General features: G+C 43.0%; 1 protein-coding gene and 1 pseudogene across 1 annotated transcript; both read right to left on the bottom strand.

The window, feature by feature from the left end:
- Positions 1 to 3,900: 3,900 nt before the first annotated feature.
- On the bottom strand, positions 3,901 to 59,383 carry FSTL1 (follistatin like 1). The gene is made up of 11 exons (XM_033211104.1): positions 59,223 to 59,383; positions 59,010 to 59,072; positions 23,330 to 23,434; positions 20,698 to 20,827; positions 19,811 to 19,843; positions 18,413 to 18,543; positions 14,535 to 14,653; positions 13,082 to 13,194; positions 12,648 to 12,758; positions 9,488 to 9,564; positions 3,901 to 6,610 (listed from the first exon to the last, which is right to left on the bottom strand). The coding sequence occupies exons 2-11, from the start codon at positions 59,070 to 59,072 to the stop codon at positions 6,566 to 6,568; spliced, it is 927 nt and encodes a 308-aa protein (XP_033066995.1). The 5' UTR covers positions 59,223 to 59,383; the 3' UTR covers positions 3,901 to 6,565.
- Positions 59,384 to 96,461: 37,078 nt separating this feature from the next.
- On the bottom strand, positions 96,462 to 96,725 carry LOC117078250 (annotated as a pseudogene).
- Between the last annotated feature and the right edge of the window lie 25,171 nt (positions 96,726 to 121,896).

Below are 121,896 nucleotides of genomic sequence, written 5' to 3'. Positions count from 1 at the left end.
AAAGTCAGCAGCTAAACTCGAGGAATGGTAGAGGTGGGGAGAGGAACAACAGAAAACTGTGATGAAAGTGTAGTGGATAGCAAAGTCTAATGACTTGATGTTTTAAACTGAAGGTTTGTAGAGGAAGGAGCAAAAAGGATCCAGTTTATTAAAGATGTTGTAAAGAAAATCACACCATTTGAAAGGGCTATGGAGGAAGTGTCCTCAGAGGGGAGCCAAGTTTCAGTTAGAAAACAAGAAGGTGAGGGAAATGTTAACAGAAGCTAAGAGTAGAAGGGATTTGTTGGTGATTAATAGCAAGTTCTAGAAGGCACAATGAAGGGTTTCAAATGTTAAATCTCTTCCACAACATGGGTTATAGTAAACAACTGCTGGTTTTGCTCGTTCTGTACCAGAATCTTGAAAGGACCTACTTGATGGGTAGCTATGTACACCAATGCATAAGTGATGGCATAGTTCAGGTTTTCGTAAAGGTATCTAATGAGGAATTTGTTTATTTTGAGAGTCTCGCTCTGTTGTCCAGGCTGGAGTGCAGTGGTGCGATCTCAGCTCACTGTTGATTGCTCAAGCAATTCTCCTGCCTCGGCCTCACAAGTGGCTGGGATTATGGGTGTGTGCCACCACGCCCAGCTCATCTTTGTATTTTTAGTAGAGATGGGGTTTTGCCATGTTGGCCAGGCTGGTCTTGAACTCCCAATCAAATGAGTTTTTGAGAATAATTGGGCACACATGCAGAAACAAGATCACCTGTAGTTTATCCTACTTGTTTTCAAATAACAATTTATAGAAGTTCCTATCTCACTCAGAGTAAAAGCCAGATTCCTTACATGGCCTATTAGGACCACAAGATATACCTTTCTCACCCCTCAGTCCCTTACCCTGCCTTGTCACTTCTTTGCCCTTGTATTCTGCTACTCTCTCCCTCATTCACTTCAGCCTGCCAAGCTGACACTCTTGCACTGGCTCTCTCTTGTCTGGAATGCTCTTGTTCAGATATCACACATCGAATTCCCTTGGCCTAGTCTTTTTCACTTTCTCAACGAGACCTGTCCTGACCACTATATTTAAAATGGGAAACTGAGACAAACTGAGACACTCCCTTACCCTTCACTCTCCTAGCCCCCCTCCTCTTGCTATACATGGTCCTTATCACCTAACATATCATAAGGTTTACTTATTTATTACATCTATTATCTAGCTCTCCCTGCTAGAATTTAAGCCCACAAAGTCAGAGATCATTATCTGTTTTCACTGGTCACAGGTAAGTCCGAACACTTAGAACACTTAGAAAATGCCTGAAACATAGTATAGACACAACAAATATTTGGTAAATGAACAATAAATGATATTGATCTCCATCTCTACTTTTTCCTTACAAAAGAGTTGAAAATCACCCTTAACCAATCATAGAATAGAATGCATCAAAGGACAGTTGAGGCCCAGTTTGGATCCCCTTCTATATTGTTCTCACTCCCTTAATTACAACCTTAGATTTAGCTTATATATTCCAAGACTGGCAACGACTGCATCATGCCATGTTCTGTCCTCCCCAAGTGGATATTTCTGCATTCTTTTTGAGGGCATCAGAGTTCTACGCTGGCCATTTTCTGTCCTTAAGCTTCAACAATAACACAGATTTTAAAGTTCTTTTGTCTTAAAGACAGAAAGGAAAAGATGTATAAATTGGGTTATATAAAGAGTGAAGTTTTCTACAAGGCAAAGCATCTCATAAAGTCAAAAGAAGAAAAACAAACTGAGAGAAAGTATTTGTCACATTCATGACAAAGGGCTAACGATATACTTATGGAGAACTATGACAAACCAATAAGAAAAAGACCAGCAACCATTAGAAAAACAAGCAAAGGAAATGAAAGAAAATGACAAGAACCAATTTTTCATGGGAAGAGATTTAATCTTACAAAAGGAATAATGAATATAAAAAATAAAACAAGGAGTTACCATTTTTCCTCTATCAGAGGCCAAAAATCTTGAAGGCATAATGTTTGCAAAAATGTAGGGAAATAGATATGCTCAGTTTATGTCCTTTCGGCAGGCATGCATACTGGTGCAACCTCTTTGACTTTATAGGCATCACAGGCAAATTTATAAATGGACACACCCTCTAAGAGGATGGTTTTATTCACTGTATTTTCCTTGATACAATTTGGATTTTTACCACGTACACATATTATTTTTTCAGTAAAAAAGTTAAATCATTAGAAAAACATTAATTCTCATTGACAGGAAGACCATCCTTCCTATTCGTACAGCAACATTTTACTTCCTATGTCACACCATGAAGCAGCCCCCAGCAGCAGTAGGCCAGAGTTGTTTTCATGTCCCACATCCCGGCTAGGATTATTCCAGGGCTCTGAGGGCATCTGCTTAGATCTATCTACACATTCATATTTTTTCCCTTCCTTCCTTCCCCTTATTTCAGAAATAATTCAAGAGGACTGATAACTTGATAAAGAAGTTCTAAAATAAAGTGGATCAAAGTAACATACTTCTTTGCACAATTCATAATATTAAATTTTGATGAAAGGAAACTTAACTTCTGAATTATGCTTAGTTTAGGTTATTTTAATAATGTTGCACTTCCTGAATACATACATACTATAACAGCAGAAAAAGTTTTCCCAGAACACAGTAGAAGGTTGGGAGTAGTTAGCCAAAATTTACAAGTGGTTGTGGACAAGGTACCCTTCAAACTGGGTTTAAGATTCCCTTCTGAGAATGAAAATTTGAAGAATCAAACTGTGACAAATGAGATCAGTAATCTGTAGCAATCACATAACAAAAAAGATTGCCTTTTAATGTTTGATTAGTATTTGGGTAATATCCCAAATCCAGTCAAAGTGATCCAGCTATAATTTTAGGATAGCAAAACTTCCACATGACTGAACTGAAGAAACCTTAAACCTCATCGACTATAATATGCTCTTTTGGGAGGCAGAATTATTGGGGGTGAAGAGTGCACGATACGTATGAAAATGGCAGGTTGGAAAGCAAGTATTAGTCATGTGTCCCCAAGATGGAGCAGAAGAGGTTTTAACCAGCCAACATTCAGCCCACTTGGAAATGTTTATCCCCATGGAATATGTGTATCAAGGAAGTGCCATTAAGGTTATTTAGCCTGTCCCTGGCAATGATTCCATATTCCCTGTACTAGTTTCCCATGTTTATTTGCCTTCTCACAGGCCACTGCAGTCAGCCTCACAGGATGCCATTTAGTCTCCTAAATCGTATGGGGGATTTAGGAGTCATTTAATTTAACATCTTCCCAATACAGGAATGCACCCTGCTATGGTTTGAATGTTTATGTCCCCCCAAAATTCATGTTAAAATTGAATCCCCCAAAGCAATGGTATTGAGAGGTGAGGCTCTTGGAAGATGATTAGGTCATCAAGTTTAACCCTCATGAATGGGATAAGTGCCCTTATAAAAGAGGCCTAAGGGAGTTTGTTCACCCTTTCCACCATGTGGGGATGAATCAAGAAGGTGCATTCTTTGAAGCAGACAAGCTTCAACAAGCCCTCATCAGACATTAAATCTGTTGGCACCTTGATCTTAGGCTTCCCAGCCTTCAGAACTGTGAGCAATACATTTCTGTTGTCTATAATTACCTAGTCTGAGGCATTTTGTTATAGCAACCTGAAGGGACTAAGACACTCTCTGACTTGTCATCACCTTCTACTCCAGACCCACTATCCATGATCCTTTCAAAGAAACTTGTTCTACCAGTCCCCAAGTAAACTTTCCATCCAAGCTGCAGGCCCAGGAGAAACTCTTCAGTCCTTTGTAAGGCTCCTGAAACTCCAATCCACTCTTAGGAAGTAAATGGGTAATGTTCTCACAACTTTATTTGGCCTTAATTGGGGGAAAGGAAACCAATAAAACTATCACTTTCATTTCTTTATTCATCAATAGTATCTGAAAAGAAAGAATCAGGAGTTACAAAAACAAGATAAATGCAATATGGAAGCCTACTAAATATAAATACAAGTTCACAAACACATATGCAACAGAAACTTGTTTAGATTGTTTCTTGAAGTTTGACTATTTAAAAACATAGGTGTAAAGGAAAGACATTCAGACTGGTCCACGTGGGCTTGTTAGCAGGCAAAGGAACCCTGCTTTCAAAAACTGAGAGTCCAGAGTCACGGCATGTGGGAAGGTTTCCATGGACACTGGATCTTAACAGATGCTATAGTGTTTACAAAACTACACACACAGAGAAAGCCCAAGGAAGCCTGCAGGCTAAGCCCTATGCCTTTAGAGGGCTGAAGGAACCAAACCTGATTTAATCCTGTTTGCTCCATGCAAAACTTTATGCAAGACTTCCCAGACTAGGCTATTTAGCAGCTTTCCATGAATGGTCCTCAGATCATGTGATTCTATGGCATAGACAACAGCTGCCCTATTTACACAGAAGCAGAGGAATGTGGATTTGCTCTTGGGAGCTCAATGTTGCAGGATAGAGTAGTCTTGGATGGTAACCACTGTTCTAAATATGACTAGTGAAGAGACACTGTGGTTTTTTGCTTTTAACAAACTGATACTCTTGCCCTCCTCCCATAGTGTCCAAGGGCTGGCAAAACTTTTGATTAAGGCATGCTGCTGTGAGTTCTCCAAGGCACTTGGACAGGGAGCTGCATTTCAGACTGAACAAGTGGAGTTTGAAGAGAGTTTTTAGATGGGATTGATACACAAAAGCTTAAAATGCTAAACAAAGTGGAATTTTCTCCTTTCAAATAAGAACAAGGAAAACTAGAAGGAATTCTATTTTTGGCACAACAGTTTCTCACAGTTGCTTGTGCATCACAACCTAAATAATTTCCTTCTGATGGTCTTTAATCTGCTTTCTACAAATGAGATCTTATGTCAAGGCTTTAATCTTTGGTATTCCAAATGCATCTTAAACAGGGTAGTGAGTGGGGTTAACTATCACAGAAGTCGAAAGACACAAGACTAACTGTAAATGACTGACCTCCCCAAGTCACAGTTTTAGGATTAAATCTCCATTTTCTTCCCCTTGTTGAATTAAAAACTTTCTTTTATCTTCATCTCTAAGGGAATGCTTTCTATTTCCAGCCAGAGGTTAAACATGAAATGCAAATATGAAGACAGAGTGGGGTGGTTCTCTTTCCCACTCTCTTCCTGCTTTATGCATGAGGACTCTATCACAGCACAACCTGTAGCGTCATCAGGCTGAGATCAAATGTGGTCATATTGTTTTTGGCCATCTGACATTTCTTGTTCTAACAACGAGATTTCATTTATTCTACAGAGAAGAAGAAAAAATCACAGGAACCTATCTCCCCTCTGGACCAATGATCAGAACCACAGAATTTGTAACTTATCAGATCAAAAGGCTAGTGCATTCTTACCAGCTCACTGAAGAAACTGAGGTCCAGAAAAAAGAAGAGACAGGGCCAACTCACTCTCCTAGTTAGTTGTAGGCCAATGAGCATATTGGTAGGCTGGGATATCCTAAGCCTGCTTGGCTGTACTTATCTCCATCCTTGGGAATACTGATTTGCCTGAACTTCGCAGAATAAATAAAAACAAATTAATGTTTGGATCTTGAAAGTTTTTTATGAAGATGCTTCCTCCCCTGGCTTCGGTCTAATGCACCCCTTGCTCCTCTGGCAGAGAGTGGACCGCTGGAAGCTGGGGGGCCAACTATGGGCTGCATCTAGTATGTGGCAGGGTGGGGGCATCCGGGTTATTTGAGCCCCTGCACCAGGAAGAACCCCAAACTCCTTCCACCTATGAAGTGGTGGGACTACTGAAAAATAATAAAAAAAGCTTAATACCTAGTCAAGAAAATAAAATATTAAAAAACAATAATATAATGATAATAATTCAAGAATAAAGTCAACTTGCAAAAAAAAAAAAAGTGTTTTACAGAGAAATAGCACCTTTGGTAAAAAGTATTTTTAAAATTTGGTTAGGTTGCCAAGGGCCTCAAAGTATACAAGTATCTGCATCATTTGGGTGTACTCTCCCAGAAACTCCATCTAAGTCTGAGGGACACTGGGTTAACTAGCAGGATGGCTATGTATCTAGAGGCAGTAATTGGGACCAAGAGATGTGTAGATGCTGGAGGTCTGTCATGCTGACGGCAATGGAAAGAGGCTGGAAGCAGAGAGCGTTCCTCTCTGTGGAACTTCCCAAACCTCTCCTCCAGGGACACCCTGCTAAGTTATCTCTGGCATTGTGTGCACTCCCTGTAACCTGCTGACAGATGCAGTAAACTCAAAGAGGTTCAGATTTGGGTTTGTTCCTCTTTCAATCGTGATGCAGTTTCCTTACTAAACGGCCCCAGAGCACTGTTTAGTTTCTCTTAAAGCACTCCTAGAAATGAAGGCTGTGGCCCTTCCCCTCCTAGCCAGCCACCTTCATCTCCTTTATTGCAAAACAAATAAACAAAATAAAACTCATTGCTATATAAGCAAATACTGGTGATTTGGCGACTGTAGCAGACACTCGTGTATACTGGACTCAGCGCTGAAGTGGAAGAGAAGATGCTGGGCTCCAGACACTATCCTGTGCCTCCTCATTAGATCTCTTTGGTGCTCACTCTCTTGGTCTTTTCAGCTGTTTCCTTTGAGATGTAAGAGAAAATAGGCGTCATGGAAATATTAAACAACTGTTGGCATTTATTCTTCAAGACTATATAGCATTGGCATTTACAAGCTTATGCTGAATTTCAGTTGTTTACTTCTCTGGCTCCTCCGTGGACAATGAACAACTTGAGAACAAAAACTATGGCCTATTCATGATATGGTCATGCAGGGGCTGTCTACTGAATTAAGCTGACTCCATTTGGACTCCTATGAAACAAGCAGATCAGACATTATGGTTCCCATTGTAAGAATGAAGAAAATGATGTTAAATGGAAATGCTACAAGATGTTCTGAATCCAACAAGTCCAAAGAAGTGTTAATTAAGTACAACAGGTTCTGGAGGCAGACTGCCTGAGCTTCAACGGGCTGTGCTACTTTTTGGGTGACCTTGGGCATATTGTGACTGTGTCTCAATGTCTTCAACTGCAAAACCACAGTAATAAAGTACCATCTCTTACAACAGTGCCTGGCACAAAATGGCCAATAAGGACATACGAAGATGCTCAACAACATCATTAATCATGTGGGAAATGCAAATCAAAACCACTTCACACCTGCTAGGACAGCTAAAATAAAAAATAACAATAACAAAACCATTGGTGAGTATGTGAAGAAATTGGAACTCTATGGTGAAGATGTACAATGGTGCAGTAGCTTTGGAAACCAATTTGGCCATTTCTCCAAAGGTTAAACATGGAGTCACCGTATGACCCAGCAATTCCACTCCTAGGTAAATACCCAAGAGAGCTGACAACATGTGTGCACACAAAAACTTGTGTGAAAATGTTCCTAACAGCTTTATTTATCAGAGCCCCCAAATTGAAACAACCTAAATATTCATTAAATGATGAATGGGTAACACAACATGTGGTATATCTATATAATGGAATGTTACTCAGCCATAAATAGGAAAAAAGTACTGATTCATACTGTAAGAATGAACCTTGAAAATATTATGCTAAGTCAAAGACAGAAAAGGCTATACTGTTGTATGATACCACTGTAATATATCCACAACAGGAAAATCTATAGTTAGAAAGTAGATTAGTGGTTGCAAAGGGCTGGAGGAAGATGAGAATGGAGGGTTACTTCTAATGGGTATGGGATTTCTTTCTGGGATAATGAAAATGTTCTGGAATTAAGACAGTAGTGAGATGACTGACAATCTTAGGAATATACACTTTAAAGGGGTGAATTTTATGCTATCTGAATCATATTTCAATTAAAGAAACAAATTTTTAAAAACCTGACAACAGTGACTGATATCTAGCAGACACTGCTGGTGTTCCATCCATAGCCCCTTTGTGTTTAATGTTTCGGTGTACACTGGCACGACTTCCTACCTATTGCCAGCACCTGCATCTCTGCCTGACGCCTTTCGCTGGCTGCTGTAGCCTACTCTGTCCACACACACTGGTAGGCCACAAATGCCAGGGAATTATTGTTTCCCAGTAGAAGCCCTCAGCCAGTGGCTGATGGGAGTTCTTGTAGAAACAGCCCAGCTTCATCCCGACTCAAGCACTGTTACTCCATTCCCAGAGATCCCCAAGAGCATTAAGAGCCACTTGTTAACAGTGGTAACATGCGTGAATACACACTCTTTATTACTTCCTTCCCTTCCTGGACTCATTTCCCAAATCTCCCCCGGTGTTTCCTGGCATTGCTTCCCAAATAAACTTATGTGTATTTGCATCCTTGCCTCAGTATCAGATCTGAGGGGACTCACATCAAACACAGAAACTTAAACATATTAGCTATTATAATTCACTCCGTACTGTCTGATAACTGCTCTATCCTAGACGAAAGTAATTCCTATGAAAGTTTTTTTCTCTTTCATGGGATTGAACTCATTTGGATACTCAAGACTGGTGAAATCTGAAAAAGCAAAAGTCTAGAAGCTTTTGCTTCTGCTTAAACAACTGACATGAGATTTCTATACTATCAGTAACAATGACAAAATGCACATTGAGAATGATCAATAGATATGAGCAATTACTATTAATAGTAATAGTTCTGTTTGCTCATCAAATATTTCATATCAATAGTTTAGCAGTTCTTATGACCATTACATTCCTTAAAAACTTCTATGTCAGAGAGAAGGCTAATAGAACTACATTTGGTCTACAGACAGGTAATGGAAGGTGCAATATCCTATATTAAGACTATATAATAAGCCAGTAGGAGGATGGGCCAGGAGTTCAACAGTTCCACAGTATGTCAGAGGATCACTATTCTGCTAAGAACTCTTTCCCCAAGGAAGCCTTTAACTTAATGACATAGAACCTGAACAATGTTCTTATTATCTTCTTGAGTCTCTGGGAAGGAGACTCTTTGTTAACCCCAGGCTATTTTCTAGCCAGACTGATGTTGAACTTAAATCCTTTCTGCTGTGGCCCCAATCCACTACTTTCATACTCACTGAGTGCTGACTACATACCAGGCCCTGTGAGACTGGGAGGGTACAATGATGAGCAAGTTACAGAGCCTGCTTTCAGGAGCTCACAGTCTTTGGGTCTGGACACTGGTCATGACAGGATACACACTTCCTTAAACGATGCTCATTTGCAAACCACTTCCACCTCATTTGCAAATGACCACCTGCCTGATTTTGCCTTATGCAGCCACTCACTGAGCTGTAACCTATACCTGTTGAGACCTACTGGGCCCTGTGAGGACTTCATCAGGAAACTGTCTGTATTACAGTTTGATAGTACAGGTGATGGGGTATCACTCAAGATCTACTGTATTGAACAGAGAGTGCATCCTTGGTCTCCTGGGGCACTGGGCAGTGTTTGAGTGGTATAGGGCCTGATGGCAACAGCAACACCTGAACCAGCATGGAGGCTACCACTCACCTGATGCTTCTGGAGCTCCTGGATGTATCTGGTCATCTCCTCCTCTGTCTGGGTCTGGGCCCCCTTCTGATTCTTTCCTGCAAGAAGAACCAAAGCTCAGAGCAGTGGCAGCTGTGGTAAGCCAGTGAGGAATCCGCCAAGATCTACCTAGAGGCTCTCAATTCATCTCCCATTTAACTTGCGGAAGGAGAGGTGAATTACCCACATTTTCTAAGTACGAAGGCATGAAGGGGCCCTGTGTAATTGATACCTCCAAGGTAACACACTGTAACAAAGCAATCTATCCCAACTCCTCTCTGGCTTTTGTTCCTTTAACTGCTTAGCACATCCCTGCCAGAAGCTGGCCCTGCAAAAAAAGTTATGGTAAAAACCTGGATCCTGACACAGGAGATTCCTCTGGGACAATGACTCTCAACCATTCACATACCATCAAAATGTCCTGGAGAACATTTGAAAAGACAGCTGTCTAGTTCCACCTTCAGAGATTCCGATTTAATTGATGTGAGGTGGGACCTGGACACCAGTACATTTTTTACAAGTCTTTCTGGTTGGTTCTAATGTGCAGCCAGGGTTGACAACCATTTCATCTAGCAATGTTTCTCAAACTTGCAGTGATAAACAAAAACAAAAACTACACAGGTTCCCAAGCTGCTCTTTTGCAAATGCTGATTCACTATGTTTAGGATGAAATCTCTATGCTTATCAAGAAGAATGTTGACCATTAGGAAACACTGCTAGGATGTATCTTCCAAACATTGCTATCAACCTTCCCCTCACAGCAGTTTCCCTTGGCTCTGCCTCCACTTGGCTTCACATCTTGATGCCCCTTTCTGCCTGTCCCATTTTGATTTGTGATCTAAGATCAGACTGCTCTCAGGTACTAACCTGAAAATGCCCCAGAATGCTGGCTCCACAAACTCCTCTCAGATCCATGGCCTACACATCCATACGTGCTCACACCCCTGGGGCACCACCATCTAACATGGATTGGTCCATGTTATACCCACACAGAGTTCTGGACTTGGTCATCCAGGGAGGATGAGCAGCCCACAGCTGAGTGGCTGTGGAAATGGGCAAGTGTCCCATGGGGCTGATCATTTGAATTTTGTCTGATGCATGTGATAGAGATTATTATCCAAATGACCGCGCTTATTCTGTAAGCCAACTGTATACCAACTGCCTGCACCTTAGAAATGGAGGGCTACCTTTACAAAGCCAGAACAGCAGCAGTTGGAAGCGGAGAGGTACTGAAGGTAGTTTAGGGAAGACAAGTACAGGATGCTTCATGGTTGAGGCAGGCTAGGCCACTGACTGTTTTGAGATGTTTTTTGTTGGTTTCAGTAGCAACTCTGTTTGTTCTGGAGATCCTGGCTTGGTCTTGACTTCCAGGAACTTGTAGGAATTTCTAGTCTCTAGCCTCTTCCTGTTATTTCACCTGTCCCTGGAGTTACATTGGTTTCCTGTCTTTCCACACCGAAAACAGACTTGGTCCTGGGCAGTGGTAGGCCAGTGATACCTTAGACAGTACTGGACCATTTATACTGTTGGTGTTCTCTAGGATCCTTGTCTAGAAGAGCCTCCTAGTTACCATTTAACCTGATCTTCCTGAACATGATCCTAGGTTCCAGCCAGTTCTTGACACAGTTAACTTTTTTTTTTTTTTTTTTGAGACGGAGTCTCGCTCTGTCGCCCAGGCTGGAGTGCAGTGGTGCAATCTTGGCTCACTGCAAGGTCCGCCTCCTGGGTTCACGCCATTCTCCTGCCTCAGCCTCCCGAGTAGCTGGGACTACAGGCGCCCACCACTACGCATGACTAATTTTTTGTATTTTTAGTAGAGACAGGGTTTCACCGTGTTAGCCAGGATGGTCTCGATCTCCTGACCTTCTGATCTGCCCATCTTGGCCTCCCAAAGTGCTGGGACTACAGGTGTGAGCCACCACGCCTGGCCGACACAGTTAACTTCTTCAATTTTTTTTTTTTTTAAGACAGTCTTGCTCTGTTGTCCAGGCTAGAATGCAGTGGTGTGACTATGGCTCATGGCAGCCTCAACCTCCCAGGCTCAGGCAATTCTTGCACTTCAGCCTCCCAAGTAGCTGGGACTACAGGCATGTGCCATCACACCTGGCTAATTTTCACATTTTTGTAGAGATATGGTCTCGCTATGTTGGCAAGGCTGGTCTTGAACTCCTGGGCTTCCCACCTTGGCCTCCCAAAGTGTTTGGATTATAGGCATAAGCCACTGCCCCTGGCTGATATAACCTAGCTGGTGAAACTTTTGGGCCTGGTTCCAACTGACCTTAAGGCAACTCTGTCGCAGACCTAGCTTCAACACCCTTCTCTGTCTTGCCTCCACTCTGTATGTCCCTGGTTCTTTGCTAGGGCTCGGCTTTGAGAGTCCCTCTTGATCTTTGGCATCATTGTAGCCCAGGACCCAGATGGGACTCCAGTGGTTCCAACATAACCTGTAGCCTCACACTGCCCCCCAAACTCTCAGATTTTTCTGTCTCCCCAGACCAACCTGCACACACCTCAACTAGCTCAACTTTCTCTTTTTAAAAAAGATTACACATCTCTGTTAGTTGAAAGAGGGTCTACAAACATTTTTTCTTTTTCTGCTGGGTATGGCAAGAAGTCATTTTGTCTTCCAACCACTAGAGTCTTTTGCTATTTCCTAAGGTGTTATAAGGATCAATGGGTTAATATGTAAAATGCTTAGAAGAGAGCTTGGCAAATGGTTCTTGCTGAGTAAATATTTGCTTTCACTGTTACTATTCCATTATTATTATTTTAAATTATTATTAAATAATTATTTTTATTTTAACATTTTAATTATTATTATTTTAAATTATTATTCCATTATTACTATTTCCATAATGTTACTATTCCATTATCATTTACTTTTGCCCTGGGTCTTGGTCCTCTCTTATTCCAAGCCTCTGGAGTGACTTTCAAACTGAATGCCTATAGGATAAGTGCTCTGCCCCCAAAGCTCCCCATTTGGGGCTCCAACCTTACAGGTGTGGGTCTGCCAGTTGCTCCCTGGGTTCCTTGCTCCCAGCCACCACCCTCTTCTCCATCATCCCCACCCCAACTTCTCTCATGCTGATTTCATGAAGCTCTCTCCTTGCTGTTTTTTCTTTCTGTCTGAAGCACAGCTCACCGTCACAGGTCATGGCTGTACAGACCCAGTTTCCACAGGCACAGACACAGCGGTTACAGTCCACCTCAGTCTCAGCTCCATCTGCATACGTTTCATCCTCCAGGGCACACTCTGTTGGGCCAGAAATGTGGGGCAACAGTTTAGTTGTGAGGGTGGAACAGGGCATCTTTGCTACAGTCTGTGCACCTTACGTTTTTTTCCCAGACAAGACCTGCCTGTCGCTCAGAAGCACTGTATCTGAGCAAATGCCACCATCAACCTAAAGAATGTGGGGTCCTAACTTCACCATGGGAATAATGGGCTGGGGCCCAGTTTAGAATCATGGGAGGGCATTTTCTCAGCTAGCTCTGGAGAGTTCCACCAATCCTCTCTATCTTGGCTCCTACAAAATGCCTCCATTTCCTACAGCTCTCTATTTCTTAGGTTAGGCATACTCTTCTCAGGAGGGTTGAAAGATGGGTTGAGGCACTTGAGAAACTCTTGGAAGCTGAGTTTCCAATCAGCATTTTCATCAGACAGTTCAATGAGAGCATCAACACAGAGTCCCCTGAAACAAAACACAGGATAAATGTGTTAGCAAGACCTCAGCTTCACTCAGAAGAAGGGAAGTAAGCATCAGGACCACATACACCCAGGGCTTCCATAGGAGGCCAAGAAGATGACTGCTAACTGAAACAGCCTCTCTCTACACTGACCCAACACAACTATTATCCATCCTCACCAGTGCAGGCATCTAACCTTTAGTTTGTTATACTGAATGTCAGATTACTCCAGCTGTTCAAATGTTCCCCTTAAGATGACTAAAGTTTCGTGAATGGTTTTGTCTACTTTGATTGACAAATGTTTTTACTGCCTGCACACCTTCCACTAGTAATTGCCTTTCCCCATGGTATATACACGTCAAGTCAACCAAACTAGGAAAATCAAAACAGAAGAGATATGACAGATGATATGAAAAGAATATAGGATTTGAAAGAATATGAAGTTCAAGCAAGAATCACCATTATCATCATTCTAGAAAGAGATTTTCAGAAAAGCTTTTAGAACTCAGCTCCATTACTTCTTCCTTGGGCTGGATTTGAGGCCTGGCTCAATCACTTACTACTCAAATCAACTTGAGCTAGTTATTCAACTTTTCTGAGCCTGTCTTTCCATCCGCATAAGGAGGTCAAGAAGCCCTCCTTCACTGGGATATCATGAGGCTCAAACGTTGAAATTGTAAAACATTATATAATTTCAGATTATCAAAGTGTGAAGGATTTACAGAACCTATACTTTAAGGTCATAGACTATTATTAAAGAAGAATCCTTCTAGAAACTGTGCAATGTACTTCTTTTGAAAAAAAGAGATGCTTTTCCTATTTTTAATTCTTACTGATGCTGAAACCACATCAAAAGTTTCTTAGCGATTAGTTAAGAATATTTATTCTGGAATAATACCATAAAAGTAGACGAGCATGTATCTGTAACAGTCAGGGCAATTGACATGAAATAGCACTAATTATCTAAAAATCAGAACAAAGCTATTTTGGACCTACAGTTAACTAATACATTAATGTAATTCCTTCAGAAAATTAATCAGTAAAACATCACCCACAACATTCAGAAACAACTTGCCCTGATGTGCCCTTGGCAATTTATTTTAAAATTATGTTCTTCTAATCCTTGCAAGTTCTGACCAAAAACAATAACTATTTGATTAGATATCAGTGGTACTCAATATATTAATTCATACTTTCATAGAATAGAATAGGACAGAATTCTCATTTTGCTTTTTACATGACATTCTCTCACTGGTGGCTCTTTTGCAGGTGGGAAAGGGTTTAAGTCCCCTCTCCTAGGCGGTCTTCCCTTGTGGATCATTCTCTGATCCCTTGTTCCTCTCACCTAAGCAACTTGTTGTTCTCCTGGTCTGGATACGTGGTAATATTGATGGCAGTTTCATTCTGTTCCACAAACTTCAGGAACTCACTGGAGTCCAGGTGAGAGTCACCATTATCAAAATTCTAGAAAGGGCATGACGAGATCATTCAGGAATGTTTTGCAGAACCCCTGTTCCATCATTGCTCCACTCAGCTGACCCGCCTCTGATTCATCTTATTCTTAATACATTCCAACCCTGCCCTAGCCTCAGAGGGTCATGGCAACAAATGCTCTAATCCGTGGGACATGCAGAGAAGGTACCTGTGCCCAAGATGAAAGAGGAAAAGTGCTTGGGGAGAGGAGGCAACCTGAACACGCTGTGTGGCCCTATCTCTGACACTGCCCTGTAGACACTTTTGACTATACCTTTGGGTACAGACCAACCTCCACATATATTCTCAAACCCTGACGAACATGTAACAAGAGTTTAAAGTTGCAAGCTGTGAATCAGAATCTTTGTAGCAGGACCCAGAACATGTTTCTAATGACCTGCTCAGGAACAGCAATGCAGATAACCCTCTGAGCTCACTTCGGACTTATAAGATCATTTCTTGTTGCTTGATTCCAGCCTCCTTGTCCTGTTCTCGGTGCTTAACTTTCACCTTGGTGCCCGTAACTGATCACATCAGTGAGAACTCAGGCAAAGGCCTCAAAGCAATAAGCTACAGACAGGGGTCATCATGCAAAGTTCCTGCTCCTCTGCCCTGTGGGCCCCACTGCAGATGTGTGCACAGGTCCTCAGATCACCCAGCTCAGGCTGTTCGCATGACCCAGCTGGCATCCCACCAGCACAAAGTGAGGGGTGCAGTGAGCTCACACACTGTTCTCTATAGCAAGATGCTAAACTGAGACCTCGGCCATCTGGGACCATTCAAGACACCTAGGCACTAGGTGCAGGAGGGTGTCAAAATCAAGACTGATCAAATTCCAACTTGCATACTGCTGCTCTCCTAACGAGTTTCAATAGCATTTTCCCCTTCCCTCCCAAATCCTTTCCCTAGGCTGCCTCATGCTGCTGCCCTGGGAAAGGATTAGCTTCCCCATGTTACTTTCAAGATGGCTCCCCAGATGGTGCAAGGGATTCTGGAAGAAACATCTATCCAAATTTCTAGATAGAAGGGCAAGATGTAGCTAGCAACTCTCTCCTGACTGCCACGTGTCACAGGTGTTCCACTCTAATGTTGTATAATGAAGGTGTGCATGAAACAACTATTAGGCCTATGCTTAGTACATACTTACCATTCTTGTCCTAATTCCCAGGAACGGGTCTCTGATGTCCTTTATTCACTATACAATTTTCCCTGACGAAACTTCCCTAAGTGTTTACCTTGTGAGGTCTTGATTAAGTAATCGAAAATAATTAAATAAGTTTGGCTAGGAGCCACTGTTAGTAGCACAGGACTTTCTTGAGTTCAAATGTTGCATGTGCTGGGCAAATGGGAGCAACCCTCAAAGACCCCAGTGTCATCAGGGCCTGATGATGGAATGAGTGTAGGGAAGGGAACCGTCCAGCACTAGCTACAGACCCAGTGCCACATGGCCCAAGTGGGCACCATGAACCTGGCAACCACAGTCCAGGCAGCTCTCAAAAGGCAGTGCTGTGTACACACACTTCGGTAGGACTAGAATCAGGCCTGCAGCTGGGGGAAGGTTCAGCTCATGTGCTTTCTCAACTCCTGAGGGCCCAGGGCTCAACTCCCCAGGCCAGAGCTGGATATAGAATCCACAGGAACACAGAATTCTGGTGCCTGCCCCAAAATAGCCTGGAATGCCTGGGGGGTCTGCCTGTGAGGTCCTAATCATGGACCATGAACCAACCTAATTCATTCAGCCTCTCTTCAGTCAGTCAGTTACAAAGACCTAGTATCTCTCTGTGCCTGTTTCCCCCACTCTATACAGGTTGAGCATCCCTTATCTGAGATGCTTGGGACCAGAAGTATTTCAGATTTCAGATTTTGGGAAGTTTAAATATGTATAATGAGATATCTTGGGGATGGGATTCAAATGTAAACATGAAATTCATTTCTGTTTCCTATATACCTTACACACCTAGCCTGAAGGTAATTTTTATATAATAGTTTAAATAATTTTGTGCATGAAACAAAGTTTTGACTATTTTGAATGCTACCCATCACATGAATTCAGGTGTGAAATTTTCCACTTACGGCATCATGTTGGTGCTCAAAGAGTTTCAGATTTCAAATTTTTGGATTAGGAATGCTCAACCTGCATTTGAGATAACAAAACTTTTCTTCTATCTAACTGTAGGGTTGTGGAAAGGCAGAAAAGATGTATGTCATGAGATCTGTGCTTGGGGCTCATCAATTTAAGTCTGGAGACTCTTCAGAGGAGATGGGCTGAGACAGGCACCTGCTTGTGCACAGCAGCTGGGGCTGTGTGGGCTGTGATGACAGGGTAAAGGAGATAAGAAGGCTGGCTCAGGTGTCAGCCCTGGCCATCAGGAGCCACAGGGATTGAGATCATACCCAGATGAAATTAGGAATGGATTAGATTCCAAATTCCAAGAGCATGGAAGGCTCTTTCTACCTGGGTCTTTCTTCATTCTGTTATGCTTTCACCTAAGAAATGGTGACTACATCACTGGTTATGGTGAAAGTCAGATTTTGGCCTTATTCAAATTCTAACTCAATTTGGCTTTTGACTAATTTTGATGTAAGAAATGCCAGCTGGGCTGGGGAGAAATTCATTGGTTCAGAATAGTCTCTTTGAGATATAAGACCTCTCACCAACAGGCAGCTGCTGACCTAGGAGGAGGCAGTCTCCCGTTGAAGACAGCAGCACATAAGACTCTGATAATCATCAGAAAGTAGAAAATTAAACCTGTTTTCTCCTGGAAGACACTGCCAGAGTGTGGGAAGAGGGGATTTTTCTGTCTGTCAGTCATGATCAAGCTTTCTTAGATGCTTGGGTGTGAGAATGCCCTAGAGAAGAGCTACTTTCTCAAAGGACCTTACAGCTTTCAGAAGGGAGCCTGTAAAAGTGAGTTACTGCTGGAGGAGATGGAGATGTGTTGAGGGGAATGTGGTCTAGGTTCTTGGGAATCAAATCTAACAGCAGATGTCAGTGATGCCCGAGGCAGAGTGCCATCGAAGGGCCACTGAAGAATGGTTACAAGGTCCCAAGTGGCCCTTGGAAAGGAGTGTCCTGGGCCCCACACCTCCTATGCTGTAATTGTAGGGCAAAGTCACTGCTCACAGCAGGCCCTGCAGCTACTTTGCCATTCACTCAGCTTTTGAACAGTCACTTTCTTTACATTACTTTTTGTCCCTGTCCAAGTGGAACACTCTGTCTCTTCAACTAATTATGATAGGGAACAGCAATATCTAAGTTCACGAAGAATCTCTGGACCCATGAAATGCCAGTCCATTGATTCTTCTCAGATGAAGAATCTCTCCAGGCCATGGGCAGTCAAGTTAATGACTTAGAGAAATGTCAAACTAGGCAGGAAAGAGGCTGAAGTGGTCCTGGTCTGGGTGCAATCAGAGGGTATTTTGTATTAACAGCCAGCTTCATAAGGTGTCATGGGGAGTAGGGGACAGAGCTTGGCCCTAACTGACAGGTTCTCCAAGACCTTTGTGGCTTTAACTGCCTGAAGGCAGCAGCACATGTGTGTTAGATCCCAAAGACTCCACTGCTTACTCCCACTAATACAGCTGGTCAGAAGGCAACTTGCACGGCTTCAACAATGACATGATGAGGAAACTCAGGGAGTCTATGCAGGTTTACATTTCCTGTGGTCTGGGAAGATGTGATCAGGCAGTGGGAGAAGAAAGCTTCCCTTTCTATGGGCCTGAATAGTCTTCCTCCTACCTCTGGATTACCTTAAAATACTTGTCTAGGATTTCACTGTAGTTGCTGCCTTTAGAGAACCAGCCATCTGGAATGATCTCAGCTTCCAGCCACTGGATGATGCGACGTCGGAGCTCATCACGGTTGGACTGATAGCAAACAACTGCAGGAAAGTGGAGGATGTCAGCTGGAGCAGTCAGGGGAGGACCCCAGTGATATCTGGTACCCACTGTGTGGGAGGATCGGTGCCCACGGAGACAGGATTAGCACATCCAGGGTAAACAACTGGAAAAAGTCTAGCCCAGGATTCAAGCTCCCATCTCTAAAATATTTGTAAAGATTGAGAATATTGAAACAGAGAGATTTTGCTGCTTATGTGAGAAATAACTAGAGCAGAAAAATAAAGGATACTTTCATTAACTTTAGGAAGCTGAAGGGGGAAAAATCAATAAAGCAGCTCTCTTGACTCAAAGATGAGCTGAAATAATACATGAATAAATGAGAATATTACAGTTTTTTATGCCACTAGATTTCTGATTTTCTCCAGTTTCTCCCTTTCTCACCAACTAGGTCCATCCAAACTTTCCCCTACTTACAACTGTATACCACCTACATCGTCCTTTATTAGGAACAAGAGAATGTGAAGCCCATCAAGGGCCATGTCGAAGCCCTGCTCTGGACAGCTGTTGTCCACTGGAAATAACAGGGGCTGCTGAGAGTTGAGTGGATGGGGAAGCAGAGGAGAGAAAGCTTTGGCAGAAGAGAATTCCTGGAAGACAACACATGTTGCGGGTGAAAAGGGCACTGGGCCAGGGGAATGAAAATCTGGGAGTCCTTCCCCAGTCTGCCAATTACCAGCTGTGTGATACAGAAAACTCACTTAGCCTCTTTGAGCCTCAATTTCCTCATCTATATGGTAATTATAGTACGATCTACTTCACAGAGGCTACTATGAGAATCTAAGGAAAGTATGCGCAAAAATGTTCTGTAATTATAAATCATGATAAAATTTTAGTGATCACTAATAGAAAACCACAGAAGTCTTACTGGCACTTCCAGTTATCCCCTTTCAAAAAGAGTTATGCCTTCTATTTGCTAGTCCCATAACATGAGCATGTCTTACAGGATGTTGAAAAACAAACTCAGTGACTGTCCTGTTCATGCAGTTCAATCACTACTCAGGAAAAATGGGAAAACACAGCCAACATTCTGACCCAACCAGCTGCTTCAATTGGCAAACACACACACACACACACACAAATGTAGTTTTTCAGCTTTTCTGAGCTGTGTTGAGGAGTGGCCAGTTCTGGGACACAATTCTGATGCACAGAAGATCTTATAAGCTTGGCAGGGATTGTGGAACACAACATTTCTATCATGAAAAGAATGTCCTCCCTGTGATGCACACAGTAGAAAAAATAGGCACTCACCTGGGCTGGCAGATGGACTTACGGATTTCTTCTCTGCAAGACAAAAAGAGAAAATGTATAATGCAAAGTGAAGGAAAAAAGAAAATTTGTCTGTATTTCTAGGATTACAACTGCTCCACACGTAGAGGACTATTTGTAACCTTTTCATCATTTTGTCTTGAATTCTTTCCTTCTTCTAGGGCCCAGGTATGAGGATCTTCTGTTTCCTGCTTTGTCTGACAATTTAGGGCCACTGAGTTACCCTTCTGGCCTCACACCTCCTCCTGTTGCATTGAGGGGTCACTGGGATTTTGAGAATTCAAATGGAGAATCATTCTGGACAGGGAATGGAGTGGAGACAATCACCTGGGTAACAGCTTCTTGTTTCTTCAAGGAAGGGCAAGACTGAGAGGGGCTGGGCAGGGCTATGGCTTGGCAGGGGGCTGGTATCTAATTAGCAACAAGTGTGGGACTTCCTTCTTATTCTAATGGCAATGGCTTCAGCACAAAATAGAGGAAACAATACTGAGAGGTGTCCAAATTAAAAAGCATGGGGAAAGTGAAACTTACATGCTTTCTAAGAAGGTACATAATTCATTTAAGGAACTTCATTATTGTTACTGATTACTGATAGGGTCCACCGTATTTACTACCCAGCTGTAGACAGTGCTGAAAACCTCCCTGAGGATCTGATACAGCAAACCCTGGGAAGAGGCCTGGGCCATCCAGGGCAAACCCAGCAGGCTCATGAGTGACAAGAGGATGCAACTCCAATCAACTGGGTGCTTTCCACAGCTCTGAGAGGCTGTGGTCATGGTAGAAAGACCACGTGGTCAGCCAGGTCACACTGCTCTGTTCCTCGGCTCCCATGGCTGAAGCTGCCTTGCAGTGGTGAGAACACACCTTACCTTTGCAGTGTCCATCGTAATCAACCTGGATTTTGGATCCAGTGAGGCAGGCATCTCGATGCAGTTCACAGTGGTTGAGGTAGGTCTTGCCATTACTGCCACATACAGGCCTCTTGTGAGGTTTGCATTGCTGAAACAGACCCAAAAGAGAATGTTTGTGCAGTTATGGATATCGACACATAGACACACACACATACACAGAGTCATTTTGTAAGGGGACTCTCCACCAGCAGAGATGGTGCTTCTATCCTACCAGGGCACAGGCAGTCACAGTTCTGGCCAACTGACCCTGTCTCAGTTGCCTATGGCCCTTAGTGCCTATCCTCATCCAGGGTCATCTCTTCTATTCAGTGAAGAGAGAGACACCCTCTATGGTTTGAATGTTTGTGATCCCTCCAAAATTCATGTTGCTACTTAATCCACAATGCAAAACTATTAAGAGGTGAGGCCTTTAGGAGGTGATTAGGTCATGAGGACTCCTCCCTTGTGAATGAGGTTAAGAAGTGAATATAACAGTCTCCCTACAGCATTTGGCCCTTTGGTCCTTCTGCCTTCTGCCATGTGAGGATGCCACATTCAAGGTCATCTTGGAAGTTAGACCAGGCCCTCATCAGACATCAAATCTGCCTGCGCCTCAATCTTGGACTTCCCAGCCTCCAAAACTGTGAGAATTAAATTCTTTTTATTTATTATTTACCCAATCTCAGATATTTTGTTATAGCCGCTCAAACAAACAAAGACAACCGCCTCACCACATCGAATTAGCAGAAAGGGCGTTCTATGAAAAATCAGAAATTTGAATTCTCTGTCACTTTGGAAAAAGTCATTTAATGTCTCAGAAGATCTAAGATCCCTTAATATTCTAACATTCAATGACACAAAACAGCCAGAGCTGAGAGCTAGGAATGTGGAGAGACTGACAGGCAGGCAGGCAACCACATACACACACACACACACACACACACACACACACTCCAATTCTTCCACAGCCTAATTATAAGGATCTCTTGCTTTATATACTATTGCGGGGCCACTTTGTTTTCCTCCTAATCTCAAGCCTTTGTTGTGAAGCTAGGTAGGAGTAAGGTTGCCTGGGTCTTTGTGAAGTACTACAGAGAATCATTATGGACAGGGAAATGGATCAAAGTTCATTTGGAAACTAGCTTATGCTTTGGCTGCTGAAGGTGCCAAGATCACAGGCAAGCTCAGTTCTTTGGACTTCTATGGTTTTTAAAGGGGAGAAGTGGGAAGCAAGTTTAGCTCAGATCCAATAAAGAAAGGAAGTGAAACAAGAAAGAGCAGATGGTAAAAAGAAGCACAGAGCACTGGAAGTGAATAGCAGCCCAACCGCTCCAATTTTAGTTGATGATACCAAAAATACAAATTTCAGTGAACCAATATTTATTATGGAGTGCTCACTATGTGCTGGGAAATGGACAAAACCAAATGTGGTCTCCGTCTTCACAGCATCTCCTGAGACCTTAGGTTTGGTTTCAGCTCACCCACATCTAGTTGTACAATTTTTAGGATAAGGTTTTCAGATCCTAAGTCCAGGCTTATGCCACCACACTGTGGCCAGGTACACTGCCAGTGAGGACCTCCCAGAGCTAACAGATCCCCAGCAGGATCTGGCTGTTAGGTTTCTGAGTTAGAAAACTTCCTTTCTGGGGCAACAAATCAGGATCCTTAACCTGGGGACTAAATTGGTTGTATTTAATTTGCAGAAAGACGTGTTTCCAGGCTATGAGTTGGTTTGACAGAAAAGAGAATGTCCAGGGTATTTATGTTCACTTTGGTGGCAGAACTTGTCAGAATCCAGCCTACAGAAGAAGTATTTATCAAAGGCTCTCTTTGTTTTTTAAACATCAAAAAAAACCTGCATCTCATCTACTGTTTTTAAAAATTTGCATATCCTCTGACCTAGCAAGCTCTGGTGTCAATCAGTGCTACAGAAATAAAGGCAGTAGCATGTAAGGGTATTTGCACAAGGATGTTATTGGTTATAGTGGTAAACAACCCATAGAACCAACTGAATGTCCATTTATGGGAAAATGATAGAATAAATCTAGTTCTTTTATATTACTAAATATTATGCCACTACAATGAGTTAAATGAATTAAAACTACATGTGCTGATCTAGAGTGTTGTCCCTGATAATGAGTAAAGAATACAAACTGTATATATCTATATCACGATCCCATTTTTGCATAAAATAGGGGGAACCATTATGTCTACAGTAGTATATAAACCCTAATGCTTATAGTAACATAGAAAAGAAAAACATGTGGAACAATATGTACCAAATTGTTAACACTGGTTACTTCAGACTAAGGGATTGAAGGGTTATGGGGGAAGATTATAATTTTATGTCTGTGTAAATGTCTGTACTAGTTGACTTATATAAAACAATTCTTATTTTTTAATTAAAAAAATCTTATAAAGCTAAATTAAAAAAAAAATCCATGTATTAAAAATCAGGGACGTGGCATAAAAATTCCATGTTTCTCAGAGGGATGAGGTATGCTTTTATAAAGAGACTGAAATCATTGGCACTGCCTGCTGATGGGTGGCTCCGCAAGGTAGCCACATAGGCCTTGGCCACTGTCCTCTGGCTCCTGACATTAGGACTTACCTCAATGCAGAGACAGGTGGGTTCCCCTTTCTCTGTGACTGCACATTCCCGGCCAGCTCCACAAAACACATTGGCACAGATCTTGGATTTGCTCCTTAGCTCTTCCTAAAACACACAATCATAAAAGAAACCATGTGACTGAGATGAACCCATTAAGGGATAAGCTCATAATGAGATTATCTTTCAGGCTTGGGCTTTGCTCTGGAGTCATGGCTCATGATCTTAAACAGCTAGATGTTGGGTCTTAAACAGCTAGACGTTGCCTCCAACAGCGAGTGCCCTACTCCCAGACACTGCTTCAGCCCAGGTTCAGGTACTTCTGAGTCCCTAATATGTTTCTCAAAGAGCAAGAGTTCCTTTCTTGCATGCTTCCTTTCTCATAAAAATGCTTATTAAGCACCTATCTTATGCCAACACTACACTAAGGGATGGAGATACAAAGGACAGATCCTGTCCTCAGGAAGCTCCATGACTCTCAGAGGAAACTCACAAAGAAAGAGACATTTGGAAAACAACACAGGAAGTGCAAGAACAGGATCACCAGGGAGCTGGAAGGGAAGGGGAGGGGGAGGGGGAGAATTTTTTAGAGGATACTTTCTGAAGATACTAGGCCTTAACTGCTTCTTAAAGGATGAGAGGAGTAAGTCAGGCAGAAATGGAAACATTGTAGAGAACTATGACTATCTGAAGGACCCAAACCTGACTGAATGGTGTTCAAGGCATTATCATCTCAAAGGGCAAAAAGAAGGATGGCTAAACCATTGGAAACGTGGATCTGCTATATTTGCTACGGTCCCATTTAGCCTCTGCCCATGTCTGCCACTGGCTTCAAGATTAAGAGGGCTAAACTGCCTGATAGCAGAACTATTCTCAAATCATTTGCTAGTCAGGCATTTCCCTGTTCAGACATGTGCAGCAGAACTGACAAGGCAGGGAATGGTCTCAGTGTATGCACCTGAGAATGTGGGGGTATTGATAGGCACTGATCTGTTGGTGGCTCATCCCTTCCCTCCCATTCACTGGCGGCAGAAAGCCAGCCCCACCTCATTCACCACTCAACCCAGGGGTAGTGGTGGTTACATGAAGGAGAATGTGATTTCCCCAGCTTCTCATCCTGACTGGCTGGGCAGGCAAAATCATGAAAGACCTCCAGGCCCAAGGCTACTGGGCTAGCACTGGCTGTGACAAAACCAACAAAGACTGCAGGAGGCACAATGGGGTCATCGGGCTGGCTGTGGTAAGGCAGGGATGGAACCCAACAGTCCACCCTCCAGGCCATGTCTACTACATTATGCAGAGACCTCACACCCACAAGTCTTGTAACAGTACAATTCTTATAGTTGGTGAATGTTTTATATTCAAGATTAGGGCAAAAAAGGCAAAAAGAAAGTACAGGCTTTCGAGCTGAGGTGCTGTATCCAATACAGCTAGTCTGCTGCCACCCAGAGGCTGCTCTGCAAACTCCAGGTTATTATTTTCTGTCCCAAGCCTGCTTGCTGGTCATGCAGGGCTCCCATTGGTCTAGAAGCCGTTCTCATGCTCACATTTCATTGGTTCACATGCTGTGGATAAACCAGTTCTTTTTTGAATGTTGCTAAGGCGAATTCAAGAAAGCTAGCAGGCGGGGAAGAAAGAGGAAGTAATTCCCAGAAGTCTGCGGGGATTGGAGAGCTGTTGTTTTCCTAAACAGAGAGTGGAGATAAAAATCAAGGATATTCTCCAGGCAGGGCCATCTTGTGGAAACTGCCTGAGAATGTAAGGCAACACGAAAAAGGAAGAGGAAAAGGTTTTTGCTGACGAGTTGTAAAAAACCTCAGATATGTTTACCTTCTCCTCTCCCAAAAAACGACACTCTAGCCAAGGGATACAGACAAATATTCACCCCCCTGTGGGTGTGTCCCATGAGTTATGGACACACAAATGCATAAAAAAGCATGCTCAGACACATGCCTGCACTCAAATACACCCGCACACAGCTCCACAGGCAAACACCCACAAACCTCCACTCACTAGTCTCTGTCCTTAACTAGTAATTTTCATTCTTTAAGCCTCACATGTCCTCATCTATAAAGTAGGGGTAAATGCCAGCCCTGCCCTGTGGACATTCAGTGAGATACATTTGGAAGTACCAACTGTAAATCAAGCTGCCTATGAAACCTGTTATTCATGGGAATGCCTTATAGAGCTGTTGCAGAAAAGCCTGTGGCATGTATGGAACCTCCTTTTAACTTATATTGGTGTTTTTAGTAAGTATCAAAAATAGATTGAATTCAATCAAGTCATTTTTCAGGAATAGTTCTCAAAAATCCATTTGAAGAAACATAACTTTTGAGTTATAACAACTAATATTTGAATAGTACAATTAAGATTTACAAAATGTTTTCATACACATGATTTCATCTTACAGGGAAACCCTGCAAGAATAGGTATATTATTATTAACCCTATTCCATAGATGAGGAAATTGAAGACCAGAAAGGTCGGATAACTTGCCCAAGGTTCCAAAGCTAGAAATGAGAGGAGCTAGGATTCCAACTCATATCTTCAACCACTGATAACTAAACTCCCATTTATAAATACCTGGCATCCTACTAAGTTATTTTTATTATATGTGATTTAAGCTCCTCAATAACTCCCTAAGTTAGACATCACTAGCTCCATTTCACAGGTGAGCGGGCTGAGCCTTAAATAACTAGAAAGTGGCAGAGCTAGAATTCTGCCCAATCTAAGGGAAAGCAGTTTATATTTGATTTATTTTCATATCCAGATGACATAAGGAAATTATGACGGGGGTGTGAGTTGCATAATTAGCAAGTGTTGGGAGAATGTGCGTTAAGAGTGCGTCAGAGATTTAGATTTAAGTTACCCACATCCCACCTCTATTCCTTACTTGCTGGTCGTGGGCCAGGTGCTCTTTTTAAACCTCAGCTTCCTCAAGTGAAAACTGGGAGTACTGATTCTTAGAGGGTTGTTGTGAGGATTAAATGGGATGTACTGCAGGCAGCACAGTGCCTGTCACACAACTGAAAGTGGCTATTACTACAATGGGCAATTTATTTTCAGACAACTTTCCCACTGAGATGCTGTCACTACCACCTTGGGCTGTCATGTCCCGTTTTTCCCGGTCCTCCCTTGCACTGCAGTGATAATAGAGAACAGAAGGACTGACTAAATAGAAAAAACAAAAGGCCCATTTGAAGAGCACACAGGGAAGGGGGGAGCCACTAGTTACACAATCATGCCTCTTTGCAGGTGACACGTCTGTCAATAGGTGGCAATCTCTCTCTTTGTCTTGCACAGCCCAGTGCCGCAATGCAGAAGCGCAGTGTTGGCTCCTGCAGCTCCACCCAGCTCTGTCCTTGGAGCCAGAAGTGGTGCAGGAGGTGGAAGAATAGGGTGGCTGCCCCACAAATACGGGTAGGAGGATCTACCAATGTGGGGGAGGTCTCACCTGCAGCCTCATAGCCCTCCCCAGTGATCCCCATTCACAGGCATGCTTTAATGCAGAAATGAACAATGAAGAAAATTTTCTCCAGAGAGATAGCTTTTGTGCCATTGAAAACCCTTCGCCAAGCCTCATCTTCTCTGGGAGTGGGAGTGTCAGGTGCATCCCTGAGGTGCCTAGAAAGTTGCTTAGGGTGGTGGGTGGTCTTACCCATCTGCTGAGAGACTGATTTGGAGTGGGGGAAAAGAACACCTTGAGAGGGGTTGAACATGCTCATGGGTTGGAGTAATGGCTGCCTGGTGAGGAGGGCTGTGGTGAGGAATGGGGAGATGAACAGGGTGACAGGTGATGGCGGGGAAAGGGGTGGCGCTCGATGGCTGACACGGGAGGTTCTCCACAGCAACTATGAGCAGTGAGAACCTTGGAAGGTTTGGGATTGGGCAGGTAACATGATGGATATGGTGCTTTGGAATGTTAATTTGTGTCGGGTCCTTTCTGAAATTCTGATTCAAAGTGCAGGGCAGCCTGGATGGAGAGAGGCTGCAAGCAGGAAAACTGGCCAGATTTAAGACTGTAATCTAGTCGGGGATGACAAGGGCCTAGGACCCAAGGCCAATGTTAATTTTAGCACCTTCAGCTGAGTGAGGCTCTGCAGATATCTCTGTCCTCACAACCTCTGTGCAGGTCTCTGTATTTTTAGTCCCATGTAACAGATGCAAAGGCATTGGAGAGTCAGGAAAGCTCTGTGATGCATGGAGGCCACATAACTAGTGAGAGCTGAGTCAGGAACAGAACAAAGGCCAGCCGGATTCCAGAGCCTCAGGGTTCCCTCTAGGGGTACAATCAAGGCAGTGAGCTTTGGGGAGGGGGGACAGTTCCAAGGGCTGGCACAGGGTGAGGTCACAAGGTACAATGCAGTTCTTGTAAATAGGACTGTTTGCTCTACCACTGTAATGATTTTAGGAATGAGGTCCCAAACCAGTATGAAGATTTCATGTATGCATAGATGACCACATTGGCACATGGATGTTCTCTAGGAGTATGAGGTTATGGGCAGGTCCAATATTACAAAAGTATGAACCTATAAGTCTAAATGTACCTGTGAGAATGTAATTGATTTGAGTGGGGGTAGAAGGTGTGTTCTGGAAGTGTGGACACTCAGACATATTGATAAAAATCAACAAAATATCTGCCTGCAATGGAGAAACATCAGATTTCTGGCTTTATCCTTCTGCATCATCTTCCTGACTAGTCTCCATGTTGTTTTCATTTCGTGTGTTGCAAGCCAAGCTCTGGAGATTTGGTCTCATTAATTTTCACATTGCAAACTCCCTTCGGTAGAAGACAGACTGGGAACATTCCCGACTTTTTACTAGGTAGAAAGTATCTGAGCAATGGTCAGCCATTGAAATAGCAATAATGATACTTCATACTTGCACAGCAATTTTGGTTAATCTGTAATTTTTACTATAATTTTTTATTCTTTTTAGATAGGCAGGCAGGGGATACCTGTGAGGCCCTTCCAGATTTAAGATCCTATGGTGAAAATAAAACTGAGGCTCACAGCTACATGTGACTGGTCCAAGATCTCACAGTTGTAGAGCTGAGGCCTCCAGACTTTAATTCAAGCCTCTTTCCATTAAACCACTCTACCTCTTTACAAATCAAAGCTAGGAAAGGTGTTGTCTTGAATCCAGGGTCTTAAAAAATGGAAATTATTTTTGCAATCAAAAAAGATCCTTTGCAAGCAAATGGAGAAGGAAGTTATTTGCAAAACCACCAGTAGAGGTGATCGTGTATCTGAGCCTCTGGGCCAACCAGAATTAAGTCTGAACATAAAACACACGTTGAATGTTTAAAAAGAAGTCTTCTGAAGTAAAACAATTTCTGGAAGAACAGCGTGCTTTGGCAGGGGAGGAAGCTTATAAGCAAAGCCATAAAACTGTCAGCTTAATATACCATCATTTCACTAACATGAAGTGGGTCGGCTCTGTCCCCTCCATACTTTTCCTCTTTCCAACTTTTTTAAAAAAGCACAGCTCTACTTATGCCAAGGTGGAATTTTGGCTCCACTTGCCACTATTCTGTGACAGAGTGGCTTTGTTGACGTGAGAAAAGCTCTCTTTGCTTTGCCAGAATTAGTCATGGAAACTTCACAGGAACACCAGGGCCCCTCAGATATACAGAGTACCATGGAGCTGGGGACAAAGGAATTCGCAGAACTGGGAAGAGCAGGGGGAGGTCTGCAGTGGGGCGTATGGGGTGAGATGCTGGTTGCTCCCAGGCAGCTCTTCTGGAACCCAGTAGCAAAGGCCTGAGAAAAGCAGAGGGAAAGAGCAAAATCGCTTCAGGACCTTGAAATCTTGCTGGAATATCTCATGACCTTGCTCAAGTCTCTCTGATTGTTTTTTCTGGAAAGTAATACGTTGGTACATCCTGCATATGCTATGGACAGACGAGAGGGACTGGTGATTTCTAGCAGTGGTTCTAATGTGCGTGGGAGGGGGCACTGCATGTGTGCAGTCCCTGCTATAAGTGTCCCTTCCTTATATGTATTCACAATCAGTCCCAATCTCAAGGTTAACGCACCAGGGCCAGACCCAGGTTTTGTGGGGCCTGAAGCTTAAATGGTTTGGGGAGGGCTCTATAAGAAAAAGAATATGCAATTATAAATGCAAATTGGGTACATGGCCTTGCAAGGCCCTTGCAAATAAAAGTTCTGAAATCAAAGCTTAATTAGCTTCATGGTAATCCAACTCTCCATTTGCCCTATTATTTTCTTCATAAACAAGATCTTTCCAATAATGGCTTTTGGGTCCTTAGTCTATGAGAGACAGTCCTAGTCAATATTTGATGCACATATGGCTTATCTCAAGTAGACTGTAAGAGCCTTGCACACTTCAGCTTCCCACGGACCCACCACAGTGTACTGCCTGAGAAAATGCTCAACAAATGGTTTGTATATTAAATGTCATTTGGGGGTACAAAGTTTCAGTTATGCAAGATGAGTAATTTTTGGAGATCTAATGTACAGCATGGCAATGGTAGTTAATAATACTGTTTGTGGCCGGGCGCGGTGGCTCAAGCCTGTAATCCCAGCACTTTGGGAGGCCGAGACGGGCGGATCACGAGGTCAGGAGATCGAAACCATCCTGGCTAACATAGTGAAACCCCGTCTCTACTAAAAAATACAAAAAACTAGCCGGACGAGGTGGCAGGTGCCTGTAGTCCCAGCTACTTGGGAGGCTGAGGCAGGAGAATGGCGTGAACCCGGGAGGCGGAGTTTACAGTGAGCCGAGATCCGGCCACTGCACTCCAGCCTGGGCGACAGAGCGAGACTCCGCCTCAAAAAAAATTAAAAAAAAAAAAAATAATAATACTGTTTGTATACTTTTAATTTGATAAGAGGATAGATCATAAATTAAATCTTCTCAACATGCACACACACAAAATGGTAACTATGTAGAGGTAGTGAATATGTTAATTAGATTATGGTGAACATTTCACCATATATACGAATATTAAAACATTAAAACATTTGTACACCTTAAATATATGCAATTTTTATATGTCAGTGATATCTCAATAAAGCTGCTTAAAAATAAAGAAAAATTATTTTAAAATGTCATTTGCAGTCTCTTCAGGTTATTGCAGCAGCCAACAGTGGCACTTAGGATATTTTTGGGTCAGTACGGCTGGGCTCCATGACATCCAAATAAGAGATGTATTGCCCGATGAAGATTAGCTTTAAGATTTTAAAAAATCTACTATGAAGCTGTCAGTCAAGAATTTTTTTTTTTTTTTGAGAGGGAGTCTGGTTCTGTCACCCAGGCTGGAGTGCAGTGGTGCAATCTCAGCTCACTGTAAGATCCACTTCCCGGGTTCACACCATTCTCCTGCCTCCCGAGTAGCTGGGACTATAGGCACCCGCCACCACGCCCTGCTAATTTTTGTATTTTTAGTAGAGATGGGGTTTCACCGTGTTAGCCAGGATGGTCTCGATCTCCTGACCTCGTGATCCACCCACCTCAGCCTCCCAAAGTGCTGGGATTACAGGCATGAACCACCGCGCCCAGCTTTTTTTTTTTTTGAGATGGAGTCTCACTCTGGTGCCAAGGCTGGAGTGCAGTGGTGGGATCTCAGCTCACTGCAACCTCCGCCTCCCGGGTTCAAGCGATTCTCCTGCCTCAGCCTCCCGAGTAGCTGGAATTACAGGCGCACACCCCCATGCCTGGCCAATTTTTGTATGTTTAGTAGAGATGGGGTTTCACCATGTTGGCCAGGCTGGTCTCGAACTCCTGATTGCAAGTGATCCACCTGCCTCGGCCTTCCAAAGTGCTGGGATTACAAGCCTGAGTCACTGTGCCCCGTCAATCAAGAATTATTTAATTACCCTTTGATTAATTTCTATGATTAGCCTCTATCACAGCTTATGGGATATAACACGTTCCTTTTACTACTCATTGCATATTGTGTGCCTGGAAATTACTACATCCAGATTTCAAATGGGACAGTGCTGTTTACCTCAACCATTTTCTTTATTATGTTACAGATTCTGTCATATTCTCTATGTATTTGTCTTTTCAGACTGAAGAATCTAGGTTGGCTCAGGCCACCTTCACAAGGAAGCCTCTCCCCTTCGCTGCTGCTCACATGTCATCTCTGGAATGCCTCTGCTGCCTATCTTTAGGGCTTTCTTGAGGTGGCCCACACATAGGGCTTGGTTTCTAAAGAATGAGCAGTTCCTGTGTTCTGCAATGGTCTTTTCTAGTCACAGCAGAAGTATAGCAGTATAGTAAGCACTTACAGAGTTAGAAACATGTTAGGCCTGTTTATATAGGACTGAAAATCATCTCACAAAGATCTATGAGGCTCGGGGATTCATCCCTGTTTGCACTGAGGAGACTGTGACTTCAAGAGCTGGGCCATGACTGAGGTAAGAGTCAGACCCAGGTGGCTCCAACTCTGGTACCTGAGAGAGGTGCTTCTGTTCTCACGTCCACAGTGATGAGTTGGAGAGTCTCCCCTGTGACATACCACACCGCCTTCTCAACACAGGAACACTCAGTGACTGCACTGCTACTGACGGGGTCTTTCGGGCTCCCCATTACGAAAGCAACACTCCTCAGAGTGATTCCTGGGAGTTCCCAAGATATCTCATCACTCTTCCTAAAGAGTGTTTTTGTAAGGCTGCCACTAGTTTCACAATTTCACCCTTCAGTTTCTTAGGAAAGCCCAAGTGGAAGTTTCTAATACAGACCACTTATCTGTCCTGAATTAGCTTGTTAGGTTTGAGTATGGTTCTTATTTTCTCCTCTCCAATTGTCTACCTAAGACTTGTCTGCTTTGACGGCCAATATAGAGAGTATAAATCCTCCAGTCTTCTTCAGTAATGGCCAAGGAAAATGACTTAAACCCATCAAAATGCATATTTGATGAATGCCTGTAACGGCAAAACAAAAAAGAGAATGGTCTGTGATAAGCATGGCGCAAGCTCTATGGCATAAACCCACAAGGGAGGCCCGGGTGCGGTGGCTCATGCCTGTCATTCCAGCACTTTGGGAGGATTACTTGAGCTCAGGAGTTCCAGACGAGCTTGGGCAACATGGCAAAACCCCGTCACCACAAAAAATAAGATTAGTTGGGTGTGGTGGCATGTGCGTATAGTCCCAGCTACTCAGGAGGCTGAGATGGGAAGATGGCTTCAGTCCACCAGTTTGAGGCTGCAGTGAGCTAGGATCATGTCACTCCACTCCAGCCTGAGTGATAGAGTGAGACCCTGTCTCTAAAAATAACAACAACAAAAAACCCAAAAAGGAGCAGAGGATGTGGCTGCCCCTACCACAGGAGTGTCTAACCTAGTTAGGCTGATGAAACAAGAATACAGGCCAATGCAGTCTGAAGTAATGGGGCCAACTCCAGGAGATGGGACTTCATAGAAGAAATGGGACTTGAGTCGAGCTCTTTAAGAAAGGTAGGATCTGGATGGAAAATCTATAGGTTTTTGAGCAGGAGAGTGTTAAGAAGAACACTTGAACAGTGGCACATGGCAAGAAATGGGTAAGGCGGAATTGGGGGCAGAAGGAAATCAGTTGGAAAAGGCCTGGGTGATGAGTTACATCTACACTAGTGATGGCATGGTTACAGAAGGAAGGGATCCAGGAGAAATCTCTACAGAATAACAAGGTCTGGCAACATCCTGAATAGAGAGAAAAAGGGGAGAGTCTGGGGGGCTGCCAGATCTTTGGCTTCAAGGGCCTGGAGGGTTGGCAGTATGTCTCTTTCAGAGATAAAGTCTGGGAAGGGTGTCCCTTGAGGGTGGGGTGGGCAATGATGAGTCAATTATGGACATGTGTCTCAAGGGACAGTGAAACATCCCACCGACAGCTGCCAATATTGGCTAAAAATGCGTATCTGGGCGCCATCTGTGTAAAGGTGAGAAATGGAGGCAGAGGAACAAATGAGCTCAGGAGGAAAGGGTGGTCATGGAAGGCTGAGGGCAGCTAGGGTGTGGAAGGAAAAGGGGGAACACAGAGAGCTGTGTGTAAATCAGAAAAGGCACCTTCCTCTCCAGGGAGATGCAGCACACCACCAGGGTATGGGGCTTGGCTAGCAGAGCGCAGCTTGGATTTCAGCCCCTGTCACCTCCTCATGCAATCAATAGCCTGTACAACGGTATGACAACTCTGACAGCAAAGCAGCCAAGAGAGTAGAGTAGGAGCATTCGGAGAACTGGGAGGAAAACCTAGAGAGCTCCCAGAAGTGGATGATGAATGGCATGTACGAGAAATCATTTGGCAAATGTTGGGATAAAACAGTCAAAAAAAAAAAAAAAAAAAGCTTTTAAACTTCTGCTCCTGAACTAGTAACTCAGAGTGTAGGCCAGGCAGAGGCAGTGATGTCCTGTGTAAGAAGAATTAATGCAGGAGGACTGAAATGGGCCCTGGACATATCTCTGCCTCTAACATATGGTGTGACATGAGGCAAGGTGCTTGACCTCTCTGGGTCTCAGTTTCCTCAGCTATAAAATGCAGAGGTTATAGGTGATGCCTAAGTCCCTTAAATTCTAAGAATTCTATTAATTAGAAAGCTCAGGAATTTACCACTTCAGATGTTCCTGAATATCAAATTTCACCCACCCAAGGAAGCTAACCTATATGGCCAAACTAAAGAAAGTGGTTATGTATACAGTCACATGAGGGTGTTTCAGGGTTTTTGCTGGGTTCTGAAGGGTGGATTAAAGTTGGCTCTCATAGTCAAAGGATTCTCAAAAGCAATGCCTTTTCATTCCCTCCCAGATCATGGCAGAGGGAATCAGGGAAGCAGTAATGGGACCCCAATTGAGTGTTCTGATTTTGTTTGTAGTGAACTGGCTGGAACCCTCTATGCCCCTAGAATGCTACTAATAAAGTTTTTATTCTACTTGCATTTGCCTTGCAAGGAGGAAAGGGAAGAAAAGAAAGGAGAGAAAGGCTAAAGGAAATTCACATGAGATTCACAATTCTTCATTCCTGCCAAGAACCTGTCACTGAAGTATGTCTGGGGCTGCCAGGGCTCACATTTACTCAGCATTCATGCTCTAATTATTTCCACATGTAGTTCAAGGAAAATGGTTGATCAAAAGTTTAAAAAAAAAAAAAAATTCCACACACCTAAATCCCAGTACCTTCAACTGAAAGAAGGGAGGAAGCTCTAGGACAGCTGTGGGAAAATTCTCAAGACAGGCAGTTTTAGAAGCATCCCCTGCAGTGCCTGCCACATCTGGGCCAACATCCCTGCATATTCCCATCCCTCCATCCCATGCAAACCCACCCTCCACCCACCCCCAGCTTCCCAAGCCCTGAACCCATTAGGATTTGCATTCTTTGGAGTTCTAAGTGGAATGTAGGATTTACTTCCCTGACACAGTGGAAGGCAGATGAGATGGATATCGCCTAAGAGGTATCTAGTTCTCCTCTCCACCCGTTTTGCCTTGGGTGCCACTGAATTTAAGTAGTCCCTGGGTAGTTCCCGATACCACATACCTGCTGGGAATGGAATCCACTGTGGTAGAGAACTTGTGTGCTTCCCTGAGCTGCAACAGTCCCCCCATCACTTCTGTGGCTGCTTTCCATTACCCTAATTTGCACGATTCCCCCTAAACCTGCAAGCTAAGCCACTATTCTCCAAGGTGGTCCACATTGCCCTGGCACTGAGTTGGATGCCCAACACTGTCACCTATTGCCTTCTACCTGGGCACTGTTAACAAAGTCTTTGGCACATGGCACAGGGTGTTTTTCCTGTCTCCTGGGTGACTTCATTGTTCACGTAGCCTCGAGATCCTTGGGCTCCTCACTTCAAGCAACCCTCCACTTCTTAGGGACCCTGGCTACTGAGAGCTTTGGGAAGTGTCTGTGAGCAGAGCAGGTAGCCACAGCAGATTTAAGCTGTAAGTGGGCTAAAATTAAAAAAAGGGTCGAGGGCTCCCAAGGCTCTGTGTTTTGAAATGAGAACTCATTAGCCTTTGAAAATGTCAGCATGATGAGGAATTGTTAGATGCTTCTTTAACCTTTAGATGGGCAGAGAATGTCCCATAAGACCACCTAAAAAAATAATGTCACCATGTGGGAAGTCTGATTTGTTGTCTGGCTTGCCCAAATTCTCCCTATCCTTCAAGGCTTGGCTCAAGTTACAGCACTCCATTGTCAGTGAGCTTTCACTTTCTACTGGTATGAATTCCCCCTTCCTTCTCTGAACTTTGATTCCTTTGTATGAACTCATTTTGATCATTTATTTTTTAAGAAATAGAACTGATTGTGTGGATTTTGTCTTTCTGGCTGACCTATAAGCTCCTAGAGGACAAAGATTCTGTTTGTCCATCGTTTTGTAGGACCTAGCATAGTACCTTGTGCCACTCCATTAACCTTTGTTGAAAGCAAAAAAGGATGGATTGAACCACACTGCCCTGGGGACTTGGGATAGGGACAGAGAGGAACAACATTTGTGCCAAATCCTTTCCTGGGGCTGCTCCCTCCCAGAACTGGTCTTTTTTGAGGAAATACCCTAAAGACCCACCCTCCACCACCAGGTCATACACATTCAGCCTGGAATTTCACTAATTAGAGATTGTCTTAGGCCCATAGAAAGACACTGAAGAGTGTGTTTGTGTACACGTGTGTGCATGCATATGTGTGTTAATGAGGTAGACAGAAGAGCAACGGAGGACTAAAATGGCTCTCAGTCATTTCCTTTGTCCACAGTTAATATATAACCTAACTGAGACATGCTGAGAGAAGAAAGAATTTGGTGAAGAGGAACATAAGGTAATGTGGGAATGTGGGGTACCTCAGAGCACAGAAAAATTGGGTGAGACTTCTGAGTATAGGGCAGGGGCAGCCAAAGAGCTAGCTGCCTGATACCTTGGGGGCCTATACTAGGGGGAAGTAGAGATTAAGAGAAACAAGTGAGAAGAAGGCAGGAGAAACTGCAGAAATGGGATTATCTGAGGCCACTGCTTTGCGTGAACCCTTCTGAGGAACCTCACCCTTACACTGTTCTCTGAGGTAGAGGGAGGCAGGCTGGTCAACATTCCTAGACCAGGAAAAAAGCTTCTTGCCTTGCTCTACCCCTCCTCCACTCCTAAAATATTCTGGGGATCTCTAACTGTTCCCCTCTGGTTCATCCACTAGGCTGACCTTGCAGTGGGGTGGAATACACTGAAACATGAGTTGCCAGGGGACAGCAAGGCCTTAACTGTGCCCACGTGATTTATCTCCCCTTGAATTGGGCACATTAATAGGAACTGTGATGCCCAACCAAGAGGTGAGATCATCTGATACAATGGTGGAGGCTGGGGGGATAGTAGGGATGTCAGGGTTGATGGAAACAAAATGGAGCTGGGAGACCCAGCATAGCAGAGTAGCACCAGTCTCCACTTTAAAAACAAGGACAGGCCGGGCACAGTGGCTCACACCTGTAATCCCAGCCCTTTGGGAGGCCTAGGCAGGTGGATCACTTGAGGACAGGAGTTTGAGACCAGCCTGGCTAACATGGTGAATTCCCCCCTCCATTAAAAATACAAAAATTAGCTGGGTGTGGTGACTCGCACCTGTAATTCCAGATACTCTAGAGGCTGAGGCACGAGAACTGCTTGAACCTGGAAGGCGGAGGTTGCAATGAGCCTAGATCGCACCACTGTACTCCAGCCTGGGTAACAAAGTGAGACTCTGTCTCAGACAAAAAACAAAAAACAGCAACAAAAACAACAGGGACAAAGTCCTGGGAATCTCTGGGGGTAGTGTGGCTGCAAAGCAGTTAAGGTTCCAGCACCCTGGCAATTATTCTCTAGCCCAAGGATGCAGACAGGGTTAAAACCCAGCAAGAAACTCCAAGCTAAATGAAGTCTCCATACGTGTGGCTCACTAGGGTTCTAGGAGAAGCAGACAGATGTAATTAGAAGTTCTCAGACATTGTGTTGCCACAGCTACTGCTGGCCAGGAGGAAAGTGGGGGAAACCTGGAGTCCGAGGAATACAGTCTTCCAAGGAAATGCCAGTGGTGTTCATCATGCTTGGACTTCATGACTGGCTCCTCCAGCTTGCCCATGCCCCGGTTCTAGAAGGCCCTCTCCCTCAAATTCCTCCTCATCCCATCCCCACCCCTGGAGCAATTCCAAATGCAAATCAAGGGCTCCCTTCAGAGGGCACCCAAAGGAAGGAATGAGGAACTCTCAGAGGAGAGTTTGTGCAGAAGAGGCTGTTCTTCGAGTAATCTCTGGTCCCTGGGGCTTTCTGGAGCTGAGTGAGGATCAGTCAGGGAGGCTGCAAGTTTAATTTATGCATCACTCTGGAGCAACCATGAGCGTGGCTTTTAGCCATATATTTTATCATCCAAAAGGGGACATTTGAGAATTAAAGGAAACCTTTTAAACAGACACACTTGGAAAACAGGTCTAAACTGTGACACGTGGTCTCCTGAATTACTAGGCTGCCTATGGGATGGGAAAATTTGTGGCTTTTTAGAGAGTGAGGATGCTAACCTGGTATCTATGGACCCCAGAAACCCAGCCATAAATTTTGGGACTGGATTTTCAAGGGGGCATAAATTTTTCAATACTCAAAAGACCCAAACCCAGTAACCTACGAAAGACAAACCCTAATTTACTGCTCTGGGCATGAACTGCCTTTTGTAGCCTTAATCTCCCTTGATTCAACAGCCACAAGAGGATTTTCGGGGGTTCTGCTGCCGGGAAGCTGGGGAGCCTCAGCAGATGGGACCATCTTTGCTTCTAAGTCTTGATCATTACAAATCCTTCCAACTACTCCTCTTAACTCCCCTTCTTTAACATCTGAACTGAAAACAGTGGCACAGGGATCCTGCAGTCATGAAATCAGGGAAAGGTCAGGCTCTCCCAGGGCACCAGCAGAAATGACTATGTTTTAGGCATAAGATAGCCAGCCTAGATATTATGAGCATGTGGTTCAGCCACAGACTCAGTTACAAAATTGTAGGATGTTGAAAGGGTAAGGCCCACCCAGAGTGTGTCTCCTAGAATTTTCTCAAAGACTCTGAGAATCACAGCCATTTGGTAGGAGTTCCTGACAGTTATTTAGCGACTGAGGCTGGTGGTGGCCCTCTTCTCAACCCTGGTTTAAGGCTGGGAGTCCCTGAGCCAACATGCCTAATTTATTGCACCTATTACTCAGGTCCTGAAAAGTAAAGCACAAGTTTCTGAGCTGAGTCTGGAATTTCTCCAAGATTTCTAGGGTGGTCAGGAGGGGCTCCTTAAAACCTGTAAGCATCAAATTTAACACCATTGTTCTCTGCTAGGCATGGGTGTCAGGAAGTTCTGGCACCCTCTACAGGTCCCCTGGATTTTAATAGTCCAGTTTAGAGAAATGTTAATCTTTGTGGAACCAATTAAGAACCACATAAAATCAGTTCCTTTGAAAAGAAAAGCAGCAATCCAAACACAAATTAATCTGCATTTCCTTATCATCATCCAACATGGAAATAGAAGAAATCAATAAGTAATACACAGGACAATCAAACAAAAAAATACCAAACATCATGCCAAGTGCTGGGGGCTCAAGGAAGAGTAAAGCACAGGCTGTGTCTCTAAGGAGCTTGTAGCTTAGGTGAGGAGCTGGGGGAATGAATATATGCAATTTTAAATAACAGAACAACACAATCTAATAAGAGATAAGACAATGTGTGGTTAAATGCAATGCATGGTTAAGTGACAACTGTCTAGAGCAGTGGTATCCAACAGAAATAGAATAACCGTCTCATATAGAATTTAAAATTTTCTAGTAGGTACTTTTTTTTTTGAGACCAATCTATTGCCCATGCTGGAGTGCAGTGGCATGATCTCAGCTCACTGCAAACTCCACCTCCTGGGTTCAAGCAATTCTCCTTCCTCAGTCTGCCAAGTACGTGGGATTACAGGCACCTGCCACTATGCCCAGATAATTTTTGTGTTTTTAGTAGAGACAGGATTTCACCATGTTGGCCAGGCTGGTCTTGAACTCCTGACCACAAGTGATCTGCCACCTCAGTCTCCCAAAGTGCTGGGATTATAGTTGTGAGCCACTGCGCCTGGCCTCTAGTAGGTACATTTTAAAAACTCAAAAGAAATAAGGTGAAATTAAGTGTAATCACTTATTTTAAGAAAATAGATCCAAAATATTACCATCTCAACATGTAATCAATAATATGGAGATACTGTACACTCTTTTTTCACACTAAGTCTTTGGAATCTGGTACGTCTTTTACACTTACAGGATATCTAAACTGGACTAGCCACGTTTCAAGTGCTCAATAGCCACTGTAGCTGGCAGCTATTGGCATCGAACAGCATGGTTCTAAATAGTTATGGCTGGATGTGGTGGCTCACACCTGTTATCCCAGCACTTTGGGAGGCCAAGGCGAGACAATTCTTTGAAGCCAGGAATTTGAGACCAGCCTGGGCAATATAGCAAGACCCTGTCTCTTAAAAAAAAAAGGAAAAAAGGACGTAAAAATAGTTCTGAGTTCTGACCTCACTGCGTCAGAGGAGGAGGGACTGAGGAGAAAGAGTAAGACCTTCTTTAACTTGGAATACTTTTGAAGTGATTATCTGAACATACAGGCAAGGCAGCATGTCAGGCTGCATCTGGGACTAGGATACTGAGTAATGAGGACCTAGTCCTTCGAGAATGGGCAGGCGTCATGGACACTCAGGCCGAATTCTGGCTCTGTTTTCAATGCCTGTGGACAAGTCATTTGACCCTTCTGGTCTCCTCTATAAGAAAGGTAAAATGTTTGGTACTTTCTCTCTGTAAGACTTTCTATGGCTTAGCTCAGAAACAGTGACAAAAGGGCGAATTAAGTTGTACATATTTGGAGCCTTCTCTTAGCTACATATGCTTTTTGGGGCATACAAATCCATGGACAAATTTGGCAATGAGATAGATACTATCTTTTCAAAACCTTTTTAAAAAATTTTCTTGGCTTGACTGCTACACTCTTTTGCTGCCAGCTTTCAATATTACACACACACACACATAGTTTCAGTGCCTTGAGATTAAAGTCAATGAAAACATGCACATTCTATTCTTCTTGAGACATTCCTGCCTTGCATTCTTTCCTTGAAGCAGTTGGGATGTCACAGCTGGGGGGAAGGAGCTGTAAAACCTACTTATCATGGCCAATCAGGCCTTGGCTGACAGGAGGCCCACCAATGAGGGGCTGCCAGGTATTCTGTTCCACTGCAACAAATTCCCCCCTATTTTTTTCAGAAATTAAAACCCTCTGGGACCCTCAAGCTGTACACAATGCACAAAGACCTCCTTTTTTGTTCATTCTGTCTTTCCCCAAGGACTGCATTAGAAACTCTACACAAAAACGTACTAGCTTAGTTGCTATGGATAGATTATCATTTGTGGTAAAAACACTTCCGGCCGGGCGCGGTGGCTCAAGCCTGTAATCCCAGCACTTTGGGAGGCCGAGATGGGCGGATCACGAAGTCAGGAGATCGAGACCATCCTGGCTAACACGGTGAAACCCCGTCTCTACTAAAAAAATACAAAAAATTAGCCGGGCGAGATGGCGGGCGCCTGTAGTCCCAGCTACTCGGGAGGCTGAGGCGAGAGAATGGCGTAAACCCGGGAGGCGGAGCTTGCAGTGAGCTGAGATCCGGCCACTGCACTCCAGCCTGGGCGACAGAGCGAGACTCAGTCTCAAAAAAAAAAAAAAAAAAACACTTCCAAGTAACATGTAACAATATTGTTCTCACAGCTCTGGTATCCTTCATTTTAACTGTGTAAACACTGGAGAAATGCCACATATTTAAATGTTTGGGGTTACCCTGAGGAACCCCCAACTCCATTTAGCAGTATGCGAAGTCCAGGAACTCTGACTTAAGGAGTTAAGGCCACAGGTAAGTGGGAGGTGGTTGGTTCCCCGGGGCTTCACCCAATGCTGATCACTGTGTTAGTGGTGGAACTTTCCCCAGAATGAGACTTCACCTCTGAGATCTTAATGTGTAAATCCAGTGACACTGAATACCTTTTTCATTGTTTTATCCATACTGGAAACATCACAGTTGCTATTCAGATGAAACCAGAGAGAGTAAGAGCAGGAAGGATCCAAAAAAAGTAAAGGTTTCAGCAAAAGTGAGGTCAAAAGACAAAGGTGACTAGTGACTTTGGGCAAAGAATTACCAACAACAGAATTTAATGCTTTATTTTATATTCCTCGGGACATTAGCTTCTTCTGGGAATGGTGCCAAGTTATATTAAAATTGCTGATCACGGAAGGAAAGAATAAAAATATTTACTATTCAGCTAGCCTCTGCTTAAATTCCAGCTTCACCTCGGGCTGAGAGAATTAGAATCCAGGTGTCTGATTAAGCAAACCCAGCACTACTGTCACGTCCAAGATCAAGCGAACTGTTGACAGGCAAGTGCTATCAACCATCCTCCCAGATGCACAATATTCTTGCAGAATATGGCACAGAGATGACTATCATTAAGATACGAAGATTGTAGGCACCTCTTCATATTACATATGAGACATTTGGCCTTATTCATCCATTTAGCTAGTGGATTAATTCAACAAATATTTACTAAGCATCTACTATACACTAAGCACAGCTGGTTCTAGATATTAGAGATCCATTGGAGAATGAGATAGACAAAGCCTCTGTTCCAAAGGAGTACACGCTCTAGAGGGAGGAAGGCGAATAACCAAAAATAACAAGTTCATTTCAGCCTGTGATCAGTATATAGAGGAAAATAGAGTATGTATGATTGGGAGAGAGGGCACAACTTGGATTGAGTGGTCAGGGAATGCTTTCCTGAGCTGGGACCAGAAGGATGAGAGCAATTCAGATAGAGAGAAGAAAAGTGCAAAGGTTCTGAAGCACGGTGGAATTTGTTACATTCCTGGAACAGAGAAAAGGCCAGCGTAGCCACATCACTGGGTCCAAATGGCAAAGCAGCAAGAAGTAAGCTGGGAAAAGCTGGCAAGGGGTAGATCATGTAGGGTCTTAAAGGTACTGATAGTAAGTCTGTATTTTATCTTAATGCAATGGATGCCACTGCGGGGTTTTGCTCAGCAAGTGACATGATCAGATGTGTTTTACAAAGATTACTCAGGCTGTCCTGTACAGAAAGAGCAAGGTTGCAGGAAAGAGAAAGGGGAAAGCAGCTAGATGCTATTGCAATAGTCCAGGCACAATAATGATGGCAGCTTGGCTAGGGTGGTGGCAGTGGGGACAGAGGACAGTCAATGGAGAGGTGATACATTCTGACACAGTTCAGAAGATGGGACTTTCTGACAGACTGGGTATGAACAGGGAAAGTGAAAAATCAAAGAGAAAATTCCTGGGTACATAAGTTGATATCCAAAAGCCCAGCCAGTTCTAGGTAGATGTGCACATGGCCATGCTGATGGTCCATTTTAGAGTCACCACCAAGAGGATCTTCTCTGAGACAGGCTCTGGGTCCAGACAAGTCCCATGTCTTCCTGAGGAAACTTAGTTTATGAAGTGAGTTCAGCAAGGCCACTAAGTCCTGGGCTCACATATAAATAGATCCTATTCATATGAAGTCTGTCCATGGAACACTAGCCTTGAAATACTTATGGCTTTTTTTGAAATGGTGTTCTGTGGTAAAATGTTTGGGAAACATTACTTATTATACTTCCTTCCTAGAGTCATAAATGCACATGAACTTTGTAAAACTCTGGAATGTCCTCTAACTAAAAAACCATTTAACCTAGCACATATATGGACTTCACTCACTACACACTTTGGGTCTAGACTCTTCATGTCTCCCCCTATGGTGTTACTGTTCCTTGGAATTCAAGCCATAACAACAAGGAGAACAATAGCAACTACTATTTATTGAGTACTTACCTTGTGGGAGGCACCTTTGTAGACGTCATCTCCCTTGCCACACACTATGTAGAGGTCCTTTTTTAATTTACAGCTTTAATTATCATTTGTAAGTTTTGCTTACAGACCACACATTTAAAATACAAAAATTAGCCAGGCGTGGTTACAGGCACCTGTAATCCCAGCTACTTGGGAGGCTGAGGCACGAGAATTGCTTGAATCCAGGAGGCGGAGGTTGCAGTGAGCCGAGATCCTGCCACTGCACTCCAGTCTGGGCAACAGAGCAAGACTCTGTCTCAAAACAAAAACAAACAAACAAAAAACAGTGATATATCTTTTCTGATCATATATATCTGCAGTGTTCACTCAGTATTTTCTTATGAAGCACTTAAAGAATAGAAATTCTTCACTCAATCGCCTCATCTGCATTTGCTTAACCCACTAAAATTAACGGAGTTTCCCATGTGCATCACCACCTCCTTTCTCCCAGTCTTCCTCATCACTATTTTCCTTCTTCCTATTTGTTCCACCCACTTCTAGGACAAGAACCATTTGGGGACAGTTCATCACATGCTTTGAACACTCTTAGGCTTAGAATTGCTAACTTTTGTCTCTCTCTCAGAGACTGTCATGACTTTCTGAATATGGCTACTGTCACATCTGAGCCCACAGACTGGCAGTCTAGAGCCTCAGCTATCTAAGCCCCAAATACATGCATACCTGGAGTTAAACAACAAATCACTGGAGAATGAGGAAGTCTTTACATTCCAGGCACTATAACATGAATAATTACGGTCACTACACGACAACGCTATTTAGACTGGGCAAAATAATGATAGTGTTACCTGGAAAATAACCCAATCAACCAACGGAAACACAGCCACTGGGGAGGAACCCAACTTGCTCTCTAATCCACACAGCAATTCCATGGAGCAACTTAAAGCAGGAAATGAAGAGACTTCTATTTGATCAAATGTGTATGGGGAATTTGGAGGAAAAACGCAATTACCTAAGCTGTAAAATGACCAATATAGTGGGGTTAGTCATCCTCAAGCGCTGGTTGTTTTTACAGGACTTCATATCCCTTTTTTATTTTTGTCAAAATAAAAGTACCTAAAATAGGACATGTAATAAACAAAACAACCCCAACATGGTTTCTTATTATCTAGCTTATATATGTTCTTTTGTAGAAAATGAAGAAACACAAAGACTCTTCAACTGCATCTGTAAGAGGAAGCGGTTAACTTTGTAACTATCCTTTAAAACAAAATGGTCCACAAGTAGCTTGGGGAGTTTTATTAAGAAATAAGTCTGCAGTGAGTACTGAAATTATTGTACCCAACATTTAGCTAAGACTTGAATGTCTGGCCTCTACTCAAAACACTTCCCAGTCCCATTCACCCTTCTAGCTCCATCTCCCAAGAAAGGAGACTGAGAAACCCAAAGTGGACTCACACCTGAAGTGTGTTCCTACTGGGAACTGGGGTTTTCTTTGATCATTATCAAGCCCTTGGTGCCACACAGAAAATTACCCTTCTGTGGAACAGGAAGCAGACGCCAATTAATGCATAAAGTGAACGTTTTTCTCCTTAAAATAAATAGCTACACCAGAAAATCTGCATCTCTGCATGTAGCTGTCAGCAAGACCAAGGCCACACAGGATAAGAAAAGAAAGAAAATAGAAAATGTCAAGGAGGGAAAACTAGAGGAAGGGGAACAAAACATAAACAGACACATTCCTGAAAGACTGTTGGGACTCTTGGGAGAAGTCAGGTGAGTTTCCTGCTTCTGATGTAGGCCTCAGCCTGTCCCTGTAGCATCATAATTATAGCACATGGTGCAGAACCAAGGATGGTGCTGCCCTGGGAGAAGTGAAACTGTGTGCTCCGAGTATTTGTGAATGACTGGCAAGCATACATCTGCCTCCATCCCAAAGCAAGTTTTGTGAGCTGGGCTGGGCCGCCAAGAAGCCATGCTGGGCCCTCCTGGTAGGGACCCTGACAATAAAGAGAACTCAGTATGTCTGAGTCTTTGCTCAGGGTGAGCGTCTGTATTTCTGTTTCAATAGTGTTTAGCCTCTCTGATAGAAATTCCACATGTATCAATTTCACACTACAGTTTAGATGAGCCAGGTATCTGTGTGAAAGTGATCAGAAATTTCTTGGACCATCTTTGAGGTCCTGTCCATTTTCTATTTCTCTGTCATAAATATTATGCCACAAACTACAAACATGGGCCTTCTCAATAGCTAAAAATACATGTAATTAGCCCAACCCTTACAGAAGCTAATAGGATATGTTGGCTGTGGGATTAGGGAGGGAAAACCTCTTATTGTTTGGAATATGGTAGGGAATGAGTGAATAATGACATGCACTTATTAAATTCATTAACAGGCCAACTTCACACCATAAAAATAAGCACTGTGTCTATGTGTCCAGGCTTAGAAAGAAATCAGGGCAGTATAACAGAAGTCAAACACGAAACTAAATTAAAACAAAACAAATTCCACAGGAATTTTTGTGAGAAAAGTCTCACTATTTGACCTACAGGGAGATGGCCATGTTCTTCTAGTGGTGAAATTTAAGTCAGTGTCTATCTAGTGTGTGTGCATGCATGTATGTGTATTCTGTATGTACACAGACACATATCCACGCATGCACACACAGAAACACACACACACATATAGTCTACCCTGGGGCACAGCCAGTTTTAATTCCTAACCTGTACTGTACCTTTACTAGGACGGCCACCTCCAATACTGAGCTGGCTGGCTCCCCAGTCAGGATCAATAGCATGATTTAGCACACTGGGATTTTCTAGTGAGATTTGGGAACTGCAGTACAGGCAAGGTACCAAGCATTTCAGTACGACTAAAACATCTGCATTGGCCTCTGCTTCCTTATGTGTTCACCGTAACAAGTCACTTGATTTAACCATTGGGTCAAAGCAAAAGACCAGTGCCCATGGGCTGTAGTAAGAGCCCTGATCTGATCAGAGATCAGGGCCAGGGGGGTAGGGCAGGCAATTCATTAATACTTGTTCAGGAGCCCCTGGATCCTGACCATGGGCCAGGCAACATGATGAAAGGTAACAAGAAGTATTCCAGAAAACAAAATCAGGGTCCATGCAATAGTTTCAGACAACTATTTCTGTAAGCCATTTGCAATACTGCATCATTATTTTTAAAAGAAAATGTGAACATTTACAGAAGTGAGAATAAAGTTTTGTTTGCTTTTGTTTTCCAAATAAGTTCAATAAATCTCAAATTGCACACTCTGAATTAGGGGTTGTCTTCCCTTTTTTGCCCCCAAAATTTCTTGATTGACTACAAGGAGACTCAGGGTTCTTCATTTCTTCCCCAGTGTTGCTGAGCAGTTGGCTTCTGAAGTGGAAAATCAAGGGATTCCTTTCTGTAGAGTAAACAGCATTTGGGATTCCTGGGCATGAAGACTGTTCAGGTGCCATATGCTGTACTGTTTATATTCCACTCACTACATGGCGAGAGGAAGTAAAGGACACAAGATGCCTCCTGTTTTTATTCACCCTGTTTTCTCATACTTGAGCCAGCCTAGCTTTCAAACTGTTCTTTGCTAGGCTGTAAATCACGGTAAGAGTTAATCAAATATCCCAATGCCATTAAGTAGAATATTTTGATAATCCAGCCTAGAATATCTGCCTCCTTTTATATGAATAGGATTTCAAAGCTGCATTTTAGAGCCCACCTACTCTAACCCCCCATATTTGGCAGATGAGGAGTCAGGTGGCTGCTCATTACCTGGGGTGCCACTATCTGTCCTGAGTTACTCGTCCCAGCCCATCTCTGGCCAGTAAATGGAGGTTCGTTTGAAGCCAGCTCACACCAGGGATGTCTGTAAATTCAGCCACAGTTTCAGCCAGCACTGCTGCTATCTTCACTCTGAACCTTTCAAGGCAGTTGAATGCTGACAGGCTCATAAATTCACTCACCTGTTTCCTATGTGTGCGGCTCGTTGCCAGTCCCCCGAGACAGTTTACGGCTGACTAGGAAAACTGGGGAAACGAGTGAGGACAGGCAACCAAAGTAAGAGCTGCAGAACCGTGTGGATTGTGCTGAAAAGGCAGAGAGCCAAGCAGACAGTGTCTAGACTTTAACTGGCCTCTCCCAGCGGAGAGGCGTGCAGGGAGGAGGGGAGAGCAAGGCCGGAAAGCCTGCTCGGTTTTTGTTCAGCTAATGCAAACACATGACACAACCTCTGACAGGCTCCAGGCTGGGGGTTCACTCTAAGACATTTCTTCCCAGGGGCTGGAATTCAGCTGGAGGCTGGGGAAATTCTGCTAATCCAGCAATCAGAAGGAAGCTGGGAATACTTGTTTTAATTCCTGGGAATCACAGTTCCCAAACTAGACTGAGTTGTGCAACAGCCCAAAGTAGCACACTGTGGGTACAAGAAACCAGATGTTTAAGATTTTCATGTCTATCATCTCTGCTTATCTATGAGGAAAATCTACAAAAACACAGAACTGGCTTTTGATGGAGGCCTAGTACAAAAACTTTGCAAGAGTCTGAACAAAATCAATTTATAAGACGCACAAATGTAGAAATGACCACCACAGTCTAATAAACATCATATGACTCAGAGATAATGTTGGGTTTGGGGAGCTTTGCACATCAGTTAGAAAAAAAGGTGCCCCTTCCTGTGGGTGGGCAGACAAGCCCTGTACCACACACAGGTACATGACACAATTGTGCAGTGAACAGTCTGTACAACCCTACCTAGCAACTCAGCTGGCATTTTAGAGCTGTCTTGCCATTTGGCCTTATTTAATGCGGAACAGTTGTGAATACATCTGGAGAACAAAGAAATTGCCTTAAAACATCTAAGGCTGGGCGCTGTGGCTCACGACTGTAATGCCAGTGCTTTGGGAAGCTGAGGAGGGAGGATCACTTAAGCCCAGGAGTTAGAGACCAGCATGGGCAACAAGGTGAAACCTTGTCTCCACTAAAAACACAAAAATTAGCTGGGCCAGATGGCACATGCCTGTAGTCCCAGCTACTCTGGAGGCTGAGGTGGAAGGATTGCTTAAGCCAGCATGTAGAGGCTGCAGTGAGCTAAGATTGTGTCACTGCTATCCAGCCTAGGCAACAGAGCAAGATCCTGTGTCAAAAAAACAGAACAACCACCACAAAAAAATCCCCCAAACTCCTAAGTCACTGATCATTAGGCTGCAAATGCTCCACTGTAAAAACTGCATTCCAATGTGACTCAGAAGTAACTGGACCGAATTCCAAATGGAAGTCATGCCTGCCATGTCTATGTGGCCAGAATGGCCATGTCTGAACCATTGTTCTAGACACATAGCCATATAACAAGTGATGTAACCCAAACAGTTAAATGACTGGGCCTCTACAATGCTGAGTGCATGTTACCTAGCACAAGTGTCTTTGGTTTGTTTTCAAATTTCCACAAGTAAGACACAGTGACTATCAGTCATTTTTCAGAGCTCAGCTGGTGGGTCACTTCCTCCTGGAAGCGCTCCTGAGCCTGTTATGCTGGGTTAGGTGTTCAGCTTTGTCCTAATACTTCTCACATTGCATCACTTTGAGCCTGTGTTCCTGTCTGCCTCCCCTCCGGACTGCAAGCTCTTTGGGCACAAGGTCTCTTATCCGCCAGCACTAACGCAGTGCCTGAACAGATTTGCAATACCTTTTGCCTTCCTCTTTTGAGCTGACTTTGAAAAATTTTACTTTGTCCCAGATAAGTGATGAAAAATAGTGTATTGAGACTTTGTGAAGTTTTATCTCTGCATCTAATGTGAACATGGTGGTTCGTGAATGTTTGGCAGCTCCTACTGCGGCCCAGACACTTCAGGATGACCTCTCTGTGATGGTGAGAGAAGGAAAATAGAGGAGAAAGATGAAGCAAAGAGCAACATAAGGAGTGGTAAAGAGAGCTGGCTCTACGGCCAGGAATGGGTGGGCATGTGAGGCTGGCATCGGACTGGCTGCAGACACAGCAGCCCCTCCCTAGTGGGATTCCAGGTCTGTGTGCAAAGTACCAGAAGCTGTGGCCTTGGCTCCCAAAGGGACAAATTCCAGCTTGCTCCAGGAATACTTCTTACCCTGTCTTTGAGAGTAATTGGCACTTATTTTTGAAATAATGAAAGCAAAGGATCCTATTCCTTTGCATTATCACATTTTCCACACCAACTATTTGGAATTTATTGCCTGGTAACAGGTCATGCTATGAAGACCACAGCAAAATGAAAATGACCACCCAAGATAATCTGTTTGCTACCTCCATACATACATCTTTTATTGCCTTTTCTTTCTGTTTCCTTCCCAGTTATTTCTATTCACTCACTCTACTTTTAGGAAGAATCTATGCTGGCTTCCTATCCTACTGCCTCTGCACAGGAGATGCTCCATGAGTACCTCAGTCTCTTCCTGGAGGAATGATAGAACTGTGGCTTCACAGAAGCAACACTATATAGAAGTTTAAGGGCAAGATTAGCTCAGCAGAAGCAAGGGTTCTGATAAAAATTCTGGGCCTTAAAGCGTCCACTGAAATAAATATCCTAGTTTTCTCTTTAAAAAAGAAGGTGGTACTTAAATCTCTGGAGAGCGAAAAAGCAGCAAGGAGACTTGTGCATGCCATGAGCACACATATACACATATGTGAATGGGTGCTCAAACACATGTGTACACACATACACAACATACACACATGTACACACACACACAAACACACACACCATGGCTTTTGGAGTTCATCCCACAGAGATGTCATGAGGATGATAATACCAACTAACACTGCACACTGTGTGCCAAAACACTCTGCTTTACATGTAAGAGCTTATTTAATTCTCACAACTAACCTATGGGGTAGATACTCCGGATTAAGCACATTTTAGAGATGGGGAAACAGGCTCAGAGAAGTTTTAAGTAGTTTTCCCAAGATCACATGGCTACTAAGGGCAGTGCTAGGATTTAATCTAGCTTCCAGGTCTGAGCGCTAAGCCATTATGTTATACTTCCTCTCAAGGTTAAATCAGTAATCAGAGTAACAACCTGAGCCAGCACAAAGGCTATGCAAATAAAGACAATGCCTAGTGGATGTTTACTTGTATATTGAGAATTCTCTTGGTGAAATCATTAGTCAAAAACATTCTTTGTCAGAGCCTCGTGGGGACTGGTAAGCGGCCCTTCATCTCTTGCAGGTATTTGTTTTTGGTGTTGACTTTATACCATGAGTAGAGGAGATCTTTTCCATGATCTAATCGAGTAGACAGGCAGAGACACGGAATGATTCCCATTCTACTGGTAATGAAAGTGACTTCGGCCGGGCGCGGTGGCTCAAGCCTGTAATCCCAGCACTTTGGGAGGCCGAGACGGGCGGATCACCAGGTCAGGAGATCGAGACCATCCTGGCTAACACGGTGAAACCCCGTCTCTACTAAAATATACAAAAAATTAGCCGGGCGAGATGGCGGGCGCCTGTAGTCCCAGCTACTCGGGAGGCTGAGGCGAGAGAATGGCGTAAACCCGGGAGGCGGAGCTTGCAGTGAGCTGAGATCCAGCCACTGCACTCCAGCCTGGGCGACAGAGCGAGACTCCGTCTCAAAAAAAAAAAAAAAAAAAAAAAAAAGAAAGTGACTTCAGGGAGGTCAAGTAACTTGCACAAGGCCTCACAGCTAGACAAGGCCAGAATTCAAACTCAGTCCACTGCCTCAAAGCCCTCGCTCTTAACTGAAGCTACAAGTTAGACACATTACATGACTTTAAAAAGGTGCCCAGAAAAGGGCAGAGCAGGATTTCTAAGTCAGACTCTTTCACTGTTCTACAATGTTGCTCTTAATAACAAAATGAGTTTGTTACAGAGTCTGTGAAAAAGACAGATTTAGGCCTGGCATGGTGGCTCACACCTCTAATCCTAGCACTTTGGGAGGCGGAGGCAGGTGGATCACTTGAGGTTGGGAGTTCGAGACCAGCCTGGCCGACAAGGTGAAACCCCATCTCTATTAAAAATACAAAAATTAGCCGGGTGTGGTGGCAGGCGCTTGTAATCCCAGCTACTCAGGAGGCTGAGGCAGGAGAATCACTAGAACCCGGGAGGCAGAGGAGGTTGCAGTGAGCCAAGATGGCACCACTATGCTCCAGCCTGGGTGACAGAGCAGGACTCCATCTCAAAAAAAAAAAAAGAAAAAGAAAAAAAGCAGACTTGGAGACACCCAGAAATGTGAACAAGAAAAGACAAGGAAAACGGGAAGAGAAAAACTGCAGACCCCCGGAATTATTCGGTCACAAGGTAAGATAAAGTTCCACACAAAAAGCTGCCATCTACTGGACATACTGATTAGGTGGACAGGTTGAAAAGGGCCCCAGCTGCCTAAGTGGAGTCTTTCAAATTCCGAGAAGGCAGGGGCCATCTATCCCACTGCCATGTTTCAGGATTTTCTGAAGTAGTGGCAAGAGGTGAGGAAGGGGAATTTCTGCTAAAGCCTTACATCTGACCCCTAATGGCCAAGAAGCAATGGTGGTAGCAGCTCCTTCAGAACAGGGATCTGTATGGTAAGGCTTTTTAGTCCGACACGGTTCCTAATAGTAGCATATGTGCAAACTGACTAGCATAATGCCTGACACTTCCATAGATCAATAAATTATACTTATTAACTGTCATTGAAGGATAAGAGGAAAGACAGGAGAAAAGACAAATTTTGCCTCAGACATAGGATTTTAAATCTTGAAACAACAAAAAATATAGAAAGACAGAGAGATGTTTTCCTTACATCAATTCAAGCCAATATCCCATGACACACACACACACACGCACACATGCATGCACGTATAAATCTGGTCCTGCAACATGTGATAGCTTTTGTCACGTATCACATGACTTGTTTGGCAACAGCTTGGTTGGTCACATAATTGTGTCCAGGATTATTCAAGGGATATATGGGGGTCATACATTCAGACTTAATCCTGGGAATAGTTTATTGGTGATGACTTCCAAATGAGCATCTAAAGTCTACAAAAAGATTAAATGGAAATCCTCCAACCAAAGCAGGAAATGAAGATTTATGGGAATTATTTTGTACTCCAAATACCCAAAGAGCATTCTATTAGCAAGTTATTGCCAGGCTGCTGCTAATGCAAAAGCTGTTATCTGTGACAGCAGCAGCTCTTAGAACTTTAGCAGAGCAACTATTTACTTCATCAGAATAGCCAAGAAAATTCTCATCATATTTTGTTGATGGGGCCAATGTTAGAGGTTCTGGCTTATTTTAAGGTGTTCAGATTCATCCAAAGAGCTTAGAAGCTTGGGCCAAAATCTGGTGTAAGTGCTGTTTTCCTGACATTTCATCCATTTGCTAACCCAGTTCTATCACCTATTACCCCATGTTGTTTTTATCAGTTTCATACAGTCCCAAACTCTGCCTTCTAATTATCTTAATTTTGGCTAAAGATGTGTCAATGTTTGTCAAATTGGACTGATTTTTCCAGCAGGGATGGTAAATAGCTTTCATCTTATATAGACTCTCATTCCTAGTGGCTACCTAGAACATTGCTGAGTAGGATTTTCAAACCTTCTCCAAGTTCAGTAGGAAAGAATTCTATGATTGATTAGAAATGTGTGTCATGGGTAAGGGAGAGGGTAGTGGTAATACGTATGTCATGTCTGTGCCATCTCTGAAAGGCCATTTACCACCCCACCTTTTTCTCCTTAAGCAATCCCTGAAGTCCTGCCCCTTGGACATTTCATCCAGTGCCTTGACATTGTGACCATTCTTGTGATCCCCTCCTTTTTTCAAGAGGAATTTTCCCTTCTCCTAATATGTGGTATTTTATTTAAATAAAAAAGTTAGTATGTTACTTTCTGATAAAATATGAAAATAAAATATGCTAATTAAAAGCTGAGAGAATACAGAAAAGACTGGGACAAAGAATAAAATGACCCATAAATCCACTACCTACAGATAATTTCTAACACATTTGTTTGTTGTACTTTTCTATAAATGTTTACAGTTGTGAGAACAAAGCTGGGGGGTGTGTGCTTTCTAAATTAAATTATAATCATTTGCCAGAGCTTCAAAATGTTTTTGTAAATGCTTTTGGTGGCACATATAGCTGTTCCATGATTTATTTAACCCTTCTCCTATGGTTGACTATGTAGTCAGTGTTACGTTTTTTGCTGTCATAAATAACATGACTGACATCTTATGTAGAGTCCTTTCAAAAGTAATAATGACCAGGGCAAAGTGGTCTAACAGAATGATTTGAGTTCTTTGCTGAATTTAATATAGATTACAGTGAGCCCTGGAATATCTATCCATCCACAAAACAGTCAAGAAAGCTCCCCAAAGCTGATCTAAAGTTTACCAGAACGGATTCATGTCAACAAAGGCTGTATTTCACTGTGTTTGCTGCACATCCTTGTAGCTAACAAGGGAAGTCATTTATTGTTAACAAGTTAAAATGTTAAAAATAACATCCAAATAGTAAGTCTCATATAGAGAGGGTTAATTTACCTTTCATTAATTATTGAAGGTTTGCTGTTGTTAAAACATGGATTAAAAACTTGCCAAATGTTACCAGAGCTAGACACCAGAGAAGAGACAGATTAAAAGATGGTCGTCTTTGGGCACAGAGTCATGTACCCTAGTTCATCCCTATCCCTCATTTTCTTCATGGTAACTTTTTCTGTATGTAACTTCATGGTAACACACAGGTTCATAGCCTCCTTTCTGTACCGACTCCCTCAATCTTGTTGGATGGTGCCTACGTGGGCCAGATGTAAAAGTTCATGAAGCTATACGTGGAAGATTTGTGCATTTTGCTACCATAAAAGGATCTTACAAAGGAAAGCCCTACATTAATGTAAATTTAAAAAACAAACAGCAATAATAAGTATAAAACTACTAGTTACTATGTAGTTATAATAATATAAAACTGTAGCTGCCACGATTTAAAGCACCTGGGCCCACCACTAGATTGTAAATAATTTGAGGGCAGAGACCATGCCTTGTGCTTCACTGTGACTCAGGTCACCTGAGTACCAGGTGCGCTCAGCTGCAGGAGGGAATGGGCCCGATGAGGACAGTGAAGGGAAGGCCATGCCATTCATGGCGTACTCTCAGAGAAAGTGCCCCTTGCCAAAATAGCAGGAGTCAGAATAGAGCATCCTAGACAAAAAGTATGCATTTGCCTTCTGAGGACATTAATCATCTGGCTTACAACATGAACCTATCTACCTCTACTTTTCCCTATTAACTGGTATCATTAAGCTAATAAAATTTATGTCTGTTAGAAACATTCTGCCAGACGTCCAGTAATTTGAAGAGGACTAAGACAAAGAATCCATGCCATTTTCAATTCTCATATATGATCACTGGTATTTACAGCTCATCCTTTACTTCCTGTTCTTGTGGCAGCATGTGTTGCTCTGCCTCACTGGCTTTGAAGACTTTCATCTTTGGGGCATTTCCTCTGGGATCATTACATCCACCTCAGCCCACAACCAGATCGTCACCTCATGGTTCCTCTCCAACTTGCTTCTGTGAGCCTGGGGATGGAGTTGTGGTTTCTGTCACCCAATCCAGAGAGTTATAAGAGAACTGTAACGAGTCCACCTTCTAAAGCCACTTGCAATGGCCAGGGACTCGTATGCTGTGTGCTTGTCCTGTTCTGGCTAGTCCACAGAGTCCCTATGTTTTACACCCCAATTTCCAGCAATGGTCTTTAGAATTGCAACAAGTAGCTTATTTGCCAAAGGATAAACAAGCAAGAGATCATTTTAGTGATCTCTTTAGCTTTGTTAATAATACAAGCTGTGGCTCCAAGAAGATGCAGTCAGAGACATGGGTTAGATGCAAGGCTTACTTGAGTCTACCATCAGAACAATTCTAAAGAACACAGAGGAGCTCCCAAATAAAACCCCTAGTGGTTAACTATATGCTGATAATAGGGTACAAATGAGGTTAAGAAATGTGGCCTCAGAAGGACAAAGCCCTCATAATCTTCTAGTATTGCACGTCTAGAGCTAAGTGAAGTACATCTGTTTGTAGAATTGTTACTGTTCTCTCTTAAGTAAGGCACTCAAAGTTCATGGGTCAAGCATGGATCCCTTATTGGAACGAGGATTCTGAACTACAAAGCAGTCAACTGTACATGTGACTTATCATAATGAATTTCTAGACCTGGAATGCTGGGAATCATAGTGACAGCAGAGACAGCCACCAAAGGAGAGCTGGGATATGCTTGGGTACTTGCCAGGGCTGTCTTCCTAAAGCAGGCAGTTGGGCTCACAGGGTTCTCTCCAGCCCACCATGTTAGAGTGACAGATATCCACTGACTGAGCTTCAAGGGCACACACACTACTGCCTGTGTTCTTAACATTTTCCCAGGCTCCGTACCATGCATCCACCATCAACACTTCTCAATGAACTGCAGTAATTCCCAATGGGAGGGGGATGGGAAAGGGGTGAAGAGCAGGCTCACACAGCCCCCTCCCCAGATTATCTAGAAAAGGGGTATCTGTGTAATTGTTAGTGGAGGCATTCCCTCTGCTGCTGCCCTCTCTGCCTAGTCCATCCACATGTTAATCTACACACAGCTGAGACATATGCTGCACCCAGTACCCTCTTTCAAGCAGACTACATGGGTGTGTGTGCTCAGGTGGATGTGGCAGAATCTGGAGGGAGGCTGGCTGAAGGTATATGCTGCAGACAGAGTAGTAAGAGAGTGAGCAGGTAAGAAAGAGAAGAAGCAATGAGAAAGCAATCACGAGGTGCCAAGGAAGTAGGAGACCATGAAACACATTCAAAACAATATGACACTCTGCTTAATGAGTTGGTTTCTATTTTTTTAAATACAAGGTTTCGTTCTGTTGCTCAGGCTGGATGGAGTGCAGTGGCACCATCATGGCTCACTGCAGCCTCAACCTCCTGGGCTCAAGTGATTTTCCTGCTTCAGCCTCCTGAGTAGCTGGGACCAGAGGCATATGCTAACATGCCCAACTAATTTTCTTATTTTTTGTAGAGATATGGTCTCACCATGTTGCTAAGGCTGGTCTCAAATTCCTGGACTCAAGTAGTCCTCCCAGCTTGGCCTCCCAAAGTGCTGGGACTACAGGCATGAGCCCCTAAGCCCAGGCTCCTTAATGACTTTTGTTAATAATTTTGAGAATCTAACCAAATGGGATTGACATAGACTGGCATTAATACTGATGACAATTACCTTTTCCCAAGTGGTGAGCAACTCTGACTCTGAAGTTTACTACAGAGGCTCTGGCTGCTTCAAACATCAACATGATTTGTAAAGCGATTAAATTTTTTAAAAATATGCTGAATTAAATATTTACGGTTGCACAAAAGCAGAAAGCACCAAGACGCCTCAATTTATTTTCTAAATTTCATTTCTAAAAAGTTCAACAATATTCGTATAACTTTAGCTGATTTAAAGTTTACAATAGATTCATGTCAATAGACTGTAAATATCATGATGTGACTGTTTTTGCAGACCGTCCCTAGAGTTAACAAGGAAGACATTTAAACGGCAAGCACCACTAACTACAAGATAAAATGCTTTAAAAAAAAAAACCAAATTACCATTCCCACAGGGAGAGGGTTAATGTACCTCTTCATCAATAGTTAAAGGTATATTATTATTCAATGGATTAAAAACTTGCCAAATGTTACTTGGCCAGGCACCAGGAAGTTGGAATAATTAAAAGATAATAATCCTTAATAACCTGGAGCCATGGAATGTAACCTAGCTCATACCTACCCCTCGCTCTTTTCATTGTGACCATTTCCACACGCTGTGAGTTCACAGCCTCCTTTCTCCACCAACACACTCTGTTTTTACATCTCAGTACTTCTCTATTTTGCCTTCTTCCCTGTAGAGTTTGCCTGGGACTTCTGTGAGAGCACTGGATGCTCTTCTACCTCCAGCAGGAAATTGCTGCTGGGGGAACTTCCTACCAGGGGTAAGTTTCCTCTGTGAGGAAGGGGGTTGGGAGGGGTGTGTGTCTTGCAGGCCGCCTAGAATAGATCCCAGACCTTGGGCCACACAGCCTGGTGAGTGAACCAACAGCCTCCTCACACCTCATATCTGCATTCCAGTTCACTGAGTGATTTCACACACTGGCTGGCAATTCTCAAGCCTGCTGGAAAACCAACCAGGGATTCACCTCATCCATCACTGGTCTGCAGCTGCCTTTTGAGGGCCACAGCAGGGGATGGAGGAATGTTTCTTAACCAGGGCTACATCAGCCAGTGAAGGGAAATACTCCCTCAAATGCAAACCCTGGAAAACCAAATGGGTAAGAAGCAGACATGGAATTCAAGATGGGCTCCAAAGATAGACAGGTGGGCTCACATCCTGCTTCAGAGCTAACTAGTTGTATGACCCTGGGCAAGTTACCTAATTTCCTTAAACCTGTTTCCTCCTCTGTAAAATCGGGATAATAAAACTTACATTACAGGGTTTGGGAGCTTTAAAAGAAACAACTGCAGGTAATGTGCATAGCCCAATGTGTGGTATACAAAAATGTACTTCGTAAACGTTAAACCATTGTGCTTGGAAGTGGTGTGGGCTCGTAGTCAAGAGCCTTGGGTCCGGAGCCAGACTGTTTGGGTTCAAATCCCACCCTTAGCATTTAGTAGCTGAGAGCATTGGGTAACCTTCTCTGACTCAATGTATCTGTCATTAAAGTGGAATTCTATTACAACACAGCAGATATTTAATAAATATTAGCTACTTTTATTTCATTGGGAGTAAAAACAGTTGATTGAGTTTCCACCTCAATCAACAACGTAGTAGTGAATTAAATGAGAATTCAGTACAATGCGTATTTTTAAAAAATTGTGAAGACCTTGTATGCATTTATTATTTTTTTGGGCAGAGTCAAGCTGCGATGCTAAGGGTGTGGTTAAACTGTAATATGAAGGAAAAAATTCAAACGGGGAGCATAAACCACCCACCAGGGAGCTATTTCTTTTGTAATGTACATTCCATTTCTTCTCCCTCATGCTTTTTAATTCCTTCCATATTTCCTGCCATAATTATCAAATGTTTAGTTTCTGACCTCACTTTCCTGGAGACTGGAGCCCGGGGAATTTAGAATTGTTTATTTTCTGTCCATAAACCTTTGAGTTAATGGAGGGGCTTCTGAGCAAAGAGTTTGTTGGTTGGTTTGTAGTGTCTCAGGAAGGTCGTTAGAGTTGAAAAAATTGGTACAAAAAAACAAGCGCTGAAATGCTTTAACTGGAAACTCGAGCCCCCAAAGAGCAGAGCAATGGATTTTCTCTTACACTTGCGCAACGTTACAGGGAACATTTCGGAAAAGGCCGTTACATGGCTCAGATGATAACACATAACCCGAGGGCACTTCACAAAGAAGAAAATACATTTCAGGGAATCATGATCTCACTTTAAAAGACAGAAAAGAAAATTCATTTTGCCCCAAAAGAAGAATCCCGAGATTCCTCTGCCCCCGCCCCCAGGAGACAGACTTGGGAGGGAAAAGTCCCCAACTACTCTGTCTCCTCTGAAGTGAAGGAAGGAACTGAGGCGCCTTTTTGAACTCACTGCTGCTCCAGTCACCGCCTCGTCCCCGTCGGCCCAGCCCGTCCCCTCTCCTCCTCCCCGCTCTCCCTCCATGTTAGCCGCGTTGGGGCTCCCGCTTACCGCCCGAACTACTTTTCCTGCTTTAGAGATTTAAGTTTCGTGAGTAGCATTTCTGTCCACAGCACTCCCCTAGCTCCACCCCAGCCCACCCCAAGGACGGAAACTCCCAGCGCCACCCCGGGAGAGCATCCCCAGGACGCGCGCCCACCCGCCCAGCGCGCAGACCCAAGCGGCCCCGGGGACCGAGTTCGGACTCCTCGGCCCCTCGCCTACCTCGGCGCGGACCCAGGCTACCGCCACCAGCGCGAGCGCGAGCGCGAGCCAGCGTTTCCACATCTGCGGAAGAGAGAAGAGAGCGAGTCTGAAGGCGCCGGGCCCCGCGCCGACCTGGGAAACTTGCTCGGGTCCCGCAGGCTCGCTCCCTCCGCCCAAGCACCCCCGGCCGCCCGAAGAGTCCGGCCTCCGCGCCTCGCGCCCTGCGCTCACCGTGGTACGGTCCAGGTCTCCCGAGGGCGCGGGGCAGGACGGCCGCAGCGAGCTCTAAGCGCAGGTTGGAGCTCCGCCGATCGCCAGCCTCGGAGGAAATCCGACCTGCGCTCGCCGCCCCTTAAGACCTCTCCTTCCCCGCCTGCCTGCCCCCCAGCTCCTCCCCATTCTCCTCCCCCTTCTGCTGCAGAGGCCCCCGCGGCTCCCGCTCCCCCTCCTCCCGGCCCCTGCTCCGGGGAGCCCGCGGGAGTCCTGGCGCCGCCGAACCCCTCTCTCCGCACAGCCCCTCGTCCGGCGCCCCTTCGGCCCCCTGGACGTGGAGCGGAGGCAGAGGGGGCGTCCCGTGGGGCCCTGCCACAAAGGGGGAGGGGGAGGGGAAACTCCACCCCGGGAGGGGCTGCTGGCTGGCGGCGGCCCGGGCGGGCTGCGGCTGTGGCCAGGTGGGCGGTGCCGCGGGGGGCCCGGGAAGGGCCGGGACTGGAACCTGGAGGAAAAGACGTCCCGCGGCCTGGGAAGCGGAGTCGCCCCACACGGCTGAAGCGGGGAGGCCCAGGGAGGCAGAGGAGACCCCGCATCCCGGGGTCGAGGGTGTCACGGCAACAGGGCAGCGGGGCACCGGGAAGTGGGTGCAGGGCCGGGAAGACCGGCCGGCGTGGGGAAGGCTGCTTTGGGTTCTACGGTGCATTGTCCTGGGTGAGGTGGCGGCCGCCCTGCTCCGCTGGGAAGATCCTGAGTCCAGCATTTGCCGGCAGCCTCATCCCCTCCTTCCCTCGGGCCCGAGAGTGGTGTCCCCCTCCTCTCCGCCCACTCACTCATCACCTGTGTCCCTCCTCGCACTCGGTCATCCCAAGTAGCCTCTGTGTTCAGGCTTGCCATCTTCACCACCTTCGTCCCACCCCTTGGCCTTCAAAAGTGTGCTACCTCTTTGACAGGGTTAACTCCCTACAATGCTCATAATTAAGGTGCCTTTCCTGCCATAACTGGTGCGGAGAACAGATCCACTTAGCAACTCAGATTTCACATGCCCAGGGCTAAGCCTCACTTCCCCCAGCTTCAGGGCCTGCTCATCTACCTCTTTCAGGGTGGTTGCCTTGAAACCTATCTCCTTTTCTCAGAGCTGGCTTGTACCCTTAGCCTGGCAGTTTACCCGCTGAGATATCATATGCATCCCCTCGCCTCCGTTCACATGTCCACTTTCCTAGGCCAGACCTTCATCCTCCCTCACTCAGAAATTCTGGAAACCTCCTTTCGTTGACCTAGGGCTCCAGTCTCTTCCCTGTAGTCTCTACTGCAATCCATTTTCATATTCGTTCGCTACCTTATTTTAAACATTGTCTTCCTACTGTTCATGTTCTTCCTCTACTCAGAAACTTTCAACGCTCTTCTTCCCACATCACATCCAAACTCTGCCCTTCTTATAAGCCGTCCATTCCTGGGCCCACCCTGTTCATCTAACTTCTCTTCAACTACATCGGCATACTTCCTCCACTCAAAGCAGGCCCGTCTCCTCATTGTCCTCTGAACTTTTCGTATTCACTCTGCTGGTTTGTTGAGTGCCCACTGTTGTGGCTTTAGGGGGCTTCAAGATAATACCTATGGTCCCCATGTAAGTTCAGAATCCATTGAGATAGCAGCAGGAGTCAGACTTATGGAGAGCAAAATGTCAGCTTTGTCTCTGCTAAAGGCTGGAATGGCAGCCATGACTTTAGATCTGAAGGGACAGTGGGCCCAGAATTGAACATGTCCACTCAGTCACAAGCAGAGCTGGAAAACCTGCCTGTGTAAAAACTAGACTGACTGCATGGAAGAGCAGAAAACATGTGCCTCCTGGGACATGCCTGCTCCCCAGACTTGAGGGGATAGAGTGACACATGCCCAGTTCTTTCAAACTCACCAGTCAGACAACTTACTCCTGCTCCCCTGTCAGGATAATAAGATTAGGAAAAAAATGTTCCGCACCAGATACTCTGTCTTGGTCACTGTGTGAGGATTGAAGGGAAATGTGGTGGATAAAGTTTTGCTTCTGCCCTGGAATAACTCTCAATACATTGCATCCCTTGCAGATCCACTGCACCCTCTCAGAATCTGGCATGATCTTTCCTCCCTTCCTCCTATCTACTAAAATGCTTGGGTTGGTTTGTTTGCTTTGTTTTCAGGAGCCACAGTCAAGTTTCATTGCTTCCTTAGTATCTTTTCTGACAACGGCTTGGCATAGTAGAAGGCACAGGAGGTTTGAGGTCAAAGCAATCTGGCTTTCCATCCTATCACTGGCATTTACTAGCTGTGTGGCCTTTCATCAAATAATAAGCCCTCTGAATCTAGGTTTCTGCGTCTGACAAATGGCAGTGATAATGCCTTGCAGGGAGTTGTGAAATTTAAGCAGATACATATAAAAAGTGCCTGGCAGGTAGTAGACCTCTATACATGATAGCCATTATTATCTCATTGGTCTGTTTTGCATCTAAATTGTAGTTGGTACTATACACCAGGTACTATGAGAACTATTCAACATCTCTTATTTTATTTAATTATCACAATAGATGGAAAGGAGCCTGGGCATGATGGCTCACACCTTGTAATCCCAGCACTTTGGGAGGCTAAAGCAGGTGGATCACTTGAGGCCAGGAGTTCGAGACCAGCCTAGCCAACATGATTAAACCCCGTTTCTACTAAAAATACAAAAATTAGCTGGGTATGGTGGTGGGCAACTGTAGTGCCAGCTGCTTGGGAGGCTGAGGCACCAGAATTGCTTGACCCCAGGAGGCAGAAGTTGCAGTGAGCCGAGATTGTGCCACTGCACTCCAGTCTGGGCAACAGAGAGAGACTCCATCTCAAAATAATAATAATAATAATAAATAAAAATTTAAAAAAATACAGTAAATGGAAAGGTCTTTTTTTTTATTGTTTCCGTTTTCCAAATAAAACTGAAGCTCAGGAAGATTTAGATACTTTCCCAAGTTTATACTGTTGGCTACTCAGCCTTACAACTTGGGGCATTATATTGCAGACTGCTATACAATGCTTAACACTTATTCTCATAGTTGTTCTTGATTCTCCAGCTACTTTTAAGTTGCTGAGAGCATAAACAGTGTTTTTCATATCTTTATCCTCTCTACATTTGGAACACAATGAATGGATTTGAGTATATCAAAATGAAACGAAAGATTCCTGTTCAACTAAGGGCACCATAGACAGAATGATAGGAGGTATAAATATCTAAAACTGACATGTAACTCATAACACACACACATACACACACCCTGCAAATCAATAAGAAAAAGACAGGAAACCCAATAAAAAAGGGCAATAGGTATGAACAGGCAATTTCCAAAAAGGGAACCCCAAATGGACAATAAGTAAAGATACTCAACATCACTACTATTATTTAAATTGCACAGCTGTTTGAAATCAGTATTATTTTATTGTCTCCAATTTACAGATGAAGAAACAGACACAAGAGTTTGAGTAGTCTGTCCAAAGTTACACAGTAAATTATAAATGTCACTTTACACTCATCACAATGGCAGCAAAAATCAGACAATTGGACAATCTTTGTGATGTACTGTAGCAATTAAAAGCATGGGTTTATGAGACAGACTGCCTTGGTACAAAATTGCCTTGGTAGTAAATCTTGGCTTTACTACTTATTATGTAACCTTGGGCAAGTTACTTAACCTCTCTGCATCTCAGTTGCCTCATCTGTAAAATCGTGATAATAATTCTACTGATTTCATAGAGTTATTGTGCAGATTAAATGTATCAATATGTAAAGTACTTAGAATAGTGCCTGGTACACAGTAAGCATGTAATTAAGATGCACTGCTATGGAAATAATTCACTAGAGAGATCTTACAGGTACTGATGATAAAACTGTGCTATGGCATATGGTTAACTCTGCAATAAATAAAGCAAAAGATGAAAATAAGTAAAAATCAGAAAACAAACTGCATGAGAGGGTTGACAGTTTATATTAGTGAGGGATTTTTTTTGTTTCAGGTGACAGAGAAGCCAACTTAAATATGGTTTTTGCAATTAAATGGAATTTATTGACCCCTATAGCTGTGAAGTCCGTGGATAGGACTGGATTTAGATAAGCCTTCATCCAGGAGCTCAAATAAGGTCACCAAAGATCCCATTTCTTGCCTTCTCTTGCCCCTACCTTCAGCAGTCTCATTTCATCCCTGGATGCCACAAGTGTGGCTCCTGGAAGCTCCAGTCTATGCTATCAGGGTGGTAAACTAGCTGCAGTGCTGGCCAATTCACACCCTTGGATCATACCATGTGGATGAGGGAACATAGCTTCTTTTTGGAGCTGCTACAAAAGTCCTAGGAGGCTGGGTGTGGTGGCTCATGCCTATAATCCCAGCACTTTGGGAGGCTAAGGTGGGGGGATTACTTGAGCCCAGGAGTTTGAGATCAGCCTGGGCAACATAGGAAGACCCCAACTCTACAAATTTTTTTTTTTTTTAATTAGCTGGGTGTGGTGACATGCACCTGCAGTCCCAGTTGCTTAGGAGGCTGAAGTGGGAGGATCACTTGAGCCTGGGAGGTTGAGGCAGCAGTAAACCATGATCCTACACTACACTCCAGCCTGGGCAACAGAGACCCTACCTCAAAAAAAAAAAAAAAAAAAAAGAGTCCTAGGATATCCTGTTTTGAAGTCCAAATTGAGTTTCTTGACATCCCCAAACTGATGTCAAGTGGAATCACCCGAAAGAAAATCAGGCTAGTGTTGGCTGGAGAAGCAGGGAATGGATTCTGGGAGTATCCAATGTCACTACAGTAGTGAATCAGCCATCCTACAATGAAATCTGTGCTCTCAAAAGTGGGGTACAGCATCCCCAGGAGACAGAGGAAGAATATTAGAACTTCTATTTTTACTTATTTTCTTTTTTTTTTTTTTTTTTATGAGACGGAGTCTTGCTCTGTCACCCAGGCTGGAGCGCAGTGGCCGGATCTCAGCTCACTGCAAGCTCCGCCTCCCGGGTTTACGCCATTCTCCTGCCTCAGCCTCCCGAGTACCTGGGACTATAGGAGCCCTCCACCTCGCCCAGCTAGTTTTTTTGTATTTTTTTAGTAGAGACGGCGTTTCACCGTGTTAGCCAGGATAGTCTTGATCTCCTGACCTCATGATCCGCCCGTCTCGGCCTCCCAAAGTGCTGGGATTACAGGCTTGAGCCACCGCGCCCGGCCTTTACTTATTTTCTATATGAAAATAGAAATTGACTTTGTGAATATATAAATTGACTATGACACCAGTATTTCGTCCGCATGTCAGACAGTCATGAGTTAAACCTCATTTGCCAAATACTATGAGGGGAGAGTGGACGTTTTCCTACACAAAGGGACTGACAACAGCTAGTTCCCTTTAACATATTGTGATGTACTGCAGGGTGCCCACTTAACTGGATTTACATATTATACTATCTAGTTTTCACTAAACTAGATTAAAAATATTTCAACTACAAAAACTATGCTTTGAGAATAAAGCTTTTTCTTATTTATAGGAAAAGGGCAAAACTGACAAGTTTCTTACTTGTAAAAAGAGCTCGATGTCTGCCACATTAACACAGTAACAATTACTTAGACTGAAGACAAGTCAATTGAAAAATTCAAAAGTAGCCGTAAGGCTATTTGAAATACAGATTCGCATTCATTATCATTAGTCACATCCTCATCCTAAGTATGCTTTGAGATATTGATTAAAAGTACTTAGGATTTGCAAGACCTTTAGAAACCAGGTGTTTGGAACATAAAGACAAATCCTTTCATTTTTTTTTTTCAGTGATGTCTGAAGATATGCAATACTCAACTTAGTACTTTAGAACATTTCATTCAGTTTAATATTAAATGTTTAGAGACCTCGTTTTAGATTTATTAATGACAAAAGACATACCTTGGGGGAAATAATTGTCTTATTGCTTAATCAGGAATAGTAGAAATAGTACATGGAAAACAATGTGATAACAAGCTAAAATGCATTCTTTGGTCAGAACACACCCTTGGGACTGACAAAGAAAAAATTATATATAGATATAATTCCCGAGACCAGCTCGGTTGGGGAGACCCTAACCCAGCGGCGCTAGAGGAATTAAAGACACACACACAGAAACATAGAGGTGTGGAGTGGGAAATCAGGGGTCTCACAGCCTTCAGAGCTGAGAGCCTCGAACAGAGATTCACCCACATATTTATTAACAGCAAGCCAGTGATAAGCATTGTTTCTATAGATTATAGATCAACTGACAAAGAAAAAATTATATATATAATGTGTTATATATATAATGTACTCTACATACAATGTATTCTCTATAAAATGTGTTTTTTATATATATATATGTATTTATATAGCTGAAGATTAGCAGGAAAACAAAAATGTATTGGAGTAAATTATACCATGTGGGAGATTTGCTATGTAGTGAATTAAAATACAGAACTCTCGAATGTTTCTCAGATTATTATATTGACTAGATTCTGTTTCAATAAAGAGATACACAAAGAACTGCTTTTTTGTGAGCAACTAAAGAAAGGTACGCTGGAAAAGATTTATTCCCTTTTTTTTTTTTTGAGACAGAGTCTCGCTCTGTTTCCCAGCCTGGAGGGCAGTGGCACAATCTGGGCTCACTGCAGCATCCGCCTCCCAGGTTCAAGTGATTCTGTCACCACAGCCTCCCGAGTAGCTAGGATTACAGGCGTGTGCCACCACACCAGGCTAATTTTTGTATTTTTAGTAGAGACAGGGTTTCACCACATTGGTCAGGCTAGTCTTGAACTCCCGACCTCAAGTGAGCCACCCATCTTGGCCTCCCGAAGTGCTGGGATTACAGGAGTGAGCCAATGCACCCAGCTAAGATTTATTCTTAATAATAAATTATTTAATGAAAACAATATTTTCTGGAAGAACTGTGTAAGTGAAGCCACAGGGCAATGACAGTTTTGAACGGAGTGGAAGGATTCAGGGTAAAGTTTCACAGCTATGCTCACACATGAAATCCTTCACTGCACGATTTATGGATAAACTACTGCAGCAAAGACACTGAGGTCAGAGCTACATAACACGTTATAGGAAGTCACTGATGTGGTTAATTTTCTAAAGTTTATCATTTAAAATATAACAGAGTGTAACACAGTAATGGCATGGAAAGTGACTCTAAATATGTTTTATACCTCACTATGGCTCGTAGTTGTTCTTGGGACAGAGGCCTTAAATGTTGCTAAACTGGACAACACACATTTTTGTTTGACATAAAGACAGCTGTTCCCATTTTGTTGTCTTTTTATGTGATAACAAGTAGAATGTTACCTATCTGATTTTTTAAAAAATCTACACACAATCTATCCCTTCAGGATAAAATGTGATGCTAACAATGAGTGAGAAAATAATTACTTTTTAAAAGAACTATGCAGTGGAAAAAATATTTTGAAGTGGGATGTTTGGAAATGTCTTATCATTAGGCTATTTTGTTATCCAAAACAATAAAAGTGTGGCACCATAAAAACTCTCGTGTATGCACATTTTAAAAACTTACACAAAATTTTCTAACCTGTTTAAAAATCTTCAGACAGAATTCCAGTGTTTTATTTACTCATTTGTTGAAAATATAAAAATACAATAACTTGGGCCCGGCATGGTGGCTCACACCTGTAATCCCAGCACTTTTGGAGGCTGAAGTGGGAGGATTACTTGAGCCCAGGGGTTTGAGACTAGCCTGGGCAAACATGGCAAAACCTCGTCTCTACAAACAATACAAAAATTAGTTGGGCATTGTGGCACTCCCCTGTAGTCCCAGTTACTAGGGGAGTAGGGAGGCCAAGATGAGAAGATCACTTGATCCTGGGAGGTGGAGGCTGCAGTGACCTGTGATTGCACCACTTTAATCCAACCTTGGTGACAGAGAGAGACCCTGTCTCAAAACAAACAAACAGAAACCAACCAACCAACCAGCCAAACAAACAAAAAACCTTTTAATTAATTTTGATTTCCAGAGCAGATGGGAATTTATGATCCAAGTTTCAACAACAAAAAAAACCCTTTGCATGAATGGTCTATAGGACTGGAAAATGAGTCATTTGGTGGGTGAGCCAATGGTATCTGTAGAAAGTCAATGTCACGATATTCAGTAGACGTTGATTCCTTTCGCATCCAGCATTCTTTCACCACGCTTCAGGTAAGAATACCCACCTTCACTCTAGAGTACCATTCTTCTTCCACTCTTCAAACATGTAAATGGCCTAGGATAAGCCAGTCACCACATTTCAACCCCTTGACCATAGTGATTAAGAGTAGGAATTTGACCAAAGTCAGGTCAATAGAGCCATATTTGTGGGTGCTCTCATCTTCCAGGGCTGCCATAAAAGTATATCACAGACTGGGTGGCATAAACTTATTTTCTCACAGTTCTGGAGGCCAGAATGACAAGACTGAGGTGCCAGCAGCACTGATTTCTTTTGAGATCTCTCTCCTTGGCAGGCAGATGACTGCCTCCTCCCTGTGTCCTCATATGGCTCTTACCTAGTGTCTCTCCCACTTCTAAAGACATGAGTCCTATCTAATGTGGACTCTGCCTTTATGACCTCATTTAACCTTAATTATATCTTTAAAGGCCGTATCTCTGAACAGTCACATGGGAGTTCGGGCTTCAATGTGAATTTGGAAGCAACTCAGTTCAGCTCATAACACTGGGTTAGCTTTTTCAACTCTGACAGCTATAATACCAAATATCAAAATAAACTGGATTTAGAATCAGACCTTCAGCTCTCTGTCACAAAATGTTAAGCAAATATTTTCCTTTTTTTTTTTTTTCCTTTTTGAGACAGGGTCTCACTCTGTTGCCCAGGATGGAGTGTAATGGTGTCATCACAGCTCACTGCAACCTCGACATCCTAGGCTCAAGCAATGTTCCTGCCTCAGCCTCCTGGGTAGCTGGAACTACAAGTGCATGCCACCAAGCTGGTTAATTTTGTGTATTTTTTTTTAGTGACAGGGTGTCCCCATGTTGCCCAGGCTGGTCTCGAACTACTGGGCTCAAGCAATCTGCCTGCCTTGGCATCCCAAAGTGCTGGGATTGCAGATGTGAGCCACCATGCCCGGTCTAGAAAATATATTCTAAATGAAGTAATGACAGCACACTCACAAAATGTACTACTATTTTTTTCAATGAGATCATAAAGGTATTTTCACCACTGATAAATAAAATAAAGAATGTTAATTATTTTAGGCCGGGGGCGGTGGCTACGCTTGTAATCCTAGCAATTCCAGAGGCTGAGGCAGGCGGATGACTTGAGGCCAGGAGTTCGAGACCAGCCTGGCCAACACAGTGCAACTGCATCTCTACTAAAAATACAAAAAATTAGCTGGGTATGGTGGCATGCCCCTGTAATCCCAGCTGCTTGGGAGGCTGAGGCACGAGGCAAGGGGCGGAGGTTGCAGTGAGCTGAGATTGTGCCACTGCACTGCAGCCTGGGCAACAGAGACTCCATCCCAAAAAAAAAAAGAAAAAAGCATGTTAATTATTTCATCTTTAACTCATTTTATATTTTACATGTTTTTTAATGTATATATTAGCCTCATCGGTGGTAGTGTGTAACTACAAAGTTTGAAAACTATGGCTACAGAAAATCAAATCTCACACTGAGGCCAAAAGAACACTTCGAGAGTTGAGTACAATGTTTATTATGGTTAATTAATCATGTTCAGGGTGACATTTATGTAATCATTGAGAGCATCTGTGATAAGATGGTTTCATCAGCAACTTGGGGAAATAAAGTATTTATTAAATATTTGTGTTTATTGACATATCCAAAGTAATTCATAATTTGAACGTATGCCTATTTTGCCCTGTCTAAAGGTACTAAACTCACACAATCTCCTTCAAATTAATTTGGAAAATTCTGCAAGTTGGTAGTATACATTTTTGTATTATATTTATAAAAGTATGACATGATAATCCATCTATTCATTACAAACTTGGCAGACCTATTCATTTGGATAAATAAATGGATTTTTTTTTTTTTTTTTTTTTTTTGAGACGGAGTCTCGCTCTGTTACCCAGGCTGGAGTGCAGTGGCATGATCTTGGCTCACTGTAAGCTCCGCCTCCTGGGTTCACACCATTCTCCTGCCTCAGACTCCTGAGTAGCTGGGAGTGCAGTGGCATGATCTTGGCTCACCGTAAGCTCCGCCTCCTGGGTTCACACCATTCTCCTGCCTCAGACTCCTGAGTAGCTGGGACTACACGTGCCCACCACCACACCCGGCTAATTGTTTTGTATTTTTAGAAGAGACAGGGTTTCACCATGTTAGCCAGGATGGTCTCAATCTCACACCTTGTGATCTGCCTGCCTCAGCCTCCCAAAGAATAAATGGATTTTATAAAATTTTTTAATGTCATGGTATTCAATATACATTGATTCCTTTCACACCCAGCATGCTTTCCCCACACTTCAGGTAACAACATCCACCTTCCCTCTAGAGTACCCTTCTTCTTCCACTCTTCAACCATGCAAATGGCCTAGGATAAGCCAATCACTACATTTCATCCTCTTGACCATAGTGATTACTTTGAATAGGAATTCAACAGAAGTCAGACCAATAGAGTGAACGAAATCCAATTCCAAGACTTGTTTACTCACTGGGGAGGCTGACTCTCTTTTCTGCTGGCCTGGGTACTGGATAGTGTGACTCTGAAGCTTCAGGGAGCCACCGCCTGGGCCTGAGATACTGCCAATCCTGAAGAGGCAGCACCAGGAGATGGAGTCCAGTGGCATCATTAGGGCCTCAAATCAAGCTGTACCTGATATAGCCCTAGACATTTTAGATTTGTTACCTGCTTCTTTTTGCTCAAGCCTCTTAGGTTGGGTTTTTAAAATCACATTTGAAAAAAATCCTTAAATGATCATCAGGCCATAAATATAATTACAGGGTATTTAAAAAATAAGATAGCATAAACAAATGCAGTAGTCCTTTAAGCTTAATATTTGCAAAGATTATGAAACAGCAGAGCTGGGAAAGGAAAGTGATTTTCCCATGAAAGAGCTCATGAAAGAGCAAATGTTCTGTCTACTGCACCTTGCTACTTCCTCCAATGCCCAGCCTGCTGCAGACATGGGGATGTGTGTTATTTAAGACACCCTTAATACAAGTGACTGAACCAATTCATGCTAGCCTGGGCCAGGAAGGAACTTACTGGCCGATGAGGAGTCTACTGAGGTGGCTCATGGGGCTGAAGGAAGAACTGCGGAATCTAAGGTCTTGGGGACTCAAATGGGACTTGTGATAGGTTAAAAAGCATATCCTACCAAAATAGAGTCACTTCCTGGAACTTGTAAATTTTACCTAATGTGGCAAAAGAGCGAATATTATCTTATATGGCAAATATGTGATTAACTTAAGGATCTTGGGAGGAGTGATTTATTCTGGATTATCATTGGGTGGGCTGTAAATGCAATGATATGCATTCTTATAAAAGAGAGGCAGGGCCGGGCGCGGTGGCTCAAGCCTGTAATCCTAGCACTTTGGGAGGCCGAGACGGACGGATCACGAGGTCAGGAGATCGAGACCATCCTGGCTAACACGGTGAAACCCCGTCTCTACTAAAAAAATACAAAAAAACTAGCCGGGAGCGGTGGCGGGCGCCTGTAGTCCCAGCTACAAGGGAGGCTGAGGCAGAAGAATGGCGTGAACCCGGGAGGCGGAGCTTGCAGTGAGTGGAGATCGCGCCACTGCACTCCAGCCTGGGCGACAGAGCGAGACTCCGTCTCAAAAAAAAAAGAGAGAGGCAGAGCAAGATTGGACACAGACAGGAGAGAAAAGACACACAGGAAAGAAGGTGATACGAGGATGGAGTGATGTGGCCACAAGTCAAGGGATGCCAGGAACTGCTGGCAGCCACTGGAAGCTGGAAGATTCAGGAACAGATTCTCCCCAGACTCTACTGAGGGAGTCCTACCCTGCTGACCCTTGATTTCAGGCTTCTGGCCTCCAGAGCTGTGAGAAGATAAATTTCTATTGTTTAAATTACGAGAGTTAGCACTAATAAACTAAGGCATAACTCAATGCTGTAAGTTTCTCTCTGTCTCTCTCTCTTCCTCTCTCTCTCTCTCTCTCTCTCTCTCTCACACACACACACACACACACCCCAGACTCTCAGCTTATTCAGCTGTTTTACTTTTTCCATGTGGCTGAGAAGATAGCTGGTGCAAGCCCTAAAATGCCATCCTTTCAGCCTTGGCAGCCTAGCCAGAAGAGCGTCTGTTCTCCTGAGCCATAGATCCAGCTCAGGGGAGGGTTCTGATTGGCCCTGCTTGTGTCATGTGCCCACCCCCTTGGACAAAGCACATTGTCAAGGGGGCAGTCCTGTGGTTGGCTGTGTTTGGGTCATGATACCATCCCTATAGCAGGCTGCACACTCTTACTGATAGCTTCACAAACCACATGGCACGGAGGAAGAGATTTCTCCAAAGAAGGGACCCTGGGCAGACTAAAACAACCACTGTCCAGGTTCCTGGCTCTTTCTTGTCTTGGGACATCATGAAGACATGTAGGATTGTGGACAGAAGAACCACAGACTTGTTCCTGAGCACAGGGCATTGGATATTCCAGACAGGGCTAAACAACTGCCTTTAGAATTTATGAGGAGACTGGAAAGGCTGCTTGTTTGATCAGAATGATGGGCCCACCTTCCTGTAAGCTCCAGTTAGAGTAAGCCTAGTGGGACTGATGAGGGGATGGCCTCAGGGGCAGCATGAAGTATAACCGGTGGCATTAGGTTATGGGTGGGGTTGAGCACTTTTCAGAGGACCCCGGGGATGGGAATTTTTCACGGCCAGAGGCTCAAAGCTGAAGCGAGCTTTTGCCTTATTCTCTGACCACTTCTTTTCCTTCTCTTTCCCTCCTTGTAGTCTTCCTATACCTTCTTTCTCTCTTCTCTCCTACTCCCTTGGGAGAAGAGGCAGGATGCTAAAGCACCAGTCGTAGGCTTTACAGGAAGCAGTTCATGCTTCCCCCTCCTCCTAAAAAGAAAATGCCTTCCCTTGCATAGTTTTGGTGGACCACTCTATTATCAGCATAATCACTGACATTTATCATAAAACCTCATGGATTGAGATTCCCTCAGGGTCTGGGCTACTCCCCAGGAGTAAATCAGGCACTTTTGAGCAGTGACAGGGCTTCTTTCAGACCCTTAGGTATTATTTTTAATGTGCCAGCAAAACCTAAAAATGGAAGAGAATAAATGCAGCTGTTCAAAGGAGCTGACCTGCACAAAAAGGTCATGCCGTGGAAGAATCTGGCTCATTAGGAATGTCTGAGTGTGACAGAAAATGCTCATTTTAACCAGCTTTTTATGGTAAATAGCATTGCTGCCACTAACCGGCTGAATAACCACTCAGAGTGAGCCTATCAGATGGCAGCCTCCTCCAGCTGGTTCTTCCCCTTGATGTCTTCTCTTTGCCCTCATTAAAGTTTTAGTCTCTTATGGCTACTTCCAAAGAAAGCTGACTCTTTCAAGTTCCCGACTTAAATAGCGGTAATGAATGTATAGCTGTAATTGAAGGCAGAGAGGGGCAATGTAATGTCTCTGCAGGGAAAAGACTTGTGCTTCCTTTTTTAAATGTGAGGAGATAGGCTACCCCAATACAAATGAGAATCTGTGGATGTGATTGGCTGTGTATTGGGGTCCCCAAGACCACTCCCAGGTTCAACGGTTCACTAGGGGGACTCCCAGGACTCAGCTTATAGTTGTGCTCATGGCTATGATTTATAGCAGTGACAAGATAGAAAGCAAAATCAGCAAGGGGAAAAGGCATGTAGGGCAAAGACCAGCGGAAATCAGGCACACACTTCCAAAAGTCCTCTCCCAGTGAAGTCACACAGGATGCACTAAATTTCTCCAGCAACAAATTGGGACACCATGCGTCAAGTGTTGTCCTCCAGGGAAGCTCATAAGCGAGTCAGTGACCAAGGCTTTTTGTGAGGCTGGTCACGTAGGCACCTTCTTTTTATCATGTGCCAGAATTTCAGACTCCTTGAAGGAAAGCAAGTGTTCAGCATAAACCATACTGTTTACACAGGCAGTTCTGAGAGTGGTGGGGACTCTCCTTAAATCCAAGTTTTCTGATACCAGCCGTGGACAAGCCTTGCAATCAGCACTTACTAAGTCCAGTAGTCTCAGCCCTGCCATGTTAACACTTTTCTGCACATGGTGACAGTGAAAATTTTCAATTCTTTAATCTCTGCAGTTTACCAGCGGCCATTGCATTTCCTGCACTTAAGGCAACTCTGAAGTTATAAAACAGAACTTACTAAATATAAATTAAAAGACAGGCTATGCAAGCTGAAATATCTGTCATGCCCCCAGCTCTCTTCTGGATGGTTCTTACATACTATGTGCTTATCTTGCTATCCTGGCCATAAATGATGGAACAACAGAGTTTTTCCCTTGAGTCAAAATCTAATAGGTATAAGTTGGACATGATTGAGACCAAGAGTCACAGAGACTGACCGAAAAGGGGCGCTCCATAGTGGGATGGTGACAAGCTGATTTAGTCTGCTGTCTTTGGAAGAATAAATACCAGAAGGAGAAAATGAAAGTGGGTGACTAGAACTCAGACTGAGTGTGGGCAATGTGAAGCTATTGTTCTAGGTCTCTGTGAAATGTATTGTGCTCCCCAATCTTGGAAGTCTATGGTTAGGACAGAGGTGATAGCCTCCATGTGATACTGGCTCACTGCAACCTCCGCCTCCTGGGTTCAAGTGATTCTCATGCAGATTCAAGTGGCTCACATCCTCATGCGTCCCTGCACTGAACACATCCTTAATATGGGTGTGTCTTTTCCAAGCAGCCTGAAAGAGCCTAGTAACACAGAGGTAAAAAATCCCTTTTCAAACAAATGCCACGACTAAACTGAGAATAGTTACACTAGAGGGCATCCAAGGAAATGTGAGAGTGTAGTTTAGGTCAGTTACAGGAAGTGGTAACTTACACTGCAGAAAGGAAGTTTTGGAACACTCTCAAAAGTACAAAACAAAAGTAGGAAAGTAGAAAACAGTAGAAAAGTAGAAAAGTATAAAAAAAACTTTAAAAATTATCTAGTTGTTGAATCATAAGGAGTTATTGATAAAAGCTGAATATGTTCGGACTACTTCCTCTCCTATGAGGTGTAGGTCAGGAAAGTGAGTGATGTTCCCCTCCCATATATAGCTCCTGCTATCCTTGTCATATGCAACCTCTTGATGAGGCTGCCAGCAGAGGCTATAAAGTTGAGAATATTCCCTGAGACTTGAGCCTCCAAACTCCAAATTGAACTCAAACTGGGCTAGTGCATCCTGATGGGCTCATAAAGTGCCAATATTTGACCTCTAACTTAGGTGCTGAGGCAGGAGTGTGGTGTATTTATCAATTTGTGGATTAAATGTATCTTAAGAGTCAACATTTTGTGACCCTGTGAGGATGAGGGTAATTAAAAGTGCATTTGATGGACACTGCTTAGCCCAGGATATTGTGGTGAGAGGACCCTCACAGCGTACTGTTGGTGTGTGGGAGCACGCTGCCTGCCTTCTAACCAAGCACTGACGGAAACTCCCGCTGACATGTTGGCTGAGGCAGGAATGTAAGTAGAAAGGATGGTTTCCTTCCAGCACCATCGGCCTTCTTGAGGAAAGGGTAACCCTTCTGTATCTGGCATGTGGCCTTTTAGTTGAACTTGGAGTATTTGGGGATTGTTCAGAGACAGTGCTAACCGCACAGGAATACTCATTCTGTGTTGATTGTTCCCTAGGGAGCTTCTTGCAGTAAAAGCGATAAGGGTTGTTCCAGGCTATCCGGTTATAGCATTGGAGTCATGTCCATTCTTTGTTACTAAAAATGGGCTCAAGTTTCTTTCTTTAGAGACACAGGGGAAGATGAATAGCTCCCTTAAGCACTCAGGGCATGGTTATGCTTTTGGATACAGGGTGGCGGTTAATAATATAGCTTAAGGAGTATTAGAGAACTGCCACTTACTAGCTGGTTGGTTGCCTAAACTCTTTGCTCCTTAGTTACTTCTTCTATAAATAATAATATTGCACAGAGTTTTTGTGAGGATGGAATGGAATAATGTATGTAAAATACTTAGCGCAGTGCCTAGCACAGAGTAAATGCTCAATTACTAATAGCTATTTAACTATTTTACTTATTCGCAGGTACTGAGAATCTTCTCATGATTATTTTATTCCTAAGCTTTCCAAGATCACAGTTTCATTACTGGAAGTGATCAGCAGTAGAAAGTTGTGCAGTCATTTAGCAGGAATAGATTTGGGCTGTTTGAAAATGTTGTAGACGTTCAGCATTTGTAGATTCAGATTTTGCAGTTTCAGCTATTTATAGACAACCTCAAAGGATTCATGACAGCATATTTTATCTGAAACCTTAATCTAAAAGAGATAAAAAGTAATCAGGATGCAGTAGAATCATTTTGAATATCTGCCCAGCCATGTCCTTCTCTGAGAACTGACCCCACCCAGAGAGGTGAACCCAGAGGTAGGATTGTGCCTTATAACCCCTGCACCACAGCTGAGTGGACCAGGCCTGGACACCCAACCGAGGGAGAGCTAAGGTGGTGATTGAGTCAATTCAATTTTGTCTGCTGGATTATTCTTGTTTTTAGGAGATACTGGAAGAAGAAACTGGCAATAACATCTCATGATTCTGCAGTTTATTTTCAAATGGTTTAGAGAAAAAAGTATATCTGTCTGTATATATTATACAGAGAAAGAGAGAGAAAGTAGACATCATAGAGGGCTAATAACTGATAAATCTAACTAAAGGTTACACAAGTGTTCATTGTACTATTCTTTCCATTTTTCTTTGGTTTAAAATGTTAAAAGTTGAAAACAGCTTTTAATGGAAAATGAAGTGCCCCTTTAAAAAGATTTTCTTGAAAAAATCCTTGAATTAGAAATGCACTCCAGAACCTATAACCATCTCTCCTGAGCTTTGAGCTGAGAAACCACATGTTAGTCTTGAGTGGCGGGGCCAGGCACACAGAGAAGAGGAAACTGGATTTCAGAGAGACACAGAGCAGAGGAGCAGAAACAAGCAAGGAGAGAGCCTGAGGGTCTTGGCAAAAGGCGAGTGGAGACTTGATTCTTGAGTACCTGGTTCTGTCTTCAGAGGCCTGGTGCTGGTGTGAGGCCTAGTTCTTCTTTCTTCCTCCAAGTTCCATGAGATACCCTGATATCCTTCCAATAAATTCTTTTTTAAAAATTTTACTGACAACAGCTTGAGTGGTTCTGGTCCTTATGAACAAGTAGGCTGTGATTAGACCCCTGGCTGGCCTGTGGTAATGGGTGCGCTGAGGCACGTGTGGGACTTACATGTGTAAGCTGTGGATGAGTAGCTTAGCTGAGTGTGTCTCGAAGACTGCCAGTGTCTACATCTCAAGGGAGCGTGTGTGCCATGGAGTATAGGTAGTAATTGAAAGAATCACTCTCAACTGGACTTTATAGCCTTTAAAGGGATAAATATTCTGTATACGAGGAAAACAGTTTCCTCAGGCCATACACTCAGATGTGCAGGAAAAAAATAACCTTTTTTCCTTTTCTAGGACTAAACTAAAGTCCCATCTGCAGCCTCCCTTCTCCCTGGTAGCAGAATGTGGGTTTGCTCACTGAGTTCACTGTTTTCCTTCTTTTCCGCTGGGAGAATGTGGGGAGGATGGGCATCATTACGGGTGCACGCCCGGCATCTACAAAGACATCTTCTTCACTCTGTGGTCCTCCTCATCCTCACTGTGTGGCTTCTCCTGGCACACCTGCTCCCTGGTTCCTGACCTGCTGTCTGCGTACACAGGGACTTTCAGAGGCAGCCTCTGGCCTCTCTGCCCATACTCAGATCATTCGGTGACCGCAGGGGTGAACACCTCTCCCTGGGCTCAGATTTCCCAAACATGATTCTGAGAGTTCTTCTGTCCACCTTCCTCCCAGGACTGAGTTTACAGGGGAAGGTTACAGGGCCTTCTGCAAGTCATCAAAATGACTTTCTCTTCCCTCTCATGCAGCCCCAGAAGCGGGGACTGGATTGTAGACCCCAGGAATTCTTCTCGGTTATTGTTTCTGGTATAGTTTCATTTAAAACCTGCTTGTTTTTTGACCGCCTCGCTCTGTCACCCATTCTGGAGTACAGTGGTGCAATCTCAGCTCACTGCAATCTCCGCCTCCCAGTTTCAAGCGTCTCTTCTCCTCAACCTCCTGAGTAGCTGAGACTATAGGCTGTGCCACCACACCAGGCTAATGCTTGTATTTTTAGTAGAGAAGGGGTTTTGCCATGTTGGCCAGGCTGGTCTCCAACTCCTAGCCTAAAGTGATCAGCTTCCCTCGGCCTCCCAAAGCGCTGAGATTACAGGTGTGAGCCATTGCACCTGGCCAAAACTTAGTTTTTTATTTTTATTAGAATACCTGCACAGAAATAGCATATTTTATTGTTTACTTTCAAAATATGAATAACTAGAACCAACCAGAGGGACTTTCTCTATTGCCCCTTTAGAAACACGGGATTCATAATTTACTGATGTATGGTATAATTTTATACCATGAGTCTTTTGGGGAATTAGCTTTTGATATCTAAAAGTCAAGTTTTGGAATTTCAAAATGCTTTTCTCTTGCAAAGTCTATTTTAGAACCCAAAACCAAAGGGCTGACTTGATACCCATATTTTGTTGTAACAAACCTACTCTGAGGTAATGATGACTTAGGCCTAGGTCAAATGGAGACTGGTCAAGGGATACAATGAATTCTGGGAGATAGTGGTGTCCAGGGGGAGAATATGTTGGGTTATATTATCCCACTCTGTATAACAATGTGGTGTTTATGGATCTGGGAATTTAAATATGTCCTAGAGTTTTGCTTGCCAATGTCAAAGTTTTCCTCTATGGAGAGGTAACAGATTTTCCCTTGCCAAGGTTCTACAAGATGACATTTCACGTACCTGAAACTTGAGGCAGCTGGGTCACCCTAAACAATTCAAATGCAGCTGGGGGTAGAAGGTGGCAAGCAAAGTCTCCATGTCACTAAAAGAGGTTTCATGGAAGCTGTGCAACAGAGTTGACTCATGGGTAAGCACCTTAAACCTTCAAACAAAGCCTATTGATTTACATAAATTTCTGGGCTATAATGGGGTTGGTAAATGACAGAAGGATCTGGTTGTGTATTGCAAAGATTAAGAAAAGCTCCTGATAGCATGATAGCAGTGGGGGAGTCAGAAGTACAACAAAAATAAGGTATAAACATTTTAAAAATTAATGCTGTCAAATGACATTAGTATAAATATATTGACTTAAATTTCTAATTTGTTCTTGTACCTAGTACTATAATTAATCATAGTGTTTTAAATCTCAGTAGGAATTTAAAGGAATCTAATCCAATTATAAAATATGGGATTCATAATTTAACAATATGACATAACAATAATAATAGTATGACATGATTTTATGCCCTGAGTCTTTTGGAACATTAGCTTTTGATAACTAAAAGCCACACTTTGGATCTCAAGTCTCCCATTGTTTTTGCATAGACTGTAATGGCCTGAATTGTGTACATCCCACATCATACTTTCCTCACCCCCCACAGTACCTCAGAGCATGACTGTATTTGGAGATGGGACCTGTAAAGAGGTGATTAAGTTAAAACAAGGCCATTAGGGTCTGATCCAATTTTACTTGTGTCCTATTTGTAAGAAGAAATTTGGACACATCAAAAGACACCAGGAATGTGTGTCCATAGAGAACAGGCTACGTGAGGACACAGTGAGAAGGTGGCTGCCTGCAAGCCGAGGACAGAGGCCTCAGAAGAAACCAAATGTGCCAACACCTTCGTCTTGGACTTCCAGCCTCCAGAACTTTGAGAAAGTAAATTTCTGTTGTTTAAGCCACACAGTCTGTGATACTTGGTTAAGGTTGTCCTAGCACGCAAATACAAAGACTACACTGAAGCCCAAATGCTAAGAAACAGCTTCTTTGTTATGTGCATTCTGCAGTAAAAACCTATTTGAGGCTTGTAATTTAGTCCCAGAGCAGATCTGTGGCTTTCCCAAGGTCTCTAGGAAGACAAAGAATTGAACCCAGTGTTCCTCACCCTGGGCAGGCAGCTTGGTGCAGCAGAAAGAATATAACATTTTAGCTTCAAATCTAAGCCTTGCTGCGCAGAGCATGGGCTGCAGTCTGTAAATAACTTAACTTCTGTGAGCCTCAGTTTGCTCATTTATAAAATGCAGATGAGCTATGGAAATGGCATATGATGATATTCAGGTTACCTATGTAAAATATCTAGATCAGGCCTGGCACATACTGGAGAGGTAACAAATACAGTTCTATTACTGTTTCTGCTACACTGTGTCATAACCTTAAGCCATCAGTAAAAGGTTAAATCTGGTATCCTCTGTCACAGAAGGCAGGGGAGTATGTTATCTTTTAAATAGATTTTTAGCTTTATATGATAAGAGTCAAATATCTTGGTGGTTACAGCAATGAGCATTAGGTATTCAGAATGCTTGATTATCCAGAACTATTCCCCAAAGATTATCAATAGTTGAGATTACAGTGTCAACATTTTGTGTCCTCTGAACTGTTTTCAATTTATATTCTCCTTTTTTAGTTTTTCATTCCAAGAACTCCAGTTCTCTCATAGATGCCCCATGGCAGTGGAGCTCCTCTCAATGACTTTCTTTTTTATTATATATTTTTTCTGTATTTTCCAAAATGTTCATGATTAATAATAAATGTGTATTACTCTTTTTTTTTTTTTTTGAGATGGAGTCTCACTCTGTTGTCCAGGCTGGAGTGCAGTGGCCGGATCTCAGCTCACTGCAAGCTCTGCCTCCCGAGTTTAGGCCATTTTCCTGCCTCAGCCTTCCAAGTAGCTGGGACCACAGGCGCCTGCCACCTCACGGCTAGTTTTTTTTTTTTCTTTTTTTGTATTTTTTTAATAGAGACGGGGTTTCACTGGGTTAGCCCGGATGGTATCGATCTCCTGACCTCGTGATCCGCCCGTCTCGGCCTCCCAAAGTGCTAGGATTACAGGCTTGAGCCGCTGCGCCTAGCCGTGTATTACTCTTAAACCAAGAAAAACCATCCTAGAATCTACTAAGAGGTCGGTGAAATTGGCTATTTGATCATTGCTGACCTTAATGGAAGGTGTTTGAGTGACAGTGATAGATGGCAGACTGCATGGATGGAGGAGTGACCGGAAAGTGGGGAGTGAAGCTTTGTGTGGATGAGAATTTGAAAAGGAAGCTGGGACTTTGAAAGCCTTTTTTAGGATGGGAGATGTGGGTGTATTTACAGGTGGGGAGGAAGTAGCTCCTGGAGAGGGCGAGATTCAAAATAAAGGCAAGACAGAAAGGCCTGGGAAGAGGCATGAAGGATCAGTTTGAGGCCCACACAGGGGAAGGTTACCCCGGTACAGGAGGGCTGAAAGTTCTGCCTCTGGGACAGGCAAGAAGGAGGAGTTAGGGCCATGATAGTTAAGTTTAGAGGAAGAGGGGAGAGAAGTTAAGGAGCTGCTGTCTGACAGCATATTTTCTTTGGGAAAAATGATCTCAACTGCTGAGATTGAGGCAGACAGCTGAAGAAAGGGCTTATGGAGAGAGTGTGGAGCTGTCAACATGAAGAATAAAAAAGAGTATTAAATAGGGACCAGTGAAATCATTGCTGGTAAGGGATGAGGGTCAAGGTGGAGAGAAAATGGGGATAGAGAGAGAGCCGTGAGTTAATAAAGGTTTTTGAAGTGGGGAGTAGTGTCGTGACAAAGGGATTTCAGGAAATTTTAAAAAGCAGTGGCATACCAGATGGTAGAAATCAGCTTTCTCACATTCTAGGGTGATTGGTAATGGCTTGGAGGAGAGATGTCCAGCAGGCACCTTTTGAAGGAAGACCATCTGCACCTTTATGATACGTGAGATGCCTGGAAGGCAGCAGGAGCTTCTCGGGACTGCTTTGCTTTTTGTTGTTGCCAGTGTTGCCTAGGACAGTTCTTCACCTTGGTGATAACAACTGGTCTGGTTTCCATTTTTTCCATACTTGTGAGCTGACCTCATAGTGTTCCCTTGGAGACACCAGCACCAGCCAGCTGTCCCCTCTCCTCAGAGATCTGAGTTTCAGCTTCGTGAGTCCCTTCTCTGAGTTCAGAGACACCAGCAGTGAGAAAAAAACCCCAGCCTGGCTTCAGCTCAGCAGGGTCTCTCTTCTAAGCTTCTAGATCCAGATCACCCTGACTCTTCCCTTAGTTCCCCTAGCCCTAGGAATGGTGGCTGCTTCTTGCAATTACATGTTTTCACACTTTACCTGGACAGTCTTCCAATACCTGTTTAACCAGTTTCTTAAGTTAAATTCTTTCTGAAAAACATAACTGGTGTGGCTTTTGTTTGGAGACAGGGTCTTGCTCTTGTTGCCCAGGTTGGAGTGAAGTGGCACGATCTCGGCTCTCTGCAACCTCTGCCTTCTGGACTCAAGCAGTCCTTCCACTTCTGCCTCCCGTGTAGCTGGGACTACAGGTTGCACCATCATGCCAGATTAATTTTTGTATTTTTTGTAGAAACAGGGTTTCGTCATGTTGCCCAGGCTGGTCTTGAACTCCTGGGCTCAAGCAATCCCCCCCGTCTCAGCCTCCCAAAGTGCTGGGATTACAAGCATAAGCTGCTGTGCCTGGCCTGTTTTCTTGATTAAACCCTTATTAGTAGCGTCACTTAGTTTTCTAGGGCTGCTGGACCAAGTACCGGGTACTTAAACAGTATAAATTGATTGTATAGCAGCTAGAAGCTTGAAATTGTCAAGAGACATTGGAACCAGAGTGACTCCATCTTGAATAAGGGTTGAGGAAAAAGAGGATGAGACCTGCTGGGCTGCATTCCCAAGAGGTTAGACATTCTTAGAGGATGAGATAGAAGGTCAGCAGGACTGGTTTCACAAGATAAGTCACAAAGACCCTGCTGATAAAATGGGATGTGGTAAAGAAGCCAGCCAAAGCCCACCAAAACCAAGATGGTGACAAAAATGACTTCTGGTTGTCCTCACTGCTCATTATATTATAATTATAATGCATTATCATGCTAAAAGACACTCTCACCAGTGCCATGACAGTTGATAAATGCCATGGTAATGTCTGGAAATTACCTTATAGGGCCTAAAATGGGGAGGAACCCTCAGCTCCAGGAACTCTCCACTCCTTTCCTGGAAAACTCATGAATAATCCATCCCTTGTTTAGCATATAATCAATAAATAACCATAAGTGTACTCAGTCAAGCAGCCCATGCCACTGCTTTGCCTATGGAGTGCCCATCCTTTTATTCCTTTACTTTTTAATAAACTTGCTTTCACTTTACTGTTAGCTCACCCTTGAATTCCTTCCTGCACAAAGCTGAGAACTCATGTGGCCTCCCAGGCCGAACTCCAATTGTGAGGTCCAACCTGTGACAAAAATCACGGTATAGGCAGGGTTGGTTCCTTCTGAGGGCTATGAGGGAGGAATCTGTTTGAGGCCTCCATCCTTGGCTTATAAATGGCTGTCTTCTTCCTATGTCTCCATCTTTCATTTCTACCTGTCTCCAAATTTCCCCTTTTCATGAGGACACCAGTCATATTAGATTAGTGCCCACCCAAAAAACTCATTTCAACTAGATTACCTCTGTAAAGACTCTATGCCCAAGTAAGATTACAGTTTGAGGTACTGAGGTTTAGGACGTTAACATATAAATATTGGGGAGTGAATGGGCTCAACTCAATCCATAACAGCCCCCTTCAGGACATAATGAATAGAAATTAGAGAAAACTGTTTAAATTAACCACTTCTAGGTCGGTGTACTTGGGCAAGTAGCTTAATCTCTCAAAGCCTCCATTGTAATCCTTTATAAAATGGATATGGTAATTCCTATTTCAAAGATTAGATAGTATTTTTTTAAATTCCAAATTATTCTCTTTCTCCTTTTTTATTTTCCAGGAGAAGGTAGAACAGGTTGCTCCTCCTCTTCCTCTGCTCACTCTATTGTTCTTACTCTATTTAGATAAAAAAGAAAAAAAGTATGTTTGCTCATAACTTACTTTGAGCCTTGACTGACAAGGGCTGTACTGATCTCTGGAAATCCATACCTCCACTCCCAGCTCTGCAACCTCTCGTTCTAATTTAAGTGCTATCATCAGGTCTTCCTCCCTGTCTGCCTTTGCTCTGTAACTCATTCCTCCCTTCCCGTTGGCACAACCCAGGTGTGGGTTCTATTAGAAACACTTCTTTGCCAAGCAAATCCTGGCCAGGTTTCTCATTGCTAACTTCACTCCTGACTCTCCAGGGAGAGTGCTTTTCCACACACCACGTTGTTTAGAAAGCCTTGTTCCTGGAAGCTGGCAAGCTGTGAGTTGCTTAAAATGTAGTGATTTACCTGTGAACAGCACAACTAAATATAGTCATGCAACATGCAGTATTTGAAAACAGAACAGCATTGTTTAAACAAGATTTCGAGTAGTTTCCTACTTAGGAATACAGTAAATGGCCTCAGCAAAATCTGTATTTTATATTTTGAAAAGAAATGGGATTTTTTCTCAAATTTTAATGTGAACAGGAATTACCTGGGCATCTTGTTAAATGCAGATTCTGATTCAAAAGTTCTGGGGTAGAGCAAAAGATTGGTCTGTGCGTCTAAAATTTTCCCAGGTGATGCTGATATATCTGCCCACCAAACCACACTTTGAACAGCAGAGCTTCAGAGATCACAGGACAGAGCTTCTCAATTCTGACTACACATTAGAATCATCTGGAGTTCTTTTAACAAATACCAATGCCTGCTTTCCAACATCCAGAGGTTCTGATTTAATTAATCTGTGAGCTGAGTCTTACACTCAGGTTATTGTCGTTTTTAAAGCATCCCAGGTGATTCTAATGTGCCGCCCAGGCGGCGAATCATTGCTCTGGTCCATTGCTCTTTAACTTTAATATGTATAGAATAGCCTGGGGACCTTGTTAAAATGCATACCCTGATTCAACAGCTCTGGGCCAGAGCCCAAGATTCTGCATTTTTTAAATGCTTCTAGGTCATGCTCAGGCTGCTGGTTAACGGACCACATTTTTGAGTAGGAATGGTCTAATTCAGTATTTCTCAACCTTGACACTACTGACATTTGGGGCCAGATAATTCTTTGAGGTAGAGGGGCTGTTCTGTGCATGCCCTGGCCTCAACTCACTAGATGCCAGTAGTACCCTCCTACTACCACCACCACATGAGATAACCAAATACGTCTCAGATATTGACGTATTTGACATTGTCAGATATCCCCAGGGTGAGGGGTGCAAAATCACTACTATCACCACCAATGTCACCTGCTGTGTTGGCTTGATTCATCCTTCTCATTTTACTGGAAATAGGTCCAACATGTCCAGGGTTACAATGTCTCCATCTTTAAAGATCTCAGAACCTCTAGGTATTTGAAAGCTGACAGATTACAAGACTGACAGCTGCCTTAACAGGGTGTGGTAGATAGAAGAATGCACCCCTCACCCCCAGAGAGATATCCATATCTATGTTCTAATTTCCCAAACCTGTGAACATGTTATTTTACATGGCAAAAGATGCTTTGCAGATATGACTAAGTAAAGGACCTTGAGATAGGAAAATTATGGATTATCCAGATTGGCCCAAGGGTGCTCATAAGAGGGAGACAGGGTGTCTGAATTAGAGGAAGAGAAGTGGCAAAGCAGAGGTCAGAGAAAACTAGTGATTAGAAGATGCTATGCTGTTAGTTTTGAAGATGGTGGCAGGGGCCACAAGCCAAAGAATGCAGGCAGCTTCTAGAAGCTGAAAAGGTCAGGGAATGGATCCTCCCCTAGAGCCTCCAGAAGAAATACAGCCCTGATGACACATTGGTTATAGACCAGTGAAACCCACCCATTTCTGTAAGAGAACTGTAAGATAATAAATTTGTATGTTGTTTTAAGTCAATAAGTATGTGGTAAATTGCCACAGCAGCAATAAACGTATGCATAGGGGAATGGATAAGCAGATAAATGATTCTATGTTGTGGGGAAGAAGAAGGTTGTACTTGGGCAGAATAGAATAGAGGGGAATGGGAAGGTGATTAAGGCAACTGAACAGACCCTGAGTTGAAAGGGAGAACTGATAATGCTGTTCAAAGTTAAGAGTAATGAATGGAAAATTCCGTGGGGTCCAAGGCAGAACTAGTGGGAGCAGATGGGCAAGGTGGGACGATTATGCAGGAGAGCATTGGCTGCATGTGTGGGGCCAGAAAGCATCAGTGTACTGCATCCGTGTTGGGGCCCAACATGCTTGGACAGGGCTTTGTGGTCCTTGGTGTTTGCTGCCTCTTGGAATAATCTGAGAGGAGTGTAAAACTTCTGCTGCTCAGGCTGCACCCATACCAAGGAAGTCAGAATCTCTGAGGACATAGTCATTTTTAAAACTTTGTGTGATTTTAATGTGAAGCCACATTTGAGAACCAGTGCTTAAGAAGATAAAAAGTGAGAAACAGACCAATAAATGCATTGAACTTGAATTAACTTCTTTCTGGAGTAACGGTTCTTTGGCACTTTTGAGGTGGCTACTTTCTTGCAGGGAGTCATGAAGGTGGGAAATCTGGTACCATCTGATGTCTTGTAGCTGCAGGTGTTGGAGTGAGGATGAGCACCAGGTTGTATGTAGTGGGGTCCAACCACAAGGCAGGGGGTCCTCAGCAGCAGGGCAGGAGAATGGGGAAGAGAAGCTGGGAATATTGGAGGCCAGGGCTGAGAATGACGCTACTTATCTAAATCTTGTCATCCAGAAAAATGTGAGGAATTCATACATGTGCTGGACTGAGGTCAACATCAAGGAAGAAGGGGAAACTCTCCAGAAAGCCATGAACCACCATATCCTTTATCTGATTAACTTTCACTGGTAGTTCAGGGTGTATCTTAGATATACCTCTTCCAGGAAGCCTTTTCTAACCCCCAAGCCTGAGTTAGATCCTCCCTTTTGAAGCCTTTTCAAATAGCCTGAACTCTGTTCACTAGATGCTAGTAGCACTCTCCAATTTGTGACAACCAAAGGTGTCTCCAGACTTTGTCAGGTGTTTCCTGGGGACAAGATCGCTCCCGGTTGAGAACCACTGGTCTAGAGTAATATAACGTGTGCACATCAGACACGGTCAGTTCTGTGGAGTCAAGTGAGGGTTCCTCCTTGTTGCCTCATGACCTTATTTTTCTTACATTCTCTTTCTCCAACCTAGACACTCGCTTGGGGGTTGGAAGTAGTGATGTGGCTTCTACAGAAGAGGTGATTATGTCTATGCTGCTTTTTTTTTTTTTTTTAAGTCATATCCTCAGTCTTGTAGAACTGGGACTCTTTCCACGGCTTATTCCATGCAGGAAGAATGCCTCCTTCTTGAGTGGGACCCCCTCCCTGAGGTGCTCCACAGCTCCTGTAAACTCTTGAGGACCTAGGGAGTAGCTGGGACCCTTCAGAGAGGGTTGGTTTGCTTAGTGGTGGGATGGTTCTGAGGAACCATCTCATAGCTGGTACAGATGCCAAATAAGAGACTTCTTCTGAATCTCCACACATTAACCCTTTTATTTTGTGCTTGGAAAATATGTGCTGAGCTTACCACACAACAATAGCTCCAGACAGGCCAATGAGTGATGTTTCTCAAGACAGATTGAATCATCTGAGTGCTACACATAATTTGAAGTCTCAAAATGAATTCCCTCTGCTTTCCAATCTATGGGAGCATGATCAATAAAGCCACAAGAGGGACTCAGAGCAGGTGAATGTATGTCACCCCACAACAATGCTGGGAGAATGTTTGGAAATCCTCCCTTCAGGGTTCAAGTTGGGATGCAGGAAAGGTTGGTTTCCCTCCCTATATCCCTTCCTGAATCTCCCAGAATATCTGCCATGCTTGGAAAAACCTTCTTTAGTTCATTGTGAACAAGAAAGGCAGCTCATCTAAGAAAACATTGCCTCTTCTGTGTTTAGGGTATTCAGCATCTCACTTTTCACCATGCCTCATGATGAAATACTCATTATAACATGAAGGGGGCCACAGTTTGAAAGTAGGAAACATGGAAGGGGCCGGTAGTCCCTAGGAAGGTGGTGAAAGTGGCAAATGTGCACTTGATCCTGTCCTTGTTGAACATTTATAGGGCTTCCATCATGTTCCAGGCTCTGTGCTAAGTACAGGAGATGCAGGTAAAAAAGATAAAGTTTGGAACTACTGGTTGGTGGAAGGAGGCAAAAAAGTAAATAGCTGACTGCCAGCCAGAGAGAGAAGCTCAAAGACAAGTAAGGGGTGCTGTGGGAACACATAGGGGCAACCTCAGTGAGAGGGGGTCAGGGAGCATGTCCCAAAGGAAGTGTCTTATAAGGAGATGAAAACTATCCAGTTGAAGGACCCGGACAATGGGATGGGTAGGAATGGGAATTTGTGGCTATGGGCAATTTAGAAGCCCAGAGGGAAGAGAGAAGCCACGAACAGGAAGCAATTTAGTCTGGCTGGAGTAGACAAGATCAAGTGGGAGGTGCATGGCAGAATCCATGTAAGGACGGTGGCTGTTTCGTTTCGTGAAGACCAGGAGCCAGCTTGAGGCCAGGTCTGGGGACACAGATATCCCCACCATTGAAGCCCATCTTAGCCTCTGCAAGAAATCCCCTGGGCTTTCTGCTGGCTCCAAATCCCAGGATCAGGATCAGTAAGAGGCTAAGAGGCCTAGAGTGAGGTTTCGTGTCTTGGCAGGTGGCAGAGTTGAATTTCCTGAACTCTATGTGTGGGCATAGATGTGTTTAGTCACACTGTGGCTTGAGGGCTGATTTGAACTTACCTCAAGCAGGTGCTCTGAAGGAGTAGTTAGGTGGGGTTGGCAGTATAACCCATTTTATTAAAAACAAAAAAAGGCTGGGGCGGGGGGCTTCTTCCTATCAAAACTGGGCAAGAAATGAATAAATTATTGATGCTAATTAGAGATAGGCAATGACAAACCTGGAGTTTCTGCCAACCATCAGCATATAAGTGGATAGTGCCAGCCCAAAGGTGCAGACTCAGGATGCCCCTCTTTGATGCCAGGTGTCACCAACTCTTCTCCAGCATGGCTGAGCCCATGATCTCACCAGGCCCCTGAAGAGATCCCCACTGGGCACTCTAAGGTCAGACTGGGCCACCTTCCTGAGGGACGCCTGCTCCTGCACAGCTGGGTCTCACACAGGCCTGCTCTCCACTCCTCAGGATCCCCCGTGTCACCCACTGCACAGGGCTCCTAATAGAATTCCATCAAATTTCAGAGCCAGAGGGAGCTTGCGGAGCACCATTATTCAAGTTCTTCATTTAACAGCTGAGGAAACACAATTTACAGCTGAGAGCATTGGTAGACGCCATTACCTGCTATGCGGGCTGAGTCACAGAGGAAGCCAGGCAACAGCAAGAGAGGCCACGAAGCAGAGAGATGCTCAGAAAGGTGCAGAGAAGAGCAATTGTGAAAGACGATCCCCAGGTTGCCTGGATCCATTTGCTTTTGTTTTTGTTTTTGCTTTTGTTTTTTGATGCAGGGTCTCACCCTGTCACCCAGGCTGGAGTGCAGTGGTGTAATCATAGCTCACTGCAGCCTTGACGTCCCAGGCTCAAGCCATCCTCCTGCCTCAGCCTTCTGAGTAGCTGGGACTACATGTGCATGCCGTCACACTCAGCCAATTTTGTTTATTTTTCATAGAGACAGGGTCTCACTATGTTGCCCAGGCTGGTCATCCTTCCACCTCAGCCTCCCAAAGTGCTGGGATTGCAGGGGATTCATTTCTTTTTGAGGTCCAGTTGCATCCTTGACCTCAAGCTCCATCAGACTCCCCTGTACACTAATTACAAATTCCCTTTTTTGCTTATGGTAGGTAAAGTCAGTTGCTGTTACTTGTATATCAGTTACTTAACAGATACAATGAATCAGAATTCAGGAATATAAAGACACCTGTAAGAGTGTTGTCATATTTCAGCTCTCAAGCTGAAACTGTGAGCATTGATGTATTAGTTTCCGTTGGCTGCTGTAAAAAATGACCACAAAAATGGGGTGGTTAAAACCATGGAAGTTTACTCTTTCACAGTTCTGGAGGTCAGAAGTCTGCAATCCGTATCACCGGGCCCGAATTAGGATGTCAGCAGGACTGTGCTCACTCCAGGCCATTCTCCTTTCAGAAGCTCAAGGGGGACCAGCCTGACCAACATGGAGAAACCCTGTCTCTACTAAAAATACAAAATTAGGTGGGCATGGTAGTGCATGCCTGTAATCCCAGCTACTCAGGAGGATGAGGCAGGAGAATTGCCTGAACCTGGGAGGCGGAGGTTGTGGTGAGCCGAGATCATGCCATTGCACTCCAGCCTGGGCAACAAGAGTGAAACTGTCTCGAGAAAAAAAAAAAAAAAAAAAAAAGCTCGAGGGCGCAATTTGTTCCTTTCCCCCTCTAGCCTCTGGTGGCTGCTGCCATCCCTTTGCCTATAGACTGTATCACTCTAATCTCTGCCTCCGTGGTCATGCTGCCTTCTCATCTTCTGTCTGTGACTCTAATAATAAGGGTTTAATCAAGAAAACAGGCCAGGCACAGCAGCTTATGCTTGTAATCCCAGCACTTTGGGAGGCTGAGACGGGGGGATTGCTTGAGCCCAGGAGTTCAAGACCAGCCTGGGCAACATGACGAAACCCTGTTTCTACAAAAAATACAAAAATTAATCTGGCATGATGGTGCAACCTGTAGTCCCAGCTACACGGGAGGCAGAAGTGGAAGGACTGCTTGAGTCCAGAAGGCAGAGGTTGCAGAGAGCCGAGATTGTGCCACTTCACTCCAACCTGGGCAACAAGAGCAAGACCCTGTCTCCAAACAAAAGCCACACCAGTTATGTTTTTCAGAAAGAATTTAACTTAAGAAACTGGTTAAACAGGTATTGGAAGACTGTCCAGGTAAAGTGTGAAAACATGTAATTGCAAGAAGCAGCCACCATTCCTAGGGCTAGGGGAACTAAGGGAAGAGTCAGGGTGATCTGGATCTAGAAGCTTAGAAGAGAGACCCTGCTGAGCTGAAGCCAGGCTGGGGTTTTTTTCTCACTGCTGGTGTCTCTGAACTCAGAGAAGGGACTCACGAAGCTGAAACTCAGATCTCTGAGGAGAGGGGACAGCTGGCTGGTGCTGGTGTCTCCAAGGGAACACTATGAGGTCGGCTCACAAGTATGGAAAAAATGGAAACCAGAACCAGTTGTTATCACCAAGGTGAAGAACTGTCCTAGGCAACACTGGCAACAACAAAAAGCAAAGCAGTCCCGAGAAGCTCCTGCTGCCTTCCAGGCATCTCACGTATCATAAAGGTGCAGATGGTCTTCCTTCAAAAGGTGCCTGCTGGACATCTCTCCTCCAAGCCATTACCAATCACCCTAGAATGTGAGAAAGCTGATTTCTACCATCTGGTATGCCACCACTTTTTAAAATTTCCTCCCCTTCTCTCTTAGAGGGACACTTGTGTTGCATTAGGACCACATGGATGATCCAGGATAATCTTCCCATCCATCTCAAGGTCTTTGATGTAATCACACCTGCAAAGACCTTTTTTTGGTCAAACAAGGTTACATTCACAGGTTCTAGGATAAGGATGTAGACATAGTTTGGGGGGCCATTATTCAGCCTACCGCTATTGAGATATTTAAAAAGTAAAGTTTCAATTAAAAAGTGGGTTAGCTGTTAGTGGAAGAATAAAAAAGTTAGAACCAATCAGTGGGTCAAATAAAAGGCATCCAGAACTAAAGAACACAAAGATTTGGCTCTCAAGGTTAGTAGATCCCCTTGGAAGAGGTGAGTTCATCAGGTTATCATGGTCCACCAACCACGATCACACAGCTAGCATCTCTTTTTCCAATTTCAAGACAATTTCTGATGATTTGGCTGCTTATATAGATTCACTTACAGTGACAGAATATGCTGATCTATAAATCAAAGTATCTAAGTATCTAGTTTATTAGATCATTTTATTATTACAAATTTAGAAATCAAAATTCTGGTTTTCTGTTCATTCATTTCTACTAGTTTGGGTAACACATATTAGGACCTGAGATGAGGACTGTCCATCCTACAAGTTCAGAAATATAATTTTCCGGCACACTAATAGTGAATCCATTCACTATTGAAGGGGGAAGTCAAACTGAGTTTTATTCTCTTGGTCATGATTCCAAATTCCTAATGAAGATGTCTAATGGGCCAAACTCAAACGAATTTCCCATCCTGGATCAATCAGCTCTGGCTAGGGAAGGATAGGGAGTGGGCCCCTTTGAATGTATTGCTTTTATTTAAGATTTATTTGGGAGGGATGGGCCAGTTTCCTTACAAGCTGGAGAACAGGGCAAGCAAATCTGCAGTTTGTATTGTAATTGAACTTTCAGAAGGCATTCGACTTCCAAGTGTGACTCATACCATCTACTAAATCTTCTTCATAACCGTGTATTTGTGTGTGTGTTCAGGACTTATAAAACGGTAACGTAAAACTATAGTTGCTCCTCCTTTCAACATATTCTTCTTGCTTCTACTAAATTAATCTTTTATTTATTTATTTATTTTTGTTTTTTTGAGACTGAGTGAGTCTTGCTCTTGCCGCCCAGGCTGGAGTGCAATGACGTGATCTCAGCTCAGTGTAACCTCCTTGGGGAGCCTCCCGGGCTCAAGTAATTCTTCTGCCCCAGCCTCCCGAGTAGCTGGGATTACAGGTGTGTGCCACCACCACCACGCTAGCTAATTTTTGTATTTTTAGTAGAGACAAGGTTTCACCATATTGGCCAGACTGGTCTGGAACTCCTGACCTCATGATCTGCCCGCCTTGGCCTCCCAAAGTGCTGGGATTACAGGCATGAGCCACTGCGCCTGGCACTAAATAAATCTTTATAAAGTACCTTTGATTTATAATATATGATGACTATGCCTTATATACCATCTCTATGTTTATTTTTATTATTTTGTTGTTGTTGTTGTTATTGTTGTTTTTTGAGACGGAATCTCTCTCTGTTGCCCAGGCTGGAGAGCAGTGGTGCGATCTTGATCTAGGCTCACTGCAAGCTCCGCCTCCCGGGTTCATGTCATTCTCCCACCTCAGCCTCCCGAGTAGCTGGGACTACAGGCGCCTGCCACCACACCTGGCTAATTTTGTTTTTGTATTTTTAGTAGAGACGGGGTTTCACCGTGTTAGCCAGAATGGTCTTGATCTCCTGACCTCGTGATCCACCCTCTCGGCCTCCCAAAGTGCTGGGATTACAGGTGTGAGCCACCGCGCCCAGCCTACCATCTCTATGTTTTCAGTCCTATATATGTATCTCCGTATTTCATTATTTAATATTTTTTCTTTAAATTGATTCACTATATAAACAAGTATACTGATTAAAAAATAAACTCTCTATCATAAATGGAAAACTGATATTATTTTTCTTTTTTTCTTTTGAGATGGGGGTCTCGCTCTGTCGCCCAGGCTGGAGTGTGTGCCACCACACCTGGCTAATTTTTGTATTTTTAGGAGAGATGGGGTTTCATCATGTTGGCCAGGCTGGTCTCAAACTCCTGACCTCAAATGATCCACCTGTTTTGGCCTCACAAAGTGCTAGGATTACAGGCATGAGTCAAAATGCCTGGCTCACTTTTTAAAAATAGAAGGTAATCAAACAAGTAAATATAGCAGGATGTTAGACTGAGGTTTCAATACAGTAGGTAAATTACCAGGGTTCATGTGAGACAGGCTCCTCACATGTGAATTTCCAAAGGAATTTGTGCAGAACTTGTTCTATGATTTTTGGATATCTTAGCTCAATCAAAGATATTTAAAATAAGTCAGAATGTGAAAACAGAGGAAGATATGTGGAAGACCTTTTAGGAGGGACCTGGTGCTATGCTAGAGACCCAAGAGAGGGGGTACTGCCTTCTCCTTAAACGTAGTACAATAATAAAAACAAACAAACAAAAAAAGAAACCTAGTGCAAGAAGCTTCCTTGGAGCTACAAGAGCTATGGCAGGTGCTCTCAGCACTTAGGGGATATAGGGCAATGGCTCCTGACTCCCACCCAAGAAAATGTAGAAGTGACTGTGTTAGTCTTGACCTGCCGTCCTAATTGAGTGACCTGGAGGAATTCTTGCTTTCTTCTAGCAAGAAGAAGCCAGAGGGGAATGCTGTTTTTTAAAAGAGGCTTTGAAAGAAGTTATCAATGACCACTTGGACTAGACATTATTAGGTACCCTGCACCATGGAATGATGGAAATCTCCATGAAAGTGCCCAGGCAGGGAGCCACGTTTGACTTTCTGCTTGGCCTAGAGAGCTCTCAGCCACTAGCCAGCAAGTACTGTCCTTTGACCTTTACCTCTCATCCCTCCAGCCTGCCCTTAAAACTTCAGATAACCAGTGAAGGAGGAAGTGAGTGGGGAAAGCAGAAACCAGCCACACTCCCTTTCTGGAAAACAGGCAGCTGTCAAGTAGAAGCCTTACCTAGGGAACAGGAAGGAAATGGAAGAGTTGACTAATATCTAGGACTTGATATTCAAACTACCAAATTAAGACTGAGTTTGCACATAAAAGTCTTAAGACTGTCTTTTATCTAAGCATTAGTAAAAAAAAATACAGATATATATATGTGTGTGTGTGTGTATATACACACACACACACACACATACACACATATACATAAACATACCAGGCTTGCTGGGATATTTTCCAGTGGTAGAAAGAAAGCTTTTACCACTGGATAAAGTTTAGAGGTGATACAGGAAACAGAAAACTAAATTGGATTTCGATTGTGTCACAGTCACACTTGTTCAATGTGCTGCTTCTATAAACATCATGAAAACAAAAAAATTATACTTGTAAAAGGTAAAATTTTTAAAACCATGACAAATAATAAATATTTATAAGATGCATACAAAAAATAGCTGCATGATTTAAACATGTGAAGAACTCCTTGATCTAGGCTTAAGATTGGCCAGTTGGGTGACTGATGTTGGCATTAAACCTAGATGCTTTCTTAGTTCAGGATGAGTGGTGCCCCTGCTTGGTGATGTGATACAGATGGAGCACCTTGGCAGTCCACTGCCATCTGGATGCAATCTTAACATGGGAGTGATAGCCCACCTAGACTACCGGGGTGAGATGATGGGAGCAGTCCTTCTTACCATCCCTACTTCTAAAAAGTCATGCTGAGGCCGGGCGCGCTGGCTCACGCCTGTGATCCCAGCACTTTGAGAGGCTGAGGTGGGTGGATCACTTGAGGTCAGGAGTTCAAGACCAGTCTGGCCAACATGATGAAATCCAGTCTCTACTAAAAATACAAATATTAGCCAGGTGTGGTGGCGGGTACCTCTAGTCCCAGTTACTTGGGAGGCTGAGGCAGGAGAATTGCTTGAACCCGGGAGTCAGAGGTTGCAGTGAGCCGAGATCGTGCCACTGCACTCCAGCTTGGGTGACACAGCAAGACTCTGTCTCAAAATAAATAAATAAATAAATAAAAAAGTCATGCTGAAATGTTCAGTATATGAACATTTGAAACATTCATGACAGAGTCTGTTAATTTATATGGTCTGTGTAACCATGTTTCTACCTACTGTGTCCAATGTATTTTTTCTGTAATATACATTAAAATAAAGAATTATTGAGTCAAAAAAAGGTTCAGCAATATGTGTCTGACATCATCCTGCATATTATACTCTCCCAGAATCCTCAGGCCTTGTTTTACCTAGTAGATGCTGTCTCTCACTGAGCTCAGCCCACTGCCTCTTTGGAGGATAAAGCCTCTGTGGTTTTCCATTCCTGGATTTCGCTATATCTCCTTGCAGTTTTTTTTTTTTTTTTTTTTTTTTGAGACAGAGTCTTGCTGTGTTGCCCAGGCCAGAGTGAAGTGGCGTGATATCGGCTCACTGCAGCCTCCACCTCCCCAATTCAAGCGATTCTCATGCCTCAGCCTCCTGAGTAACTGGGACCACAGGTGTCCACCAACACGCCTGGCTAAGTTTTGTACTTTTAATAGAAACGGGGTTTCACTATGTTGGCCAGGCTGGTCTCAAACTCCTGACCTCCGGTGATCCACCCACCTCAGCCTCCCAAAGTGCTGGGATTACAGGTGTGAGCCACTGCACCTGACCTCCTTTCAGTTTTATCAATTTTTGCTTTACATAGTTTGCAGCTCTGTTGTTTGGTACAAGCACATTTAGGATTGCTATATGTTATTGGTGGATTGACTCTTTTATTACATAGTGTCCTTCTCTGGTAATTTTCTTTGTTCTGAAGTCTACTTTATTAATATTGTTAATATTAAGTCTATGTGATTGATATAACCATTTCTGCTTTCCTTTGATTAATGTTTGCATGATATATCTTTTTCCATCCTTTTACTTTCAACTGGCCTATATCACTATATTTCAAGCAAGTTTTTTGCACAGAGCATATAGTTGGATCTTGTTTTTAAAACCTATCTACCAATCTCTTTTAGTTAATGATCTTAGACCATTTGCATTTAATGTAATTGTTCATCTGTTAGGGTCTAATTCTTTATTTTTATTTACTGATTGTTAATGAACATAAGCTTTATTACATCAAATAATACATATAAATATGCAGTTTTAGTCATTTTTAAATATGTTTTGATGAACTTACAGCAAACACAGAACTAAAATCTACAATCTTAGTAAAAAACAGTTAAGTTTAGTTGGTTACTCTTTATTCTGTATTTATAACTTGTGCATCTTTAATTTCAAAGCATTGATAGTGATCCAATGCTTAAGCAAAAAAGAAGTTACAGAGAATGTATACTGTATGGCAAACCAGGGACTGGCTACTAAGTAAAGAGTGCTGTCATTATTCATCAAAAATAAAATTCATAGAGGTGTATTACTTTATGGAACTGTACAAAAAACAATTTAGGTTGCATGAATGTATTCAAAAGAGAAGATTAAAGTGCAACAGTGTATTTTGGAGGCAAGCAACAGTTTGCTGTAAGATAGAAAACTTTTACCTGGATCTTTTAAATCAATGCTTTAAAAAATCTGAGTAGCTCTAACTACTTAAAATGCAAATCCTAATCAACCATAAAATCTTTGCTGGTTTCAGAGTCTGCTGAACCACAGGAAAGAAACCAGGAAGAAACACGAAATGATTATGATTTTGAAAACATGTTTCATCTGAACAGGAGAGATGCACTGTAACTTCCTATCTTGTAAAAAGATGGAATACCTCGCAAAACTAAGAAGGTGGTTAGAATACGGCATTCCATTCTGTTTTAACCAACCACTCCCAAACTAGTCCTTTAGCATGAATGATAACTTGTTTTGGTCTCTTCATTGTGCTCTTGCTCCCTGTATAGGTGGGTCTGATCACTCCCCCAGCTCTTGGATGATAGCCAGCAGTTTAGCACATCTGCTTTGGGGTCACTTGGCTGTTTCCGGTTCCCTGGGTATAGCCTAGGGATGGTGGCCTATAGTCACTCAGCAGCTGGTGATACTGTGAGAATGATACCATGTGGTACACACACACACACACACACACACACACACACACACACACGACTGGTGCTGAAAACTGTGGATGTCTTCAAGAAGCCCAGAGAATTTTGGGCTTTGGGATTAGAGACTGAAAACCCTGGATATGATCAAGAGTGATCTGTTCCCTGCTGTGTACACAGCAGATCAGGACACTTTGGCTTGTGGTTTCCTAATACACCTTCTTATCTATTTGTCCTCCAGGAAAGATACAATAGGACAGTCAGACACACAGATGTACACATGCACATGTGCGTGCACGCATGCACACACACACACACACGCCCTAACATATTTGAACAAGGCTAATAGCAAAATGAAATGAAATGGATTGAATATAGGAAAGGGTACAAAAATAATTTAGTAGAAGGAATGGTGTGGAACAAAGCTAGCATTATTGATCACCAACTATGTGTCAGATATTCCATTATCTCATTTAATTATTTTCTTATTTTTTCATGGACAAATAAAAATTGTGTACATTTATGGTATAAAACATGATATTTTGAAGTATGTACATTGTGAAAAGGCTAAATCAAGCTAATTAACCTACATGTTACCTCACGTCCTTCTCTTTTATTAGTGGTGAGAACATTTAAAATTTACTCTATTAACACTTTTCAAGTATACAATACATTGGTCTTAAATTTAGTCACAATGTTGTAAAACAGATCTCAAATCATTTAATTTTTCAAGTTGGTATTATTATTCTCCTTTTACAAATAAGTAAACTGAGGCTTATTGAGATTAAATAGTTTGTCTAATGTCACATCTAATAACTGGCAGAGCCCAAATTCAAACTCTAATTTGTTGGATTTGAAAATCTTTGGCTTTGCTGTCTGTCTGTCATGGAAGAAGGTGGAACTTGGGGGAATTGGCATTAGGAGATTAGGTAATAGAGATGGTTGGTTAAGTGCATGAGGTGGCCACAGAGGATGGATGTGGCTGGATTTCACTGTCTTCCTCCACCCCTCCTATTCTCATAGTTGTGATATACATTGCCTCAGAGTTGCAGCTTTCTTTCTCCCCAGGATGAACTTTAAAAAAATTTTAATTAACAAAAAGTACTTTTAATAACCAAATAGTTACAGGGTACAATGTGATATTTTGATCTATGTATTATATACATTTGAGAAAGATTAATCAAGCTAATTAATGTATCTATCTCACCAACTTATTTTTTTTGTTGGGAGATTAATAGTGAAGAGACAATAAAATAATAGTTAAAAATCTATTATTTTAGCAATTTTGAAATACGTGATACTTTTTTTATTATTATACTTTAAGTTCTAGGGTACATGTGCATAACATGCAGGTTTGTTACATATGTTACTTGTGCCATGTTGGTGTGCTGCACCCATCAACTCGTCAGCACCCATCAACTCGTCATTTACATCAGGTAAAACTCCCAGTGCAATCCCTCCCTCTCCCCCTCCCATGATAGGGCCCAGTGTGTGATGTTCCCCTTCCCGAGTCCAAGTGATCTCATTGTTCAGTTCCCACCTATGAGTGAGAACATGCGGTGTTTGGTTTTCTGTTCTTGCGATAGTTTGCTGAGAATGATGGTTTCCAGCTGCATCCATGTCCCTACAAAGGACACAAACTCATCCTTTTTTATGGCTGCATAGTATTCCATGGTGTATATGTGCCACATTTTCTTAATCCAGTCTGTCACTGATGGACATTTGGGTTGATTCCAAGTCTTTGCTATTGTGAATAGTGCTGCAATAAACATACGTGTGCATGTGTCTTTATAGCAGCATGATTTATAATCCTTTGGGTATATACCCAGTAATGGGATGGCTGGGTCATATGGTACTTCTAGTTCTAGATCCTTGAGGAATCGCCATACTGTTTTCCATAATGGTTGAACTAGTTTACAATCCCACCAACAGTGTAAAAGTGTTCCTATTTCTCCACATCCTCTCCAGCACCTGTTGTTTCCTGACTTTTTAATGATCGCCATTCTAACTGGTGTGAGATGGTATCTCATTGTGGTTTTGATTTGCATTTCTCTGATGGCCAGTGATGATGAGCATTTTTTCATGTGTCTGTTGGCTATATGAATGTCTTCTTTTGAGAACTGTCTGTTCATATCCTTTGCCCACTTTTGATGGGTTGTTTGTTTTTTTCTTGTAAATTTGTTGAGTTCTTTGTAGGTTCTGGATATTAGCCCTTTGTCAGATGAGTAGATTGCAAAAATTTTCTCCCATTCTGTGGTTGCCTGTTCACTCTGATGGTAGTTTCTTTTGCTGTGCAGAAGCTCTTTAGTTTAATTAGATCCCATTTGTCAATTTTGGCTTTTGTTGCCACTGCTTTTGGTGTTTTAGACATGAAGTCCTTGCCCATGCCTATGTCCTGAATTGTATTACCTAGGTTTTCTTCTAGGATTTTTATGGTATTAGGTCTAACATTTAAGTCTCTAATCCATCTTGAATTAATTTTCGTATAAGGAGTAAGGAAAGGATCCAGTTTCAGCTTTCTACTTATGGCTAGCCAATTTTCCCAGCACCATTTATTAAATAGGGAATCCTTTCCCCATTTCTTGTTTTTCTCAGGTTTGTCAAAGATCAGATGGCTATAAATGTGTGGTATTACTTCTGAGGCCTCTGTTCTGTTCCATTGGTCTATATCTCTGTTTTGGTACAAGTACCATGCTGTTTTGCTTACTGTAGCCTTGTAGTGTAGTTTGAAGTCAGGTAGCGTGATGCCTCCAGCTTTGTTCTTTTGACTTAGGATTGTCTTGGCAATGCGGGGTCTTTTTTGGTTCCATATGAACTTTAAAGCAGTTTTTTCCAATTCTGTGAAGAAAGTCATTGGTAGCTTGATGGGGATGGCATTGAATCTATAAATTACCTTGGGCAGTATGGCCATTTTCACGATATTGATTCTTCCTATGCATGAGCATGGTATGTTCTTCCATTTGTTAGTGTCCTCTTTTATTTCACTGAGCAGTGGTTTGTAGTTCTCCTTGAAGAGGTCCTTTACATCCCTTGTAAGTTGGATTCCTAGGTATTTTATTATCTTTGAAGCAATTGTGAATGGAAGTTCATTCATGATTTGGCTCTCTGTTTGACTGTTACTGGTGTATAAGAATGCTTGTGATTTTTGCACGTTAATTTTGTATCCTGACACTTTGCTGAAGTTGCTTATCAGCTTAAGGAGATTTTGGGCTGAGACAATGGGGTTTTCTAAATACACAATAATGTCATCTGCAAACAGGGACAATTTGACTTCTTCTTTTCCTAACTGAATACCCTTGATTTCTTTCTCTTGCCTGATTGCCCTAGCCAGAACTTCCAACACTATGTTGAATAGGAGTGGTGAGAGAGGGCATCCCTGTCTCGTGCCAGTTTTCAAAGGGAATTTTCCAGTTTTTGCCCATTCAGTATGATATCGGCTGTGGGTTTGTCATAAATAGCTCTTATTATTTTGAGATACGTTCCATCAATACCGAATTTATTGAGCGTTTTTAGCACGAAGGGCTGTTGAATTTTGTCAAAGGCCTTTTCTGCATCTATTGAGATAATCCTGTGGTTTTTGTCTTTGGTTCTGTTTATATGATGGATTACGTTTATTGATTTACGTATGTTGAACCAGCCTTGCATCCCAGGGATGAAGCCCACTTGATCATGGTGGATAAGCTTTTTGATGTGCTGCTGGATCCGGTTTACCAGTATTTTATTGAGGATGTTTGCATCGATGTTCATCAGGGATATTGGCCTAAAATTCTCTTTTTCTGTTGTGTCTCTGCCAGGCTATCAGGTATCAGGATGATGTTGGCCTCATAAAATGAGTTAGGGAGGATTCCCTCTTTTTCTATTGATTGGAATAATTTCAGAAGGAATGGTACCAGCTCCTCCTTGTACCTCTGGTAGAATTCAGCTGTGAATCCATCTGGTCCTGGACTTTTTTTGGTTGGGAGGCTATTAATTATTGCCTCAATTTCAGAGCCTGCTATTGGTCTATTCAGGGATTCAGCTTCTTCCTGGTTTAGTCTTGGGAGAGTGTAAGTGTCCAGGAAATTATCCATTTCTTCTAGATTTTCTAGTTGATTTGCGTAGAGGTGTTTATAGTATTCTCTGATGGTAGTTTGTATTTCTGTGGGGTCAGTGGTGATATCCCCTTTATCATTTTTTATTGTATTTATTTGATTATTCTCTCTTTTCTTCTTTATTAGTCTTGCTAGGGGCCTATCAATTTTGTTGATCTTTTCAAAAAACCAGCTCCTGGATTCATTGATTTTTTTTGGAGGGTTTTTTGTGTCTCTCCTTCAGTTCTGCTCTGATCTTAGTTATTTCTTGCCTTCTGCTTGCTTTTGAATGTGTTTGCTCTTGCTTCTCTAGTTCTTTTAACTGTGATGTTACAGTGTCAATTTTAGATGTTTCCAGCTTTTTCTTGTGGGCATTTAGTGCTATAAATTTCCCTTTAAACAGTGCTTTAAATGTGTCCCAGAGATTCTGGTATGTTGTATCTTTGTTCTCATTGGTTTCAAAGAACATCTTTATTTCTGCCTTCATTTCGTTATGTACCCAGTAGTAACTCAGAGCAGGTTATTCAGTTTCCATGTAGTTGAGCGGTTTGATTGAGTTTCTTAGTCCTGAGTTCTAGTTTGATTGCACTGTGGTCTGAGAGACAGTTTGTTATAATTTTGTTCTTGTACATTTGCTGAGGAGTGCTTTGCTTCCAATTATGTGGTCAATTTGGAATAAGTGCGATGTGGTGCTGAGAAGAATGTATATTCTGTTGATTTGGGGTGGAGAGTTCTGTAGATGTCTATTAGGTCTGCTTGCTGCAGAGATGAGTTCAATTCCTGGATATCCTTGTTAACTTTCTGTCTCATTGATCTGTCTAATGTTGACAATGGGGTGTTGAAGTCTCCCATTATTATTGTATGGGAGTCTAAGTCTCTTTGTAAGTCTCTAAGGACTTGCTTTATGAATCTGGGTGCTCCTGTATTGGGTGCATATATATTTAGGATAGTTAGCTCTTCCTGTTGAATTGATCCCTTTACTATTATGTAATGACCTTCTTTGTCTCTTTTGATCTTTGATGGTTTAAAGTCTGTTTTAGCAGAGACTAGTATTGCAACCCCTTCTTTTTTTTGTTCTCCATTTGCTTGGTAGATCTTCCTCCATCCCTTCATTTTGAGCCTATGTATGTCTCTGCATGTGAGATGGGTCTCCTGAATACAGCAGACTGATGGGTCTTGACTCTTTATCCAGTTTGCCAGTCTGTGTCTTTTAATTGGAGCATTTAGTCCATTTACATTTAAGGTTAATATTGTTATGTGTGAACTTGATCCTGCCATTATGATATTAACTAGTCATTTTGCTCGTTAGTTGATGTAGTTTCTTCCTAGCCTCGATGGTCTTTACATTTTGGCATGTTTTTGCAATGGCTGGTACTGGTTGTTCCTTTCCATGTTTAGTGCTTCCTTCAGGGTCTCTTGTAAGGTAGGCCTGGTGGTGACAAAATCTCTAAGCATTTGCTTATCTGTAAAGGATTTTCTTTCTCCTTCACTTATGAAACTTAGTTTGGCTGGATATGAAATTCTGGGTTGAAAATTCTTTTCTTTAAGAATGTTGAATATTGGCCCCCACTCTCTTCTGGCTTGTAGAGTTTCTGCTGAGAGATCTGCTGTTAGTCTGGTGGGCTTCCCTTTGTGGGTGACCCAACCTTTCTCTCTGACTGCCCTTAAGATTTTTTCCTTCATTTCAACTTTGGTGAATCTGGCAATTATGTGTCTTGGAGTTGCTCTTATTGAGGAGTATCTTTGTGGTGTTCTCTGTATTTCCTGAATTTGAATGTTGGCCTGCCCTACTAGGTTGGGGAAGTTCTCCTGGATGATATATCCTGAAGAGTGCTTTCCAACTTGGTTCCATTTTCCCCCTCACTTTCAGGCACCCCAATCAGACGTAGTGGTCTTTTTACATAATCCCATACTTCTTGCAGGCTTTGTTGATTTCTTTTTCTTCTTTTTTCTTTAGGTTACTCTTCTCGCTTCATTTCATTCATTTGATCCTCAATCGCTGATACTCTTTCTTCCAGTTGATCGAGTCAGTTACTGAAACTTGTGCATTTGTTACGTATTTGTTGTGTCATGGTTTTCATCTCTGTCAGTTCGTTTATGGCCTTCTCTGCATTAATTATTCTAGTTATCAATTCTTCCACTCTTTTTTCAAGATTTTTAGTTTCTTTGTGCTGGGTATGTAATTCCTCCTTTAGCTCTGAGAAGTTTGATGGACTGAAGCCTTCTTCTTTCATCTCGTCAAAGTCATTCTCCGTCCAGCTTTGATCCATTGCTGGCGATGAGCTGCGTTCCTTTGGAGGGGAGATGTGCTCTTATTTTTTGTATTTCCAGCTTTTCTGCCCTGCTTTTTCCCCATCTTTGTGGTTTTATCTGCCTCTGGTCTTTGATGATGGTGACGTACTGATGGGGTTTTGGTGTGGGTGTCCTTCCTGTTTGTTAATTTTCCTTCTAACCCTCAGCTGTAGGTCTGTTGGAGATTGCTTGAGGTCCACTCCAGACCCTGTTTGCCTGGGTATCAGCAGCAGAGGTTGCAGAAGATAGAATATTGCTGAACAGCGAGTGTACCTGTCTGATTCTTGCTTTGGAAGCTTCCTCTCAGGGGTGTACTCCACCGTGTGAGGTGTGGGGTGTCGGTCTGCCCCTAGTGGGGGATGTCTCCCAGTTATGCTACTCAGGCATCAGGGACCCACTTGATCAGGCAGTCTGTCCGTTCTCAGATCTCAACCTCCGTGTTGGGAGATCCACTGCTCTCTTCAAAGCTGTCAGACAGAGTCGTTAGCGTCTGCAGAGGTTTCTGCTGCTTTTTTTTTTTATTGTTGTTGTTGTTGTTTAGCTGTGCCCTGTCCCCAGAGGTGGAGTCTACAGAGACAGGCAGGCCTCTTTGAGCTGCTGTGAGCTCCACCCAGTTCGAGCTTGCCAGTGGCTTTGTTTACCTACTTAAGCCTCAGCAATGGCAGGCGCCCCTCCCCCAGCCTCGCTGCTGTCTTGCCGTTAGATTGCAGACTGCTGTGCTAGCAATGAGGGAGGCTCCGTGGGCGTGGGACCCTCCCGGCCAGGTGTGGGATATAATCTCCTGGTGTGCCCGTTTGCTAAGACCCTTGGTAGAGCGCAGTATTGGGGTGGGAGTCACCCGATTTTCCAGGTGTTGTGTGTCTCAGTTCCCCTGGCTAGGAAAAGGGATTCCCTTCCCCCTTGCGCTTCCCAGGTGAGGCGATGCCTCACCCTGCTTCAGCTCTTGCTGGTCGGGCTGCAGCAGCTGACCAGCATGGATTGTCTGGCACTCCCTAGTGAGGTGTACCCAGTACCTCAGTTGAAAATGCAGAAATCACCTTTCTTCTGTGTCACTCGCTCTGGGAGCTGGAGACTGGAGCTCTTTCTATTTGGCCATCTTGCTCCGCCCCCGTGATACATTATTATTAACTGTGGTCACCTATCGGACAGTGCAATAGGTCACTAAAACTTATCCCTCCAGTCTAACTGAAACTTGGTACTTTTTGGTGATTAACATTGTCGCTTTCCTTATCCCTTCTCCTGCCCCAGCCTCTGATAACCACCTTCTACACTTTGTTTCTATGAGATTGACTTTTTTCGATTTTACATATAAGTGCAATCACAGTATTTTGTCTTTCTGTGCCTGGCTCATTTCACTTAACATAAATTCCTCCAGTTCCAGCTATGTTGCTGTTAATAATAGAATTTCCTTCTTTTTGAAGACTGTATAGTATTCCATTGTGTATATATCCATTTCTGTATCCATTCATCCTTTGATAGACATAGTTTGAATCCATATCTTGGCTATTGTGAATAATGCTGGAATGAATATGGTAGTGCAGATATCTCTTAGATATGCTAATTTCAAATTTCAATTTCTTTGGAAACAGGATGGTTGGATCGTATGGTCATTCTATTTTTAGGTGTTTTTTTTTTTTTGAGATGGAGTTTCACTGTTGTCACCCAGGCTGAAATGCAGTGGTGCGATCCCAGCTCACTGCAATCTCTGCCTCCTGGGTTCAAGTGATTCTCCTGCCTCACCCTCCTGAGTAGCTGGGATTACAGGTGCCTGACACCATGCCCGGCTAATTTTTGTATTTTTAGTAGAGACTGAGTTTCACCAGGTTGGCCAGGCTGGTCTCAAACTCCTGACCTCAGGTGTTCTGCCCACCTCAGCCTCCCAAAGTGCTGGAATTACAGGCGTGAGCCACTGCTCCCAGCCTTATTTTTAGTTTTTTTAAGATACCTCCACACTATTTTCCAAAATGGCTGTACTAATTTCCATTCCCAACAACAGTATACAAGGGTTCCCTTTTCTTCACATCCTTACCAACCTTGTAATCATTCACCTTTTTAATAGTCATTTTAACAGGTGTAAGGCTATATCTCATTGTGGTTTTAATTTGCATCTCCCTGATAATTAGATATGTTTGAACATTTTTTTTTTCATATATATGTTGGCCACTTGTATCTTTCTTTGAGAAATGTCTGTTCAGATCTTTTGCCCATTTAAAAATCAAGTTATTTGTTTTCTTGCAATTAAATTATTTGAGTTCCTTATGTATTTTAGCCCTGTATCGGACGTATGGTTTGCAAATATTTTCTCCCAGTTCACGGGTTGTCTTTTCACTTAATTGTGGGCTTTGCTGTGCAGAAGCTTTTTAGTTTGGTGCAATCCCATTTGCCTATTTTCACTTTTGTTGCCTGTGCTTTTGGAATCATAAACTTTTATTTCAAGGGAAAATGCTGGACTCAGTTCTGCTCTCATCTTAAATCTGAAGGGAGTTGGCCAGGTCTCCTCTTCTTGAGGGTACATGACTAAGAGGGATGGGAGGGGGCCAACAGCACAGAGACCCGTTGCCAAGAACATCTCAGGGTGGAGAGACCTTTGGAACATTTTTTTCCACTCTGCATCATAGAGAATAAAATTGATTAGCATTTAATTGGTTTCAGCTGTTCTTAACATGTTACATAGAAAACGTCAATGTACTTTGCTAAATTCAATATTCCTTATGGTTAACAGACTGAAAACCAGAAACGTCCTTGAAGAAAACACCAGAAATCAGTGCTTTAGATCACACTGAGTTGTTTGCTATTGGTCACCCACTTGGAATGTTCTGGGAATGCTAACTACTTTGGATTGGATATATTCAGAAAAGAAACAAATCTTTGTCTGGTAAGAGTATTGGGTGGATAGCTGCCTAGGAATCAAGATATCTCTGTTGCAGTTTCAGCTTTCCCTGCACAGCCATGTGATTTTGGGTAAACCTCTTCACCTCTCTGGATTATAGTCAGGTTTCTAATCTAGAAAATGAGGAGATGAGCTCAGAGATCTCCAAAGTTGCTTTCATCTCTTACACGTACAATTGATTTGCTTCATTCTGATGCTTCACTACAATTCTGGAAAAACTATGATACAATCATCTCTCCTTATGCAGTGCGCAGAATAGCAACAGCAAATTGTGTCTTGGAACCCAATGAGGAAGAGGTCTCAAAGAAAATACACTGGTTAAGGCTTAAACAATAAGGCATTTTAGGTCTCAAAAGTCCAGAGGATAAATAAGGGGCTGGGAAAATCTGACTACTACACTGTGTGTTCTTGGGCAAAGATACTTCAGTCCTTAATCTTCATGTCTCCATCTACAAAACACAAATAAAGACATCTCCTGGTAATGCAAAAAGCTGTTAAGAAGTTTGGTCAAAAGCTAAGTTTAGATCATGGATATCAGACACTGGTGGCTACAGATGGGCTGCAGCTTCAGTAACTGCTCTTTTTCAATCCTTGCTCTTGCCTGTATTCCCTTAAATTGTTCATTCTCCAACTTTTTCTGCCGTTATTTCTCCTGCCTTGCTACTTCTCTCTTGCTGAATCATATTCTTCGTGTCTTTCCTTTACCAAAACTCATGAATGACGAAAGTGGCAGCTAGAACAGTGAAAAGCTCCAGATAATTTCTGTTCTATGGCCCAGCTGCTTAGGAGGCCCTGAGAGGAAGCCATCTGAAGCCCTGCTTGCTACCCACTTGCCTTTCTGGGGTGTCCAACAGCTGTTGGTCCCTTACTACTAGACCTCAAATTAGCATTCAACGGGCTGATTTGCAGGCCTAACTCCAAGGCTTGGGGAATTCCTGATCCATTTCCAGCAGCCCTGGGAGCTTTGTCAATGATCCCCAGAGCTATGAGGCTGAATGTGGACTTACTTATGCTTGAGCAGAGAGAAACATCAGGTACTTCCATGGAATGCCTTCTTCATCTCCCAAAGCTAAAGACTTTACTGAGCTTCTACGAATGTTAATGTCACGATAGCTCAGATTGTTGGACCCACAGCTAGTGCTGCTGAAACCATGGTCACAGGATTTCATAAAAATCACAAGGCCAAAGCTGGCTCAGGGGAATGCTAGAGCCCTGCTATGGATGGTAATATTGAAAGAAGAGCTGTTGGCTTTGACTACGATGGTTCTCTGGGCGTTAATGCTCTTCCTAGATGAAGCAGATTTATGTTAGCAATGCAAAAAGTTAGGATATTGAGGCCAAGACCAGATATTGGAAGTTGCAGGCTGTTTGTAAACTTCAGGAGGGGTATTATATCAATATGGAACTCTCTTTCCCAGGGTCAAATCACGCATGGGCTATCTGAAATGAGGGAGAGAGTTCAGTCTTGGTCATTGACTCAGTATCTGGGACTGCCAGCCTTACTAGATTGGAGAATAGGTGAACACTGTTCTCTTCTTCTGAAAATGGCATACGTGCACCTAAGAGGGGAATAAAGACTTATAGGCAGCTAGGTCTTCCCAGTCCCTTCTAGTGCCTCTTTACCATACTCAGGGTAAGACTTGCCTGCAAATCAGTGATTCTAGAAGGCAACACAGCATTTCTCAACTTTCCTTCTCAGTAAGTAGTGGGATATTCGATCTCTGTGAATGACCCTAGAGAGCCTATTGAGTGAATCCTCTTGTGCAGCAAAGTCCACAGTGCAACACTGCTGTGTGCTGAATACTCACTTGGAATCTGGTTCTCTTGTGATTTTAATTAAAACCTACTGAATGTTTCCCTGTCAACTTGGGAATGTTAGGACAACTAAATTCCTCTTCAAAGACTTAAATTCCTGCCACCTGTGAATAAACCTTACCTGCTTCTTGCAAATCGCACGTTTACCCTATTTGGAAAGGTTTAAGTCTCAACCAGTTAGGTCAGCTTAGATTGTGTGGTCCAACCCCAGCCAATAGAGGAAAGACACAGAAACAGGGACTGTATTAGGGTTAAAAACCCCTTCCCTCCTTTGTTCAGTGGGCTCTTGTGATTGTAACAGGCACAAACAGCACCCTTCTGCAGAAGCAAATGTGCCTGGCTGAGAAATTTTCTGTCTAAACACAGGTTTCTTTTGGCTACCCTGAGCGATTGTTTCCAACAAATTTGGGGACTCATCTGGGATCCCATTCTCCTTCGGGAGGGGCTAGTGATTATCTTTCATGGGGAGATGCATCCCACTGCCTTGTTGTGGAGGCCCCAGGAGCGGAGGATCGAGTCCTGCCAGAAGCAATAACTAAACCCAGACTCTGAACAATGTGGGCATAGAAGGATCCTTAAGAACTCTACGGCGACCAGGTAACTGCACAGACCAAGGTAAGAAACATCGCTATTGGGGTGACAAAGTATTCCTTGGTGGTCAGGATCTCTGGAGGTTGAAAGTGTGTGAGTGAGACTTGCCATTGGGTGCAAAGCGAGTGTGGAGTCCGGACTTGGTTCTGTGGTCACCTCATACGGCTTAGGGTGGTTTTCCAGTTGGGGGATTATATCGACCGGCCAATGCTAAGAGGTACTTAAAATACCCACAAGAGAAGCAGCCAATAAGGACAAGTCAGTGCTCACGAGAGTGCAAGAAACCTCCAGTGGGAAAAGGGGAGGTTGAACCTCTGGGATACGGAGGTGCAAGAAATCTCTAATATGAGAGATTGAGCCTCACCAACCTCCAGGATGGGAAATACCCCAAGTAAAACAGGGACTACAAAAGGCCAAGCAGACAATAAAATTCCCCTTGACAGTCCCCTAAGCCTTATGTTAAAATGCTGGAAGGATAATGAAAAGACCAAACACAGGAATACACAGCAAATGATAAAGTATTGCTGTTTTATTTGGACTAGGGAACCCATCCTTAGACCTTTGGTCTATTGGCCAAAGTTTGGGTCAGACAAGGACTGGATACGCCAACTCCTGATCCAGTATGGCAATGATAAAAATCGTTTCTCAAGAGATTACAGTCTATATTGGAGAGAAGGACTTGTCCTCCTGTATCCCCTAGAGAATGAAAAGCAAAACCAAACTCAATACCCCACAAGGACGACCTAGCTAAGTCAAATTCTATATCTAAAGATGCATGGAATCCTCTAGCCCATCTTCCCCTGCCTACTCCTCTGCCCCAGGTTGAACACTCAGTCCCTCCCCCTTATAACCCTGTCCCATGGGCCTTGCTACCCCACATCCCTGCTGGACAGCCACTCAAATATGCCCCTTCCTCAGGAAAGCTCCAGTGAGAAATAGAACAATGCCGAAGGGGTATTCAAAACTTTCCTTTCCCCTCTTCCTCAAAGAAGTCTGCCCAAACCCTTTTTCTCTTAAGGGAAGTACCACTAGGAGGAGTGGATATTGGCTTCATAAATGCCCCCTTAACTAGTTCAGAGGTTATAAATCTGAAAAAGGAACTCAAGCCACTGTTAGATGACCCTTTTGGAGTTGCAGATCAAATTGGTCGCAGACCAATTTCTGGGGCCACAACTGTACACTTGGGCTGAATTAATGTCTATTCTAGGTATTCTCTTCTCAGGAGAGGACAGAACCATGATCCACAGGGCTGCTATGATAGTCTGGGAGTGTGAACACTCTCCTGGTCAAAATGTCCTTGCAGCGGAGTATAAATGACCAGACATGGACCCTCAGTGGGATAATAACAATGCGGCCCATTGGGAAAACACGAGAGATCTCAGAGATTTGATAATTAAAGTGATTCAGGAATCACATCCTCTAACCCAAAATATTTCCCGAGCATTTAATGTACAACAAGGGAAAGATGAGGAGCCCATGGAATTCTTAAACCGACTTAAGGAACAGATAAGAAAACAGGGAGGTTGCTGGGCGCGGTGGTTCACGCCTGTAATCCCAGCACTTTGGGAGGCCAAGGGAGGCAAATCACAAGGTCAAGAGATTGAGACCATCCTGGCTAACACAGTGAAACCCTGTCTCTACTAAAAACACAAAAAATTAGCCGGGTGTGGTGGCGGGCGCCTGTAGTCCCAGCTACTTGGGAGGCTGAGGCGGGAGAATGGCGTGAACCCGGGAGGTGGAGCTGGCAGTGAACCGAGATCGCGCCACTACACTCTAAGCTGGGAGACAGAGCAAGACTCCGTTTCAAAAGAAAAAAAAAGAAAAGAAAATATGGAGGTTTAAACATAGAGGACCCACTGGGATAAGGGATGTTAAAACTCTTCTTTGTCACCAATAGTTGGCCAGACATTACAAAGACATTACAAAAGATAGAAAATTGGAAAAAGGTACATGTACAGAGGGAAGAGGAAAGGCAGAAGCAAAAGGCAAAAATTATGCTGTCCACCCTACAACAGGGAACTCTTCAACAGGGGTCCCAAAGAAATAGAACTTGTAAACCTTCCAAGTACCTGACTGCCACACCCTATACAGGAAGCAAAGGGATGAAACCCAAGAGTCAGGGAACAGGAAGGGGGAGAGGGGAAAACAGATGTTTCAGGTGTGGAAAGCCAGGACACTTTAAGAGGGAATGTCCCAAATGGGAGAGAGAGAAGGAAGTCCTTTCACTTGTGACATTTGAAGAAGAATAGGCAGTCAGGGGCTCTACATCTTCCATCTCGAGTCCCACCAAGAGCCCTTGATAAATTTTACTGTGGGACCCAAATAAGAGATGGTTCACGGCCGGGCGCGGTGGCTCAAGCCTGTAATCCCAGCACTTTGGGAGGCCGAGACGGGCGGATCACGAGGTCAGGAGATCGAGACCATCCTGGCTAATACGGTGAAACCCTGTCTCTACTTAAAAATACAAAAAACTAGCCGGGCGACGAGGCGGGCGCCTGTAGTCCCAGCTACTCGGGAGGCTGAGGCAGGAGAATGGCATAAACCTGGGAGACGGAGCTTGCAGTGAGCTGAGATCCGGCCACTGCACTCCAGCCTGGGTGGCAGAGCAAGACTCCGTCTCAAAAAAAAAAAAAAAAAAAAGAGATGGTTCACAGACTCAAGAATTTTAAAATATGAAGCCATCTTACTAGAGAGAGATGACCTAACACTAACCACTGACAATTCATTCAACCCCACTGCTTTCCTAAGAGGAAATCCAAACCCAGAAGAACCTGAGCATAAATGCTTAGATCTAATCAGTTATCAAACTAGAGTCAGACTGGATCTAAGCGAAACCACCTTCCAAACAGGGCATCACCTCTTTATAGATGGTTCCTCCCAGGTCATTGGAGGAAAAGGGCACAACGGGCACTCCATAGTTGATGGGGAAACCCTTACAGAGGTAGAGTCAGGAAGACTGCCAAATAACTGGTCTGCCCAAACATGTAAACTGCATTAAACCAAGCATTAAAATCCCTACAGAATCAGGAAGGAACTATTTACACTGACTCCAAGTATGCCTTTGGAGTAGTCCATACCTTTGGAAAGATCTGGACCAAACAAGGCCTCATCAAGAGTAAGTGCCAATATTTGGTCCACAAGGAGTGAATCATGCAAGTACTAGAAAATCTTCAGCTATTGGAAGAAATTGCGATTATCCATGTCCCCGGACACTAAAAGAACCCATCTTTTGAAATCCGGGGAAATAACCTCACAGATGAAATAGCTAAGCAAGCTGCCTCTTCCCAAGAGGCACCCATTTTCCATCTAACCCCTTGTCCCCCCTGATCTGGCTTCGATCCTCATCTTCTCCCATGCAGACCAAGAGACACTAAAGAAAATAGGAGCTAAGGAGAGCCTAGAGGGAAAGTGGGTACTACCAGATGGAAGGGAAACATTGACAGCTTCATCAAGGAACTCACTGGGGTCCACAAGCTGTGTGTGATGCAGCCCTCAGAGTCTGTGGGTGTGTAGGGATATATACCCTCACTAGCCAAGTGGCAGATGGTTGCATAGTGTGCAGAAAAACTAATAAGGAAACCCTAAAGAAGCAACCTCCTGGGGGAAGAAACCCAGGGTTGAGGCCATTCCAAAGTGTCCAATTTGATTACACTGAAATGCCCCAAACAGGCCGCCTCAAGTATTTACTAGTCATAGTAGACCATCTCACCCACTGGGTAGAAGCCATCCCCTTCCCAAGTGCAACAGCCAGTAACGTAGTCAAAGCCCTGTTGGAACAGGTCATACCCAGGTTTGGACTAATAGAGAACATTGATTCAGACAATGAGACCCACTTCACTGCATACATCATTAAGGGGCTAACCCAAGCACTAGAAATAAAATGGGAATAGCATACTCCCTGACATCCACCCTCATCAGGGAGGGTAGAAAGAATGAATCAAACTCTAAAAAACCACCTAACCAAATTAATCTTTGAAACCCAGTTACCATGGACTAAATGCCTTCCCATTGCCTTACTAATCCAAACTGCCCCTCAAAAATATCTTGGCCTGTTCCCTTATGAAATGCTCTACAGGCTGCCTTATGTAAATTCTGTTACTGACCTTCCTACATTTAAGACAAAAATAAATTATTTTCTCAAAAGAAAATATGTATTTGGTCTGTCTTCCACCCTTTCCTCCGTCAGAACTCAAGGCCTCCTAGTGCAAACTCCACCCCTCGAATTCCCAGTTCACCAACACCAGCCCGGAGATTATGTCTTTATCAAAAGTCGGAAAGAGAGAAAGCTTGAACCAACCTGGGAAGGACCTTATCGAGTACTCCTAACCACTGAGACAGCAATCCAATGGCCGAGAAAGGGTGGACCCACCACACTCGACTAAAAAGGGTCCTACCCCCTGCAAAGTCATGGACCATCACTCCAGGACCAACGTCTCCAAAGTAACATTCAAAAGAGTTTAATCAGTCTTTTTCTTCTTCCTTTAGCTACCTGAGGACATCTTACCATGAATGTAATCCGATCACCCTTTCCCCAAACAATTACATTTGATGCTTGTCTTGTCATGCCTTGTGGGGATCTCAAAAATCAAAGACACCTAGTTCCCTCAGAAAAATACCTTTGTCCCTCCAGAGAAACTGACACCCCCACCTCTTGCAATTGGTGGGGATACACCCAAAGTTGGGGATTATGTTATCAGTGGGGTGATGTTCTCTGGACCACTAAACATCAGGGCTGGACCTCCTCAGTGGGTGGCACCGAACTAAAACCCTATCTCCACTTCACCAAAGGAACCCCTCCCCCAATTGTCGGTCTTATCATTGCAACCCAGTACTTACCTCTATTAATATCCCTACCTCCACCAACCCTACACCCACTTTAAACTGCTTTTATGGCCTGGGAGTGGATATCACTGGAAAGGACTCTATGGGCTTCTTTCAAATGTGCTTTGTTTCTTCTCCTCCATTTCCTACCATTGCCTCTTCCCCAAAACCACAAAATTAAACCATTTATTGCTTCATGCCCAACGACAAAGCCAAAGTAGCTGTACTAGAAGTCAAAGACTTAAAGCAAATCCTAGCCATAGAAACCAGGTATCAAGATGTAAACGTCTGGCTGGAAAGGATTAAATATTCTGGTCGCACCCTAAATAAAAGTGATTGTTACACTTGTGCAACGGGCAGGTTAGAGACCCAAAATGTTTCCTTCCCACGCAGATGAGCCAACCAACCAGGTATGGACTGTACAATAGCTCTCTTCCAGCACCCCACAGCCTGGGAAAACAAGTCATGTGCCGCTCTTTCACTACTTTTCCCAAAGGTCAGGAACCCTATGGGACAGCCCCCAAGGGCCATTTGACTTCCAGCTCACAATGCCAATTTTACCTTGTGTCTCTCTTGGCAAGGGAAAAATTTGACATTCCTTGGAAAACTGACAGGATGTGGTGGGCCTAAACATTTTCAAGAGCTAACCAATCAGTCGGCCCTAGTCCATCCCTGAGTGGATGTGTAGTGGTATTGTGGGGGACCAATATGGGGTACACTGCCAAGCAGTTGGAGTGGCACTTGTGCCCTAATCCAATTGGCTATCCCTTTCACCTTGGCATTTCATCAACCAGACAAAAAACAGGTAACCCGGAAAAAAACGAGAAGCCCCTCATGGGTCCTTTGACCCCCACATTTACATAGACATGTAATCGGGGTCCTGTGGGGGTACAAAATGATTTCAAAGCTCAAAATCAAATAGCCACCGGGTTTGAGTCTATCTTATTCTGGTAGTCCACTATAAACAAAAATGTAGACTGGATAAATTATATATACTACAATCAGCAGCGATTTGTCAATTATACTAGAGATGCCATAAAAGGAATAACTGAACAGTTAGGCCCTACCAGCCAGATGGCATGGGAAAATAGAATATCCCTTGACATGATATTGGCCAAAAGAGGCAGAGTCTGTGTGATGATTGGGGCCCAGAATTGTACCTTTATTTCTAATAATACAGCCCCCAGTGAGACAATCACAAAAGCCTTACAAGGCCTTACCACCCTAGCAAATGAATCAGCCAAAAACTCTGGAATAGACAACCCCTTTACGGGCCTGATGGAAAGGTCGTTTGGAAAATGGAAGGGACTCATGACCTCAATCTTTACCTCCCTTCCAATTGTTACAGGTGTACTCATCCTGTGGGCTGCTGTATCATACCTTGTGTTCATGGGTTAACCCTCATAGAAGCAGCGCTCACAAAAATCTTTCTCACCCCTCCTGCTCCATGCTCAGATAAGCTCTTGCTCCTAGATAATCAAGAAGAACAACAAGGCCGAATCCTGTTGAAGAAATTTGAAGAGGAAGAACTATAAAATAGAAGAGGGGAAATTGTTAGAACAACTAAATTCCTCCTCAAAGACTTAACTTCCTGCCACCTGTGAATAAACTCTACTCCCTTCCTGCAAATTGCACATTAACCCTATTTGGAAAGGTTTAAGTCTTAGTCAGTCAGGTCAGCCTAGATTGTGCGGTCCAACTCCAGCCAATAGGGGAAGGACATAGAAACAGGAACTGTGTTAGGGTTAAAAACCCCTTCCCTCCTATTTTCGGTGTCCTCTTGTGGTTGTAACAGGTGCAAGCAGCACACTTCTGCAGAAGTAAAGGTGCCTTGCTGAGAAATTCTAAGCGCGGGTTTCTTTTGGCTACACCAAGCACTTGCTTCCGACAGGAATGTTATACTATTTCAGGCATCATTCCTGTTGAGTTTACCCATGGTTAGAAATGTAAGGGAGTCCATGGAATAGAAATGAGGGAAGAATTAAAGTTCTTTGTAAACTCTAAATGCCAGTGTTGTTTATTGTCATTATTGGTATCTAAAATGCCATAGACCCTCCCTCAGTGCTTCTCTTTCCTACACATTGAGTCAGGGAATAGGGCTTTGTCACCTGGTGACTTACATGCTTATATTTCCCCAGGAGAAGCCCAACCCTACCCTTCTAGACTCATTAGGTCCTAATTCTGCTTTTCCTCCCCTTAGTCATATCAGTAGACATACACACTGCCCCAGGTAATTCCTCTAATTTCCCAGCTCTGAGTCATCTTGAGTTACAAATGGATGATGGAAGGTCACATAATTTTTGTTTTATGATAAAGAGGAAAAATGAGGGAGCATTTATTCTTGCAGTCACTCTGTGCTCCTCAAATGTTGCTCTGGCTCAGGTATGGAAGAGGAGGGTGTGCCTGGAATCCTGCCTGAAGTCCCCCCAAGCTCTCAGGGCAGCCTCTGTTTCTCCTCGGCCCTCCTCTCCCAGCCCTTCTAAAGGCTTCTCTTTCTTTCTCTGACATCCTGTTAGTATGAACTCATGTAAGCTATTTAATGAGCCAGGTAGCATTATCCAATTTTTATAAATTGAATGATAGTGGTTTATGAGAAAACAGCCATGATTATGAAAAGTGCCAGGAATATTAAGTTTTGCACTGCTGCTTTTGAATTGGCCTTTATTAAAAACTGCTTATAATTCTTCTGGGGTCAGTGCTGCTAAAAATATTAAAAATTGACCTGGAAATTCTGTACTTTCATTATGCCTATTTTCCCCAGTTATTTGTTTTCAGCCAGATAATTTGATATATCTTAAGATACATTGCATTTGCCATAGGCCATAAACTTTATTTTCAGCTGCTGCACCCTGGAAACCCAAGATACTCAGAACATTGTTATTTATATTGAGAAAAAAAGATTTTCTTTTAATCAATCAGATTTACTTTAGCAGTAATTAGGTCAGCTGGAACAAATCTGCATTTTCCCAACATTTTTAGGGGTGGCGAAATGAAGAGAACTACTGTATCCCATAATTATGCATTCAGATATTGTACTATCAAAAAACACCAAATTAAGAAAAAACAATGAAACGAAATGGATAAATCCAAGAAAGCTCTCTTCTTCCCCTGCCACTCACCTTCCCCCTTTTCTGGCTATTTGAGCATAAGCAGTTTCACTATTCTCCAGGAGAGTTTAAATTTTACTTCTTGTTAGGGTGACTATTACGAACTCCTCCCTAATTGAAGATTTTGTGTTCTGAAGTCATTGTGTTCTTAGGCTGTGGTCCAAAGTGACTTCATTTTCTGGCTGCTGGGATTTAAGACAGACTTAAGAGAGATTTAATGTAAGGGCTACAGTTTTGTGAGCCAAAGATGTCTTTTCTTTCTGACTCATATTAAATAGGACTGAACCATGTGTGAAGATGCCCATCAAATTTCTCCAAAATTTCAGTTAAGTATTACAGAACTCTACTTGGCCAACGATGGGGTTAATTAAAATGTACATTGTGGATCTGATAAACTTAATTAATTGGCATTGTGAAAGAACAGGAACAGCTACTAAAAATCCAAAAATAATAGTTCTTGGCGAACAAATTAAACACATCAAAATTAATTTTAGCTGCTTCAAGAAGGTGACATGAGTCAGTTCATTTTTTTTAAATGGGTTTGAATGGAATGGCAAAAGCATTCCATTCATCTTTGAAATTCTAGAGTTTCAAAAAGGAAATGAAGAGTTCATTAGTTGAGAGCCTGTCCATTAAGAATGGATGCAGCCATCTTAGCAACTAACATCAAGCCATCCAGTAACTGACATCACTGTGAACCAGAAAGTCAGCACTCCTGGAAGAGCCTGTGGTAGAACAAAATTGTCACTTAAAAGTTATCCCTCAAGGTAGTTACTCCTACCTTCAGGATGAAAACAATAATGTTTCAGAAGTCACTTTAAAAGAGGATCCAAGATATACAAAAAAGATTTTTGTAGAAAGGAGTTCGGTGCAACATTCCTTATTAGGGTAAGAAATCAGAAACAGCCAAATAGAAAGTAGAGGACTGGTTAAACAAATTATGATACATTCACATAATTGAATACTATGCAATCATAAAATAATGTTATGCTGCAGTCATATTAAAGTTCATAAGAAAATGTTATAGTATATTAAGTTAATTATTATATCCAAAGAGAAAAAAGCAGGCTATAAAATAGTAGACTCCAAAATTTAATAGTGGCTATCTCTAAGGCAGGGCCAAAATACCTGATTTTTTTTTTCTCTTCTACCCTTCCTATATTTTTCTTAGTAATTAAAGAAAGAGAAACAAATGTCATAAAAAGACACTTCATTTGCAAGTCTGCTGAGAAATAGCACATATTTTAATTCCTTATATTTTGACTATAACTTAAATTACTTAGCTTTTCAGAAATACATCTACTTCTTACATTTTTCATCAATTAAAAAAATCTGTCACTTCCTATCATATTTGGAAGCCTTCTGCTTTCTACTTAGGCAATACTTTGGGGAAGTTAAATTTGATTGTGCCAAAGTTGTCAAAATGGCCTTAATTTTGTTTCAGTGAAGTATCTTTAAAAGTTGTTAGATGGTGTTAATAAGCTGTTTAATTGGTCAAAAGGCAGCAAGGCCTGCAATAAAACACCTCTTCACTACTGCAAATATCTTCATGGACAAACTCCATCCTCAAGCAACATGAAAACCCCAGAAACTGAAATGAAGACACAAGTGCTGAGCCAGGGAGCTCCTGCATGCAGAACACAGATCAAATTACTTGACTGAAGATGCAGAATAGAGGATTCCACCAGTAAGAATGTGTGCTGGGGAAAGATCAGGCCTTAGGTCAGTCAATACATTCTTGTGTAGCCGGAGCCCTGTCCACTGCAATTTCACAGGACAAATGAGAATGATTCTTAGTTAGAGGAGAAATTCCATTAAACTCTGTTATGCAAGAATGTCAGGAAACAGTGTTATTGTAATAGCTGCCCCTGATTTCAGACACATGTGTTGAGGGAAACCACATTTCAAAAACTACAAAATCTCAGTGATCTCATCTCATCTTTCTATTACACACACACACACACACACACACACACACGCACCCATGCACACACACATGACGGGGAAAGAGAGACATTTTAAGATCATAGATTATTATGGCAATAGCTGAATTCTCAGTATTCTCTTCTGTCACATCTTTCTTTCTTTTTTTCTTTTCTTTTTTTTTTTTAAAGATCAGATGTATTTGGAGAAAACAAAAAACCCACAACCCAAAGGATGGGATTTCACATCTCAAGACATCTCCCAGGTAATAAGTCTACAGATTACAAATCATTTTCATAATTCTACAAGTTCATTGTTAGTGTATAGAAATGAAATTGATTTTCGTGTATTCATCTTATTTCATGCAATCTTGCTGAAATCACCTGTTATTTCTAGGAGATTTTTAGTTCTTTTTAGTATATTCGTTTGTAATCTTTGTGATTTTCTCATGTACAAATTACAACAGTTTTATTTTCTTCTTTCCAATTTGTATGCCTATTGTTTCTTTTCCTTGCCTTGTTGCACTGGCTGGAATTTCTGATACTTATCATGAATAAGAGCAGTGACACTCCTGTTTCTAATCTTAGGGGAAATCATTTTCTTGTTCTTGATCTTAAGAGAAATCATTCAGTCTTTTACCACTGACCATTGTTTACTGTTGGACTTTTATAGATGTTCTTTATAAGGTTGACTTCTGCTCCATTTGTAGTTTTCTGAGTTTCTTTTTTTTCTTTAATCATGAACAGATGTTGGATTTTGTCAAGTGCTTTTTCTGTGTAAAATGATATGATTATATATTTTTTTCTTTACCATGTTTACTGTGATTGGTTATAGTGATTGATTTTTTGAATGTTGAACTAGGTCTGTACACTTGAAATAAATTTCAATTGGTCATGGGAAAAAAAAAATCATTTTCATAGAAGATATTTTTGTACAAATTTTACATGTATTCAGGAGCAGGACATTAATCAATCCCCATTTCTATTTTAACAGGGGGTAAGGTAGGGGAGAGGGAAAAACAGTTTTGGATACAACTATTTGGAAGGACAGTAGATATGAATGAAGGGGGCAAACCCTAGCTTTTCATTATCTACAATCAATGTTTTTTTTTCTTAAAAAAAAAAAAAAACCTTTTAATCTTCAATATCTCTTTAAAAGCCCACTGCTTACCTACTAGCCAATCCACCCCAATTATTTAAATTCACTTGGTACATACTTTTGTCCACAGGGTAAATTATATTCATTACGCCCACTGCTGCAGTACGTATAAACCAACACCCCCGCATGGCTGAACAGGGCCTAATCTAGGACCGATGGGAGAAGCGCTTGCAAACCAAGATCAAGGTGTCATTTCTCTGCTAAAACTGTCTACCAAACTGATCCCTACAAAAATGCATATAAAAGCAGGCAAGTTTAGCTACTGTGTTGCAAGAAAAACCAGGACCTTGTTAAATAGTTCTCTCCATTACCATTTATTCTCTCAAGGGAAGCTTAAAAAAAAAGAAAAAGAAAAAGAAAAAACAACACATTGGTCTGGCCACCTCATAAATCCAACAAGCATTGGTGTGGCATTTCAGCGGAGAAGGAAACTTGGCGGGTGGGGGAAACCATTAAGGTTGTAAGAAAGGCTCCCAATTTAACTGTCCCTGTCCCTATTTATCCACCTTTATTCACCACCCAAGACCATCCATTACCCTGGAGCACTCTGATCTATAAAAGGGGTCAAAGCATCAAGTGAGAACCAAAAGACATCAAGAAGCCGATTTGCTTGAGAAAAGCAACGATTCTGCCTTTCACAGCTCTCCATGGCTGAGAGAGAAAATGCCCGAGAGATCATCTATGTGACTTAGAGACTGCTTTTTGGGATGTTAACAGTAGCATGAAGAACTTAAGATAATGACAAGAGCCCAAATATTTAAAGTTTCAAGGTTTCAACAGAATGTGGATATATTCAAACTTTCAAAAAGGTCATGTCACATCTTTCTTCTCATGACCTGGAGCTCCTCCTTTTCCCAGGCATTCGTATTTCTTACCTCCTCCCCACCCCCTGCACAAATTTGATTGCATGAAGGATAATGGAGCAGCATTTCTTTTTGCTTCTGGTCCTGGTTGCCCAGGATGCATGCTATAGGGAAGGAGGCAGCAGAAACTCTAGGCCACAGAGGTGTGGCTGGCTGCTCTAGGGTGATGAGATGCAAGAGATTGCAGGTGCTTGGTGCCCATATCATGGAGTTAAGGAGCCCCAGGTCAGTGGGGGAGGAGTAAAGTGAGGAAGAGTAGGGATGGGAGAGAAAAGGTTAATAATGTGAGCAAGATCAGCTGGATATAACAGTCTAAGTTGAAAGTTTTTTTCCTTCAGCACTTTAAAGACTGCTTTCTCCATTGCTTTGTAGCATTTAGTGTTGCTGCTGAGAAGTCTCATAGTGTTATTCTTTTTGATCATCTGTGTTTTCTTCCTGGCAGATGTAAGATTTCCTTTTATTCTTTACGTTGTAAGTCTAATTACAATGCTCTTAGGTGGGAATTTATTTTTATTTATTCTTCTGGTATCAAAAGAGAACTTTCAATCTGAGATTTATGTCTTTTGAACTGGTTAATTCTTAGGACAAAAGCTCTCATGTTAAGCACCTTATGTTCCTTCTCTGTCATTCTTTTCATTCTCTTTTTCTGGACCCATATGCATGTAACCATTCATTCATATATTGAACTCTTTGTCTTTCTGTGTTGAATTTGGTGTGAACTCCTCCTTATGATCTTCCCACTCACGAGAACTTCCCCTACTGGGTCTAGAGTTCATTCCATCTATTAAGTATTTTTTTAAATATCAAGGCCTATATTTCCACTCAAAGAGTTCTGTTTGGTTATTTTTGCATATTTATCTGTTCTTGCTTCATTTTTGCCTATTTTAGTTCCATGATGGCTAATTTTTTTTATAACCGTTATTCTCTTATGGGTCTCTTTAAGCTTCCTTGTTTTAAACAATGTGTCACACTGTTCGTTAAAATTAATTTCCTACTGGAGTGAGTTCATATTCTGAATGAATTTGTGTTCTGATTTCATATTTTATTGACTATATTTTTTTCAGGATTAGATTCTGTGAATTTTGCAATTTTGATTTATTTGCAGGTTTATTTGAAAATGTTTTTTGTTGTTTTCGGTCTTTTTGTCTCTCCTCTCTCCCTGTGTCTGCTTCTCTAAATCCAGTGGTTTTGTGGGTGTCTTGTCACCCTGCTTTCTGGAATTCCATGTCAGAACCAGGTGCTACAAATGCAGCTCAAGGCTCTAGGTCATGACAATGTCACAGATATCTCAGGTCCAGTCACCAAGGCAACATGTGGCTTGGGTCTTTTTCTGGTTTCAAGACTGCATCTGTATTCTCTCACCTCCCTGGGCCCACAGATTCCCTAAATCATAGCTTGGTCTAAGAGCAATGCTTCAAATTCAGGTCCCTTGTCTCAGGTGGAGTAGTAGACTTCCCGTCACCCAGCCACCGCCACCTGATTCTGGACCTGGACCTGGCAGGCCTGTGGCTTCAGCCCAACTCACTCTTTTGTATTCTATTGCTTACCATCATCTTTTTTTTTGGTCTTGAACTCTGCAATGTCATTTTTTTTTCTAGTTTATCCATCTTTGCCACGTGTTTGGGGAAGAATGGCAAATGCGAAAGTGTGAACTTCTA

The sequence above is a fragment of the Trachypithecus francoisi genome, unplaced genomic scaffold (genome assembly GCF_009764315.1).
Source record: "Trachypithecus francoisi isolate TF-2019V2 unplaced genomic scaffold, Tfra_2.0 Lachesis_group0, whole genome shotgun sequence".
In the NCBI taxonomy this organism is placed as follows: Eukaryota; Metazoa; Chordata; class Mammalia; order Primates; family Cercopithecidae; genus Trachypithecus; species Trachypithecus francoisi.
Note: the sequence above shows the minus strand (reverse complement) of the source record. Positions and strands in the feature narration are given on the sequence as shown.

Bases quoted from the DNA above. Each gene is read 5' to 3' on its own strand.
- FSTL1 (XM_033211104.1), bottom strand. From the start codon at position 59,072: ATGTGGAAACGCTGGCTCGCGCTCGCGCTCGCGCTGGTGGCGGTAGCC. The intron at 9,565-12,647 runs GTGAGCTGTGCT...TTCTTCTTGCAG, and splicing joins TACAGCCATGACCTGTGACG to GAAAGAATCAGAAGGGGGCC. The intron at 6,611-9,487 runs GTGAGTGGTAGC...TACATCTCAAAG, and splicing joins AGGAGCTCCAGAAGCATCAG to GAAACAGCTGAAAAGACCAA.